The sequence below is a fragment of the Gossypium hirsutum genome, chromosome A09 (genome assembly GCF_007990345.1).
Source record: "Gossypium hirsutum isolate 1008001.06 chromosome A09, Gossypium_hirsutum_v2.1, whole genome shotgun sequence".
In the NCBI taxonomy this organism is placed as follows: Eukaryota; Viridiplantae; Streptophyta; class Magnoliopsida; order Malvales; family Malvaceae; genus Gossypium; species Gossypium hirsutum.
The window spans coordinates 84,061,850-84,191,875 of record NC_053432.1 but is presented as its reverse complement, the minus strand read 5'-3'; the positions used below and the strand labels follow the sequence as shown (position 1 = coordinate 84,191,875).

General features: G+C 31.7%; 12 protein-coding genes, 1 long non-coding RNA gene and 4 pseudogenes across 24 annotated transcripts; 9 read left to right on the top strand and 8 right to left on the bottom strand.

Moving 5' to 3' along the window:
* Nucleotides 1-9,644: 9,644 nt before the first annotated feature.
* Nucleotides 9,645-11,700, bottom strand: LOC107940916 (pectinesterase). Its single transcript, XM_016874381.2, has 2 exons — nt 10,557-11,700; nt 9,645-10,476 (listed from the first exon to the last, which is right to left on the bottom strand). The coding sequence occupies exons 1-2, from the start codon at nt 11,542-11,544 to the stop codon at nt 9,770-9,772; spliced, it is 1,695 nt and encodes a 564-aa protein (XP_016729870.2). The 5' UTR covers nt 11,545-11,700; the 3' UTR covers nt 9,645-9,769.
* A 3,583-nt stretch (nt 11,701-15,283) lies between these two features.
* LOC107940917 (heptahelical transmembrane protein 4-like) lies at nt 15,284-15,980 on the top strand (annotated as a pseudogene).
* Nucleotides 15,981-20,323: 4,343 nt separating this feature from the next.
* LOC107940924 (uncharacterized) lies at nt 20,324-30,334 on the bottom strand. 6 transcript variants are annotated; one of them, XR_001695513.2, is made up of 9 exons: nt 29,688-30,334; nt 29,098-29,271; nt 28,349-28,425; nt 27,922-28,141; nt 27,727-27,783; nt 27,568-27,649; nt 22,518-22,825; nt 22,310-22,402; nt 21,990-22,187 (listed from the first exon to the last, which is right to left on the bottom strand). It is a non-coding gene; the product is annotated as an uncharacterized lncRNA (long non-coding RNA). The 6 variants fall into 6 exon arrangements; XR_005901466.1 differs by lacking the exon at nt 21,990-22,187 and adding an exon at nt 20,324-20,551 and having other exon boundaries at nt 29,098-30,334; XR_005901467.1 differs by lacking the exon at nt 21,990-22,187 and adding an exon at nt 20,324-20,551 and having other exon boundaries at nt 22,523-22,825; nt 29,098-30,334.
* An 8,388-nt stretch (nt 30,335-38,722) lies between these two features.
* Nucleotides 38,723-43,350, bottom strand: LOC107940919 (probable pectinesterase/pectinesterase inhibitor 21; annotated as a pseudogene).
* Nucleotides 43,351-49,931: 6,581 nt separating this feature from the next.
* Nucleotides 49,932-50,441, bottom strand: LOC121206415 (putative pectinesterase/pectinesterase inhibitor 43). The gene is made up of 2 exons (XM_041077341.1): nt 50,242-50,441; nt 49,932-50,161 (listed from the first exon to the last, which is right to left on the bottom strand). The coding sequence occupies exons 1-2, from the start codon at nt 50,360-50,362 to the stop codon at nt 50,022-50,024; spliced, it is 261 nt and encodes an 86-aa protein (XP_040933275.1). The 5' UTR covers nt 50,363-50,441; the 3' UTR covers nt 49,932-50,021.
* A 2,539-nt stretch (nt 50,442-52,980) lies between these two features.
* Nucleotides 52,981-55,030, bottom strand: LOC107940914 (pectinesterase). Its single transcript, XM_041077340.1, has 2 exons — nt 53,887-55,030; nt 52,981-53,807 (listed from the first exon to the last, which is right to left on the bottom strand). Exons 1-2 carry the CDS (start codon nt 54,875-54,877, stop codon nt 53,107-53,109), a joined length of 1,692 nt encoding a protein of 563 aa, XP_040933274.1. The 5' UTR covers nt 54,878-55,030; the 3' UTR covers nt 52,981-53,106.
* A 3,758-nt stretch (nt 55,031-58,788) lies between these two features.
* LOC107940920 (exopolygalacturonase) lies at nt 58,789-61,114 on the top strand. The gene is made up of 5 exons (XM_041077339.1): nt 58,789-59,393; nt 59,462-59,788; nt 59,898-60,187; nt 60,348-60,567; nt 60,682-61,114. Exons 1-5 carry the CDS (start codon nt 59,184-59,186, stop codon nt 60,913-60,915), a joined length of 1,281 nt encoding a protein of 426 aa, XP_040933273.1. The 5' UTR covers nt 58,789-59,183; the 3' UTR covers nt 60,916-61,114.
* A 437-nt stretch (nt 61,115-61,551) lies between these two features.
* Nucleotides 61,552-63,549, top strand: LOC107940909 (multiple organellar RNA editing factor 3, mitochondrial). Its single transcript, XM_016874373.2, has 4 exons — nt 61,552-62,170; nt 62,277-62,374; nt 62,968-63,033; nt 63,145-63,549. Exons 1-4 carry the CDS (start codon nt 61,815-61,817, stop codon nt 63,255-63,257), a joined length of 633 nt encoding a protein of 210 aa, XP_016729862.1. The 5' UTR covers nt 61,552-61,814; the 3' UTR covers nt 63,258-63,549.
* Nucleotides 63,550-65,685: 2,136 nt separating this feature from the next.
* Nucleotides 65,686-67,175, top strand: LOC107940910 (ethylene-responsive transcription factor RAP2-3-like). The gene is given in 2 exon segments (NM_001327445.1): nt 65,686-65,884; nt 66,390-67,175. Coding segments are annotated over 2 exon segments (786 nt in total). The 3' UTR covers nt 66,977-67,175.
* A 3,805-nt stretch (nt 67,176-70,980) lies between these two features.
* On the top strand, nt 70,981-73,354 carry LOC107940912 (60S ribosomal protein L19-2-like; annotated as a pseudogene).
* Nucleotides 73,355-78,461: 5,107 nt separating this feature from the next.
* On the top strand, nt 78,462-81,354 carry LOC107940911 (probable polygalacturonase). Of its 2 annotated transcripts, none has more exons than XM_016874376.2 (6): nt 78,462-78,705; nt 79,337-79,654; nt 79,734-79,854; nt 79,927-80,101; nt 80,193-80,263; nt 80,451-81,354. In XM_016874376.2, exons 1-6 carry the CDS (start codon nt 78,694-78,696, stop codon nt 81,125-81,127), a joined length of 1,374 nt encoding a protein of 457 aa, XP_016729865.1. In that variant the 5' UTR covers nt 78,462-78,693; the 3' UTR covers nt 81,128-81,354. The 2 variants fall into 2 exon arrangements, with proteins under 2 accessions (XP_016729865.1, XP_040933272.1); XM_041077338.1 differs by lacking the exon at nt 78,462-78,705 and adding an exon at nt 79,016-79,235.
* An 832-nt stretch (nt 81,355-82,186) lies between these two features.
* LOC107940913 (eukaryotic translation initiation factor 3 subunit J) lies at nt 82,187-86,065 on the bottom strand. 2 transcript variants are annotated; one of them, XM_016874377.2, is made up of 7 exons: nt 85,919-86,065; nt 85,778-85,832; nt 83,815-83,933; nt 83,285-83,421; nt 82,968-83,115; nt 82,724-82,880; nt 82,187-82,490 (listed from the first exon to the last, which is right to left on the bottom strand). In XM_016874377.2, the coding sequence occupies exons 2-7, from the start codon at nt 85,788-85,790 to the stop codon at nt 82,399-82,401; spliced, it is 666 nt and encodes a 221-aa protein (XP_016729866.1). In that variant the 5' UTR covers nt 85,791-85,832; nt 85,919-86,065; the 3' UTR covers nt 82,187-82,398. The 2 variants fall into 2 exon arrangements, with proteins under 2 accessions (XP_016729866.1, XP_016729867.1); XM_016874378.2 differs by having other exon boundaries at nt 85,923-86,060.
* Nucleotides 86,066-89,607: 3,542 nt separating this feature from the next.
* Nucleotides 89,608-91,879, top strand: LOC107940922 (uncharacterized). 2 transcript variants are annotated; one of them, XM_016874387.2, is made up of 6 exons: nt 89,608-90,184; nt 90,319-90,536; nt 90,791-91,022; nt 91,088-91,173; nt 91,253-91,344; nt 91,442-91,879. In XM_016874387.2, the coding sequence occupies exons 1-6, from the start codon at nt 89,891-89,893 to the stop codon at nt 91,687-91,689; spliced, it is 1,170 nt and encodes a 389-aa protein (XP_016729876.1). In that variant the 5' UTR covers nt 89,608-89,890; the 3' UTR covers nt 91,690-91,879. The 2 variants fall into 2 exon arrangements, with proteins under 2 accessions (XP_016729876.1, XP_016729875.1); XM_016874386.2 differs by having other exon boundaries at nt 91,439-91,866.
* A 343-nt stretch (nt 91,880-92,222) lies between these two features.
* LOC107940923 (protein DEHYDRATION-INDUCED 19 homolog 4) lies at nt 92,223-94,611 on the bottom strand. 3 transcript variants are annotated; one of them, XM_016874388.2, is made up of 5 exons: nt 94,252-94,611; nt 94,009-94,157; nt 93,562-93,639; nt 92,985-93,244; nt 92,223-92,517 (listed from the first exon to the last, which is right to left on the bottom strand). In XM_016874388.2, exons 1-5 carry the CDS (start codon nt 94,334-94,336, stop codon nt 92,409-92,411), a joined length of 681 nt encoding a protein of 226 aa, XP_016729877.1. In that variant the 5' UTR covers nt 94,337-94,611; the 3' UTR covers nt 92,223-92,408. The 3 variants fall into 3 exon arrangements, with proteins under 3 accessions (XP_016729877.1, XP_016729878.1, XP_040933271.1); XM_016874389.2 differs by having other exon boundaries at nt 92,223-92,530; nt 94,252-94,591; XM_041077337.1 differs by having other exon boundaries at nt 94,009-94,145; nt 94,252-94,573.
* A 6,244-nt stretch (nt 94,612-100,855) lies between these two features.
* LOC121206063 (protein DETOXIFICATION 44, chloroplastic-like) lies at nt 100,856-103,113 on the bottom strand (annotated as a pseudogene).
* A 5,572-nt stretch (nt 103,114-108,685) lies between these two features.
* On the top strand, nt 108,686-112,144 carry LOC107944908 (two-component response regulator ARR1). Of its 2 annotated transcripts, XM_041077336.1 has the most exons (7): nt 108,686-109,150; nt 109,552-109,704; nt 109,803-110,183; nt 110,295-110,371; nt 110,468-111,485; nt 111,558-111,622; nt 111,707-112,144. In XM_041077336.1, exons 1-7 carry the CDS (start codon nt 108,973-108,975, stop codon nt 111,779-111,781), a joined length of 1,947 nt encoding a protein of 648 aa, XP_040933270.1. In that variant the 5' UTR covers nt 108,686-108,972; the 3' UTR covers nt 111,782-112,144. The 2 variants fall into 2 exon arrangements, with proteins under 2 accessions (XP_040933270.1, XP_040933269.1); XM_041077335.1 differs by having other exon boundaries at nt 110,468-111,622.
* Nucleotides 112,145-119,504: 7,360 nt separating this feature from the next.
* Nucleotides 119,505-120,397, top strand: LOC121206412 (leucine-rich repeat extensin-like protein 3). Its single transcript, XM_041077334.1, has one exon. The coding sequence runs from the start codon at nt 119,785-119,787 to the stop codon at nt 120,334-120,336; it is 552 nt and encodes a 183-aa protein (XP_040933268.1). The 5' UTR covers nt 119,505-119,784; the 3' UTR covers nt 120,337-120,397.
* Nucleotides 120,398-130,026: the final 9,629 nt, after the last annotated feature.

Genomic DNA, 130,026 nt, shown 5'->3' with positions numbered 1-130,026 from the left:
CCCAATTTCTTCAATAATTTCTTTTTCTAACTAACCACTGAATCGGTAAATTTTTTTTCTATCAATATTTTCATACGATTTTCCTATCATATAAATTTTTATGCAAAAATATTGAAATAAATTTCTCTTTAAATCAGATTTGTGGTTACGAAACTACTATTCCGATAACCTTAAATTTAGGCAATTACACCGGCAAAATCTTGTCACCCTATGTCTAGGGGCGCAATCAACTCCGCTTAATTATGACAAATGTACTCTTAGACAGGGTCTATTCCTCCTCTGAATAAGAGCTTATCTTGAATTAGTATCTTGGGATATCAAAACAAGAACTAAGAACACATAATTAAGAACCAGTTAAATATTTATCATACGATTTAGAAAATAATAACAAGATTCATCTTAGGTTTCATTCCCCTAGGTATTTAGGGGTTTTAGTTCATAACTAAATAAGAAAACATCTCAGAAGAATAAAGAATACAAAACATAAAGAAAACCCAAAACTCCTGAAGAAAATTGAGGAGAGATCTTCAGTCTTGATGATGAATCCGGCTTTTGAGATGGATCAATCGGCTTCTTTGGAACTTACTCCCTATTATCTGTTTTTGGCCCGTTTCTCGTTCCTTTCGCTCTCCTATGCTCTTCTAAGTATAAAACATGAAATTAAAGCATTAGGAGCATCGAATTCACCAATTCTAATGGGAAATCATCCATAAAATGCATTAAACATGGGGTAAAAATATGTATAATTTACGGTTTATCAGGGATCCATTTGCTTGAAAGCTGTCATAATTTCATCATCCATAAACTTACTGTTTAAGAAACTATTCATATCATCCGTAATGTATATCGGGACAAAACTCAGGTCAACGTCCTCCTCCGGCATAATGGATGTCTTGAAGAGATCGTGGAAGTAGCACCAAATAATACTGCAAATCTCATTTTTGTCTTCATGCCACGTCCCTTGCATGTCTTTAAGCTTATCGATGTTGTTTTTCTTCTTACGGCCCATAGCACACACATGGAAGTACCGAGTATTACGATCGCCTTCTCTGAGCCACTGAATGCTAGCCCTTTTGCGCCCAGTACCTTTCTTCCGTCTCGTATAAATGACCCAACTGATCGCGAGTAGCCTTCAGAAAGTTTGACGACCTCTCATTAATAGGCCCATCCATACTCTTACCAATTTTCCTTTCCAACCCGTGAATCTTGTACTTAATTCTCTTATAACGATGATACTGCCACGGACCCAACTCCTCTCTAAGATTATTTATTATATTCAAAATATTACTATCCTTGTCAGCCCAAATGCGGGTAATAATATCCTTAGCTTCCTGCACCTTAGCCCAGCAAACCTCATACCTAAAGCTAGACTTATAATCTCTCCCTTTATCCCCAGCTGACTACCCAGCGTATCCAATAAAATAACTTCGTGATCTGACTTCGATTGAAGCACCATTTTAAAAGTAATAAAAGGCAGCTTTTCAATCAAATCCTCTGAAACCAAAAACCTGTCCAGCCTTTCCTTAATGAGATTTGCTCCCTCTCTATTATTAGACCACGTCAACCATCCATTGCCCGTTTTAACGTCAACCAAATTCAGTTCATCCAGGATGTCCCCGAACTCATCCATAGGTTTTCTCGGCTTTTTGCGACCCCCTTCCTTCTCAGTATTGTTAAGGATAACATTAAAGTCCCCCCCAACAATCCAACCTTCCTTAACCGATCTTTTAACCCTTCTTAACATATCCCACGATTGATTTCTTAAGTTTAGGTCAGTTTGACCATAGAATCCCGTAAAACGAACCACAACATTCTTGTCCAATGAGACCAGGGAATCAATATGGTACCTAGAATAACTTTGCACTTCAACTTTCACACCTTCTTTCCACATTAAAGCAAGACCCCCACTCTTACCCTCCGAGTTGATAGCCATGCATCCTTCCATCCTACACATCGAACGAATACAAGAGAAACTATTAGAGTGAATTTTGGTTTCACACAAAAAGACAACATCAAAAACATTAGCAACAAGCTGTTGCTCCAACTCACGAACTGTCGTAGGGTTTCCAACTCCATGATAGTTCTAGCAAATGAACTTCATGGTTCCTAGCAGGGCTGATCGCCAGCCACTACCTTTAAAGGTTAGACACTTTCCATCAGTCTTCATTTAACAATTTTTGAAGGGCTATTATCAGGGTGTTTTCCGTTCCCCTTCCTCATTCTCTTTCTTTGTGCCTAAAACGTCCCATATTGCCCCTAGTCAACTTGTGACTCCTTTCCTCCATGGGTGAAGTTGATATCGAATCTTCTTCTACATCTTTCTCTTTTTCTTGTTGAATATGTTGCCCACTATCGTCATTTGTATTTGTTTGGCTTTCTTTCCCATCATCATTCGAAAGATTCGTAGTCGCCACTATTTCAACCCCATTCCTTCTCATGCCCCTGTCTTGATTCATGGTCACCAAAGGTGCCCTCATCCAAGCCCTATACTGAATGTTTAACCTATCACTCCTATCCCCTTCCCCATTATTATGACACTTTTAGAGGGTATGTCCTATCAGCCCACATAGATAGCAAAAATTCTTGAGCCTCTCATACTTTAAAACTCATTTTATTTCCTCCCTGTCTTTGCTGACCAATTTCACAATTCTCCTTAAAGGTTTGGATATGTTAATTTTAACTTTCAGCCTCATAAACTCTGTCCATCCTCCGTTTTGATCCTTCTAATCAATTGCCATTAGTTCTCCGAGAGCCTTCTCAACATCCAAAGCTACCTGACGATCCATAAGCTCTAAAGGGATGTTATAAACTCATAACCAAAAGGGCGACCACCCAAAATCATATGATTCGACGTCCTTTCCTCTCTCAAATGGCACCATCGAGAATAGGCATTTATCAAATAACCAAGGCATAAGGTTTAAGATTCGGTTACGATCCTCCAGGCAATCCAACTTAACAATAACAACCCCTTCTTTTAAGGCCACAAAATCCACTTCCTCCTTTGTATACCAAAGTGACCTGAACACCCTATACATTGCTTCTCAGAAGTTCATTTATCTTATCTGTCGTTATTGTTGAATCCATCTCTGGTCTTTCCTCCCTTTGTTAGCCAAACGTGCACAAACACGGGGACACTGCGCACAACGCAGGAACCAGACGAGATACCCACCCAAGAAAGGATTTTTCTGCAAAAAAAAAAAAGAAAAGAAAAGAAGACAAAACAAGCGAAAAACCAAAAAAACAAAAACAACACCTAAAACCAAAACAGAACCGAGAGGACTTGTCAAACAGAAAAGCCAGCCAAAGGACCAAGAAGTGCAATACACTCTAATGCAGCCTTAAGAAAAAACAACACCACAGAAAAGAAAAAAGAAAAACCCGTAAAAAAATACAAAGAAAATTACACCGGATTCTCAAAAACGAAAACAACCAATCACTTTTAATAAACCAAGTCAAAAGCATGCAAAAAACCTGCATACATGAAACCCTCCAAACAGTACTTTGACCCTTCAGAAACCCTAAAAACATGCATAGACGATGCAATTGGAAGGTAGCAAAGTCAAAAGAAAGAAACTTTTTTTGAGCGCCGTGGGACCCTCAAACAAACTCCAACTCAAAATCCCAGAAAGACACATAAGACAATAAATGCCACCAGAATAAACAGATACACACAGAAACCCACGAAAAAATAAAGAAAAGAGAAAACAGACAAAAAATCACCGAAAAGAATGAAAGATAAAAGCCTAGCAAGAAACGTCTTATCCGCCAGAATCAACATCAGAAAAATCGTAATCAAAACAGAAGCGTCGAAAAAACCACCAAGCAAAACCAATAAGAAAAACTAAGAAAATAAAAAAACTACGATCAAATCAAAACACTCAGAACCCTCCTAACTGCCATAAAATTCAAGAGAATAAGGCAGACACTATTTTTTTCAATGCATCTTACTTGCTGCAGATACTTGCCTCCAGTTTGTGGGGATGTTTTTTTATCTCTTTATTCTATTTGGGCAAGCAAGTCTAAAAAACTTATTATTTACTAAATTTTCATTATATATGTATTTTAGTAACATCATAATTTGTTTTGTATTTATTTTATCTTTTAAACAACATATTAATTCAATCCAAATACAGCATTAATGTTATTGACAAATTAAACAATTTAAATATTATTTATTGGGTTAACTTTAGTATTAAAAAAAGTCCAAAGCACTTTATTTTAAATTTCATACTTTTCCCTCTAATTAAAAGCATAATTTTTTTCAATAACTAATTCTTAGGGCTATTAATAAGGGCAAAATAAGTCCAAAAGTCGTTTTTTTTTAATTAATTAGGTTTTTAGGCCGATTTTAAAATTAATTAAAGAAATAAGTTGAATTGAATAGAAAGCACGTTCAGCCGGGTAAACTTTTTGTACAGGTGTTAGGAAAGTGCGCCTAGATAGACGTGCTTTTTCGAAAGCTCGTTTAGTTGGACGCACTTTCCAACAATAGCTTTTTGTATGTTGTCGCGCCAACAGTAAAAAAAAATTAAATATACCAACGGTTATTTTTTTACCCTATAAATACCCCCAAATTTTATTTTTATTCGTTCACATCCTTCTCTCAACTCTCTCGTTTTAATTTTTTTTGATATTTTCATTTAAAAATAATTTTTTTTAATTATCTTATTTTTAATCATTCAAATCGATTTTTCACGAATAGTCGCCTCTCTAATTCGCTTCGACGACAAGTATATTTCTACCACCCAAGTTGTAACACCCTTTACCCGTATCCAAGGCCGGAACAGGGTACGAGGCATTACCAGACTTAACCATACACATAGACGAAAACCGGACTATAAAATTTCATTTAATTCAAAGCTTTTTGAACACATGCATAGACTCATATTTAAAGAAATATAACGTGGCATAAATGAGTACTTACACATCCATAATCATGCAATAACATATCATTCACTTTAAACATATTTGCTTACCATCCTGTATATAATATATATTCTTACATTAACTAGAACTAGACATGCTAAATCTTATTCTCATTTTATACCATCATAATGTAGTTACCAATTTGTCCATTAAACATTCATATTCAAAGCAACATTACTCATTTCCATTTAATTCATGATCCACTGGCCTGCATTTAACTTACCTGATGTATTACCAATCATGCATAACAAACAAAGCTAACTATATCATCACATCAAAACATAGGACATGGCATGATTAATTAAACTTACAAACCATAATGGATAAGGACTACATTTCATGATCATATACGATGACTCAATGCAGACCAATACGTATGGTCAAAGTCATAATAATAATACACATCATAAACCAACTTCCTATACATGCCACTCACTTGATATTTCTAATATTTGAATTAATTCTCCCAAAAATGATAGCTTGATAGTGTGATTTTGCCTCCAACGATCTCCAACCCCGAGCCGATCTGCCAAAACTGAAGAAGTAGAGAGAAGGGTAAGCTTTATACTTAGTAAGTCCATATGAAGTTAATAAGCAATTACCCACATGTTTTTTTTTAGGTAAAACATCATAATTGTACAATTTACTTTTGTTCAGGTTAAGCTGTTTTACCGAGTTACAGTTACTAATTCATTTATATCTAGAGCTACGAGACTCAAAATTAAGTTTCGTTAATTTTCCTTGAAACCAGACTAACATACCTTTCTCCCATAAAATTTTAAGAATTTTTTATTTAGTAAATTAGTACAGTTTATTCATTAAAGTTTCCCATATTTTGCTGTCCAACAGTTCTGACCTCTCTTCACTAAAAATTATTTTTCTCATAGTACAGAATTCGGATAATGCTCTCATCTATCTTTCTAGAGAATAGACTCATTAAGGATTTTAATAATATAAATTAAAACCCATAATTATTTTTATACAATTTTTAATGATTTTCTCAAATCAAAACAGGGGATCACGAAGTCATTCAGACTTTGTCTTACAACAATTTAAATATCTCATAATATAAATTTCAATTGCATATATCGTTTCTTCTATGTGAAACTAGACTCATTGGGATTTAACCTCATATTTTATTCAGCCCCTAATTCAATTTCCACAATTTATGGTGAATTTCCAAATTTGCACCACTGCAATAACCCAAAACTGCCAAGGCTAAATTTACTCATTCATTACTATTATTCACCAAATCCATACAATAACATTTCATTCATAATGGTAAGAACACATAATTATGCTTCATAAGCATAAATCCATAATCTCAATGTTATCAAGTATCAAATACTTATTCCAAATCATGTCATTTTCATAATATTCACCAAATACTATATACATCATAGATCATCACATGTCAAGGCATCACACATAAGTTTAGTGTACATACCTATACAACTTGTAACATAACTCAAAGACATACTCACCAATGGCTTATCTCATTAGGATCATCAACTAATACTTCGCCAAATTACCCATTGAACACTCGGAATATAATCGGATACACGGAATGCATGCACATAAGTGCCATACCCACAGCTAGACAAACTCAATAGCCTGCGGAATATATGTGTAGGCAAGCTACCATGTAACCCACCCATAAGCGAACTCGGACTCAACTCAACGAGCTCGGGCGTTCGCATCCATAAGTGAACTCGGACTTAACTCAACAAGTTCGGAACTCAAATATCTTAGTGACATGTCACTTGTATCCCAATCTATTCCCAAGGTTCAAACGGGATTTTCCTCAATCACACATCTTTGTCGTCTTCCACGGAATGTTGGAACCGATACTTGGTAGCATTTAATATTTATCAATTAGCTCATATAATTTGCATATTACTTAATAATAACCACAAAGCATAATATTTCATGATAATAATCATCATATCAAATAAATATCATTAAATTACTTAAAATGACAATTATGTTACCACATTTACACATGAACTTACATCTCATTTAATATCAAGGCAATAACATTCAATTACACATTACATTATTAAAAAATATATGAACTTACCTCGTATGCGAAAATGGCCATTTTTACCATTTTGTCCACAACCTGATATTTTTCGATATTATCTCGAATTTTGATTTTTCCTTGATCTATCATTTCAAATATAACCTAATTAGGACTCACATCATTCAAATTAACCCAAAATAGTATTTTGGAAAAATTACAATTTTGCCAGTAAACTTTGTCAAAATTACATTTTTGCCCCTAGGCTCGTAAATTAAACTTCATCCTATTTCCTTATGTTTTATGACATGCTGGTCATTTTCCCCTTCTATAGCAACATCAAATTCGCACTCTAACATGTACTTATGAACATTAGGTATTTTTACCGATTATGTGTTTTCACGTAAAATCGCTTAGTAAAAGTTGTTTAACACAATTTCAACTTCATATTCTACCTTAAAACATCAAAATAAACACATTTCACCTATGAGTATTTTTCCAAATATAAACCCTAGGTTAAATTATTGCTAGAATAAGCTTAACCTAGTTATCGGGATTTCAAAAATGTAAAGAACTTTAAAAACGGGGCTAGGGAGCACTTACAATCGAGCTTGGGAGCTTGAAAAAACCTTAACCATGGCTGTTTCTGGTAGAAAGGGTTGAATGAAGAAGATAATAGCTAATTTGGCTTATTTCCCTTTTTAATTCTTTTAATTATTAGTTTACCAAAATACCCCTAACTTAAAAATGTTTTATTACACCCATTTCATGTCTATTTTTGTCCAGAAATTAACCAATGGTCTAATTAAGGACCTTCAATTTAAAATTTCATAACAATTGGACACCTCTAGTATGTAGAACTCAACTTTTGCATTTTTTTATGATTTAGTCCTTTTAACTAAATTAAGTGCCCGAACGTCAAAATTTTCGAACGAAATTTTCACGAAATTATTCCGTGTAATTGTAGACCATAAAATATAATAAAAAATAAAATTTTCATCGTCGGATTTGTGCTCCCAAAACCACTGTTCCGATTAGGCCCAAAATCAGGGTGTTACACAAGTAGCAATGGTAAGTCGAAAATTTAAATTTCGTTAATTTCAATAATGTTAAATTTAATTATTTTTTAATTTCAAAATGTTTTTATTGTGTAAATAGGTGATGATCATATTCTGTAGGCCTTCATTCATAATATGGGAAAGACTGTGATCCTTGAAATTCATGGTCACTTGAAAGCGGCTGGATTCTTACATGCGTCTCAAATGTTCGGGGGCTACAAACTCGATTTGGCACTAATCAACACATTGGTGGAAAGATAGATGCCTGAAATACACAATTTCCATCTTCTATGCGGCAAGGGTACAATCACACTCGATGATGTAACGCTACAACTCGATTTGCCAGTAGATGGGTCAATCACCAGGGGATCAGGGGTCGTTTTAAGCAAAGTGGGCCTCTGCTAATCACTATTGTGGGAGGTTCCAAACAAGTTTGAAAGTGGTTAGATATCAATGAACTAGTTAAATGCCAATTTTGACGAGCTCCTTGAAGACCTTGTAGACCGAACGGAGGAGGTCATAAAACAATACGCCCAAGCATACATCATGAGGTTAATTAGGGCATTTTAATACCCGTCAAATTTTGAAATTTGTTATACGTAAGGTTGCTACTACATTTAGTGGACTTACATTTAGTAGACTTCAATGAGTGCGGGAAATTAAATTGGGAATTTGTCATATTGTCCACGTTATACTGGGAGATGTATCGGGCCACGATACTGAGTGCAGCGTTGATCTGTGGTTGTCTATTCCTACTGTAGTCGTGGTCCTGGTGGTGACTACTATTTCTACGTCTTAATGTGACCGGCCCATATATGTTACCATTGGTGATAAGGTAAATATCATTTATTAACAAATACGTACTCAATGTAGAATTTTTTTATTATATGTTTCGACTAACATTTCGCTTGTACAGGTGGAACCATGGGTTGAGCTACGTGGAACTACCCGAGGAGTTAAAAGATATTAGGTTGTTGTTAGAGCAATGCTCAGAAGCCGATGTTTGTTACTTGTTCTTTCAAACCTATATTAATTACGTAATGATTCGTAAAAAAATTCATATATAATGATATTTACGATTTTGTTTTTCAATTTGGATGAATGTAGTATGCCGACACCGATGTCATATATTGCATTCCACTAGAAGTGTTAAAAATCAGCAGATGTAGGACTCCAAGTTGTCGTTGTTAGTATATGCAACGATAGAAAGGCATGAATCGAACCAGGAGTAGCGGAAGTTTTTTAGACTCGTTAGCTCAAATATAATTTTGAAATATAATATTTATATTAAATATTACATTAAATAGCATATTATAAATTACATTTATAAATTAAAATAATAAAAGTATTGAAATTATATCTATATTAAATATTTTATTATACATTAAAATAACATTTATGTTAAATGATAATTACAAATTATTAAAATCATATATACTAAAAAAATATTTTTTTTAAAAATTATTATATTAATTAATAAAATATATTAAGATGTACTATTTTAATTAATGAAATACATAGCAAAATTAATAATATTGTTTTTTTTGTTTAATAGCATATTAAACTTTATATCTATCTCTAGTAGTTTCTTTTTTTTTATAATCTGGGAATAAGAAAATAATTTTAGTTTGCACCTTCCATAATAATGAATATATTATTAATATAAATAAAACATAGGAAAAAATTGTTTAACTTAATCAATAATCGACAGCATGATTACTAATAATGATATTAAAAGAATACTAATGGCGATGGTTTTAGAAGTTTACACTCCAGGGACCATGTCAGGATAACAAGGAGTGCCAGTTTGCGAAATCCAATTGTCAGTTGCAGTTTCAAGAAAGACGCCAGGAGTCCATTTCTTGGCTTCATTTATATCTATTGTCTTGATAGATGGCCATTTGACCCTGCCTTCGGTTTTGGCACCGGGTCCCCTGTTTTGGAACTCTACAAAGTAACCGGTGTCTAGTCCTACAGTGCCTTGCATGGGGCAGTAACCCTCTGGTGTAATGATGTCATCAATATTGCTTTGCATTATGATGGTCCTCGCCAAAGCTTTCCAAGGACGACCTAGGTACGTCTTACTCTTGTCCTTCACCGGGAGGTAGTCAGGGGCACCCGAGATGGTACAATTTTGAAGCACAATGGCTGAGTGAGTGTATGGGAATTTCCTTCCGTGGGCTGTAATCATGTTGTTCTGGTTTTCACCTGGCTTCCTTGCGATGATCTGACAATTTTGGAACACGCTTGCCGCATCCCCAAAGATGAAATCTACTGTCCCGCTGATGAGACAATCCCTATAAAATTGTTTCTCTTTGTGAGCATAAAGGGTGTCTTGGTACCCATTGAAATGACAATTGAACATGATAACCATATCACATGTTGCCCTAAAAGCTACTGCTTGATGACCAGGGGGTCCTGCTGTGTTCTCGAATCCAATGTCCCTGGCCATGAAACCAGCCCCATCCACACCTACAATATTTCACAAACATACATACTAGTTAGTCACCTCACCTCACCACCAAAACTTATATGTAGATACTGCTACTTACCAACTGTTGCAGTGCCGAATGTTTTAAGCGGATGATCCCTAATGCAGTTAAGGTCATTGGTGATGATGGTCTTAGTTGGGCCATCACCGATGAACATAACATTAGTCATCTCCTTGGGTAAAAGGACTTGTTCCTTGTAAGTACCAGCCTTAATGTGAATAATAAATCGATTCGGGCTTTTCAGAGGGACTTCAGCCAAGGCCTTGGTGATGGTATCATATTTTCCACTACCATCCTTAGCAACCACAACGTTAGGCTTCAAATCTGTTGGTTTTGCTTGAAGTAGTCTCCTTTCAGTGTGGCCTATCCACTCAGGTCCATCGTTAGACAGGAGCTTACGTTCGAACCCAGTCGTGTCGATATTGAGGCCTGGAATTTTAAGGCCATTCAAGATGGTGGATAACTTAGTCACCATGGTTAAAGAATTTTGGGTAAGCTCCATTGAAGTCTTCAAAATTGAATTCATCTTCTCCGCTTGTTCATTATTTACTTCCGCATATGAGTCTACACATGTTTGTAAGGTAGTTAAGGCACCGCTTAACCACACCCTCAGGTTCAGTATGTAGTCACCGATCTTACTCATCTCGTATCCCCCCAGCTTATCAAATGAAAGTTGCAGGTCAGCTATTGATAAATCCAACACTTCTTTACAAACCTTAAGGGCTGCTTTGTTGTTGTCATCTTTATTCAAGTCTTGTATCGTCGCTGAATTCGCCAACACTTTCTTTATTTCCTCTATCGCTGCTTGGAAACTCGTCCTTATCAGCTCTTTAGGGTCGGTGGAATTAGATGACTCCAGGCTCTTCTCGCATACCTCTTTGAACTGTGTGGGTTGACAAACCGTCTGCACTGCTTTTGTCGAACTCGATATTTCACCGCTTTTCGAATCACCGTTGTTTTTTAAATGTGTGACACCCACCACTGTTGCCACCACTGCTGCCACCAAGAACACTGAACAGATACCAATAACAGCAGCATTGTTCGCCATAGTTTTCTATTTATTCTTAAAAAACCCTCAAAAAATTATAAAATTTTCCTCCTCCTTTCCCTTGAAACAGATTTTAAACAGAGATAGGAAAAGAAAAAAAAACCTTTTGAAGTTGTGGGGCTGCTTATTGCTTATTACTTATTGCCCCTTGGCTTGAATAATACATCATTGAAATGCCCTATTTATACTACCAAAGTAACCCTTTTCTTAGCAAATTAATGGTTATTTTTAGTTTATTATTAGCTTGGTGGTATTAGCATGGTGGGGAATGCTTCACGGATATATTATCACCCCAATTTGTTACAACTTTTCAATTTTATATATAACTCTTCTTTTATTTATTATTATAAAATGCATTCATAAGGAAAGTTTTACCTTTAAATTTATAGGTAAATTATATTATTAGTCACATAATTATTAGTAAAAAAATTTCAATCACTCAATTATTGTTAGGTTTCTTTTTTGGTCATCCAAGTATGAAAGGTTACAATATGGTTATCCAATTATTTAATTTTATCTTTTTTAATAACTAGAGTAAAAAATAAAATAAAAATAACAAAAATCTAAGATAGTTGAGTAACTTTTCAGTACTTAATATAACTCTTATTTATTAATTATTATAAAATGCATTCATTTGAAAATTTTTACCTTTAAATTTTAGGGTAAACTATAGTACTAGTCACCTAATTATTAGTAATTTTTTTTCTTTGGCTACTCAACTATATTTGATTTTTGGGTTTTTCTTTTTACACGTTAGCCAGCCGGTGACAAAAAATAAAAAAATGAATAATTAGATGATTATTTTGTAACTTTTCATAATTGAGTAACTAGAAAATAATTGTACTATAATTAAGTAATTAATAATATAATTTACTCTAATTTTTTAACTGGTATGATTTGGTAACTAAAGTTACATTTAGGCTCTGTTTTGGAAATTATTTTCCAAGACACGGGTAAAAAAAATCTCATTCATTTTAGGGAAAATGCCTTAAGGATTTTTTTTCTGTAAGACATTTTCCATCTTCTTCTTCATCCTGGTAAAAGTCCTTCTCCCTTCCTTCCGTTCTTCATCTTCTCTCTCTTTCTCTCTTTCTGCAAATTTCATTCCTCTCTTTCTCTCTTTCTGAGGCAAATCTCATTCCTCTTCGCAAGGTCTTGACTTAAGGAATGGCATCGTTTTTTAAAGCTTTTTTTTTCTTGTTCTTTACTTGTCCACATTTTCTTCTTGTTCTTTTTAAAGCTCTTTTTCTGGGTTTGGGTAAATTCTGTCGATTCAAAGGTTTTGGTGTGGTTTTTTCATCAATGTTAGGAAATGGTTGCCTCTATCTTCTTTGAAGTTGCCTGTACTTCATATCAATTTTGATACTTGAACACTATAAAGATAATATGCAAGTATGTCAATTATAGCTTCTTTCGCTGCAATATAATTTTAGATTTTTATGTTGGGTTTATGTTTGAGCCAAATTTAGTGAAATACATGTTTAAGTCTCTGTGAGCAGTAGAGAAAGGTTTTGAGTTTCTGATATCCCATTAATTGGATTTCTGGTGGTGAATTATAGAAATTAAGAAAGCCTTAAATTATTCTGTAATAAAGGACTCTGGATTTTATAGGTTAGTGAATATCATAAATTTTAGAATAAGAAAAGCCTCCAGGCAAGAAAGAAATAGTTGGGTTGCTGCCTTACCGGGGAAGGGGCTACTCTTGTAGCCTCAGGTGCAAGGTGTAAAAAAAAAAGTAGTAGCTTGAGTGAAATGAAGTGCAATATGTATATCTGTGCATTTTTCTGTGTCTATATATATAGCATAAGATATATAATAAACTCTAAAGTGTGATCTATATCTACAAAACATGCAATTCTATTATTGGTCAATATACATGATTTACTTATGGTTCATGTCTATTGTTTAATACACGAATTTTGATAAGGATAGAGTTTAATACTAACCCTTTCTTATTGGTAAAGGTATATCTAATGAAAAAAGTGAAAATTAAATTAAATTAAAGAGAACTTATATGAGGCGGATGCTTTTTATTCCTATTGCCTTGCAAAAAAGGTGTGTGCCTGATTAAATGGGTATTACCTGAAAGGGTTTGAGGCACTTCTGTTGTCTAGTGTTAAGGCGCACAGCTCAGGTGTGCCTAGGCGCATGCCCTGACAACACTGAATCTTGTTTCTGAGGCAGAGAATCCATAAAGACTTCTTTTCCTCTGTCCTATTGTTGTCAGTGAAAGGAATTATAATCCTAAGACCTATCCATAAAGTTTTAGTATTATGGGTCAATAAATGTGAAGAACTGAAAGACCTGTGGGCATCAAATAGGTCTTTCTGTTAGTATACTTCCTGCTGAAAATTTTTACTCAAGAATCTTTATAAACAATTGAAGGCATATGATTATAGCCATAGGTGCTAAGTTATAAAGTTGATATCTACCGTGTTGACATGGTTCAATAAATGCTTCTCTTATAAGCAAAAACCATGGAAAGCTTAGTATTGTTATCCAGGGAAATCTTCTTTAAGCATATAACATCCTATATGGTATATGTCTGTCTTGTAGATTTTTTTCCCCTTAACTTACAATGTTTTGAACACAATATGTGGAACTTTAAATACGAATAGAGGTGTTCATGGGTCGGGTCGGGCCGGGTTTAGGTTGGGCTCAACTAAAAATTTAGGCCCATTCATTAGGCTCGGGCCGAGCCGGGCCTAAAAAATAGGCCTACAATTTTTTCCCAGCCCCGCCCAAATAAAAATGCTAAAACCCGAGCCCGGCCCGACCCGCCCATATTATTTTTTATATTATTTTATATAATTTTTAAATATATATAATACATCAAAAATACTAAAAAAATCAAAATAAATATTTTCCAACAAATTGAAAATAAATTTTAAAAAATATGTAGACTTAAATAGCACTAAGATAGATGCAACTTAACAAGCAAATACATCTAAAATAATAACAAAATTAACAAATGCCTTTAAAATAATAACAAAATTAATAAGAAAATAACATTAAAAAACAAAAAATAGCAGATTTTTTTTTGTCATTTAGTGAATTCGGGCCAAGCCGGGCCGGGCTCAGGCAAAAAATACCTTACCCGAAGCCTGACCCGTTTTTTAAATGGGCTTTATTTTTTTGTCCAAGCCCATTTTCGGGCCTTTATTTTTGCCCAAACCCTCTCACATTTCGGGAGGGCCTTCGGGCCGGGCCGAGTAACCCGACCCATGAGCAGGTCTAAATACGAAGTATGTAGTTTATTTTGCTAGCGTCCTTGCAATGGGAAATCAACTGCCACGATTGTGATAGTTCAAAAGTTTATTTTAGTATATTCATGTTAATAGGATCTTACTGGAAGTGCACTTCAGAGTCTGAAAAATGAGAGGGTAGCGATGCTTGAATCCTGTAACATTTTTTGCAGCTGCCAGTTTTAACCTTATGGATCCATAGTGGATACAATTTTAAGATAAATGTGTATGCATAAACATTTCATGTCTTATCTTGTCTCCCTGGAAATTGTTATCCTTAATAATTTTGGAAAGTTAAGTGGTGATAGCAGTAATGTTGTCAGTTACTGTTAGTTGCAGGGTTAAAGAGGTTGTAAAACTGGTATGAGCAGTTAAGAAGGCTCTATCAGAAAAGTAGTTTTTTGTGAATGAAAAGAATCAATCAGATTTTTTTTTTCTAATTCTTTGATTTCTTCTTTGTATTTTGTTTCTTTGTCTTATTACGGTGGTTTTCTATGACGTAGTGATATCTGTTCTTTTAATACCAATGGTTACACTATGCATGTGGGAGCTTCATGCAGCTAATACATTTTATTCTTTCTAATTGCAACAAAGCGTGAAGGAGGATTTGGCAAACATAATAGCACCCCTGATGGTGAGGCCGATAACACGGTGGCCTTTCTTTGCCTTCTTGGGTGGTGCAATGTTCTGCTTGCTGGCTAGCATCACATGCCACCTTCTCTCTTGCCACTCTGAGCGCCTATTATATATCATGCTCAGGCTAGACTATGCTGGGATCGCGGCTCTCATTTCTACTTCCTTCTATCCTCCAGTGTATTACTCCTTCATGTGTGATCCATTCTTTTGCAACCTCTATTTGGGATTCATAACCATCTTGGGAGTCGCAACGATCTTAGTTTCCTTATTGCCAGGGTTTTAGAATCCAGAGTTTCGCAGCATTCGTGCATCCCTCTTCTTTGGCATGAGCATGTCAGGAATAGCACCCATTCTTCACAAGCTCATCTTGTTCTGGCACCAGCCTGAGGCACTTCACACAACTGGGTATGAGGTTTTGATGGGGCTTTTTTATGGCATTAGAGCTTTGGCCTATGTGACAAGGATACCTGAACGGTGAATGCCCGGGAAGTTCGACATTGCTGGGCACACCACCAGCTTTTTCACCTCAAATGGCAGGATCTAAATGGATGTTAAAGTGAAACTAGAGAGGAGTCGATTACTGAAAGAAGTAGCTAAAATTTATCTGCGATTGAATTTATGCTCAACCCATTGTCAGTGAAGTGTATATTCATCATTAAATCAGTCTTACAGCTCTAAGAACCATTAGCTTTCAGCCGTAGTTTATGCTCTAGACATGCAAATACTTGTAATAATGTGGCAGAGACAATAACTTAATGTTTTGGAGGTTTTAACTTCTATGCATTAATGTACACAGCTTGTATACTTATAATGGGGGGTGGATGATAAATGGCAGAGAATAGCCTGTAAAATTTGACTTACAACAACACTACGTGTAACTTATTTTTTGCTTAGGTTTCTGTTCTTTTTTTTTTCTTTTAGGAAAGAACAGCCAAGATTGCTGGTAAAAATTAGAACATTTTTAAGTTAAAAATGTTACTTTAATCGAATATTAATTTAATTAAAAGTTTAAATTTTTCAAAAATTGAAATAAGAAATATTGCTGCAAGTGTATTTATATATCTTTGGGTAAATTATAGTAGAGGCCACTTAACTATGGTTTTTTTCCCTTTTGGTCACTTAACTATGCAAAGTTAAAAAATATCACTCAATTATTAGTAAATTATCTTTTTGATCACCTAATTATTGAAAGTTATAAAATGTCCATCAAGAAATTCATATGTGCTCTTCTTTTTAGCTTCATGAATGCACAAATCAATTAAAACTCAGAGCCATTTGTTTGCTTGAAATAGCCATCTTCATTGGTGGAGAAAATTCCATTATAGTGCTATAATCTTTCTTTGCTTTGTTGTTTCCTCTGCAAGGTGCAGGCTTATTGATGTTCTAGGTATTGTTTAGGTAAGTTTTCATGCACTGGCGTAACATGGGTATGCATGCCCCCATTTAAGTGCATTTGTCATGTATCTTTTCTGTTCTCTTGCAAAATGTTGTTTATGTGATCCAACATTCGAGTTCATGCATAAATTATTAGCTCTATATAGTCAAACAAATGGTTTTCTTTCTGATTTTTCGGTCCTCTTTATAAAGTTACATTTGTTGGAGTTTTTGAGCAATTTATCCGGATGAAGTATGAAGCTCTATCTAAATCTAGAGCAACAATGCAATAAATCCGAATGAAGAATGAACAATGCAATAGTTGAGTATTATTATATATTTAATTTGATCATTGCAATATATGTAAAAATAATTTAAAATATAAATTTATTAATATATATAAAAATAGCTTTTCCGGAAAATATTTTCAGGAAATCTGCCAAACAATAGAAAATATTTTACACAGATTCATTCAAACACCAGAAAAGTAAATCATTTCCAGAAAATTAAATCATTTCCAGAAAAGTAAATCATTTTCCAGAAATCATTTTCCGGAAAATATTTTACTAGCAAACAAACGAAGCGTTAGGTTGATGGTAATTTACATGTATGCCGGCGGGTTGGACTTTTTAAGTTTTTATAATTAAATTTGATATCTAATCATCTATAATATATATATGAGTTGAAAAAATTTTGAACTGATAAGAATATTTTTTTTCTAACATATTATTAAATTGATATTTAAAAATATTTATAAATTAATTATAATTCTTAGTTATAACTGTCACGCCTTGAAATATAGAAGATTAATTGAAATAATTAATCAAAAATTAACCTAGGCTTCATGGTTAAGTAATTAGTGTACTTTTTAAAGGTCTTAGGTTCTATTCACTCTTCTCTCATTTTTTTTCCTTTTATTTTTAGCAACTTAGGATGAAAACCACATTAAAACATATATAATTTAGAGTAAAAACTTAACAAATTATGGGCAACAAGTCAATGATTAAGTCTTTACACTTTTCCCTTGCATGCTCAAGATCAAGCCTAATCACTCTCCTTCATTATCCTTTTATTTTCGGAAGCAGGGATAAATTGCTATCCAACCCCCTAAAAGTTTGAAACCCCTAAATATTTAATCATTTTCCTAATTGCATTTGAACACTTGTTTCCTTTTCCAAACCAAACAGAAAATTTTTATTTCTTTTTCCCTACTTCTTCTCTCTTTTCTTTCTTAGCTTCTTCTTTGCAAGATATTTTCTCTCCATTGCTGAATTTATTATTTCTTCCCGGATCAAAATCTATTCTCGATTTAAGACATTTTTTAATCGGTTTTATAGTCGCCATTAGAAATGTTCTTAATCCTTGCTAAGAATTGTTGGCAAGTTCAATTAAATTCTGATAACTAATCCCAAATTCTCGTAGTTTTTGCATCTGATGCTAATCTTTCATTTTAATTGATGAATATTCTACGAATCTTGCTGAAATTCCTGGTAATCTTGATAGATTTTGAAAATAAACATTAACCCGTGTATAAATATTGTTTGAAGGACCCGTTACAGGTGCATCAGACCAAATTTGATTGTGAGGGATGTCATTCGAGATCCCGGTGGAATGTATGTTATTTTACAAGCGAATTGGGATAAATCATACCTCGAAATAAGGTCATATGGCCAACCACACGGGCATGTGGGATACACATGTGGACCATACGACCCCTCACACGACCATGTCCCCCTGAAACCTTAGGATATTCGATTCTCACACGGCCTGCCACATAATTGTGTCTCCCCTGTACCTTGATTTTGTAAATTCCACACAGCCACAATCTATTACACGGCCTAACCATACCACCATGTAACCCCTCCACACGGCCATGTGCCCCCATTTTACAATTTTTCCCAAAATTTTTGTAAATTGTTCAATTTAATCCATGCATGATCATTGAATTGTTTTTAGTGCTTTATTTCTTTTAATTAAGTCTCTGATATTATGAATAACGTGGAATAAATTGTTTGATTTATTAGATTATTACTATATGTGCATGATATGTGATGAATACATGTCTTCTATGACTAAATTACTGATTAATTGTTATTTTTACTAGTATCGCAAAATTACTAATTGCGTGAATAGCATGCTTACTATATTGACATACCAAATCCAGGACAAACATGTCTATTGTTTCTGTACTGTATTGATACTTACATGTCATACTATATTGCATAGGGTAGGATTCTTTTTAAAGAGGAAATACTGGCAATTTTAACTACAAAACACTGGTGGTTTATCCACAAATTAGTGGTAGTTTTTATCTGCAAACCCGTGTATTCACAACCATTGGCAGCGTATTAACCTGCAAATACTAGTGGTTTATCCACATCTTTTACTAGCAACTTCTATCTGCAAACCCATTGTGTATTCACAACTATTGGTAGCATATTAACCTGGAACACTTGTGGTTCATCCACAAATTAGAGTGTCCGAGATATAAGATTTCTGGGAAACTCTTACTGTGGAGTGTAGCGGTGGGGTAGGACCTATCTTTACTGATAAACTTAACTTGTATAGCATTGCATCGACACATATAAGTATGGTTGTTGAACTGCCAAAAATATCGTTATATCATATGATTATTATCGTACTAAAAATTGTTATTATGTATGCTTAGTTTATTAATTTGCAATGATTTTCTTGTGATGGAACTCCCACTGAGTGTTATAGCTCACTCCCCCTTAAATTTTCATACTTACAGATAACTCACCAGGTTAGGACACGAACATGGCATCTAGAGTCTCGGCTCGTTTTTAATTATAAAATTATTTTAGGCTCATTATTTTATTTATTTAATTATTCAATGAATATAATATTTTATTTTGAACTGTTATGTAACACATTTAACCCATATCTGACACCGAAACAAAGTTACAAAGCATTACCGTAGTTTATAGAATAATTACGATTAAATCATTTCATTTACTATTCATAATCGAAACCAAACATATTCAATTATATTTTCCCTTAAATGGACCCTCGAGGCCCAATATATGTATTAGAAACAAGTCGAGACTAAATCGAGAACTCAGAAAATTTTTCTAGAATTTTCAAAATTTTTCTTAAATGTAGGGGACACACGCCTGTGTAGGTAGGCCGTGTGAGTGACATGCCTATGTTCCAAGCCGTGTGGGCATTCGATGTAAGGCACACGGCCATATCCTAACACGTGTTCATACCCGTGTAACTCTCTGACTTGTGTCACACACCCAGCCACATGCCCGTGTGCAAGGCCGTGTGTCGCACACGGCTGAGACACATGCCCATGTCTTTGCCCGTGTGGACGAAAATAGGCCATATTTCTCACCCATTTTGCTTTCCACCTACAACAATATTTAAGTATATTCACCAACCAATTCAATACATTTAAATCAAGCCAAATACAAGTATTATGTATGACATATCATCACATATGTTCATGTATTCCAACTTACCTAATTGTGTAATCATGTAAATTTATCAGAATTCAATTCAACCTTACTAAATATACATATATTAAACATGATATATCCTCTTACATATACATCAAATATGTCATCACTAGCCATTCCAATAGCTAGATACAAACAACCATTTACATAGCCAACTTAGTCTATACATGCCATTATACCAAAAAAAAGTTTGCTATTTATACCAAAACAATCTGAAGGATAGTGTGATGATGCTCCGACCAATTTCCAACCTTTATGAGCTTCCGAGCACTATAAAACAGAGAAAAGAAAACCAAGTAAGCATTTAATGCTTAGTAAGTTCGCATAACGGAAATTTAACTTACCACTCAGGTTCATTTAAAGTAAACATACAAACAACATGTATCCAAAGCAAATTGGCCATTTGCTTAAACACATATACTCATCAAGCAAGTTAGTCATGATTTCCAAGTATTTTCAAATAACAAAGATGAGCTCATCATGTAAACAATTCTATGTAATTTCAAGCAGTTAATATTATTATTTATTTCAGACATTATCTCAACTTCTATCGAAATTTTGACCGTTGAACCTTATGAAATATCGATGGATATCCGGTAGTACACATGAAGTGTACGAATCTATAATCCGTCAATTGACATTAAGAAGTGTTCATGAGAACACCTAAACAGGAAGCACTCTCTCGAGCCGTATAACAAGAAACTCATGTGAGCCATGTAACGGGAAGCTTATCCGGACTATAACAGGAAGCTCATAAGAACCATACTTAGGAAGTTCACAAAGAACTTTTAATCGGGAAGCTCACGAAGAGCCTATCGGAAAGCTCCAGATAACCATATCCTGGGAAGTTCAAGCGAGCACTATCGGGAAGCTCATAAAGAGCTAATTTAACAAGAAGCTCACGAAAAGCCCATATCATAAAGCTCATAAAAGCTAAGGTGTTTCTACAACACATGTAAGATCACAACCTATCGAGACACTCCGAAGAACCATAACGTGAAGTTCGCAAGAACCATATAACGGGAAGCTCAAGAGGGCTTATAACGGGATGGTCTTTCAAGCTATGGTGTTTCTGCAACATATGCTACATCACAACCAATCGAGAAACTTGCAACCATCGATTTTCATTTGTTCAGACGGGACTTAACATTTCTCAAACATGTCGGATATATAATCATTTTGATATTCATAACAAATTCACAATTTACTTATACTATATTCAATTCAGACATGTAAATGTACACAATATACACTGCAGCAAAATTGATTTTTAGCGACGTTTTTTAAGGTCTTTAGCGGCGCTTCTAAGCGCCACTAAAACTATTAGCAGCGCTTTTACAAGCGCCGCAAAAAACGCCTCTATAAACAGCGCCATTAAAGTTTGCGGCATTTATTTAAAAAAACGCCGCTAAAGATCATGACCATTAGCGACACTTTTCCCACAAACGCCGCTAAAGATCATGACCTTTAGCGGCACTTTTCCCACAAACGCAGCTAAAGATCATGACCTTTAGCGGCGCTTTTCCCACAAACGCCGCTAAAAGTCATGAAATTCAAAAAAAAATATTACAAAATATTATAAAGGTCATGAAAAATATAAAAAAATTAAAATTCATTATTTCAATTTAATTTTAATTTATTCAAATAAATTGATTTCAATTTGATTCACTGTTTGTAAGTTAGAAAACTATAATCATCTGAACCAAACTAAATTTAAAATTTTTTATTTTATAACTAAGTTCTTTTACAAATATAAAAATAAAAAAATATTTAAATTAGTAAAAAAATTAAACTACTTTATACAAATATATTTATATATTAAACGATTGTGTAGCACAAGGAAACTTTGCTCGGGCACAATGTAAAGGAAACCTAGATCAGCTCCTTTGACATAGGGTCCAATGCCCTGCATATGACCATCCACAAGGGATTTTCCTTCAATTCATATAGTTTTGAAAACTCAACAAAATAATTTTAAGTTGCAAGTCACATCATATTATTAGCATAAAGTTCTGAATATTTTATTACCTTGCCATTAAGTTGGAGAAGTTCGCCATCGACCCATCGCGGGTTACGGAAAACAAATTCTGCTATTCTTCCTTGACCTTTGTAACATGCAACCTGTATTTTAAAGTTTTCCCATCAATTAAAAGTCTCAAAAGTATGAATTAACGTACTCAATACGAGGTTCTAAATAAAGTCAAATGAATGAAATAGCAGAGATATTCAGGCAAACCTTACACCAAATTCAATACATTGACATACATTGTTCATATTGAACACAATATATCAGATAGCATTGCTTCTCATAATGCAACCTAGGGAAGAAAATGAAAGAATTCAATAACAGGGTTCATGCCTTGGTCTGTATGAGCATTAGAGCATGCTTAATGGTTTACTGAAAACGTCCAATAGATAGATTGAATTAATCAAAAATTTTCTGGTAAGTAGCTTTTCATGGTCATAGGATGGGGTATTTGTAGGCCTGGAAGGTGAGGTGGTACTATTCATAGAACTTCCTTTAGCACGCTGCAAATAAACTACCTGCAACAGATTGTATTAGAAGACTTTAGATCACTTTACAGGAGATATACATCACACACTGGTTAAGAGATGCCGAAGACTAACATGCAAATAGATACATAACATGTGTATATGCATCCATAAACCAACTTACAGTTAAATAAAATGAAAATATCATGTTCCAAACTTACACAGGAATAACATTACACGTCTAAGAATATCCATGTTTAGGCAGATTTACCACCCAAAATATTTAATCCAGAATTTCAAGATTCCATGGACCAAATTATATAATCCAAAAAATTTATCCTACTGCAGCAAGGCTCAGTTACTGAACAAACACACCCAGAACTGTTTCATGATGCGAAACAGAGAAAGCAGCATGCAGCAAAGCACTTATCCAAAAGCAATTCAGATATGGTGTTCGTGAAAAAGATGACAAGCAAAACACACAAAGGAAGCCCCAATTAAGTACTTAGATAAACACTTATGAACAATATATCTAACCATGAACTATAACTGAAAGGTCCTTGAGCTACTGTTGTACCAAGATCTTCCTAGCCAAGGAAAACATGCTCTCTTTCTTTCTTTTTGTTCATTTTCTACTTTACCCAAAAAAAAAGACTGATTCTAATTAGCAAGGCCTTCATTTTTCTGTTTATCTTATCAATCTGTAGACCCTTCTATACTATGATTGGATCAGAAAGGAAGTTATGAACTATGATCGATAACCTAGTGTCACGGGGCTGGACCTTTCGTCTCGCGATCCGTGCGGCCTTAGGCGATTTGCTCGTCCAAACTCGCCCAAGTTAGCCTTTACTCGAATGAGGATTCCTTAAGAACTCCTCCAAAGCACCAACTCGTACAGCGGAAGCAAACTTATGCCAAAAGAAGCTTATAAAGAACAAAAGAAAGGGACGCACACAAAGTGTTTGAGTAAATGCTCTCTATTCTCTTATTCACAAAGAATAATGAAACAATGAATGGAGTGTGTACAAATGAGGGGGAGGCTCTCTATTTATACTTGAGCTCCCCCAAAACCGACGGTCAAGATACAATTACATCGACGGACGAGATTAAAGGTTACCTACCATCAAATCTTTAAGAATATAATATCATATCTTCGAAGATTCCATATCTTAGATAAGATATGTAATCTTATAAAATAATATCTTATAAGATTCTATATCATATCTAAGATCTCTAAGATTATAATATCATATCTTCTAAGATTAGTTACCCTATTAGCCTAAGTTGCCATCTCTTCGCTATCGGGCCAACCAGGCTTCAATCTGACAGGCTTCTTTAGTATCTCATTGAATCGAGCCAGTTCTCGTGAGCCAAATGATCCCCATCTGAGCAATAGACCTCCATTGGATGCATTTGGTGCGATGGTCACGGGCTTTGAACTGCGGCCCGTGACATTCTCCCCCACCCATTCTCGCAACGTCCTCGTTGCGACTTCTGAATGGCGCTGGCTTGATTCGTCTCGATCTCGTCTCGACGCCTTAGCCTTTCCCTTTATTTGGGACTTTTGCCTCGGCTTCCGTCGCTTCTTAACTCGAGCCGTCCTACTCGTTTGTACATCTCGACGACAAGGAGTTATGTCACTCTCTTGCCCACATTCTAACTTCCCTCAAACAGAATCCTCATGATTCACTACACTTGGCTTCGCTTTGCCCACAGCCTCTTGGCCTCCTTGCTCAAGAACTTCGAAAGGGCCCCTACATTCTCGCCAAGTACACAAGTTAGAATTCAAAACACTATCAGAGTGTTTGCAATGTACCTTACTCGTAGCATTTACTCGTCTCGACTGTCCTTGCATCGCTCCTTTTCCCTTGAAGCCCGATGCACAACCCACCTTTCCTAAAGGTGTCAGCTCCACAGTCGATCCCGCAGGCTTCATATCGGTCCCTTGCGCCACTAACACTTCCGAAGAGGCTTTCGTAGTATTCCGTTTTGCCGATTTAATGTTTCTCCCATACGAAACATCTTCGACTAGTTGGATTGACGATAACACCTTAGTCCCAACTTTCACATCCCGATGCACCGGCACAATACTCTTTGTTGATGGACCAGTGGCAATATGGATTTGATCGGCCCCTAGTTGCAGAGTTGCCTGAATCCTGACAAGGAAGTTTAAGCCAAGCACAAAATCGTAATCATCTAATTGGATTACCTCGAATTCTTCCTTGCTCTTCCATTCGCCGATTTGTAGTTCCACATCACGAACTACTCCCACAGTTGGGGCTTTCTCAGAAGTTGCTACCTTGATCTTCTTATTCGATTTCCTAATCGACAGACCAAGCTTCTTCGCAGCTTTTTCCGACATGAACAAGTTCAATGCTCCCGTATCAATAAGAGCACTCCGCTTCTGACCCGCAATGTTGATGTCTACAAACATCAACCCATTTTCATTTCTTTTCCCAGGAATGAGCACCATCGAATTGATTTTCGATGTATTTCCCTCGGTAGGCTTTGCCTCTTCCTTCGGCTCATCCTTCTTTGCCGAAACCATCACTTTATTTGGACATTTACGCGCCATGTGTGGTCCTTGACAAAGGAAGCATTTCATCTTCTTCCTCTTGTCCCTTGGGTTGTCTAATCCCCGCTTCGCATCTCGTGGTTTCCCGTTGTCACTTGTGCTAACAGTACTGTTGCCCCCATCGCTATGTCCCCTTTCATCTTCTTCATGGTTTCTCTCACCATTGCCCCTTCCATTGGGCTTAGATGCCTCAAGCTTGTCTCCCGCTGGATCAAGCTCAACAAAGGACTCTGCTTCGGCCATGGCTACAGTAAGTTCGGTGATTCCTTGCCTTCGCAACTCCTGCTTTGCCCACGGCTTTAACCCATCCTCGAACCAATAGAATGCTTCTTTCTCGCTCAAGTCGGAGATTTGAAGCATCAACTCGCTAAATGCCTGCACATACTCCCGAACAATGTCTTGTTGCGTGAGACGACGCAACTTTGCTCAAGCCTCTTTCTCGGCAAATTGAGGGTAAAACTGCTTCTTCAACTCTCCTTGAAACTCCTCCCAAGTTCCAATAGTCGTTCCTCCACGTTTCTCATCCGTGGACCTACGTCGCCACCACAAGAGAGCAACATCAGAAAAGTAAATCGAAGCAGTGTTTACCTTAATGCCATCATCCTCGATGCCCATCGCTCGAAAGTATTGCTCCATTTCTCACAAGAAGTTGTCCACATCCCTCGCGGATCGTGCACCCTTAAACTTCTCCGGTTTGGGAACATCCATTGCATGTTGCTTCGGCCTTGAAGACAACATCCCATTACTCAAAGCGACTTTGTAAATCGCGAGCTCCCCTTTGAGCTCCTCCATTTCTTTCTGCATGGCTAGCACCATATCCTCGAGAGCTTCATCCCTCTTTGCCAGTTTTACCTCAGTGGACTCGAGTAATTCCGTTATCTTTTCCCTATTTGCACCGAGAGAATCCAACACAAAATCTCTGAGTTGCTCCACCATTGAGTCTAACCCATCTGTGCGTCCCTCGACCAATTCAAGCGTCTCTTTCACGTTCCCTACGGATTCCTCGAGATTCACCACTCAATTTTCCAAAGCTGTCAGCATTTCCCTCGAGCGACTGGATTTTCTAGCCCTCCCACAGGTCTCCATTGGCTCACTCTGACCAACGACATCTTTCGACATCCCAACAGTGCCTTTGAACCAATAGCTCGGATACTTCTTGGTTCGAACTCTAGCTCTGGTACCACTTGTCACGGGGCTGGACCTTTCGTCTCGCGATCCGTGCGACCTTAGGCGATTTGCTCGTCCAAACTCGCCCAAGTCAGCCTTTACTCGAATAAGGATTCCTTAAGAACTCCTCCAAGGCACCAACTCGTACAGCGGAAGCAAACTTATGCCAAAAGAAGCTTATAAAGAACAAAAGAAAGGGACGCACACAAAGTGTTTGAGTAAATGCTCTCTATTCTCTTATTCACAAAGAATAATGAAACAATGAATGGAGTGTGTACAAATGAGGGGGAGGCTCTCTATTTATACTTGAGCTCCCCCAAAACCGACGGTCAAGATACAATTACATCGACGGACGAGATTAAAGGTTACCTACCATCAAATCTTTAAGAATATAATATCATATCTTCGAAGATTCCATATCTTAGATAAGATATGTAATCTTATAAAATAATATCTTATAAGATTCTATATCATATCTAAGATCTCTAAGATTATAATATCATATCTTCTAAGATTAGTTACCCTATTAGCCTAAGTTGCCATCTCTTCGCTATCGGGCCAACCAGGCTTCAATCTGACAGGCTTCTTTAGTATCTCATTGAATCGAGCCAGTTCTCGTGAGCCAAATGATCCCCATCTGAGCAATAGACCTCCATTGGATGCATTTGGTGCGATGGTCACGGGCTTTGAGCTGCGGCCCGTGACACTAGCAGCTACTTAACCAACCTAATGGAATTCCAGAGTCAAAGTGGATTAACCCAAATCTCTCTCGAAGAGGTTCCACATATCTAAGACTCAAGATCCCTCCAAACGTGGTCGTACTAGTTGATGCCACTAAGGCATGGTGCCAAAGTATTTCAACTCATATCAATCAGCAAAAAGCCACACAAAGCAAACAAACCACACACAGCATTTAACTGCACTCATGACTCATGGTATCATTAAATACTCTGAATTCACCAAATTTTGAAGATGTCATAATTTAGAATCAATTTATGCCCCTTGCCCCAAACAAAAAATAATAATAAATTAAGGCACATTACTACTTTACCTGCATAAGATATATTTCTTCATCTTTTTTAACCACAAAAATCTCAAATAATGGAATTCCAGGTGACGCGCTGACCAACTGTCTGCAAGCAATCAGTAGTAAATAATTATCAATAATTTACGGTAGAAAGAACCTTAGTTGTGGAGAGATTTTTCTCACCTTGGACTGTAACTCCTAGCAACAAATCTACCTACGCCAGGTGTTATGCGTACTAATCTGCCAAATGTAAGAAAGATATAAAGAATCCTAGTGGAATAAATTATAGGTGATAAACATCAATGATACAGCCTCAAAATATTTGCTAAAACTTCAAACACGCATAAAAAAAAATAGAACATCATTATCAGAATGTACCGAGAGTTCCACGAGATCCCAAGAGAGAGAACTCAGCACTTTGAGGGTTTTGTTTGTGGTATCTCCATTATTGTCTGTTCTGTAATTCAAGGACTGCATAGGTTCTTGATATCTTCTTCCTTGGCATACCAGTTTGGTATTATCTTGGACACATGGGGATAAAGATCCTTTTATGAATTTCGGATTGTCCCTTCCGCAACTCCCGTAGCAGCAGAAATATCTGCGCATTCATTTGTTCATTTTTCAGAGAAACATAACAGTAGCTCAAAATTTTTTGATGTCACCGTTCTTTTTTTTTAAATTTTAATACACAAACACATTGCTTAGACACCATGTTGGGTTATTCGATATAAAACCTCAGCACCTAAAAGGAGTACATGAAACATCTTAATTTTAGTTAATAAGTAAGAAGGAAATAATATCAAACCTTTAAGTGGCTTCTTATCATTCGAAAGCTATGTTATTATATAAATAACAGCAGCTGCAATTGATATAGGGCTCTGCCTGCGAAAATTATGCAACTTGTTAGCAAGTATATATTAAGTGAATAAAACATTCATCTTATCAAGCTCCAAGAGTTAAAAAAGCAGTAAAGATAAACAATGGGAGAAAATAAGATGACATCTGTGAGAAGTCATGGAATAATGTAAAGGAGAATCATTTTATTTTATTTCTTTTCCTTTCAGTGTCTTTAAACTTTCCAAAACATGCAAAAGACAAGTAACCGAATTGAATGAACAATTTGGTTGCAAGGATCTACCTAATTGGCAAGAACATGGAATACCCGAACTATCAATGAAGTTGACTAATGATTTCGAGAAAATAAATAGCAAGATACTTATAAACATCCATATTCCCAAAAGGTGTTGGTTCTCACTACCAACATTTCATAAGTCACCATTATAATAATCATCTTTAAAAAGTATGCAATTATTGCAAAATCTCAACCATAATTGTCAGTTACTGCTCTATCAGCTTCTTTTTCTTTAGTTCACCATTCGAATAATAACTCAAACATTTCTAATTCTTTCCCAATCAAGCAGTTAATCAACTTAAACGCCTCTAATAATTAAACAAAATAAAGTCAGCAGCAACCATAAATGGTAAGAAAAAATAAATAATTCAATATTCAACCATGGAAATGCTCCCAAACATATGGCAAAGAGAGGAACTCACCATGAAGTCACCAGCATGTATGGCTCCCATCTCCAAAATACATCTGTCCATCTCCAAAATACACTAAGCCCACACATGGTGAGACTCAAACTAGGGATCTCAAAGTCCCATAGCCTCCTCCTTGCCATTAAACCAAGACGTCACTGGCAACCCTAAATTAGCTTGAAACAAATACTTCAAATGCAAAATAACTTTCTTTTAGAAACATAAACATGCTCACTGTTAATGGTGATCTTTAGAAGACAATCATTGAGGAGTAGAATCCTAGGTGTAGAGATTCCATGAAAATTTAAGAGGCCAGATGAAGAGAAATTATTTCAAATTATAGAGCATTGCATCCTAGCCTTCTATTCCATAGTAACTTCCTATGGTTACTTAAATCTTTATGTTTTATGGCTTGCTGATACATATAAAGGATAAAGTCTTAGTTCTTATACAACTAAAATAGTGTCCATATATAAAGATAGTCAAATATTAAGTAAAATAATAAATATATCAAACAATAATGTATAATTGTCCAGTAACTTTTCCTATCTATTGATGGTAGAGCTCTAGTTACATCTACAAGTCTATAAATCATACACCCTTACCAACAATTTTGAGTAATAAACAAGATGATTTCTTTTCCAGCCATCAACCTTAATCATCTTTAACGTTAACAGCAGGATTCCTTAACGTTAACAGCAGGATTCGCAGGAATGTTGACATACCCCATTTTTTTAGGGCTAAATTCTTCGTCAGACTCATCATCCTCATGGTACTCGCAACGGCCGTGAAGATAATCTAGACCAAGTAAATGGCGGCGGCAGTGAGAGAGCCACAGCCGACGCCGAAGAGGAGAGCGACGACGACGCTGAGAATGTCCCTACTACGATCACGGAGGGAGCTGAAGGCGTAGGAGGGGTTGGGATCGGCGGGCATGGATAAGGGGTTCAATTGACCAATTTCAGTGAAGATATTTCAAACAACAATATAAAGTCCGAGCAATACATCCAATAAGCAAACATATCAGAGAGAGAACATCATGGAGTTACCAATTTGGGGAAATTGGGGGAAAAAATAAAGGGAATCGGGGTAGGGGAGAAATGGTTTGGGAACAATAAAATGGGAAAGAAAAGAGAAGAAATTTCAAGTGAAATTTTAGGATTTCTTTGGGGAGGGGGGAGGGAACCGATTTTGGGGAAAGAAAGGAGGGAAGAAAGAAAGATTTCTTGTCAAATTTTGGGATCTCGGGGGGAAGGGGGAACGAAAAAGTCTAATGCATTTTGGGTAACAAGACGGTACCGTTTTGTGTAAAAAAATTTTGCGGCTTTTTTTATAAAAACGCCACTATTGTTTATTTTTTACGACATTTTTAATAAAAACGCCACAAAAAGTCATTTTCTCACTTTTTTGCTCTGTTAAAAATTTTTTATTTTGTTTTTATATATATAAACTTTATCATTATCTCTTAAATAATTTAAATTATATTTAATTATATGTATACACCTAAATTTTGATAGAGATACATTTCAGAATTATATATGAATTTCGGTTTAATGTGTAATTGTAGACTTGAAATTTTAATTGTGGTTTAAATGTATAGTTAAAACTTTAATTTTGATTTAATCATACACGTTTTAAAAAATAAATACATCAATATATTTTTATATTGAATAAATATAAATATTTATGTATGTAATATATAAATATAAAATGATATTATATCAATAATTGTGTTCATAATTTATACTTTTGGGATTTAACCCATTTTGATATATATATTTTTAAAATAATAATTTATATTTATCTTATTTAGATTTACATTATAAAAAAATCCAAGATACACAAGTTAAGTAGTTCACTATATTTACCCCTAAACCCCAACCCCTAAATCCAAAACCCTAAATCATAAATCCTAGACCATAAACCCCAAACATTAACCTATAATTTAAACTAGCGCCACTAAAAATGCACCTATTGCGACGTTTAGGATTTTAGGTGTTATAGTTTAGTGTTTACGGCTTGTTAGGGTTTAGGGGTTTACTATTTTAGGGGTTATAGATTGGTGTTTTATGTTTTTTTGGGTTTAGGATTTTAAGAGTTATATGACTTTTAGTGGCGTTTTACCAAAAACGTCGCTAATGCTCTGGTCTTTAGCGGCGTTTTACCAAAAGCGCCGCTAATGCTCTAGTCTTTAGCGGCGTTTTAGCAAAAACGTCGCTATTGCTCAGTTTTTTATAATTTTTTCGGCGTTTTTTGATAAAACGCCGCTAAAGCCCTATTTTCCTATAGTGATAGTTACATGAACTTACCTCGATACTTGTTCATATATGAGAATCTGCTAATCCGAAACTTTTTATTTTCCTCGATCCAATTTCGTACTAGGTCTATCTAGATCTATACGGATAAATTTAACTCAATTTAATGAAATTCATATTCAGTTCACTCAAATTCACATTTTAGGAAAAAGTACAATTTTGCACCTATACTTTTATTAATTCCAATTTCATCCCTAGGCTCGGAAAATGAAATTCATGCAATTTAATCCTTATTCCAAGCCTAGTCGAATTTTTCATATAACAAAAACAGTCGATATATTTCATAAAAATTAGAAAATTTCATTGAATTTTATATCTTTACAATTTAGTCCCTAAATCACGATTTCATCAAAATTCACTTCACAAAAGTTGTTTATTGATACGCGATATTTGCGACAGGTTTTAAATATTTATAATGAATCGTTCTTGAAACTAACTCTTATCACGATGAAGGAAAGTGTACTTATCGAATAGTAGTATAGCTTTAGCAAGACCGGATTGTCGAACCCAAAGGAACTAAAAGTACTAGTAATGACTGTCTTTTTATTATCTAGCCTAAAAATAAGGGGGTTTGTTTTAACTAACTAATTGTCTAAATTAAGAATTCACAGAAAATAGAATTGGGGAATTACTATTGGAAAAACGATTGAATTAAGACAATACCTAAGGAAAAATCCACCTAAACTTCACTTGTTATTCTGACTCTGAATCGGACGATTTATTCATTTAACTTGTTCCGTAGAGATCCTTAAGTTATGTTATTATTCCTATTCAAGACTAATAATGTCTAATCCCTAGATTGAATAATTAAGACTTTTCTCTAATTAACATCTTAGGGTTGCATTAACTCGATCTATGGATCCCCTTATTAGGTTTCACCCTAATCCGACAAAATCTTGTCACCCTATCTCTAGGCGCGCAAGCAACTCCGCTTAATTATGACAAATGTACTCTTAGACAGGGTCTATTCCTCATCTGAATAAGAGCTTATCTTGAATCAGTATCCTAGGATATCAAAACAAGAATTAAGAACACATAATTAAGAACAAGTTAAATATTTATCATACAATTCAGAAAATAATAACAAGATTCGTCTTAGGTTTCATCCCCCTTAGGTATTTAGGGGATTTAGTTCATAACTAAAAAGGAAAACATCTCAGAAGAATAATGAATACAAAACATAAAGAAATCCCAAAACCCTGAAGGGAAATTGAAGGGAGATATTCAGTCTTGACGATGAATTCGGCTTCTGAGATGGATCAATCGGCTTCCTTCAAGTAATTCATTCCTTCCTCTCTGTGCCTCCCCTTTTTCTTCCTCCTCCAGGTTGTATTTATAAGCTTTGGAATGCCTAAAAACCCTCAAAATTGGCCTTTTCTGAATTGGACTAAACTTGGGCTCGGCAGGGACACGCCTATGTGACATGCCCGTGTGCGATTACTTCAGGCCGTGTCGAGCCTGTTAGATTGGCACGGGCGTGTGTTCTACCCATGTGAGTCGTGCTTCGATTCTGCCAAATTGACACGGCCGCGTGGGCTGTCTGTGTGAGGAAGTCCAGGCCGTGTTGATTTCGTACTTTGGCCCATTTTCTCCATTTTTGGCTCGTTTCTCGTTCCTTTCGCTCTCCTATGCTCACCTAAGTATAAAACATGAAATTAAGGCATTAGGAGCATCGAATTCACTAATTCTAAGGAAAAATCATCCATAAAATGCGTTAAGCATGGGGTAAAAATATGTATAAATTACAGTTTATCATTTATCTATCAACAACCTTTCATTTTCTACCGTAAATTTCAAAATTTCAGCATAATAATCCATGGAAAATTTTAAATACTTTTATAACTTTGCAAATTGATCCCCAAATAAATAGATTAGGTTATTACGATCTCAGAAATGTAAAAATTACTAAAACCGGGACATGATTACTTACCTAATTAAGCTTGCTTGAATCTCTTTTTCTAAGCTAGGGTTTCCATAGAAAATTTGGAGAAGATGATGAAATAAACTTATTTTATTCTTTTAATTAACTTATCATCTTTTAATTTTTTAACTTTCCAATTTAATCCTTTTCTTTTCTTAAATTTCCATGGATGATTTATCATAAATATCTACTAACTTCTCTTAATGGTATAATTATCATATAAGGACCTCAAGTTTTGAATTCCATAACTATTTAATCCTTTTAGCTACTAGAATTCAACTTTTGCACTTTATGCAATTTGGTCCTTTCCTCCTAATTATACATAAAATCGATAAAATTTTCTTATCAAAATTTTCATACGTCTTTCCTATCATAATGTAGACCATGCAATAATATTAAAATAAATTTTCTTTCTGACTTGGATTTATGGTCCCGAAACCACTATTTCGATTTCATTGAAAACGGGCTGTTACATGTTATATAGAACTTAGGATTTGGTTTTTATTTTACAGCCTGCATGACATTTAATTTGATTTTAGGATTTTTAAATATGAATATTAATTAATTATGCATGAACATTGGTTTTTATTAAAAATACAAACTATTATTACTTTTATGCTGCTAAATTATAAATAAGAATTTTGAATAGTAAATAAATCGGTAATTATCTAGGTTTTCTTCTAAAATAATCAAATGTTTTAAAATGACCGTTTTCAAAAATTCTGATAACTTACAAGGTCATTTCGGTGGCTAATATAATCTTCTGAATTCAGATCTAATGTTTAGGCCGAGTTGGGGAGGTTACTATAACTTTATTTATTAACTTTATAATATAATTATAACTTGAATAAAAGTTTAAACATAATCATTACCAATAAGTTAAAATAACAAATACTTAAGGTTAAAATATCTTTTAACTTAATCAATAATCGACAACATGATTACTAATAATGATAATAAAAGAATACTAATGGCGATGGTTTTGGGAGTTCACACTCCAGGGACCATGTCAGGATAACAAGGAGTGCTAGTTTGCGAAATCCATTTGTCAGTTTCAGTTTCAAGAAAGACGCCAGGAGTCCATTTCTTGGCTTCATTTATATCGATTGTCTTGATAGATGGCCATTTGACCCTGCCTTCAGTTTTGGAACCGGGTCCCCTATTTTGGAACTCTACAAAGTAACCAGTGTCTATTCCTACGGTGCCTTGCATGGGGGAGTAACCCTGTGACACCCCTAAAGTGACCCTAGTCGGAAAGTGGTTTCGGGACCACTAAACCGAGTCATAAAGATAATTAACCGTCATAGTTGATGCTCATTATATGTACATATGCATGTGTGAAAATTTCATGTTTGAATTTTGTTAATAGTAAGTGAATTTTATCAAATAGGACTTATGTGAGAAAATTTGGAAATGTGCTAGGCAAATGTAAAGTGGCCTAATAATGCATGTTGTGAAATGATGGGTTTGCATGTCAAATTACCCAAAATTAAAGCATAGTGGCCGGCCATGCTATGGGTGGAAACATGTTGCAAACATGTTGTGTTAGTGAGTTATGTTAGAAAGAATAAAAAAATGGGTTAGGATTAAAGTAATGCAAAAAGGTGGAGTGATGAAAAAAAAATGGTCTCATCCATGCCCCCCTTTGCCGTGAATGGAAGAAAGGAAACAAAGAAAAAAAAGTGTTCATCCTTGAACATCTTTGGCCGAATAGAAGAAAGAAATGAAGGGAATAAGCTTGGAGAAAAATCGGCTATGAAGGCTCACTAGATTAAGGTATGTTTAGTGCTACTTTGAAAGTTCATACATCCCTTGGATGATTAGTCTAAATTCTAACTATCTCATGGATGGATTTGGGATTATTAGAGAGTTAGTATTTGACTAAGAGGCTTCAAAAGTTTTAGTTGAAGCCTTGAGACTATTAGCATGTTAGCTATATAGATGTGTTATGAGGCTTGAGGTGTTAGGTAAATTTGAACTCATCACCAAGTTCTTTAAGCAATCCAAGCTAAAAGTTTCGATATTGAGGTATCTTGAGCATCCGGCCATGGTAGGAAGTAGAAGGGAAAATATGGTTGTTGTTAGATGAAGTAGAGTCTAACAAATGAGCACATATGTGCATTAGTTGCTAGATGGAGAAGAATCGGCTAGCAAGTTGTGTGCTAAGGCCGAATATAATTTTGTATATTAATGAGTAATGCATGTGTTGAATTGATGGAAAGGGAGAGGATGCTTTACTAGTGTATATATGTATATTGGCCAAGTTTTGAACTTGAAACAAAATGGTGTTTAGTCAATACAAGTGACCATACTTGTAGAATGTATTAAGTGTTGCAATCGGCCTCAACATAGACATGTATGTTCGGCCACATGAATGAGTACATAAGTTGATGTGTATGTTCGGCCATAAGTAAGCATATTGGTGGCTTAATCTTGGCTTAGACAATCGGCTAAAAGAGAGTGTGGGTTAATATGTTGAGTTGATTCATGATTTCATATGTACGTGACTTTAATGTCTAATGTATATATATATGGGTTAAGTACCTTGATTTTCTCTTTTCGATGTTCAAATGATTAAATCAATTTATTTGTTAAATTAAGCTCAAGAGCAAAGGGGAACTAAATCCGATAAAGGGAAGAAAAAAAGTGATCGAATAGCCGCCGAAATCGTTCGACCACATCCGAGGTAAGTTTTAAGTGATTAAATGTTGAGTAAATTCAGTCATAATAGGACATAATGAGTTGGTTTAATAAGATATGATGTGGCCATGATATGTCTTAAACTCAAATGGTAAGTTCATAAGTGTTTGGACTTGGAAATTTAAGAGCAAATTGTAATAATTTGCTTTGGACAGCAGCAGTAACGTGATTTTAGAAAATCACTATAAATTGTTGGTGTGGAATTATAGGCTGAATAAAATATGTAATCAAAGCTTATTTAGTCTAGTTTCTTATAAAAGAGACCGTGGAAGCAAAGAAATTTCCTATAAAGAGATATTTAAAGTTGTGTGGGACAGTGTCAGAATGACTCCGAAATCCCCTGTTCTGTTTTTAGAAAAATCATTATAATTTGTACAAAAATGGTTATAAGATAAAATTTATATGCCTAGACTCCTTAATGAGTCTAGTTTCAAATGAAATCAAATAGAACACATTTTTAATTCCGTACAATGAGAAATTTGATTCGTAGTGAAGAGTGGTCAGATTAGTCAAACAGTGAAACAGGGGAAACTTTAAGAAAAATCTGGTAATGATTGGCCAAACCAAAAATTCTGAAAATTTTCTGGATAAGATATGTATGAGTCTATTTCCAGGGAAATTTAACGGCACTCCATTTGGAGTTTCGTAGCTCCATTTACGAATAATTTAATGACTGTTGCTCAGAAAAAAATAGCTTGTGCTGAATTTGGAATTTTGTTGTAAACCTTAATAAAACCATTTGAGTTGCTTATAAGCTATCGATTAAACATTGGTAATCAAAGTACCAAATTCGTATTAAAGTGAAGCTATAAGCCACAAATGACTAGTATACCTAGTCAATTTTGTTATGATGAAATTGATGTACAAGTATATATATGTGATAGGGCCGAGTGGCCAATGTGATGAATGTGAAAGTATATATATGCGTGATAAGGCCGAATGGCCAATGTGATGAATGTGAACATGTGTATGTGTGATAAGGCCGAATGGCCAATGTGATGAATGTGAACATGTGTATGTGTGATAAGGCCGAATGGCCAATGCGATGAATGTGAACATGCATATATGAGATAAGGCCGAATGGCCAATGTGATGAATGTGAAAGTGTATATATGTGATAAGGCCGAATGGCCAATGTGATGGATGTGGAAGTGTATAAATGTGATAAGTCCCGAAGGGCAATTGTGTCAGTACTATATCCGGGTTAAAACCCCGCAGGCTTTATGCGAGAATATTATCCTGATTAATGTCCGTAGGCTTCGTGCTCGTACTATATCCGAGCTTTAAAGACCCGACGGCTAAATGCTAGGATTCAAGTAAGACTTTGATATTGAGTATCTGCATTAAGTTACCATCAAATAAGTATTATGTATTCAAGATGTTCAGGTACGTATTACTTACTCATCGGTGGAGTGATTTCGAGGTGAATTATCAGTATCAAAGAGGTAGGTAAATGTGATTAATATTATAACTCCAAATGTGAGAATGTGCTTTGGAAATATTTGACCATCTAGGTCATTATTATTCGAAAGTATATATGTGGCAGCCAAGTGTTGCGTTTAATGATATTATAGATCGAGATGAAGCTCTAGATTAACTTCATCGAACAGTTGAAATGAATGACCAATAATAGTGATTGAGAACACTTTGTCTTGCTTAAAACTTACTAAGCATTAAATGCTTACTCCGTTCTTTGAATCTCTGTTTTATAGATTTTGGTTCGTCAGCTATCGGACTCGGGATTATTGAAGTCGAAGTCGCCCACACTATCAAAGCCCTTTTGGTACACTTTTGGTTGAACTCTGAAAATGGCATGTATAGGACTACCCTTTTTGTAGTGGGTCATGGACCCTTTGGATTTGTATAATTTTGGATAGCCATGCGAAAATGGCTTATATATGTTTGAGCATAATGTTATAATCATTTGGTATGGATATGGTTATTGAGAGGTGTGGATATGCTTAACAAGGATTGGCCATGGGAATGGTTAATCACTATCATAATTTGTGCTATTTATGCTAAAAGGGCTAGTTGAATCATGGAAACTATGAAATAGGTAAAGTCTACCTTAAAGGCAGATGCTGACAGCAGCAGTGATGTAGATTTGGAAAATCACTAAAAATAGTAGGAATAGAATTAAATAGTGAATCAATTATTTAAATGAACCTTGATGAATCCACTTTCATATGGAAGAAACTAAACAGTCATATGAGTGGTATGTTAAGAGATAATTAGGTTTTCGTGAGACAGGGCTAGAACGGTTTCTGGATTCCCTGTTCCGACTTTGGAAATTCATTATAAATTAACCAGAGATAATTAGGAGTCATGCCATATATGTATAGATTCCTCTCCGAGTCTAGTTTCTATAGAAACAAACGGCATCAGTATTGAAGCCCTGTCAGGGAGATATCCAAATTGTAATGCATGAAGGTCAGTGTAGTCGCACCCTGTAACAGGGGAGACTTTAACTAATAAACTGTACTAATTGGCCTGACCAAAAATTCTAGAAAAAAATATGTAGATGGATATAGGAGTCTAGTTTCAGGGAAAAATCACGAAACTGATTTTCGAGTTGTGAAACTCAAGATATGATTTTTAAGGTGACAGTGACACAGTTAGCCAGCTGTCTGGAAAAATTTAAAATGGACCGCGATAGTAAGCGAATTTAGTCTGTGAACCCCTCGTGTCCGACTCCGGCAACGGTCTCGGGTACGGGGTGTTACAAACCCTCTGGTGTAATAATGTCATCAATATTGCTTTGCATTATGATGGTCCTCGCCAAAGCTTTCCAGGGACGACCAAGGTACGTCTTGCTCTTGTCCTTCACCGGAAGGTAGTCAGGGGCGCCCGAGATGGTACAATTTTGAAGCACAATGGCTGAGTGAGTGTATGGAAATTTCCTTCCGTGGGCTGTAATCATGTTGTTCTGGTTTTCACCTGGCTTCCTCGCGATGATCAGACAATTTTGGAATATGCTCGCAGCATCCCCGAAGATGAAGTCCACCGTCCCGCTGATGAGACAATCCCTATAAAATTGTTTTTGTTTGTGAGCATAAAGGGTGTCTTGGTACCCATTAAAATGACAATTGAACATGATAACCATATCACATGTTTCCCTAAAAGCTACTGCTTGATGACCAGGGGGTCCTGCTGTATTCTCGAATCCAATGTCCCTGGCCATGAAACCATCCCCGTCCACACCTACAATATTTCACAAACATTCATACTAGTTAATCACCCCACCTCACCACCAAAACTTATATGTATATAATACTACTTACCAACTGTTGCAGTGCCGAATGTTTTAAGCGGATGATCCCTAATGCAGTTAAGGTCATTGGTGATGATGGTCTTAGTTGGGCCATCACCGATTAACATAACATTAGTCATCTCCTTGGGTAAAAGGACTTGTTCCTTGTAAGTACCAGCCTTAATGTGAATAATAAATCGATTAGGGCTTTTTGGAGGGACTTCAGCCAAGGCCTTGGTGATGGTATCATATTTCCCACTACCATCCTTAGCAACCACAACGTTAGGTGTAACACCTCCTAACCCCAAACCGTTACCGGAACGAGGTTATGAGGCATTACCGGACATATCAGACAACTTACTAATAATTTACAATTATTAAAAATTTTCATAGTATAATATAATAATTGAGTCCCTATCTTGAACTCTCAAAGTTCAAGCACGTATTAAAAGTAGAACGGGACTTGTTCGAATATTTTAAAATTTTTTTTATTTCTTTTTTTTTATAAAAATTTTGGCAGCATTTCTGCTTATTTTTACCTAAAACCTCCTGCAAATTCAAACTAAAACAACCAGCACCAATTTTTCACATTCATATAACTAATATTTAGATCATTAACATAATTTCAACTTAATAACTATCATATACTTTTCTTACCATTTCATTTAACCATCTAAATCTTATAATTCAACCTTCACTACCCAAAGTAATATGCATATTCAAGTGACTATATAACACATATGTACATGCCACCTTTACCCAAAAGAAAAATATACATCACCAAATTTGTGTTGGAGTCGGGAATGTTCTGGATGCTGAACTGGGACACTTGACTTCTACTAATCTGCGCACGGAAACAACCGTACGCTGAGTATGGATATACTCAGTGATATTACCATAATTCAAATTATATCAACAATAGTAAAAACATAAATATCAAAATACCTAACAATTAATGTCATATGTACTAATTCATAAATCAATGTATTTTCTCAAACTTAAATTTATATCACTTATGAATATACATTTCATACTTTTCTCTTATTATCACAATTCCAATTTCAATTCGTAATTCAATTTATTTTTCTCGTTTCAATGCCTCAAATTCACATTTCAATTTTTCACCCTATTAACGTAACTCGGACTTTGGCGGATACACGGATCCAACCAAACACACCAATATGGCACCCAGTGCCTCATCGGATAGTTCGAAGTAATAGTTGACACCCAGTGTCTCATCGGCCTAGCCAAAGTAAAGTTGGTACCCGGTACCTCATCGAATCTATCCGAAGAAATATAGTGACACCCAGTGTCTCATCGACTCGAGGTCGAAGTATCCCTGAACACTTCCAATCCTATGGCTTGCCAACTATATCCGACTCAGCCCGACTAGTTAATAGGGTATTCAATTCACTTTCTCAATCCTATATCACTTTCAATTCACAATTCAAATCGCCAAACATTTTTCAATCAATACGCTTCTCAAATAATTACATATTCCATAATTCACTTATTCAATTCAATTTGATTCAATTTGCATCACTTTCATTTTCACTCAATATTCATATCAATTTCACATACTTACCTCAAGTCTTACTTACCATACATAACAATAAAAAAATTCAGCAATCAATAATAATTAAAATTCGAATTATAGTAATACACACCGTAATTCTCCCGTTTTAGTCCTCGATGACTTTCTCCTTTCCTCTCGATGCTGATGCTTCAGGTTCTTTGTTGGCTACGAAAATAATAATTTATAATCATTAATACAACATGATTCAATTTAATTCATGAGCCTAAACATGCAAATTTAACCATTTTTAATGTATATATATAATTTCACCATTAAGCTGTCTACTTGAGTCATTGTTACTAAATTATTTATATATTGAGCTACGAAACTCCAAATTAATATCCGTAAATTTTCCTTAAAACTAGACTCATATATCTTTTAACCATAAAATTTTCAGAATTTTTGGTCTAGCCATTTAGTACAGTTTATTCATTAAATACTCCCCTGTTATTTCATTTGACAGTTCTAACCTCTCTCTACTAAAAATAAATTATCTCATTGTACAGAACTCGAATAAGGTTCTTGTTTATTTATTTTGAAACTAGATTCATTAAGGAGTTCACATATATAAATTACACTCCATAATAATTTTTGTACAATTTTTAATGATTTTCCAAAGTTAAAACAGGGCATCTCGAAATCACCCCGAACCAGTATTACAAAATTTCAAATATCTCTTGATTCATCAATTAATTGCTTACACTGTCTCTACTAAAGAAACTAGACTCAATAAGATTTAATTCCATATTTTGTTCATTCTCTAGTTCAATTTATAAATTTTTTAGTAAATTTTCAAAGTCAGACCATTGCTACTTCCCAAAACTGTTTTGATGTAAAATGTTAATAACCAAATTTATAACACCAATTCACACCTTATTCCTATTCAAATTTCATTTAAACTCAAATTTAACTATTAAATTTTCAAAATATTTTCTTAATTCCGAATTTTCCTCAATTTAGTCCCTAAAACACAAAACTTATAGCTTACTTTGCAATTCAATCCTTATATCTATTCTAACTTGAATTTCATTCAATTAAACCCCTATTTCATCATTTTATTCAACATGAACTTTGTTTAAAAACCTAAGAACTTCCAAACTAACAACTTAATTTCATCAAAAACTTGTTTTAAGACTTCTAAAATATCAAAATTATGAGAAAAGGACTTGGTTGAGCTTACCAATTAACTCCAAGCTTCATAAACCTTATTTCCCCTTTTCTTTCTTCTTTCCTTTCTTTCTCCCCTGTTCTTCTCTGTTTCGTTTGCTTTCATTCTGTTTCTTTTAACTTATTTGTTTCTTTTATATATAATAATAATATAATATAATATAATATAATATAATATAATATACTTAATTATTAAATATATATATATATATATATTTTTTTAATCAATAAATTTTTTGATATTTTCCACGTTAAACCGCCTCAGCTATAGGAAATGGTTTAATTTCCTCTTAAGTCCTTCTAATTTTTCTTTAATCTATAATTAAACTTTTACCCTTATTCAATTTAATCCTTTTTACTAATTACTCTAAATTAAGCTAAATTTACTTAATTAAAACCCAATTAAACACACTACTAGACTCATAAATATTTTTAATAATTATTTTCGAACTTATTTCACTAAGACGGAGGCCCGATAACACACTTTTCTGGTGCCCACGAATTTTGGGTTGTTACATTAGGCTTCAAATATGTTGGTTTTGCTTGAAGTAGTCTCCTCTCAGCGTGGCCCATCCACTCAGGTCCATCGTTAGACAGGAGCTTACGTTCAAACCCAGTCGTGCCAATATTGAGGCCTGGAATGTTAAGGCCATTCAAGATGGTGGATAACTTAGTCACCATCGTTAAAGAATTTTGGGTAAGCTCTATTGAAGTCTTCAAAATTGAATTCATCTTCTCCGCTTGTTCATTATTTACCTCCGCATATGAGTCTACACATGTTTGTAGGGTAGTTAAGGCACCGCTTAACCACACCCTCAGGTTCAGTATGTAGTCACCGATCTTACTCATCTCGTATCCCCCCAGCTTATCAAATGAAAGTTGCAGATCAGCTATTGATAAATCCAACACTTCTTTACAAACCTTAAGGGCTGCTTTGTTGTTGTCATCTTTATTCAAGTCTTGTATCGTCGCTGAATTCGCCAACACTTTCCTTATTTCCTCTATCGCTACTTGGAAACTCATTCTTATCAGCTCCTTGTTGTTTGCACCGCTTTCGTCGAACTTGATATTTCACCGCTTTTCGAATCACCATTATTTTTTAAATGCGTAACACCCACCACTGCTGCCACCACTGCTGTCACCAATAACACCGAAAAGATACCAATAACAGCAACATTGTTCGCCATTGTTTTCTATTTATTATTAACAAGCCCTCAAAAAATCATAAAATTTTCCTTCTTCTTTCCCCTGAAACAGATTTCAAATAGAGATAGGAAAAGAAAGAAAGAAAAACTTTTTGAAGTTGTGGGGATGCTTATTGCTTATTGCCCCTTGGCTTGAATAATACGTTATTGAAATGCCCTATTTATACTACCAAAGTGACCCCTTCTGAGCAAATTAATAGCAAATTAATGGTTATTTTTAGTTTATTATTAGCATTACTATTATTATTACACCGAAGTTGTAAACGGATGAGAGAAATATTGAAAAAGTAAAAGGAGTTTTCATATAAAATTTTAATAATTATTTCTAATCATCGTTATTAAATATGTTTATTAATTTAATGTAAATCTCTTTCATATTTAATTAATTTAATGTAAATATTTTTCGTAGTTATGATGAACTATTATTGATGCATGCTTATATTATTTTCAATAGTTTTATGTATTAATTAAAAAATTAGAAGAAAATAATCTATACATAGTATATATATATATCTTTTTGTAGGTTTATTATCATTCATAATAAATTTGAATTCTATGGTTACAAAAACAACTTCTACAATTTACAAATGTGTTTATATTTTTGATGATTTGAAAGAGCCAAAGAATAAACAAATAAGTAAAACTATATTATTAACTACAATATATTATTTTTTTACTTTTGTATTAATTTTTTTTGTATAATATACAATATTTTATTTTTATTTAGTATTCTATTTTATTATTAACTTAAATTATGATGCCAAATTTTTTTAATTATTATTTAAATTTTTTATTATAATATTTGAGTTAATAAACTAATTGTTAATATATTTTAATTATATTTAACAATTAAAATAAGAAATATTGTTTTAGGCTAATTACTAGAATTAAAATTATAATATTTAAAAAACTAATTAAATTTTAAATGTAAGTATAAATTACAGTTTAAACGTTAAAGTGCAGCGGAAAATATCGAACATAAATACCTCCGAAAATTGCATGAACCAAATGTAAAATCTAGGCTTTGTAACACCACTATTGAGTGTGTCAAACAACCGGCAAGGACGTCAAATTTAGCTATATGAAAACACGAAAATCGCCAAAGTCTTCTAAGCACTCGAAAACTTCATTAAATGGAATTTTTTTTATGCTTAGGGACCTTATGCTTGGGAGGATTTATAGCGGTGGTTCCCCATCAAAAACCGCCAAAACATGTCCCACTACCACACATACAAAGTGAAAGTGGATCAAAAATGTTAGCAATGGAAGCAAACATGAGGCTATTCCCACAAACCATAAAACACATTCATCATTCTCCTACTTGGTTCGTATTGTCCATAAATACTAGTAATAATAACAATTAATTAGTAATTCAGTGATACTAGTGACAGTATGATCTTTAACTTTGTGTGGTGGCTTACCTTTAGTCAAAGGATCAGCTAACATTTGTTCAGTGTTAATGTGTTCAATGACCACTTTCTTTTCTTTAACATGTCCCCTTATAGCTAAATACTTAATGTCGATATATTTACTTCGACTTTCACTTTTGTTGTTCTTAACCATAAAGACTGTAGTTGAATTGTCACAATATATCATCAACAGTATAGAAGTCGAATCCACAAATCTAAACTCGGATGTGAAACTCTTCAATCATACTCCATGTGAGGTAACCTCAAAACATAAAACGAACTCAACCTCTATAATGGAAGTCGAAATTAAGGAGTATTTGATGCTCTTCCAAGAATAATTTCATATTTATCTCTAATAATTTCAAGAATAGTTTCATAGCTTAAGAGGATATTAGACTTTATATCTATCTCTAATAATGACATATTGTATTTTTAGAATAATTTATTTTATGATCATTCTAAAATATATAATTTTAGTCACCAAAGAAATAGTCACATTATCAATTTTTAAAAACATATAAGTATTATTGAATGCCTATTCATATATGAATTTTTTAACTTTAATTAAAATATTTAAAAATAATTACTTTTTTATTAAATAAACAAAAATGAATTTTTTCCCTTATAATATTTTAATCATTTTTAGTTTTTTCTGAAATTTAATTGTCTTTTATTCTCTTGTAGGCAGTCAATTTTTTTCATTTTTAATTTTCTATTTTAACTTTTAATTAAATACCAAAATTTGATAATGTCACCATTTATGGTGATAAGTTTTCAAATTTTAAATTTTTACCGAAGTTTTTCTTAATTTTTAGTTGTTGATTTCAATTTTTTACATTAAATTTTCACCCCCTTTTTTTATCTATTGATTTCAATCTATTGATTTCATCATTTTTAATTTCCAATTGTTTTGTTTATGTTTTCTTTGTTGCATTAGTTTTAATGTGTTTGTTTTGTTTTTCTAATAAAAAAATTAATTAATTTTAAGTAACTCAATTAAAGTTATTTGATAAAAAGGTAACTTAAAAAAGATATCATATATGAATGTGTATAATAATATTTGTACATCTTCAAAAGTTGTATAAATTATATATTTTACTATCATCTTAATATAAACTATTCCCTATTTTTTTATTAAGGGAATGAGAAAATAATTTCACAGTCGACCATACATAATAATTATGATTCCCCTTTTACCTTGGATAAGGGTAGAATATTATTATTATAAATAAAAAATAGGAAAATTTTGTTTAAATTAATCAATAATTGACAGTATGATTACAAATAATGATAATAAAATAATACTAATGGCTATGGTTTTGGAAGTTGACACTCCATAGACCATGTCAAGATAATAAGGAGTGCCGGTTTGCGAAATCCATTTGTTAGTTTCAATTTCAAGAAAGACGTCAGGAGTCCATTTCTTGGCTTCATTCATATAGATTTTCTTGATAGCTGGCCATTTGACCCTGCCTTCGGTTTTGGCATCGGGTCCACTATTTTGTAACTCTACAAAGTAACCGATACCTTCTATGGGGGAGTAACCCTCTAGTGTAATGATGTCATCAATATTGCTTTGCATTATGATGGCCCTTGCCAAAGCTTTCCAGGGACGACCAAGGTACATCTTGCTCTTGTCCTTCAACAAGAGGTAGTTAGGGGTGCCCGAGATGGTACAATTTTGAAGCACAATAGCTGAGTGAATGTATGGGAATTTCTTTCCGTGGGCAGTAATCATGTTGTTTTGGTTTTCACCTGGCTTCCTCGCGATGATCAGATGGTTTTGGAACACGCTCGCAACATCCCCAAAGATGAGTCCACCGTCCCACTGATGAGACAATCCCTATAAAATTGTGTAATGACCCAAACTTTAAGGTTATTAGAAAAGTGTATTTTCGGGTCACTGTTTCTGAAAAATGGATTAGAAAATATTTATTAAAAATATTTATTAAGTTAATCGAGTGGTTAATTAGAGTTTTAATTAAGTGAATTTAGCTTAATTAAGAGTAATTAGGAAAAATGACTAAATTGAATAAAGGATGAAAGTTAAATTGTAGATTAAAAGAAAATAAAAAGGACCAAGTAGGCAATTATGCCTAATGTATGAATTTAGGCGGCAAAAGATGGAAGAGTCTAGGATTTTCTTATATTAATTAATTAATTAATTATTATGGTTATTATTATTTAATTGATATTAAATTATTATGTTATAAAATAAATTGAAATAAAGACAAATGTATGATGATAAAATTATACAAGTGTAATATATGTATTTGAACACTTGGAATATAATTGTATATTTACTTAATTTTAGAATAAAAGATATTTATTAATTAAATAATTAAATAATGAGATTTTTGTTTGATAAATAAAGAAAAGAATGACAAATATATGGTATGTATAATGACATGTGTAATATTAGTATACATACATTTATAAAATTCATATATGTTTACTTATTATATAAGTATATTATTAAAATATTAAATATATATAAATATAAAAAAAAGAAAAACAAGTGTATAAAAATGATTGGTACAAGTGATAAATAAATATTTGTTATTAAATAGATTTTTAATATAGTTATTATTGTCATTATATATATATAAAAGAAACAAAAGAAAGAAACAAAAAGAATAAAAAGAAGAAAAGAAACAGAATAGAGGGGACGAAACAGAGAAGGGAGAAAGGAAGAAAAGAAAAAGGGAAAAATAAAGTTTTAAAGGTTCCAAGTTAATTTGGTAAGTCAATTTAGCCCATTTTCTTATGATTTTTGAGTTTTTGGAATCCTAGAGATAAATACTACTTGTTTTAAGTGGAAATTTTGAAAGTTATGAGATTTCTAAGCATGGTTCATGTTGAAGAAAAAGATATATTAAGGATGGAATTGAATAAATTTTAAGTTAGAATTAATAAAGGATTAAATTGTAAGTTAAGCTATAAGTTTTGTATTAGAGGGATTAAATTAAAAGAAATTTTAAATTAGGGTTATATTATGAATACTTGATAGTTAGGATGAATATGGAAGAAAATGAATAGAATTGAAGTATGAAATAAATATATGAATTTTCAACTAGCAAGAGTTTTATTGGGTTTTTCACATAGGAAGAAAAAAAAAGGAAAGAAAATAACTAAGTTATCTGGATGAAATATGAAGTTATTGTTGAAACTAGAGCAATAAAGTAATATATCCGGATGAAATATAAAGTTATTGATGAAGTCAGAACAACAACTAATAATTTCGGATAAAGTATGAAGAAAATTTGGGAGTTGCAACCAAACGAACATTAGGCATAAATTGAGTAGAAATTTAATTAATTATTTAAATTAATACTGTAATTAATAATGTAAATTTTTATTATTTTTAGCTAACAAGGAAAACGAGGCATCGGCATCTAAAGGAAAAGAAAAGATCGTTGAGGAGTTAGCTCAAGAAAATACGGTTTGTATTTCTATAATCCGAACTCAGTCATTATTTGTTATATTTATATACATATGACAATTGTTAGTGTTAGAATTATGATGTTTTACAATTGAAATGGATTGATTTTGGTATGTGATGAATTTATCAAATTTATATTGATTGAAATCATTTTGATTGAATTTATATTGATTGAAATATATAATATATATATGATTTATGTAAAAATTTGAATATTGAATCAATGTTATATTGAAATATTATATTGATTGGAATATGAGGGAATTGATATGAATATATGAGATCTGTGATAATTGAATATTTCATATTGAAAAGTGAATTGAGTTGTATTGAATTATGAATTAATGTGAATAATTGAAATATATATGTTGAATTGAATGAAAATGTATGAAATTGTGAAAATGTGTGAATATATGTGATTATTAGAATGGTATATTGATGAAAGATTTATTAAATTGAGAAAATGAATCAAATACCCTATTAACAGTATCGGACCAGATTGGATACAAATGGCATGCCATTGAATTTGTGATGTGATGAGGAGATTTGTAGTTCGGCCGAGAAGATGTTTATGTTATTATATACTTTGGTTTATCCGAAGAGGCATTTAATGCCTTATTGGTGTGTTTGGGAGGATATGATATACTGGTGTGTTATGGAGGATTTATAATATTCCGGGTGTGTTTGGGTTGGATATTCTGGTGTGTTTGGGAGGAATCCACGTATCTATCAGAGTCCGAGTCTTGTTAATAGGGGTAAATAAATGAAAAGATAAATCGAGTGAATTTGATTGATTGAGCTATTGGAATGAAATGAGAAATTGAATTGAGAATTGAAATTGAGATATGAGATTGAAAACATGAACCAAAAGGTTCATGAAATGAGTGAAGTTCAAATGGATGATGATTGATGTTAGAAAGAATTAAAATGGTATATTGTTAAGAAGTAAAGTGTGAATACAAGTGAATTGTGAATATATTGTAAAGAATTTATACGGTAAGCAAATGAAAAGAATTGAGCAAATATGTTGTTGTGTTTGTTATATGGCTTGTATAGAATTTTTATGGTAAGTAAATGAAACTTATCTATAAAATAAATAAATGAATAGTTATATTTGTTATTGTGATTTTAAGTTTAATTCTTATATTATCAAGTGTTCGGATTATAGAAATGCCATTGAGTATACCATACTCAGCGCACGGTTTGTTTCCGTGCGCAGGTTAAGTAAAGATAGAACGTTGAATCAGTATCCCAGGCCGATCCCGAATTCAATGAGGTAAAGTGTGTTAATTATGGGTAATGGCATGTACCTAAGATGTCTTATGTGTGTGTCAATTTAAAATTATAAATGTAAGGATGAAATAGATAAATTTAGGTTTGGTTATGGTATAAAATAGGATTTGACTAATTTGGTATGAATTTAAATTTTTGTGAGACAATGTCAGATTGATTTTGGAATTCCCTATTTTTAATTGGGAAAATCATTAAAAATTGTATAAAAATAATTATGGGCTATAATTTATATTCATAGAATCTTTAATGAGTCTATTTTCAAGAGAAATAAATGGGAACATTATCCGAGTCCTATGCTATGAGATAATTAAATTTTAGTAAAGAAAGGTCGAAGCTGTCAAACAGCACACCAGGGGTAACTTTGAGGAATAAACTGTATTAATTGGCTAAATCAAAAATTCTGAAAATTTCATGGTAGAAAGGTATATGAGTCTAGTTTTACCAAAAATTAACGGAACTTAATTTGGAGTTTCATAGCTCCAGTTATAAATATTTTAGTGACTGCTGCTCAAGAAGACAGCTTTGACATAAACATAAGAAAATAATGGAATTGTGTGTAATTATTCTGTAAACTCCGGTAATGCTCTAAACCTTTTTTTGGTGACGGTTTAGAGTTAGGGGGTGTTACAAATTGTTTCTGTTTGTGAGCATAAAGGGTGTCTCAATACCCATTGAAATGACAATTGAACATGATGACCATATCACATGTTGCCCTAAAAGCCGCTGCTTGATTATCAGCGTCTCCTGTTGTGTTCTCAAATCCAATGTCCTTGGCCGTGAAACCAACCCCATCCAGTACACCTTCAATATTTCACAAACATACGTACTAGTTAGTCATCTCACCTCACCACCAAAACTTATATGTATATAATACTACTTACCAATAGTTACAGTGCCGAATGTTTTAAGCAGATGATCCCTAATGCAGTTAAGGTCATTGGTGATGATGGTCTCGGTTGGGCCATCACTGATGAACATAACATTAATCGATATCATATCCATAGTCAAAATGAGTTGTTTCTTATAAGTACCAGCCTTAATGTAAATAATAAATCGATGAGGACTTCAACCAACAGACATAAGCAAATTTAATAAAATTATTAAAAGTAATTTTGATTATATTCAAGATCAGTTTATTATACAAGTATAACTTAAATTTGAGTAATTAGTAATTACATCAATTATAATTAAAAATACAAACTTTTGTGATAAAAATTACAAGATTATATTTGTAGCCACATTTTCATAAAACATGATTTTTTTTACGTTAGTATGCACTATTTCATACATTTTATTTTATATTTTAATTAAATAGTATAATTATTTTGATTAATTTACCTCAATGGTTTGTTTGATTTTGTTTATTATTATCAGCAAAGGTATAGTTTTATTAATAGGATAAAATCATAAGCAAATGTTATAAATAAAGACACCAAACATAAGGCGATGCCCAGAATAAGGAACAAACCGCATCAGCTTACCACCAAAGGAACATGTCGAGACATTCCGCTTCTCTAAAGATGTTGATGAAAGTAATAGCAGAATTTCCACAGCAGTTGATTCAATCAACAAACCATGAGATTCGAACTTACCAGCATTGACAAATAGCTCCAATGCCATTTTGATGGCTCTTAACTCAGCTCCGCAAACACCGCAAGTATTAGCAGCTGCTGCAGGGAAGAGAGCAAGGATACTCCCATTTGGTCCTCTAAGACTGCCACCACAACCTGAAGAGTTGCCTTTTACTGATGCATCGACGTTAAATTTCAAATATCCCAAGGGTGGTGGGGGCCATTTAGAACCCTTTCACAATCCCATGGATTCTCCCACCCAAAGCCTTGGGAGATATCAGCACCATCGTAGTTAAAAGAAGTTGGTCTTGAGAAAGAGATTTCATATGAGCAAGCCATAGGGACCAGAGAGCCACTCTTTACGACCTTTGTGCTGGGAAACTGTTCCAAGACATTCCACTAACAAGTCTTTTTAAAGAGTTTTGTAGGCAACAGGTCAATTTCCACCACTCAAAATTACAAGTGAAGAGAACATGATATGTCGATTCAATGGTTCTTCTACACACCATGGGACAAAGAGATTGCTCTGGACTTTGAATAAGAAATGACGTCGAGGGGATGCGGTCAATAAGGACCATCCATATAAAGCTTTGAATCTTACGCGGGACAGCAATAGACCATATTGTTTTAAAAGTGTTACCATTATCAGAATGTAAAAGAATAGCCGAGAGTTTCTGAACAGAAAATTGTCCCTTGGGATCGTGGCGCCATATAATTCCATCTTTCAAGTGTTGAAACAACGTAGTATGCTTGACCAAGGCTTGAAGCTGAGATATCCCGATCAAGGAAGCATCGGACGAAGAATCAATGCCAGCTATCATGATCAAGGCTACCATCAATGGCGTAACCAACAACTTTTGCCCATTAATTTAAAGCTGAGAGCAAAAAGACTGGGAAAAGAATCTTTAATCGGTTTCTCACCACAGCACCAATCGATCCAAAGTAGAACACCCTTACCTGAATTAACAAACCAAGAAAAATAATTACAGTCAATAAACTTAACATCTTCTATGATGCAACGCCCAAAATTCGGCATGGATTGAGGTTTTGACCAAGGCAGACAGAATTGGCGTCGCTGGCACATTTCCAAAGCCACTTGGCTAGGAGAGCTTGATTTTGGAGCTGTAAATTCATAACCCCAAGACCTCCTCCTTTCTTGCTTTTGCACACCACTTCCCATTTAACACGTGCTAATTTCCTTTCCGATTCACTATGTAACCTCCCCAGGGTAAGGAGTAAGGCGTTCCGTAAGGCGTTCCGCAAAACTAAGAAGCTTTCGTTTCCATTGCGGAAGCTTGGACCTTACCGTTTGAATAATAGGTTCCCAATCCCGAGGATTAACACCCAGACGGAGGTGGCCAATTTTGCAACCACGCTAACACCAAAATAAAAATTATAGAAAATATATCATTTTCAAAAATAATATTTGTATTCAATAGTATATTTATAAATTAAAATATTATTTATGTTAAATGATAATTACAAATTAAAAATATTAAAAACTGTGTTTATATTAATTAAAATATATTAAGACATATTATTTCATTTAATGGTATACATAGCTTTTTTTTTTTGTTTAAAAGCATATCTATACTATACTACTACATATCAAAGGAAGGCTCCTACTTTTTAATTATATAAAAATAGTACTATATTTAAGATTTGAGTTTTCTTTTTATATAAGATCATTAGTTAATCTATTTAAAATGCTAAGATAAATTTAAAGAATTGCTAATTTGCCTCTTCTTTTTTTCTTTTTCTTTTTTTTTTGTTAAATTCAAGTTTATTATAAAGATATTTTTTTGTGATATTATTATCAAGTGAGTTTTTTTTTAAATTTAAAATGTCACACCAATAAATTTAATAAAAAAAATTAGGGATTAAATTTAATTTTAACTTAAAGCCTCTTATAACTTTAAATTTTTAACTATTTAATCCAAAATAATTAATCAGAAATTAAGTTGGTTAGACTTTGTATGTATCTCTAATAACATATTATTACTTTTAATTCTATAATAAGAAAATAATTACAGATTGCAACTTCCATAATAATGATGAATTTTTCCTTTTATTCTCGAATCGGAGAAGGATATATAATAATAATAATAATAATAATAATAATAATAATAATAATAATAATAATAATAAAAGACTAATGGCGATGGTTTTGAAAGTTTACACTACAGGGACCATGTCAGTATAATAAGGAATGCCGGCTTGTGGAACCCATTGGTCAGATCCAAGAAAGACGCCAGGGGTCCATTTCTTGGCTTCATTTGTATCAATTTTCTTGATAGCTGGCCATGTGACCCTACCTTCAGTTTTGGCACCAGGTCCCTTGTTTTCAAACTCAGCAAAGTAGGCAGTGTCCAATCCTTTGGTGCCGTCCATGGGGGCATAACCCTCTGGTGTAATGATGTCTTCGATTGTAGATTGCATTATGATGGCTCTCGCCAAGGGTTTCCAGGGACGACCAAGGTACGTCTTACTCTTGTCCTTCACCGGAAGGTAATCAGGGGCACCCGTGATGGTACAGTTTTGAAGTACAAGGGCTGAGTCAGTGTCTATATATTGCCTTCCAGGTGCTGTAATCATGTTGTGTTGGTTCTCACCTGGCTTCCTCACAATGATCAAACAATTCTGGAACACGCTCGCCGAATCCCCAAAGATGAAGTCCACTGTCCCACTGATGACACAATCTCTATAAAATTGTTGCCCTTTGTGAGGGTAAAGGGTGTCTTGGTACCCAATGAAATGGCAGTTGAACATGATGACTTTATTACTAGTTGCCCTAAAGGCCACTGCTTGATGACCTTCGGGTCCTGCTGTGTTCTCGAATCCAATGTCCTTGGCCATGAAACCGACCCCATCTACACCTACAATATTTCACAAACATATATACTAGTTAGTCACCTCATGTCACCACCAAACTTATATGTACATAATACTACTTACCAACAGTTGCAGTTTGAAATGTTTTAAGCGGATGATTCTTAATGCAGTTAAAGTCATTGGTGATAATGGTCTTGGTTGGGCCATCACCGATGAACATAACATTAGTCATTTGCTTGGTCACATTGATTTTTTCCTTGTAAATACCAGCCTTAATGTGAATAACAAATCGATTGGGACTTTTCTTAGGGACTTCTTCCAAGGCCTTGGTGATGGTGTCATATTTCCCACTACCATCCTTAGCAACCACAACATCAGGCTTAATAATTGGTGCCTGAAGTAGTTTCCTCTCAGCATGGCCCATCCACTCAGGTCCATCATTAGACAAGAGCTTACGTTCAAACCCAGTCGTGTCGATGCCTTCGAGGCCTGGAATGTTAAGGTCTTTCAGGACGGTGGATAACTTAGTGACCATGGTTAAAGCATTAGCGGTAAGCTCCATGGAAGTCTTCAGCACTAATTTCATCTTCTCCGCTTGTTCATTACTTACCTCCGCGAATGTGTCTACACATGTTTGTTGGGTAGTTAAGGCACCGCTTAACCACACTCTCAGGTTCAGTAAGTAATCATCGATCTTACTCATATCGTATTCCCCCATCTTATCAAACGACAATTGCAAGTCATCAATCGATAAATCCAACACTTCTTGACAAACCTTAAGCGCCTCTCTGTTGTTGTCATCTTTATTTAAGTCTTGTATCGTCGTTGAATTCGCCAACACTTTCCTTACTTCCTCTATCGCTGCTTGGAAACTCGTCCTTATCAACTCCTTAGTGTCGGTGGAATTAGATGACGCAAGGCTCTTCTCGCAAGCATCTTTGAAATGTGTGGGTTGACAAACCGCCTGCACCGCTTTATTTGAACTCGATATGCTATTGCTCTTTGAATCACTCTCCTCTTTTGTTTGTGTCTGTGTCACACCCACCACTACTGCCACCACCACTGCTACCAAGAACACCGAACAAATACCAATAACAGCAACGTTGTTCGCCATTGTTTTTTTTATTTATTTTATAATAAAAAAAGCATAAAATCTTTCTCCCCTTTCTTTCCCTTGAAAGAAAGTCAAAAAAAGAAAGAAAGGAACTTAGTTTGAAGCTGTGGGGGCTGTTTATTACTTGATGCCCCTTGAGCGCAGGCTTGAATAATCACTCTTTCAAATGTAATATTTATACTACCAAAGTAACCTCTTTTTAGCAAATTAATTACTATTTTTAGTTAATTATTTGCATGGTGGAGAGTGATTCTCCCCAGTTTGTTACCAATTTTCATTCCTGTATATAAATTTGTCTCATTCAAATTTAAAAATATAATTTAGGTTCAAAACAGATTATGAGAGAAAAAAAAGATTATTTTATCATTTTCATTTTTTATATTATTTAAATTTTGTAAAAAGATTTTTAATTTCAAATTTTATCTTTTGAAAATTAGAGTAAGAGATTTTTATATAAATCCAAATCCATATTTTTATTAAATATAAAAAACAAAATAATTGGATTTAAAAATTTTAAATTAAAATCAAATTCTTGAAATGTATTGATAGTTTAGGTTATTTGGGTTTAAAAAAATTGTATTACTTTTAGAATTAAACCAAAAATTAATAATTTGATTATTGGATTTTAAATACCTTAAAAATAATCTCTTTTTAATTGAAACGGTGCTAATCATCTTCAAAAATCAAATTAACTTACTCCTACTTGTTAAATATCTCATTGACGAGTTAGTGAGTTGCGATGATTTAAAAAATTGAAGATAAGATTAATTTAACAAATGGTATATACACAATTTCTATTTAGATTATAATATAATATTAAATTTATTTTTATTTAAATTGAAATGTAATCCTAAGAGATTTAGCATAATTATATAAATTTAGATAGTAAATTTTAAAAATATTTATTATGAATCAACTTATATCAAAATTTTAATTTATTTTCCTAGCAAAAACTGAATTTTATTTTAAATTAATAGGATAATTATATAAATATTAAGATAACATAAATGTAGGCCTTTTTCTGAACCAATAAATTTATCTCAAATTTTTAAACAATTTATCTTTACACCATTTATTGGCTCACAAAAAGTGATCCTTTTTATTTTAATGGTTAGGTAAAAAAATTGGAAAGTTAATAGAAATAATAATTAAATTCACCTCAATTTTCTAAAACATGTGTACTAATATTTTTATTTGCATATTTTAAATAACTAAATTTATTTCAAAGTATCAAATAATGGTAAGATTTTGAAAAGAGTAAATTAATTTTAAGATAAAATATTTATTTAAATATTTGTCTTAACTTATATATTTTCAATTGCTATTTAATAAGGTGTTAGTAGGTTAAAAAGTCAATATTATGATGACTCATACCAATGTTATCTACAATATTTGCATACCTCATATTACATTAATATTCTTATGATTAAATTTAATTATTTGTATTATTAATTAATATTTCAATTTGTAGGAGAGGGTCAACATTCATTGAATCAAGTTGATGAGTTTTATTTTATCAACCTAATTCGATTTGACATATTTTTTAATCGAGTCAAGTGAAATGAATTTTGAATTGAGTCAAATCAAATTAAAAAGTTAAACATGTCAAATCCAAATCTTATTACAATATAACCAGTTATATGTTAAAGCATATAAATTTAAAACCACATATATTTAAAAACTCTTTCAAATCAAAATAATAGAAAAGCAAAGACGTTTTAGTATGAGAAACTTGATTTATTAATTTACTTATTTAGGTTCACAATTTTTTTTTACTTTTTTTATATTGTTTTTAACTTTTATAAAATTTAAAATATAAATTTTGGATTTTTTTAATTTTTGTTAATACAGATACGAATTTGCTTGTTTTCAAAATTGATAGAGATCAAAGGAATATTTACATTAAATTGTTACTTGAGTTGTTCGAATTGTAAAAGTTAACTCGACTCAAACTCAAACTTATTCGAGTTTATTCAAAAAAATCAAATAACTCGAATAACTTGTAATTCAAAAAAATTTAATTTTTCAAATTAAATCAAGTTTTACTCATTGCTACTTGTAAATAAAAGATGATTAGTCATTTCAATTTCATCTATATTTCATGTTAATCAAGAATAGAATCAAAAAAAGTTAAATGGAAGAATAATGGGGAACCACTTCCTTTTCTTTCTTTTTTTTTTTTCATTTCTTTTTCCCCTAAGAAAATTCCTTGATAATTTTATTCATTTATTTCTAAAAAATTTAAATTATGGTGGAAAAAAATGGGAAATTAAAAAGCTTCAGCTAGATATCCTAGACTTCCTATATAAATATTGATGCCTAAGCCTCTAAGTAACCATATAAGAAAGGGCAAAAAAAACAACACCAAACGAAAAGAAATACTAAGCTCCATGGCATGTTCAATAGGTCATCTTATCAAGGTTGCGTCGGAATCAAAAGGTCGGCAAGTCGGAGGCGCAACGGTTTATCGATCTGCAGTTCCGAACCAATACATTTATCATGGACCGCAAGCTGTTACCGTTGTCCAACAACCCGATGCCGGAGTTTATCATCAAATTCCAACCACCACCAACTATGCGAGATGGTATGTTTGTCAACTATCCCAACTCTCAAGTTCGTAGCAAGTGCCAACGATTTGATCGAATGTCAAATTGTTCAGCAAACCCGGCCCAAATTGGGCAAAGTCTCAATAGTAAGTAATTTTGAATAATTTTTCAGCAAATATACTAGCTTGGTTACTAAAATACATGTGTTTTTTAGTGATTTACCATAGTTGTATTTTCTTTTGTTTTCTGTATTATGATCTTATGTTTCTTTTTCTTTTATTATAAGTTTGATTTTCAAGCATCAAGGTCTATAATAGACTTATGCTTTCAGAACTTGATAGCTTCTACTTAGTTGGTACATTTCTTTTTATTTAATTGGTACTTAAATTTAAAAATCGTTAATCAAATTGATACATTTTATTGATACATGATTAACTTCGTTAATTTTTACAATTTCAACCCATCATCTTACGTCACGTGTTTTAAATTAATAAAAAAATAATTAAATACCAATAAAAAATCTAATTACTTAGCGCTTTCTATGGTGCCAAATTGTAGGGTTAAAATATATATTAAGTAAATGAGATGATAAATCATTTAAATCTCATTACATAAAATAATTTCTTTAAAAAATTAAACTTAAATTAAATGTGAGTTATTTGTATTAACAAATATTAGATTAGATTAATTATTAATTTTATTGATGATAAAAAAAATGAATATTGGAATCAACTAAGGATGACAAAAAGGCTTTGAGAATATCACTTTGTTAACCAAAATAACTTACTTTTTTTCAGTGGAAAGTATTTCTCCTTTTATTATTATTTTTTTCTTGTCTCAGCAATGAATTTGAATAAAACTATTCCTTATTGATATTATTTGTGTTCCAAGATGATATTGTGAAGGACATATTATTCCTACTTTTCCAAATTTGATATCCAATTAATTAAATATCTTCTAGAATTTCATAGTCGTGTCATTTTCCATTTCAAATATTTAACTTTTTTTAAGGGAAAAGGATGACATTGAAAAGCAGTACAAAGGAAAAAAAAATATAGGTTTCAGTTGTTGACTTTAAAACAAATGAAATATTGTAATTCACTCTAGAAAAAAAATAATTTTAGTACGTCAAATCAAAAAGTAAATTTATCCTTTAATTAAAAATTTTATCTACTTCTATTATTAAAAATTGGTCAACATGAAATATATGCGTTGCATACCATATATCATTTTTTTATTATTCTCTTAGTTTTTAATAATAAAAATAGATGAAATCAGTTTACTCATAATTAATTTATCTATATTTTGAGTAATTGGGACAAAATACATCCATAATATTTTTACCATGAATATATCTTCATCGACCTCTAAATAAATTTGAGAATTAATATTTAATAGACTCTAAGCCATTTCACTCTTATCAATGAAGTTTTTAATTTTCGAATTCAAATTACAATTAAAAAGTAACCAATAATCTAACTTTCGATATATATATCAATCACGCCAGTTTTTCTCTACACCATTCACGGTGAACGCACAAAAACACAAAAGGATACTTACAGAAGCTATATTTAGAACAAAAAGGTGACGAAACTTAAATTCTTCCGACAATTTAGTCCTAAGAATTTTTCTTAAAGGGCTAAAACATTATAAAAAAAAGAAAAACTATGGCTTTCCACAAATTAATCTCATTGTTAAGTTTCTTCATTTCAATCCTTCAAACTTGAAAAAATTGTAGCTCAAATTGAAAGGTGACAGCAATGGCATTCGTCAGTAAAGCTCGAATTAGCCTCATTCTTCTCTTGTGCTTAGTTAATCGCAATGGTTGCGAACGGACAGGTCCGTTTAATCCAGCCGAAGCTTTAGTTAAAGCTAAAAATGCCGCTGCCGGCAAGTTAGGACCTGATGTTAAAACTTTTAATGTGTTGGACTATGGTGCAAAGGCCAACGGAAAGACCGATAGCTCGATTGTAAGTATCGTTCCATATATGTGTATATATATTATGGTGTTGTTTGATTGAATTGTGGTTTGCTGCAGAATTTTATTAGGACATTCAAAGCTGCATGCAATTTCCGTGGAAATGCTATGATGGTGATCCCTAAAGGGGACTTCTTAATAGGGCCAATCATATTTCAAGGGCCTTGCTTCAATCCATCTTCTCTAATTATTCAAGCTAACGGAATAGTGAAAGCACAAGCTGATTTGTCGTATTTTACCGGAGGAGCCGACGATACGGATTGGATTACGTTTCAAAGCATCAACGGGTTGATTCTAAGCGGCACCGGTACATTCCATGGCCAAGGTGCTAAGGCATGGAAATACAATGATTGTGCCCAGAAGTCACATTGTGTCCGTCTAGCCGCAGTAAGCTTCAAAATAACAATTGGAGATTAGATTTTTTTTTTCTTTTTTCCTATGATTTAGTTTGAGATAAATTGAAGGATTTAACATTTATGGTGTACAAAAAATGCAGAATTTCAAGTTCAATAAGGTAAATGATGCTATCATCAATGGGATAAATTCTATAGATCCAAAAGGGTTCCACATAATGGTCACTGTTTGTCGAAACTTTAGGCTTTTAAACCTTAAGTTGCAAGCTCCTGGAGATAGCCCCAACACCGATGGCATTCACATTAGCAAATCGAATGTAGTGAAAATAGCCCATTGTGTTATTGGCACTGGTGACGATTGTGTCTCGATGATCCATGGGTCTATCGACATCAGCGTCAACAAAGTAATTTGTGGCCCAGGTCATGGTTTCAGGTATTTTTTATATCTTCGATGTCCATTTTACAGTCTATGTAAGATTTGAACATGCAACCTCTCTTTAGTAGTGCGTTGTTCCTCACTATTACACCCACCTATACATTAGACTGGTTAATTTTTCATACTTAAAGGTTTGCTCATCTATAATCATTGGCAGTGTTGGTAGTCTCGGCCATTACGATGACGAGGCGGATGTTAACAAGATTGTCGTGACAAACAGCTCGCTAACGGACACAACAAATGGAGTTCGAATCAAAACATACAAAACCGATTCCCCAAGTAAAGCTTCGAGCATATTGTTCACAGACCTGATTATGAATCGAGTCAAGAACCCTATTATCATAGATCAAGAATACGGAAATAGACGTAGTACTCAGGTAACTTAAACTTATTCTCCCAAATTAACAAATACCAATTTCCCGTTCGGAAAACTAAAATTTTCTGCTTTTTTATTTCGTTTTTTTGTTGCGTATTATACGAAAAAAAAAAAGACATCGAAAGTGAGTATTTGCGACGTTCGATTTGTGAACATCAAGGGAACTTCAATAAGCAAAGTTGCGGTACAATTCCTTTGCAGTAAATCGAATCCTTGTGAAGGTATTCAAATGAATAATATCGACTTACAGTACGTCGGTCCACAACGTGACCAACAGCCTTTCGAATCTAATTGTACTAATGCCAAGGTTTCCTACGTTGGGTTACAAAATCCTCCGCCGTGCCGTTAGGGCGGCGCATGGCATTCGAAATCACAGGGTAAAAAAGGATAGAAAGCAGTGAGCTAGTGTACAGTACCATGTTAATGTTGTGAATACATCTTAGCCAATATAGGGTTTAGAGAGTATTTTATAATGCATTCAAAAAAATATGAATTCCAATTGTCTGTAAAATTTTGGTATAATTATGAATATAGTTTACTTTGCTTTACGTAAGAATTTAGTTCTAATATTTTTAAAAAATTAAAATACATCATAAGTCTTATATTTTTCTAAAATTCCTATAAATAAAATTATATGAACAAAATTTTAAATTTATGAAGAGTATGAGAACTAATGACATTTTAACCTAACAAGAATTTAACTATTATCATTTGAGTCAAAATTAAAATTTTAAATTTTAAAAAAAAATATAAAGACAAAATGAGTAAATAAAAATATAAGGACTAAATCTACTATATAAGTGTAATATAAAGACTAAGATTATAATTATTTAAATTTAAATTAAAAATTATTTTTATTATGTAAATTAAATTCGATTCAATCAGACTGGACTGAAATGCAAAAATTATTGTACTTGGGCCGGGCGAACTACCCGGCCCTTTGACAGGTATACATATGTTAAAGCTGTTAATGTTAGCTTGTTAAGTTTTGAACTAAAAAGGTTAGGGTTTTATTATTTAGATTTTTAAATAATTTTGTAACGCATAATTGGTTTTTTATGGCAAAAATGAGTTTATAATTTTTTCAATTTTTTAATTTTCTGATCTTTTATCTATTATTTATTTTTTCGAAAATTTTCTTTCTCTTAACGATAAATCGTTGGAACCGGTGATATATGTTACAGTCACAATCTAGTAGCGTCGAAGAAACGAAGCTTATTATCAGAGAGAACCAGCGTTCGCCGGAAAATGGCTTCCGTCAATGCCCGACGATCTCTATCAAACCTTCTAAGCCGCGCCCTCTCTTCTTCTTCTTCCTTTCCTTCCCATTCTCGCCTCACAGTTGCTCTCCTCAACAAAACCCCAGTTTTTATCCCCGAAGCAACCAAAATCCTGACCCGAACCAAGACATCCGCATCCGGTTACTCGCCTTTGAACGACCCATCTCCTAACTGGAGTAACCGACCGCCGAAAGAAACGATTCTCCTCGATGGCTGTGATTATGAGCATTGGCTTATCGTTTTGGAATTCCCAGAAGACCCAAAACCTTCCGAAGAAGAAATGATCGATGCCTATGTTAAAACCCTCGCTTCTGTTGTCGGCAGGTTTTTAAATAATTACAATTCCTTCAAATTTCATTAATTTTGGGGGGTTTCGGGGAATTTGAGAATTGGGTTTTCTTTTTCTTTTTTGTTTGTTCTAATCTTGTAGTGAAGAGGAAGCGAAAAAGAGAATATACTCTGTTTGTACAACGAGGTATACTGGGTTTGGTGCTTTGATTTCTGAGGAGTTGTCTTATAAAGTTAAAGGTACTTTCATTTCTCATTTATTAGGGTTTAAGGTTTACATGGTTTTCTTTCTTTTTTCCTCTTTTTTTTAGTGTACTTAGAAGAAGAATTGTGTTTTCTGAAGCAATGGGTTTTCAGAAAAAAGAAAAGAAAAAGAGAGAGAGTAAGAATTAACATTGATTTTCATTGCGTGTGATGTTTTATTAGCTGTTTTAGGGCTTTAAATCTCCCAATGTTATTACTTTTTATACTATTTTATTAGGGTTTAAACGGTTCCCCCTCTTTCCCCAATTGTTTTGAAGTGCACAGAATTTGGATTATATTTTGCCTTTTTTTACTCAAAAAATAGCAAACTAGCCCCTGTAATTCTTAAGAGAAGGACTAGTTTGCTCTTTGATCTAACATACAAGGACTAACTTGTCCATTTTCTGAGTAAAGGGGGCAAAGTGTAATCTAACTCTTAGTACAATGGCCTCCATGGTAGTTTTAGATTTTAAAATTTCTAAATTGTTAGTCATTTGTTTTTGTGAGTGGTTTTGAGCTTATCATTGATGAGCCAGCCACTTTGTTCTAAAATCAATCTTTTTCATACAATTGACATTATGTTTCTATAGGGTTACCTCGTGTACTCTGGGTTTTACCGGATTCGTATCTCGATGTTCCGAACAAAGATTATGGAGGTGGGTAGTTTAAAGAATTCAAGAGTTAAAAGATTATGTTTGTTGCTTATAGCCATTGAAATTCCCATTGTCAACAAATTTAATCTCTTTTCTTGGTGGATTGATTATCAGGGGATTTGTTTGTTGATGGGAAAGTCATTCATAGACCACAATATACAAGCTCGGTGCAGCCATCCAGCGGCAGCAGAGTTCGAGGACGTGGTGATAGGCATATAAGAAGATAACCTTTTCGAGACTATGGTAACAAGAAACCAATCACCACTGCCATCTACATCTTCTTCCCTTTTTTAGGTTCACCGTGTTGGTCTGGCCTTTTCCTTGATTTAGGAAACTTTTAGAGTAAAATGCTATTGGTTGACATATATCTTGTTTGATGGTGATGAGTTCATACATGTTTATCTAGCATATTTATGAAAGTTGGGAAATATGAACATTTGCATATAATTGTTGATTTCTTGCAGTAAAAACTGGTCCATGACACTGCTTTTTATAAACTTCTAGTTCTTTTGCTTTTGACTAGTAGTGCATCAATGTTGGTTGAAATCTTATATGGACTGGTAAGTGTATGATACGGGTATGTTTTTGTATATTTGGAGGATTTTTGTTGGATCGGGTCCTTGTATCCATTTTTGTTTGATGGTGCGGGTTCTTTTAGGGGTGGAAATTATGAGGTTGGGTAACATTGCTTTGAAAAAATGATTCTAAATACTTAGACCAGCCTTAAGCACTACGCAGATCCTTTGTTTTGTTTTGTTTCTGTATTTAAAAAACATCACTAAAATATCATCAACATTGTCATTACCCTTCAACATTATTTTTGTTGCTAATGATTATTTGATCTTTCAAAATTCCTCCATTGAATCCCTCGTGCTTTTTCTACTTATTTAATTTGGTCTTAATTTATCCATTTTCCTTGGGTATCATTTCACCTTTAAATATTTACATTGATGACTCTTCAAGTTTTTCCTATTTACACTTTAGCCTCTTAATTTTTGAGTCATTACTCTTAGGCCACAACTTTTCTCACATTTGCAATTTTGTCCTTACTTGAATCAATACATGGTAATATACTTCTTAATCAAATTTTTAATTGATATAACTCAACTTCTCCCCCTTTTATCACTTTTATTTCATTTATTTATTTATTTTATTTCACTTTTTTCACTTTATCGAGGATAAAATCTCAATTTTTCATAACTTTTAAACTGTAACGACTTTTGGGGTGTTACAGTCAACGCCTCCGATCACATTTGCAAAGGTACGCTATAGTTCATCAGCTTCGTTGAACCTTCGATCTCGGCCTCAGATCAACTCAAATCCCTCAATGACCAAAAGAACAAAACCCTGTCTTCAACTTCATCTTATTCATCTACTGTACAATCAAAGCCCGCTTGGCAACCCAACTAATCGTGACCCACCAACTCGCCCCGAATGAAGCCATTCCAGGTTATCTGGACCCACTTCCACGGTGGGTGACATTTTCGGAAAGAGCTGGACCTCGTCGGGTCCTTGAGCAGGTAATCGTTCTGGGATTGGAATTGTTAACAAGAACCCTAATTTGTTTGGGGATTCGGTTAGCTCTGCTTTTGGACAAGGAAAAATGTATAGTAATTCTAATGTCCCTTCAAAAAATGGTAATCCCAATTTAAGAAAAAGCCTGTATTCAATGGGAGAATTTGGCTGATTCATTGCCAAAAAGTAGTGCAAATTGGGGGCCTAGTGGATATAATAATAATAATAGTAAGAGTCAGAATTTTGGGGGTCCTTCCACGAAGGAGCATTTTGATTCTTTTGGTTGATTTTTCATCCAAACCAGGAAGTAGTATAGGAAATAAGGCGATGGATGATGCATTCGGGGCGCTTCAACAATGTTTATGCCTACTTGTTTTGCTAATTTTCTCCTTTTAGTGCAGTTCTTTATTCACCATTTACTTTTTAGATATGACTTGCTATGCCTTGTTTCACTTGTTCTCGGTGAAATTTTTTCATTTTCTGAAATTGTCGTTATTAGATGTTACAGTCGTCTTAATTTTTTATAATTTTATAAAATTAAATTGCAAAAAATGGAAGAAGGTAAAGACAATTGATACTCTTTTAAAAGGAAAAGTAATGATATTTGTGATGCTAGTTGACCAGTGCTCAATGAAGATTCTCCAACAATCAAATTTTAACTTGCCCCCTAAGATTATCATCTTAGCTTCGCCACTACCTGTATGATATATTAAATAGCAAATTGATTTTTTATAATAAAATTTTCATTAAAATTTACTCTTAAAAATTGACGTTGCTGCCAAAATAACCAAACAATTACGCTTGATGTGTTATATATATCTCATTCTAAGTGAAAAATTATTTTACTCTTTAATATAATATAATGAAAAAATTATTTTACCCATTTTCAAATAAAAAGAATAACTCTTAATACAAACAATTCCATAATATTTTCACCTTCAAAGATACACCCTAAAATCTAATATTAAAATAAGAAAAGCTAGAAAAATGTGATGGCAAATTTGTCCGTCTATTATAAATATATATTTTGGTTTGTATTATAATTTATAACCGTCGGTCTATAAATCCAAGACCTCAATACCAAAGCTTTTTCCATCTGAAAAAAAAAAAAAAGGTTTTCTTTTAAGATAACCCCCAAAAATGTGTGGAGGTGCAATTATTTCCGATTTCGTCGCCGTGAAACATGACCCGAAATTGACCGGCGATGACCTTTGGTCTGAAATTGACATATTCTCCGACCTCCTAGGTTTCGACAACAATGGCAAAAGCTTTGTCAATCATCAGTTTCATAACAACAACAAGAAGCTGATCAATCCAAAAGACAATCAACTTAACAAAGGTCTGGTTTTCTTTTTCTGGATTTTCGTCAAATTTTTGGTTCTTTTTTTTTGTTCATAAAACATTTTTCTTGCATGAACTTGAAGCTGGAATATAAAGGTTTAATTATGATTTTAGTCCTTCTATTATATTAAAATTTGAGATTAATCACTTTAATTTAATTTGGTATTATTTGGGATTTAGTCCCTTAATTTAATGTTATTAGTAGACTCGGCTTGATAATATTATTAGTTAGTGGTCTTTTGAATTTTTTTATGGCTGCGTGAAAATCCAAATGCTTAAAGTTGTTATAGAAAAAAAAATTCAATTCAATATCAGCAACTAATGGTGTTAATAATATGATCAAACTATGTTAAATTAAAATGAAAAAAAATTAAATTTCTAAGTTCAACATAGTAGAAGAACTAAAACCAGAATAAGATCAAATATAAACATACAAAAAAGTGGGGGTTTTTCCTGTGAAAGTTTTTTTTTATTTTTTTCTTTGGGGTTGATTTACTGATTAGAGAGAAGCGAGACGATTCAGAAGACAAGCCGAGTCACTAAAAATGTTGAAAAGACTCAGCGAACTCGGAAAAACTTTTACCGAGGAATAAGACAAAGGCCATGGGGCAAATGGGCAGCTGAGATTAGAGACCCTCAAAAAGGCGTCCGAGTTTGGCTCGGTACCCATAACACAGCCGAAGAAGCGGCTCGAGCCTACGATGAAGCCGCCAAGCGTATCCGTGGTGATAAAGCCAAGCTCAACTTCCCTCAAACGCCCACCAAAAATCAAGCAGCTTCACCAGCTCTTACTCAGCTTCCTCCTGCTAAGAAAAGGTGCATCGTTCCCGAGTTAACTCAACCGAGTTTCCAGACTGACTCACCACCTTATCCTATGGGTCTTGGGTCTGGAAGAAGTGAAGATTATAAGCCGATTGAAGTGGTGGAGAGTGAGTTGGAGTTGAAAGAACAAATCTGGAGCCTGGAATCATTTCTGGGTTTGGAGACTAATCATGAGACTATGACTCAACTGAGTGGTAACGGTGGGACTGACTCACTGGAGCTTTGGACACTTGATGACCTCGTAACTCAGTATAAGCAACGGCGCTAACATGTTCATCAGTGGGGGCGAAAATTAAATAATAGTTAGCGTTAATAAATGTTTTTTGTGTTAATTAGGGTTTTTTTATTTATGCTATCATGCATTATATATATATATAGATGAGAATAAAGGATTAACGCTTTGCTCTTGCATGGATTAGTTAGCGTTAATCAATGTTTGTGTGTTAATTAGGGTTTTTTATTATGTTGTTATATATATATGCTTATGACTTTCATGTTTGTATCAATGCATTAGTTGCATTATATATATAAGAATAAAGGATTTAAAACGTTGCACTTGCATGAGTTAATCCCCGTTAATCAATGCAATATTTGATGTATCCTTCATGTTTGTATGGACACATCAAATATATATATATATAAAAGAATAAAGGATTAACGTATTGCACTTGCATGGGTTTAATTATATGAATGAAATGAGATATGGATGAAGATTTTAAGCTTGCTCTATGTATATATGTATCACATACCTGCATTGTTTTTTTTTATATGTATTTGGAGTAATTATAAGTATATATTAAATTTTTATCAAATATATATACAGAGGTATCTTATTAAATAAAAAATCAGGTTGCTTAGACATTGAACTTGATTTCGATATTTTAGGTAAGATCATCATTTAATTTGTAAAAAATATAATTATTTAAACTTATTAATTATTTTCAGTAATATTGGTTATGAAAGAAATATATGTAAAAAAAGAGAGTCTTAATTGATCCCTCAAAATTAAATATCCAAATCCACAAGAGCAGAGATTATCAAAAGAATCCAACTCCAATTTGATACACAGCTTGTGCAACCCAAGGTTCAGCCTACTGAAAGTGATGGATGTAATGAAAAAACAGAGCATGCATGCACCAAGAGGAAACACAACTTCACTTTTTACTTACAAATAAAATTAATTATTGCTATTATTGTTTGTGTCGTTTCCTTATTTTGTTTGGTCTCTTTAATATATACTATAATACGACCTTCCAAACCTACGCCTTTGCCGCATCAATTACATTAATTTTGTTTATTAAATATATCCAACTTAGAATTTAATACATGAAAAACCCCATTTCAAGAGAGACGAATCTAAGGGCCTAAAATTGTAGTTCAATCCATTCATGGTTTAGCTTCTAAACATATATATATTTAATCCCTCAAATAATAAAATTATGTTTTCACATTTAAAAATTTTATAAATTCGCCTCTATTAACATAAATATATAAGAATAACACGATAGGCTTTTTGGAGTCACATTATGGATTGAGAATTTATTGGTGGGAAAGCAATTGAAAACTGAGAGCTCCATCGGGAAGATGCATGAACCTAATCTATTGGTGCGTCATGAATATTTGAATGATTATAATTATATATATATAATATTATTTGGAAACAATCCAACTTTCAAAAAATAATTCCTCAATTTTTGTCTTTATTTTGTAAACAAACCTACTAATAGAATCATCGTAGTAATAGAGATTTATATAATTAGTCAGGCTAATGTTACCTTAATTTTAATTTAGTTTATATAAATAAATTAATGGGTTTCTATTTTTTTTTAAATTCCGTATATGAATAATGCTTAATTATTTCTACTTCTTAAAAAAAAAATTAGTAAGTGCTAAAGATTTTTAATGAAAGTGGTTGAAGCCCCTCTCCTTATTCTATTTGATATTTTTTGTTATTTTCTAATTAAAAAACAATGAAAATTTTATTGTTACTTTTTTAAAATTTAATAGATCCTTGGTTTTATTGGTTAAATGGTACAACTGCACATTTAATCCCTTTTGAAATTAATAATTTAATGTTAATTAGGTTTTGGTATTGTTTTAGAATATTGAGCATCAAGACTGATATATTCATTATAGTGGGTTTTGTTCGTATATACTCTGAATTTCAATCTGTGATATATTTACTAAGTTGATTCTAGTTCTAATTAATCAAACATGTAAATAATTCGTATTTATACTCTTAAATATACTTATGAACTCCTTATAAAATTAATAATTCAAATAATTATTTTTGACATTATGATTTATTTTTAAATTTTATCTAATCCCAAACATAACTTTTATAACTTCACTAATCCCTGATTGTATGATTGATTGTGAATCTTAACATTTTATAATAAATATACACCTACATTATATAAAATACACATAATTAAATAACAAAATAGTATGATTTTTGGGAGTTAATTTGGTCACAAGTTGTTTCATGGGATCTTATCTGATGGGTCCTTGAAAGCAACCTTGGAATGCCACTTGAAGGGTTCATTATTATTTTGTCCAATAAAACATTAGAACATTCAACTTGTAATATTTAATTAAAAGAAATGTACATATTCGAATCATATATTCTTTATAGAAACATTTTAGATCGAATGTTCATGCACAATACTAGGATTTGGTTCAGGTTTTTTTTTTTTATAAAGTGACTAATATAATTAAATAATTTCATAGATTTTGTCAAACGAATTGATACATAATTGCTCAAACTTTAATGGGTTACTTCAATTCAATCATAGCTAATGTCCACTTGTGTCTTCTTTTTGGAATTTCATTTTAAGAAAAAAAAATCTGTTTTCTTTAAATGCCACTCAATGATGTAATGAAAATTGGATTTTATTAGATTGTTCAACTCGAAAAAAAAACCCATAAACAGGTTTAGGCAAATTACTTTTAATAGATTAATATAAAATTAATTAAATTATTAATTATTTTAAAAGTTTAAAAGTTTAATTTCAATATTCAATTTATATTTAGATTAAATGTCATCACGTAGCCTAATGAATGTTTGACATGATTACTCTAGTAGAAAAATATAGGTGCTTAACTGAGACAAAAAAAAATAGTATCAAATTGAACATTAATGTCAAACTCAAACATTGAACTGAGGCAAAATAAAACTCAAGTATTAAATTAAAAACATTTAGATAACAAAATAAACATCAAAGTAAAATTAAGTATTAAATTAAGACAAAAAAATTAAATACCAAATTAAAAACTAAACCTTAACCAAATAATATATTAACTTTAATAATACTACTCTGAATTTAAATCTATACTAAATAGTTTAAATTTTGATTTAGTAAGATTTTTTTTTTTTTTGTACATTTCAGAATGTTGTAGTGGATATCAATTCAAACCAGCCTAGGTTGGCAGAAGATATAGATATTTTAAGCTAATTATTAGTCTCTTTTCTTTATTATAAATATAAGATTAAAAAGATCAAAAGTATTCCTCACTCTGTCCCGATGAAAAATATTTGAGACTTCATTAGAGATAGCATCAAAGATTTGTAAGTCTGATTTTCACATAAGACTCAACTTGGACAAGTAATCCGGAATTATGTTATATTCTCTAGGTATATACTTCAATTACCATTGTCTTTTAGCTCTCAAGAGTCGTCGTACCTTCTAAACACTGTAATATCTAAATCTTCTCACCTATTATTAGCTAAGGCTTTGATCACTTCTATATTGTCAAATTATTTGTATATTGAAATTACTATAAATATAATTAAATATTACGAAGTACAACTCGAAAATAACTTATCATAAATCAAAATTTACACAAAGTTAAAGCAGTTCAAGTCTCAACCAATATTCTATCACAAACCATCAATATTCAAAGTACGGAGGAAAAGGAAAAGAGAAAACAACTCTCATGAATTTATTTTGTTGAAAGCAATGTTTTCATAATAATATTTTAATTGAATTAGTTAATGATGATAACTTTTTACCTTAATTAAGGATATTATAAAAGTAAAATGAATAAATTTAAGTAAAATTAAAATATGTGAATTAAATGTTCGAGATTTATTAATTATCATTGTTTGGGTCCGAATATATTTCGATTATGATGATTAAATTTGATTATAACTATTTCGATGTAAATTATTTGAGATTGTACTAAATTAAAAAGAAATTACACGGACTAAATGCATAAATTAAAAATAATTGAGGGAATAAAACAAAAAAATTTACCTTCATATTTCAATACCCAAAACCCTATCCTTAAATAAAATTTTCGCTACCGTTATAATAGCCACCTCCACATTTCTTCCCCCAAAACCCTCGATTTTCCGGTGACAGAGGGAGACGAGAAAGGGGAAACAACAATGGTGTCTTTGAAGCTTCAGAAGCGGCTTGCCGCTAGCGTCCTCAAGTGTGGTCGTGGCAAGGTCTGGTTGGACCCTAATGAAATTAATGAAATCTCCATGGCCAATTCCAGTAAGTTACTCCCTCTTGAACTTTCTTTTTTATTATCTTTCTTTGATTCATTTTTAGAAATACAGTCCAAATTTGTTAATCCAATATGCTGTAGCATATAGATCGAAGTTGTTGTTGTCCGTCATTGATTGTTTAGGGTTTGTTTGGTTTCTAAGTGAACATAGGAAAGGAAAATGATAGGTTTAGGTTCTGAATTTCAAGTTGTAGGAATAGCAATTGATAGTGCAGATTCGGATATTTGCAGTTATTCGAATTGCTTTTGTCGGATTTGGATGTTTTAATTACCATATGTTGCAGATTCGAAGCAGATGCAGATATTTATCTATTATTTGAATTTGCTATATTTTGTGGATATTACTTTTTAAATTATTTTTCACGTACTAAATGTGAATATTTGACGGATTCGATTATCTGATGAATAATTCAATTAATTTCGATTCAAATAGTAATAACGCATTGCGAGTAAGTCAAGTCAAGCATTATTATGTTCGAATTTGTCTCCCTTAATACATTGAGCTGCTTGAACTTGACAACAACTGAGTTGCATTCAAGTTCTTTTTTAAGTCAAACTCGAGTAGTTTGAGTTACGATTTTGGATGGTTTGGGTTTGAGTTCTATCTTAATGTGAAGCAGCTTCATGGCTTTTTTATTATGTTAAAAAATTATCATGCAGGGCAGAACGTTAGGAAACTGGTGAAGGACGGTTTTATCATCAGGAAGCCTACAAAGATTCACTCCCGTTTGCGTGCACGTAGGATGAAGGATGCCAAGAGAAAGGGCCGACACTCTGGATACGGTATACGATTAATCTATCTCTGGTTGGTTATGTTTAGTGTGTTGCATACATGATTGGGTTCTGTTCCATAATAACTTATATTAAATACTTTCAGGTAAGAGGAAGGGTACGAGAGAGGCAAGGTTGCCGACAAAGATCCTTTGGATGAGGAGAATGCGTGTACTGAGGCGATTGCTTCGTAAGTATAGGGAATCCAAGAAGATCGACAAGCATATGTACCATGACATGTACATGAAAGTTAAGGGTAACGTGTTTAAGAACTAACGTGTCTTGATGGAAAGTATTCACAAGTCCAAAGCCGAAAAAGCGAGAGAAAAGACTCTATCCGACCAGTTCAAGGCCAAGCGTGCTAAGAACAAGGCAAGCAGGGAAAGAAAGATGGCCAGAAGAGAGGAACGCCTTGCACAGGTAAATGCAAACATCTGTTTCAATTTACCTGTCAATAATCGTTATGTGAGAATGAATCGTGGGTTTTGAATTTTTCGAAAGTTCAACATAAATTTACCTTAGAAGAAAACTGGAACATGGTAGCTTTTGCATACTAGGCTATAGTACCTTAATGTAGGTTACTCATTGCACCACCCCAAACACTACACCAGTTTACACTACCCTCTGTATTTATAGAGGAAAACAGTCAGTTGGTTCGTCAGTTTTGGTTAAAGAAAGGGGAAAATCAACTTAGCTAACCAAACCGACATAACATTGGTCGGTTAAATCAGTTTCATAACAGATTACCGACTAGCGTAACCTATTTTAACTGTCTACAAAACATAATTAACCATCATAACCTACTTGACTGAATTGACTTGGCCTTCACCGGTTTAACCATTATAACTGGAATCAACTTTTGCTCACCTCTATGTTGTAAGTTTTGGATGTTTTGAGTTATAGTTGGTTCTTAGCGACTGAACCTCTGTTTCTTGACCATCCAGGGACCCGTTGAGAAGACCACACCTGCAGCTGCAAACCAACAGGCCGAGTAAGATGCGTGATAAAGATCACTGCATTGCTGTCTTATCCGTTTCTCAACAGTTCTAATTTGGATTACCCTTTTTCTTTTCGCAGGATGGTTAAGAAGGTGAAGGCGAAGAAGTGAATGAAATAGCGAAAATCAGTAAACTTCATGTCTTAATCCCTTTTATTTTTCTCTGTAGCAGTTTGTGTTCAAAACTCAGTTTTCATTCATGTTAAAATTTTGAGTCATACATTACAGAATTTTGGAAACCTCAGAGCTGTTATATTAAAATGAAGATTTTTGTGGGATTTGTGTTATATTAAAATGTCGGAACATCCGATTTATCCCGATTCAAAGGTGAATGCCAGATAAGGGTATGTTAAGTTTCATATATTTGGAAAATCATATTGCGTAGTTATGTCTATATATATTAAATACGAGTGTTGGACATGAGTATTTTAAGCAACAATGAAGATGATTAGGATTAGGAATAGGGATGTGATTGAGTTGAGCTCTGATTGTAATAAGCTTAAACTTGATTTGACTTAAATCGAATTTCTAGAACTCAAGTTTGATTAGAGATAAAATATTGAACTACTATAACATTTTCAATTGCCTAATTAAATGTTCAAGTTAAAAGTGCAAATTAATTTTTGGATAATACGAATTTTTTCTTTAACTTGACAATTAGATTTTCATTTTGGTACTTTATTTTTTATTATCTATTTTGCTATTTGAACTTGACAATTAAATTCATTTTGATTTCTAAACTTGAATAATATAAAAGTTTGATGATGTTGTATTTTGAGATTATGCCTCATCATTACTTTAAAATTAAAAAAAATTATATAAATTTTCAAGTGATGACATGGTACAATCACATACTATCTAAGCTGATGGTTGAACTGGTTAGATCATTGGTTTCTGATTCAATTGGTTTAATCAGTTAGACTGCTAGACCAACAGTAATTAAATAGTTAATTTAAATTTCTTAAAAATATAAAAAAATTATTAAACTAATTTAACATGTTAAATTGTCTATTTTTGTCCTGATTTTCGATTGCAGTCAATTTCAAACAATTTTTTATTCAATTAATTCAATTTTTTGTTTGAATTATCATATTGATCGATTCACAATTTGACTCATTAATCCGATCTTATTCTTATAATATTGATCACATTATCAAATCTCAAAGATTATGAACATTATCAAATCTCAACATTACATTATGAAATCAACATTTTTCACTATGGTTAGGGTGACCTGGTAGTGAATCATGGCATTTTGTACAGTTATTGCCATTTGGAATTTGATATGTGTGATTCAGGCTTCAAAATTATATATATATTGGTACAACTTCAATAAGAGTTCCAACATGTGACATGTCGATGTTGGTTTTAAAAAAATTAATTGGTATATAATTTTTAAATAAAAATAAAATATTTAAATATTTTAAAATACTTAAGCGATAAAAGTACCACTGAGACTGTAGTATTAAAAGTTAAATTGTATTTTTTATTTTTTATTAAAACAATGAGAATTGGTCAAAACATAAACTAGTCATTTCTATTAAAAAAGTTCATTTATTTCTATAATTAAAAGTTAGTGTGGTTGATAAAATAACTAAACAGATTTTGACAAAGACGGATTAGTTTTTAATTGTAGAAATGGATGGAATTTAAAATAGAATGACTAGTTTACTCTTTATAAAACAACTTTGAATGTCATGAATCTGTAAATCAAAATCCAAACAAAATTCTTCTTCGATATCTGACTTTAAAAGAAAAACTTAATAACTTAGTGACTTAAATAAGAACTTTTGAACAGTTCATTAAATTAAATAAAAACTTTCGAACAATTTGATAATCATTTTATAAATTTTTAAAATTGAGTGAAATTTAATGACAATTACCCTTATTTTTTAATAGGAGTATTTAGCAAATGACTTTACGTTTACGGCTAACTAAAACAAGAAAGATGCTCTTAAAAAAAAAAACTAAAACTAAAACAAGAAAGAAAATCTGAAATAAATATAAATAAAATCCAAATAAAAATTATAATTTAAATAAAATAAATAAATCTTTCACTAAGAAAATAAATCAAGGAAAAGAAAGAATATTGTTGAATTAATATATATCAAATCAATTAAATCATCTGATTCAACCTATACTTCAATTTAACAAATTATTGACACAATTAATTATTTCCCATTAAAATGATATTAAATCACAAAATTAAATTTTTTAAAAAACGCATCAGGCAAACAATAAATCCAACAAAATTCCCCCTCAACACAATATTAAAACTAATAAAAATCAAATTATATCACATTAAATTACAGAAATTAAAGCACAAAATCGAAAATAGACCATAGTTTTATGTCATTTTCCTATATTAGCTGGAAGCTTTTGAGAGTTGTTCAAACTTCCAACAGCGTCAAAGAATTGTTTGAGGGATTAGATAATGCTGCCTCTCATGTTAAGTAAAGTATCCTTTTCAAACAAAAGAATGTTTAATTTTTTTTTCAAATATGTTATTATTTATATAAAATGAGATTCAAATTTGATTTTTCGAGTGACAAGATCATATTAATTATAATGTTACATTTTATCGATTATATTATTTTTTTTTATAAATTCATAATTAAATTCCACTCTCAAAATAACTTTTATTATTTATGATTAATAAAATATAAAATTTTATATTAACCGAACAAAACAAATAAAATAAGATGAGATTAGGAAAACAATTTGTATAATATGGAATCCATTATAAACATAAAAGGGGATGCCTCTTTTGTTTATTTTCATTCAATATTCATTGTTGAATTATATGAATGATGAGATGTAATTTCCATTTTATTTGTATGGATTGTGATCCCATTTAATTTCAAATTTATAAATGTCATAAAATAAACATTTTATTATTTCAAATTATTTGAAAACCTTAAATATATGAAAAGTAAATATAATATCCGACATTAACGTACTAATAAATTAAAATTTTCTGAGTTTCGAGAGATCTTAGTTGAACACAAATGGCAAGTTGGAGTATGATATATGTTAAATGGACTTCAAGTATTTTATTTCCATATGGAAATATACGTCTTCTTTCATACTTTTTAAAATTTGTTCAAATAAATTCACCAAAAAAGTCAATATATTATCTTATTAAAATAAATTTATTCACACATTTCTGTATATATAATATTTATTATATAATTTTATATTTTATAATTTCATCATATACAATTTTGGTGTGCTAGTAAGACCTTGTTTCGTAATTTGAAGCAATGGGACGAGTTGAATTTATTTTATTTTATTTCAGATTATTAATTTAATATTATATTATAATGGTTTATTTTAATTGTAATTGTAATTATAAATTAAATTAGGATAAACTTATTAAATTATTAGTAAGTTTACATTTCGGTCATTTAACTTATGAAAAGTACAAATTAATCATTGAATTATTAGAAAGTATCCATTTAAGTAACTAGACTGTTAAATTTTTTGTGATATGTCATCCTTTATTCACACCACTTATACTAATCTAAAGTTCTCATTTCTTTGTTCATACCACTTACACCAATCTAAAGTTCTCATTTTCTTATCTTCTATAGTTTATTTTTTTATTTATAAAATAACTTTAAATTTCACGAATCTATAAATCAAAATCTAAACAACTTTCTTACTCAATATCTAACACTATAAAGCAACTTTTATATAAATTATGTTCTTTTACTAGTCAATAAGTACAAATTCACTACATTAATAGCTTGGAGTTCATTGAACTTAAAAAAATAATTTAATAATTTAAATAATAATTTTTAAATAATTTAAAAATTATTTTATAACATTTTAAAGTTAAAATTATCAAAACTTACATTTACTAATTAGTAACGTGTAATAAATATATTTCTTGTGTGAATTGTGATGTTTTGTCTGTCATGTGACTAACGCCAGGCTAGCAATCTTGGGATGATTGAATGCGGGGCCCACTGTCAATCCACCACATGCGATGAACTCTCTCACCCATCATTTCACCTCCTTTTTTGTCCTACCCCTTACGTGTCAATCCGGGACCTTTCATGTCCCAACATACTGACAGACCAAGCAAAACTTGCCTCTTCTAACTTCAAACTTCTTTTAGCGGTGGCAACGGGATAATGCGGGTATGATTTTTAATTCGCAAGAATATATATATTAAGTTTGATTAATGAGTTTCAAACAATTATTTAATAATTAGTATGATAAATTAATATTCATCAATAATTAAAGTAATATAATTTAGATATAAGTAAATTTAACGGTAAATAATGAAGATTAAAAAAATTATTTAAATTTTAATTCACAAATTGTGATATTTAAAATTGTTCTATAAATAAAATTTTGAACTATATATAATAAAAAGAAAGAAAAGTCCAACTAATATAAGCGGCGTGAATAAAAAAATTCATAAAGTGATTTTTAATAGTCTGATAACTTAAATGAATATTTTAAAATAATTTAATAATTATTTTATAATTTTTTAAATTTGAGTAATCAAAATATAAAATTATTAATAATTAAATTATTTTAAATACGATCCCCTATAATCTACTTAAAACTTATAAATCTTATTTATCATAGGATTAAATACGAAATTAGTCTTCAAATTATATAAAATTTTCATTCAAGTATTTAAAGTAAATAAACTATTAATTTTATCTTATTTTGCTTTAGAAACACGATATCAATCAGTAAAAATGTAACACACAACAAATTCTTACTAAACATCAGACATTTTTTAACTAAAATAAAATGAAATTAATAATTTAAATACTACTTTTAATCATTAGTGAAAATTGCAAAGGTAAATTTTGTAATTAAACCTTTAACAATTTACAAAAATCAATGACTTTATAATTTCCCACCACCTCATTACCTCATTTATGTTGATTAAAAGAAATTTTTTAAAAACGTGATAATTACAGTATAATTATAAATATAAATTTGAGTAATTATAAGTATCAAACTATTATATTATAAATAGATTAAAAATTGATACAATTTAAATTAAATTTAATAAATTAAAATTAACTAAGCTAAAACTCTCATACATGATGAGATTCACGACCCAGATATATAATTATATATGATAAATCTCAAACTTAAATACTCAAAATTTGAAAACTTTGTATTTGATAACTGGATGAAGTCTCATTCGCGAAAGAATATTTTTTTTATAAAAATACCTTTTACATTATTTATAATTATCTTATTTGTTTTATTATAATGAAGGTAAGAAACAAATATTTCTGTATGGTTTATTGGATCTGTGGAGGGGCCGTTTTAATCATAATATTTACTTAAACAGGTAACTATTAATTAATATAATTTAATTAGATCTCATCATTTGTTTGAGTACTTTTTTTTCTCCTATATTAATCATTAAATATCTAATAATTTGTTTTTAATTTTAATAATATGCAAATAACAAAAAGAATGTGATTATGCTCAGTAAATTAGCTCCTCATTATTAAATTTCCATTATATATATAATTAATGATCATAATTCATATGCTTACAGGGAAGTCCTGTTTTTGCGGTCGTTCTTTTCTTCTCCTCCTATTCTTCTTCCATTCTTTTTTTCTTTTGTTTTTCTATATCTTTTTCTGTTTTATTTTTTTAGGGTTTGAGTGTTTTTCAGCTTTTCCTTTATTTTCTTTATTCACTATAATCTGAAACCTATGAAGATGCCAGTAAGTACGTTTCTTTGATTTGATTTCTGAATTTTTAAAATTTAAATATGTTTTGATGAATAAAATTCATTGTTTTCCTGTTTTTTAAATATTTAAATTAATAGTTGCAATTCACATATAATATATATTGCCTTCTTATTGTTTGATGTTATGTCTCTTTGAATTTTTCGGATTTTTGATTTTTTATTTTAGAGTTTTGGTTTCATTGGATTCTAAAACTTTCAACTTTTCATCTTCTCTGCATTTAGAGTTATGATTTTTCTTTTTGATATTGACATTTAGGATGCTTTTTTAGTTTTTTTTTCTACAGTTAATTGTTACCTTAATGCTTGCTTAATTTGCTAATAATTCCTTAATATTAGTCAAAATTTTAGATTTTTTTTCCTTATTTACCTTGATTTGTATTGGATTCCTTTTATTTTTTCACCTTAAATTATAATATGTATTAAAAAATGGCTCTTTTTTTGGCATTAATGTATTACAAGGCATAGTTTTGATATTCTCAAGCAATTTTTTTAAAGCCAATAATGGTTTGATATTGTTTTCTCTTTTATCTCAATTGTTGTATTTGCAAAGGTAGAAGAGTTTCAATTGGTTTGTCTTTTTTGTTTGTGTTTTCATGGTGGTGCAGGTGGCGTTGCTGGTGCTGCTGGCATTATGCAATGCAATCAAAGTTAATGGAGAAGGTAACTATCTTCAATGTGATCATAACCCGACGTCGCAACCGAGACCCCATAGCGTTTCAATATTAGAATTCGGTGCTGTTGGTGACGGAAAAACTTTGAATACCATTGCCTTTCAAAATGCCATTTTCTATCTCAAGTCTTTCGCCGACAAAGGTGGTGCTCAACTCTACGTTCCACCAGGACGATGGCTTACAGGAAGTTTCAATCTCACTAGCCATCTCACCCTTTTCCTTGAAAAAGGTGCTGTCATTCTTGGATCTCAGGTATTATGATTGTTCTATAGTTTTAAGGTGTGATTCTCAACAATTTTTAGCTTTAAAATTGCTTGTCTTGCTTGTTAAGGATCCATCTCACTGGGATATTGTTGAACCATTACCTTCGTATGGTCGAGGAATTGAACTTCCCGGAAGAAGATACCGAAGTTTGGTAAATGGATATATGTTACGTGATGTCGTAATAACTGGTAAGGTTCCCTTCGTTTTTGCTTGTTCTTGGTTGTGTCTTGGATAAGCTCACAACTTGCTTCTTGCATTAGGTGACAATGGAACCATAGATGGGCAGGGCTCAGTTTGGTGGGAATGGTTCACGTCTCATTCTTTAAATTATACTCGTCCTCACCTTGTGGAATTTGTTTCATCTAAAGATGTACATGTTTCGAACATTACTTTCCTGAATGCCCCTGCATATAATATTCATCCGGTTTATTGCAGGTTCATGTTCATTACTTTTCTGAATGCTTTGCTCATTCTTTGACTTTTGTTGGTCTGTCAATAAATGGATATCTGCTCGGATTTTATGCAGCAATGTACATATACATAATGTATCAGTCTATGCTCCACCAGGATCACCGTATACCGTCGGCATAGTCCCAGGTTTGCAATATTTAATTTCTGATTTTGTTCATATCAAGAACCTAAGCTGCATTTAGATTTTACCTATTGTCAACATCTTTCATTATATGCAGTTGCTTTACTTGCAAATAAGATTTCTCAGTTCTGTTTAGTGCTTTTATCTGCTGCGAAAGCTTTCTAAATCGTTTTTCTAACATTTTGCTTTCAGATTCTTCTGATAATGTTTGCATTGAGGACTGCAACATTAGCACAGGCCATGATGCGATTGCCCTCAAGAGTGGTTGGGACGAATACGGCATTGCCTATGGTAGACCTACCACAAACGTCCATATCCGATCAGTGCACCTCCAGTCGTCAACTGGCTCGTCCCTTGCCTTTGGTAGTGAAATGTCTGGTGGCATTTCCAATATCCAAGTGGAACACGTCCACCTCTACAATTCGTTCATCGGTATCCAGTTTAGAACAACAAAAGGTCGAGGTGGTTACCTTAGAGAGATCATCATATCAGACGCCAACATGCTAAACATTAACATGGCGTTCAGTGCTATCGGTGATTACGGGTCTCATCCGGATGACAAATTCAATCCCAATGCTTTCCCATCCCTTGAGAAAATTACCTTGCATGATATCATCGGTAAAAACATCATAATGGCCGGTAATTTCTCAGGGATCCAACAAGCACCCTTTAAATCCATGTGTTTATTCAACATCTCCTTATCAATGAGTTCTACCTTTTCATCTTGTTGGTCATGTTCCAACGTTTCGGGTTATTCCGAAATGGTTTTTCCCGAACCATGCGCCGACCTTAAGAATTCAAACGCTTCTTTGTGCTTTTCCATCCTGATGAGGCCGAATGGTAGAGGTGGTAGCGGTGCGATCTTATAATACAATTTCTAAGAAGAAAAACAAAAATAAATTCGGAAAATTTTACCGGTTTACAGAATAGGTCAGATTCTTTCCAATAAGATACATCTAGAATACCTGTTTGTTCATCCCTTTGAGTTGCAGTGTCTTGCATTTGTTTTGTACAGTTTCATTTCTTCATTCTTGTGTAAACAAATTTTTGTCATTGGTGAGTAAAAAAACAAAAAAAGAAAAAGGGGTTTTGGGTATTTTTAGTATTGAGGATACTTAATTTTGTTTTAATTTAATTTTGGTCCAGTTACATTAGTTAAAAAGAGATTCAAAATGGGTGTTTAATTTTATTTTTGACTGAATGTGTTTTTTAAATTTTTATTATTTTTCGAAATAAATATAATATTATTAAATAAGTACTATCTCACTTTTGAGAAGGTAGATTCCATTGCATTGGATTCTTTTGCATTACAGCTGAGAATGACAAAAATGGAAAAAGGAAATCATTTTAGTTCTTGTCTTACCTAATTGTTGGTCTTATGTTTTTGGACGCAATATTTCTTGTCCCTCGAATCAGTCAAATCAATTTTCGGTTTTTTATCTGATTGGCTTCATCAATTATATTATTAAAATTCATAAAAATAAAAAAAGTAAGGAATTAATTTTTTTATCTCTGTCCCATCGGATTTTTTAATGACAACTCAGCTGATAGATAAAAGAGAGGTAAATTGTAAATTTCAAAACATCCATGAACTATTAATGTTATGTCAATAGATTTAAAATGAAATTTAAAGAACAGTACAATTTTTTCTATAACTTTTTACAACATACAATTTTAACAACGTTCATTTTTCTATAAATTTTTCATTATAAATTGTCATATAAGATCGTGCGATTATTTAACGGTTAAAATAGTAATTTTAATAATAGAATAACCTTATTAATATAACATTGATAATTTAAAGATGTTTAAGGACCAATTAAAATATAAGTTATAGTTTGAGGATATTTGGTGCAATTAACACAGAAATATATATATACACACACATAGACATATATATTGTTTTGTCAAAAAATCTTAATAAATCATGTGAAAAATCCAGTATTCAATTAATGAATTGGATAATCTTACAATAGAAACAGTTCTCAAAACATCATATGAATCATTTTTAAGGTTAAAAACACATTGAAACCACCATGAACCATCTCCAAGACTCTGCTTCTCAAGTTCAATGTAATGACTTTCGGCTCTTCACCAAGCCACTGGGCCATATCCAACTCTACGGTGGCATTTTGCCAAATCACATAAAGTCATAATCATCGACATCAACGTAAGCATTAACGACCAAATTATCATCCAGTTTATCGACATGGAGCTGTTTTTTCTTACCACCTGGGGAAAAAAAGGGTTGAAAAGCAGTTCGAGAATCCTTCTATTTAATTGTTATTACGAACATAACATGAAGATTTCGTTCAAACAAGCTAATCTAATCATAATGGTTCGACCCTAACCTTTCGCAGCTAAAGCCTAAGGCTCTCAAGGAAGAAAGATATATAAAGCTTTAAACGCATGTATAATATATACATGTGTGTGTGTATAATGGGATTCGAGAATGAAACGATTACCTGTCTTCTTTTTACTTGTGGCTTCTTTCTCGGCTTTTAGTTTTTCATTTGTGATCGCGGTGATTGAAGATGCGATATCTTTGGCATCGGCCGCCTTCAAAGAAGTAGTTGATAGTCTCATTACCGCCTTGAGTAGTGCAATATAATGATAACTTTTCTGCATCGAAAGAGAGTATTTGAGCAATGTAAGAACTTTCTCAATATACAGGCAAGACACAAAAAAGAAAAACGATTAAAAACTCACATCATATGGGCGAAGCTTATGAGAAATAAGCTCAGCATATTCCTCAAAGTCGCTTTCAGATTTAGGAATAAAGTTATCAACAGTCTTGATATCACCTTTCTTAGCAAAAAGTTCGGTAGTCGACCTAAAATCAGCTTCTTCCACAAGCCTACAATAGAAAGAAAACACCGAATTAAAACCATAAAAAATATTGAGTTTGGAGACTTATACAAGTAAAACAAGGTGCAGTAACAATCCCGAGATCCAATCATGCGGATGTGGAAAAAAAAACAATATGGCTTCGGTTAATTTCAGGAATGACCTAAACTAAGTTCTACCTTTGTTGGCGAAGTTTCTCGGCAATGGGATCAAGGGGCTCTTCTTTAGCTATTTCGATAGTTTTCCCTTTTTTTTCGGTAGCTTTCGATAAGGGTTTCTTGGGGGCCTTCTCTTCAGTAGCTTTTGCTACGGGTTGCTGATTATGGATTAAGGAAAAGAAAACATCAATGCAAGCAAATAGTTTATATGGACATTCTTGTTTCTTGGCATAGAATGTCCGTACAAAATGGCCAAGTAACAACTTCGATACACAATAACTAATGTTTGCTAATGAATTCAAAACATATCATCTACGAACACACAGTTGCACTAAGTTCGTGTTAATATTTCCATCGGCTTATTCGGTCAGAAAAGTAATGAACTTGTAACCAGACATTCTAGCCTATGGTTATGGTTAGGTGGTAGAAATTTGTTACTATGAATGCCATTTTGTCCCCACTTTACCGTATAAACATCCAAAATTATTCAACAGACCCAAGAAGAATAGTAAAACCAGACAGATACCAAATTATAATGAAAATCATCGTACCAGAAGACGTTCTTCATCTTCATCCTCCCACGATTCCTTGATATCAGCATCATCAACATCTTCATCATCCCATTTGCTTTTAGGTTGCTCCTTTGAAACAAGAGGCGGAATGTCATCCTCTGCAATGACAACATACGGTTTCGTGAACAAAAAAAAAAAAAGAAAAGAGGGCATATTAAGAAAGGTTCTTCAATTAAGATTGAACATAATAAAACAGAATAAAATTTTGTTACTTATCAACAACTTAAAAGCAAATGAAACATAAATTGAAGCTGTTTTAAGGTAAAAATAGGAGCCTCTTCACACCTTAAACCACCTATGATAAGATTCTGGGGCTACTGTTAGCTGATGGCTAAAGCTCGATTTGAGCTTATGTTACTCAGGCTCAAACATGAGTGTCAGATACGGATATGTATCGGACAAGCATTTGTGAATCCCATAATCAAAGCCTTGTTTGGCTTAACTACTAAAAGGAGGTTTTTAAAGCAATTGGAGCCTCTTCACACCTTAAACCACCTATAATAAGATTTTGAGGCTACCGGTAAGCAATGACTAAAGCTTGATTTGAGCTTATGTTACTCAGAATCAAGCATGAGTGTCAAAATATGGATATGTACAGGACAAGAATTGGCAAATCCCGGAATCAAAGCCTTGTCCAGCTTAACTACTAAAAGGAGCTTTTTAAGGCAATTGGAGCCTCTTCACACCTTAAACCACCCAGATAAGATTCTTGGGTTACCATCAGGCAATGGCTAAAGCTCGATTTAAGCTTATGTTACTCTGACTCAAACATGACTGTCAGACATGGATATGTATTGGTCCTATCCGGCAAGCATTTACAAATCCCCCAATTGAAGCCTTGTTTGGCTTAACTACTAAAAGGAGCTTTTAAAGGCAATTGGAGCCTCTTCACACTTAAATAAGATTCTGGGGTTACCATTAGCCAATGGCTAAAGCTCAATTTGAGCTTATGTTATTTGAACTCAAGCATGTGAGTGTCAAATACGGATATGTTCCAGACAAGCATTTGCAAATCCTGGAATCAAAGCCTTGTCTAGCTTAACTACTAAAAGGAACTTTTTAAGGCAATTGGATCCTCTTCACACCTTAAATCACCTAGATAAGACTCTGGGGTTACCATTAGGCAACGGCTAAAGCTCGCTTTAAGCTTATGTTACTCGGACTCAAGCATGAGTATTAGATATGAATATGTATTGGACAAGCATTTGCAAATCCTGCAATCCAAGCCTTGTCTGGCTTAACTACTAAAAGAAGCTTTGTAAGGCATTTGGAGCCTCTTCACACCTCAAACCAACTGCATAAGATTCTGGGGCTACCATTAGCCGATGGCTAAAGCTTGACTTTAGCTTATATTACTCGGACTCAAGCATGAGTATCAGATATGAATATGTATTGGACAAGCATTTGCAAATCCTGCAATCCAAGCCTTGTCTGGCTTAACTACTAAAAGAAGCTTTGTAAGGCATTTGGAGCCTCTTCACACCTCAAACCAACTGGATAAGATTCTGGGGCTACCATTAGCCGATGGCTAAAGCTTGACTTTAGCTTATATTACTCGGACTCAAGCATAAATGTCAGATACAAATATGTGTGGTACAAGCATTTGCTTTTCCCGCAATCAAAGCCTTGTCTAGCTTAACTACTAAAAGGAGCTTCTTCTTTTTTTTTTAATGAAAAGAAAAAAGAAACCTGCTAAATTTCTCCATAATCTACTCCATTTCCCAATAAACCCTAAACCCCATTAAAACTTAAGCAAAACAAACCAAATAAAAATTCCAAATTTCAATCAACACAAATAATTATAATCTAAAGCTTGCATATACAGGTTCATACCATAATAAAACAAACAAAAGAAAATTAAATATAAATTTATAATCAAAGCCCTACTTAAACAACAAAAAAAGTAATCAAATTTGGGCTAAAAAGAAAAAAAGGAATTTACCCCAGTCCTCCATGTACTGTTCACTTCAACAAATTCCACGAATCTAAGAACAACCCTGAAACCAGAAAATGAAAAAAAAATGTATATTCCTTTAAATTTAAATATATATATTGACAGAGAAACCCATGAAAAATTACTTACTTGCCTTGAAATAATTATAGTTGGGGAATTTTTTGCTCACAGTTAATACGCCAAAAGCACCAATTTACAGGGAAATGAATACTATTTTAGGGTTTTTACTGCAATGTGCTAACAGTTACTTGAATGAACGTTAAAAATACTTTAGGGTTTTCAAAAGGCTTAATATAGGCTTTAGGCACTCTACTATAGCGAAATTCTCAGTTTGACCCCTTGTACTATAGTGAAATTCTCACATTGGTCCCTTTATTATTGTCCACGTCTTCACATTTGATTGGCTTAAACAAACACAGGGGATTTTATCAAACGGAAATGATCAAATGGCTAATGTGATGGAAGGAATAAAAGTAAAGGGAGCAAAGTGATCGGAGAAAAAAAAAGGGTAAAAGTGATAATTTCACTATAATATAGGGACTAAAATAGGTATTAAGCTATTTTTAATTATATCTCAAATGCTAAAATAATCTCAAAATTTTGAAACGTTTTAATTAAAATAGGTATAAAAATATTGGCATTACATCAATTAATTTCACTATAATATAGGGACTAAAATAGGTATTAAGCTATTTTTAATTATATCTTAAATGCTAAAATAATCTCAAAATTTTGAAACGTTTTAATTAAAATAGGTAAAAAAATATTCGCATTACATCAATTAAATTAGGCATAATAATTTATTTGACCTTTTAATTTTATTAAAAAGATTATTTTAGCTCTTTAATTAATTTTTCTCTTTTTTATAGCTTTTAAACTTGCATTATTTGTCAAATCACCGTAAAATAAATAAAAAGATTAGTGTTTGTTAACTTTGCTGACATGACAATCCACATATATGCCACATCAACAATTAAATAATTTTTAAAATTTTTAAATATTAATATTAATAGTTTTAATAATATTTTTTGAATTTTTTAATTTTTAAAAATTATTTAATTGTTTGCGTTACATCCACGTGGATGTCATGCCAATAAAGTTGACAAAAACTAATTTTTTCATCTATTTTTTAGTAATTTGATAAACAATTCAATTTGATGAGTTAAAGAGATGAGAAATTAAATAAATAACTAAACTAGTTAAACCATATGCCATTAAATTATTTCTTTAGCTTTGGCTTTAAATGTGAGCTCCAAGTGTTTAAAATATGAGGGCTAAAATGAAAAAATGTATATACTTTCATAAGATTATCTTAAATATGACATGTTAGTAAAAAGAAATAGTCTCCTAAATTTTATTAAAATTATTTTTTTTATCCATCGAATTTAAGATGTTCATATGATATGTGTCGATTATTTTTCTAATTTGATCTATATGATTTTAAAATAATCCACATCAAATTTAATTATAATATTATAAAGTTTAAAAATATGAAATATAATTTTATCATTTTGTTTTTTATCAAATGTAAATGAACCAACATTCTATTTTTACTGTGAGTACTTTTTACCCATATTTATATTGTATTTAGATCGTTATTTTTATTCGTAGTACGTTTTAGAAATTAAATTATCAAAGTTACCAAAAACGAAATCAATATCAATTAATTTATCCAACGAAGTACAGATTAGAAAATTAGTTTGTATGTCACAAAAAATATTCAGTAAAAATGAAAACATTCATTGTTGAATGGTTATTTTATACCCGATTTAATCTGAACCAAAACTCGAAATTATTTCAAATTTAGAATATGATGAGAATTAATTTTAAATAATTCAAATTTGAGTATTAAACTCATATGAAACAAAAAAACTTGATATTATCAAGAAAAAATATTCAATCCGAAATTGACATCAAAAAATTTATCTCAAAATTAAAATGATAAAAGGCAGTTAATTTCAAATTATTTAAATTTGAATATCAAATATGACAAAACACGATATTATTGAGAAAAAAACGATTCAATCAGAAAACGACATCAAAATATGTTTAAGACAGTTAATTCAAATGATTCAAATTCAAGTATCAAACTCATATAACATAACTCAATATTATCAGAGAAAAAATGATTCAATCTAAAACGTATCCTAAACTTACAAAGACAATTATTCAAATTCAATTATCAAACTCATATGACAAAACTCAACATTATCAAAAATAATAATAATTCAATCCGAAACCGACATAAAAAAAATGTATCCCAAACTTAGAATGGCAAAGACAATTAATTTCAAATACTTATATTCAAATATCAAACTTGTATAACAAAACTAGATATTGTCAAGAAAAAATGATTTAATCCGAAAGTGACATCAAAAAATGTAATCCAAACTTAGAATGACAAAGACAATTAATTTCAAATTATTCAAATTCGAGTATCAAACTCATACAACAAAACTCAATATTATAGAGGAAAAATTATTCAACCCGAAACCGACATAAAAAAAATGTATTCCAAATTTAGAATGACGAAGACATCTAATTTCAAATTTATTCAAATTCAAGTATCAAACTCATTTGACAAAACTCGATATTATCGAGAGAAAAAAATGATTCAATTTGAAACCGATATAAAAAAATGTATCCCAAATTTAGAATAATGAAGACAAATAATTTCAAATTTCAAATGATTTAGATTTGAGTATCAAACTCATATGACAAAACTCAATATTATAGAGGAAAAAATTATTAACTTGAAACCAACATAAAAAAATGTATTCCAAACTTAGAATGATGAAAGAGAATTAATTTCAAATTATTCAAATTCGAATATCAAACTCGTATGACAAAACTTTATATTAACGAGAAAAAAAATGATTCAATCCAGAATTGACATTAAAAAATGTATCCCAAACTTAGAAGGACAAAACAGTTAATTTCAAATAATTCAAATTTGAGTATCAAACTCATATGACAAAATTCGATATTATCAGGAAAAAATGATTCAATCCGAAACTGGCAAAAAAAATGTATCCCAAACTTAGAATGATGAAGACAACAAAACATTATATTATTTAGAGAAAAAAAATGACTCAATTCGAAACCGACATAAAAAAATGTATCACAAACTTAGAATGATGAAAACAGTTAATTTAAAATGATTCAAATTTGAGTATCGAACTCATATGACAAAACTCGACATAATCGAGAGAAAAAAAATGATTCAATCCAAAACTAACATTAAAAAAAATGTATCACAAACTTAGAATGACAAAGACAATTCATTTTAATTTATTTAAATTTGAGTATCAAATTCATATGACAAAAATCAAAATAATCGAGAAAAATGATTTAATCTGAAACTGACCAAAAAAAAAACTCAAACTCAAAACGACGAAAACAATTAATTTCAAATAATTCAAATTTGAATATTAAACTCATATGATAAAACTCGATATTATCGAGAAAAAATTGAATGAATCCGAAACTGACATAATGTTTTAAATATGGTTGTTAGATTTTATTGAAATAATAAATGAAAAAACTTCATTGTGATTTAAGGAGTGAGTTAGCAGTTTACTTAAAATAAAAATAATATTTAATTTTATTTAAATATGATTATATATTATTCGAGTTTAATTTCAATACTTAATTTGATGTTTAAATTTTTTTTCCTCAAATTGATACATAAATTTTGCTTTAATGTTTATTTTGGTAACTAAATTTTTTCAATTGATATTTGTGTACTTTTTTATCGCACTTAAATACTTAAATTTAATTTCAATGTTCAATTTAATACAAAAATATTTTTTATCTCAATTATGTATTTCCTTTTTTATTAAAACACACATATCAAATAATCATTTGAACACATATTTGTTTGATTTGGGTACCAAATTAATCTTAAGAACCAACCAAATATTATGTTGATTTTTTTTCCTATATAATTATTCAATTATTCATCAATAAAAAGAGTAATTAAAAAGGCATCAACCTTGACCATTTCCCGCTCGAACATCACCCAAGAAAACGAGACTAACATCTTAAACGGTATCGTTTCTCCTTCTCGTGCCCTGGTTTTTTCCCGTTACGTCCCGTACAATGTCGGAATCCGGCGTCGTTCGGAACCGAGGCGGTGGTAGGCGGTTGCCGCCGAGGAGGCACCGACAACAGCCGCAGATGGAGTGGCGGCGTCGGCAGGAACAAAGGCCGTTGCTTCCAGGGACTTCGTCGGAGAACCGAACGGATAACGAGGTAGCCCCAACATCATCTTCTTCTTCGCCGGCGAATAGTGGCTATGATAACAGTGAAAGAAACAATAACAATAATCCGACGAATTTGGATCGGTTCTTGGAGTTCACAACTCCGGTGGTTCCAGCTCAACGTTTACCTCAGGTAAAAAACCAATATTTTTACCTTTCCTTTTTCCTTGTTTTTACCTAAATTTTAGGGATTTGGTTTTTTTTTTTTGTTACTTTCAATTCTGGTGGGAAACCCTACTCTGTTGATGAAACTGTGTGATCCTATAGACAATCATAACCCGACGGCGACGGCGACGGCGACACTCACCGGAGAATCCTCTGTATTTTGTTCTCAAGGATTTATGGGAATCTATGGAGGAATGGAGTGTGTATGGAGCTGGGGTTCATATTTTGTTGGAGGGGTACCCTGTAATTCAATACTATGTCCCTTACTTGTCTGCCATTCAGCTGTATATTGACCCTTCAAGACCCTCCACAAGCCAAAGGTAAAAAACTAAAAACCATTCACTGTTTCTTACCTTTGTTTATCTTAATTTCCCGCTGTTGTTCCGAGCCTTAAGCAGAGAATCCTTGATGGACCTCGACTTTTGCATGATCATGTTGCTCAAAGTCTGATAACTTGGATTGTTACTGATATGTTTTAAAAGATCTGCTCTCCAGCCTGTACTCGTCGAGTAGTTCAATTGACCTGTGAATCGTGCTTGTTGCCTTACTCATTTTCTGCTATATCGTTGAACAGGATGCCTGGTGAGGAGAGTAGTACCATGTCATCGAGTAGCAGTGGGAGCAATGATGCCATCCAGGGAGCTCAGAGTCATGTCGAGATTGGAGATGCTGAAATCTTGGCATTGAATAGATTGTCACTTAGAGATAGGCATGAAACCGATACTCGTAACAATCCTGCAGGTCAACTTGTTTTTGAGTACTTCGAGCAAGATGAGCCATCTAGTCGGAAGCCTTTGACCAACACAGTAAGTTCCTTAGCATCCATTTTTGCAGTTCATCGTGCTTTCTCTAATAACCTTGCATCCAACAGGTTTCGGATCTAGCATCCCAATTTCCAGCTTTGACGACGTACAGAAGCTGTGATCTATTGCCTTCGAGCTGGATTTCCGTGGCATGGTATATTTTCCTCGTTTATTGTCATTCCGAATTTAAACCCGATAATGTTTGACAGAAATGTCTTTTTTTCTTAATGAAGGTATCCTATATATAGGGTGCCAATGGGTCCAACTTTGAAAAATCTGGATGCCTGCTTTCTAACATATCACTGCCTTTCTACACCATCAAACGGTAAACATCTTTTCCACCATTCACATTCCATCAAGTGTCATCGTTATTCTCTTTGAGACTTAACTATGACCAGATTTCGGTATTGTTTTTCAAGTAGGTACTGCCACAGATAGCCTACCCTTCCGAGGTTTTAACATCAGGGAGCTTGATGCTGCCGAAATGCCCTCAAAGCTACCATTGCCTACCTTTGGACTTGCTTTCTATAAGTTCCAAGCTTCCATCTGGAATGCCCCCGAAGTTATCGAGTCTCCAAAAGCCAATTCCCTTTTACAAGAGGCTGATAATTGGCTTAGGCATTTGCAAGTTGATCATCCAGATTTCAGGTTCTTTGTTACCCATACTTGAAACAAGTGAAGTTCCCATACATATAACTCAAAATTGCATATCAAATATGTAGGTTGATACAACTTTATTGTTTTTTTTCCTTAATCTTCGGTGCTTATGCATCTCAAAATCTCAACTAAGACATTCCCTTGATAATTTACTTACTAATTCTCTTTGAAACAATCTTCCATCGATCACTCCTTTAACAACCTAAAACGAGTTTGCTCTCTTTACTATGATTTCGATTCCTTTACTATGCTAAAATTAGAGATTTAGTTTATATGATCCCTCTGCTTTTATAATGTTGTTAGCTAATCCCAATAGCTCCGCTTAAAATGCTGACATGAATGGCAGCTACTCAGCTAGACAGTATAACCCCTACTTTTCAACCCAAGACAAAGCCCCTATTGCAGATAATGACATGGACATTCAATTATTATTTGACATGAGATATAAAAGCAACTCTTTCTTAGAACATTATGCATATGCATATTCGTGGCTATATATCAGGAAATTCAGATCTTCGATAGTATATAAAAAGCAAAGCATAGATATAGGATAAAGTTCTTCCATCTTTTCATTATGCACAGAAGCTCTAAATACAATAGGAATATAAAGTTCCGGGGATCTAACCGGTGTACTGTTTTCCTGAGGTAGGGTGAAGGTCTTCTTTATGCTTTACTCTCTCTCAGACCTAATATTATATTGGCATAACCACTACAACTGCACCCCCAATCAACTTATAAGTTATAGTCAAGAAAAGTGGACATCAACAGTCCTTGGATGAACTCGCACCTTCTAGCTTTCTCCTCATGATCCTTGTCCGACAGTTGGGACTGTTGAGGCTTTCTGTTGAGATAAACTAGCGTTAGAAACATAGGTCCGGTTAATAACTTACGAGATTGAATGCCAACCGCAAAAAAGCAAGCAGACTCTATGCATCCAATACGATTAATGTGTTCATCAATTGACAGTAGGGATCTGTCTAAGATGGATAAGTTCACCTTTTTTTAATGCTTTTCTACGTATTTGGAGAGTTTTTGAATGTCATATCCCTATACACAAAATAAAATGAAGAAACAACGCCTAAGCCACTATGGTTTAGAGATTATCTACCTACTGACCAGAAAGAATAATAACAATAAAACAAATTAACTTAAGCCATGACATTTCCAAGCCGTAGTGACTTTACTCGAAGTTGTTCACTAAATCAAAGGAGCATAGTGGACTACCAGTAAGCCCAGTCATTTTTTGGGGACCAAACAAAGAAACAAGTGGACTAATATAGCAAATATAAATGACACCAGCACTTATACCTTCCCAGAAATTCTTTATTTCCACTTTCCTTTACCACACTTGCTTCGGCAATAGAAAGAGGTTGCAAGCTTAAAGGCTTATCAACTGTGGGAGGACTAAACATAAATGAAGATAATAACAGATCGGCTTCAACATTGGGAGAAGGAAGAAATGAAGATCCCCCAAGAAGGGCCTGCAAATTTCCCTCTCGCAGCTCTTTTCTCAACATTGAAAATGTCAAATTGGACCCACCCTTGCGTAATCTCCGCTTGCGCTGAACGTAATGTCCAGTCAAGGAATAAACTAAACCATTCACCATGGCATGCTTACTCACAATTAAACTAAAAAAAATTAAAACGTACAAATGCTAATAAATGCCCCTCCCTCAACATGGTGTGCATAGTCGACCACCATGGACATAATGAATATGAAAGTATGTCAAAGTGTATAGCCTACTAAAATAAACAGATAAATATTTGGACCACGTGTCACGTCTATACGGATTTGGTATTATTTAACCACCATCGACATAAAAAGTAAGTGAGAGATAACGACTAAACCGAACAGGGCAAAATAGACCAAAAAAAGAAAGGATATCTTAAGAAAATTCCCATGTTGCATGGTAATGTGGCTGACAATATCCATTCCGACCCTCTTCGCACAAACCGGGCACACCTGAAAACGTAACATCGAACCAAACACATATTAAGCAAAATTCATAAGCAACGCTCAAGCAACATCATATATCCTACAATACACATCAATTGGATTAAGGAAAAAGAAAGAATCATAGAACTTAAAACAATTATTTTAAAAGTTAAACAGCTTAAAATGCAACTTTCAATTATCACTCTAGCAGCAGTGAAATTCACCAAGACACATAGCTGAGAATATTATCAAATTTCTTATAAAGTTAATCCCAAAATTTTCAATCTCTTTTTGAAATAAACCCTATAAGAAAATTACAAATTTCATCAACAAAAAAATAAAAAAAAAGTAATAATAAATCAGATTATTTTAAACAAATTAAGAAAAAAAGGGTACCCCGTTTTTGGCTTCAACAGGATGTTCTTCATCGATATGGCAACAAAGTCCAACAATGTCGAAATCCTCAGCGCAAAATGGACATAAAAACTGTGCCTTGAAATCCTCATCTCCGTCAATTTCTTCATATCCTCCTCCTAGAAACAGATCTAAAAAACAACATTTAAAAAAATTCAAAATTCATCTCAAGTTCTAACCATTTCTAAAATTTACAGAGAAACAAACGGAAACAAATATACTAACCAGATCGTGATTGACGACGCCTTGACGAAGACGAAGAAGAAGAAGAAGAATTGGAGAATCGAAAGCTCCATGAATTTGACTCCATTTTCTCGAGAAAACAAAGCAACTTCTTCTTTTTTGATCCAAATATTTATGAATCTTTTTCGTCTCTCTTCTTTTTGAAAATCTTTTGATAATTTTATTGAAATGAAATGTCTAAAAGCTTCATAAAATTATCAAAATTATTTTCAAGATTAAAAAAATAAAATTAAACCCTAAAAAGATGGAAGAAACAATCGGGAAAAAAAAAGAGAGAGAGAGAGACTCTCCACCGAATTTCTGCTATCCTTTATGAAACAAATTGTTTTTTTAATCTTTTTTTCCTTTCTTTTATTTTATTTGCAGACTTTGCCCTTTAATTTTAGCCGAATTGTGAAAATACCCCTACTTGTACAATCACTTGGCTGTGATTGCGTTACTGGGCGAGGACGTAAGTACGTCACGTACGAATTTGATTGGGTATTCGTAGAAACCCGTTTTACAAACGTCATATGTTTTGGACTGTCCACATGTCCAATGGAGCTGTCATTTTTACTTCTGGGGGTTTGGGACAACGAAATGTTGTTATAGATACATCGAAGTTTCTCTTCATAGAATCGGACAAAAATATTATTTTTTAAATTTGGGCAAAAATAATAATTTTTAAAAATATTAAGCTTGAACATAATGTTTTTATTCAATTTGAGACCTTTTTATTAATAAATTGTTTTTAAAAATTAATTTTTAAAAAAATTAATAGACTCGACCATTTTATTGGGTTTTTCTTTTTCTTTTTTTTTCAAGAGAATTTAAATTCTATTTTTCATTTTTATGAAAATTTTATTTATTATTTATTGAATCAAATGCTCCAATATATCAGAGCAAATGGAGAAATCAAATTTTCTGAAAAAAATCATGTATTGGAAAGTTTTTTGGAGGGTTGTATTCTCGAATCTATTATTAGCATATATCAAATATCAAAGTTGAATATCTTAAATCCATTAAAAAAGCAGGTTAAACTAAATAACTATCGATTTTTTTATCAATAACCCGATTAACTAACAATATAAATACATTAAATTTATATTCCCAAATTTAAATCTATTATAATATCCCCAAACCAATATATATGTCCATTATTTGAAAATTCTAACATTAATCAAAATTAAAAATAATAAAATTTATTAACTTTTTTCAATTAAATCAATTAATTGATCGGACCAAATGATTACTGAAATTGTTGAGATTCTTCAAAAATTGTTTGGACAGTATTTGATTTTATGTCATCAGTTGTACCGATTGAATCACCAACTTTCAGTTCAACCAGTTAATATGATTCTAACATTGTTTTGCATTTTCAAACTATTATAGCTTTCATTTTGATTAAAATATGTTATAAGTATTTTCAAACTATTATAGCTTTATATATATATATGTATTTTTTTTAAACTTAGTCTCTCAACTTTTTAAAAATTAAAATTTAGGTCTAACTGTTAAAATTGTTAAATTTTCTTTATTAAATTCATTTACTTATAACGTCTATTTGTTAATTACATAATTACTAAATAAATTTTTTTTAAATATCAAAATATCATACTAACAAATTTAACAAAAATATTTTAAATTTTTAAAAATACAGAAACTTCTTACATATTTTAACCTTTCGTCTAAGTCGGGTCGCTTAAATAACTTTGGGTTACCTTGCGTCTAGATTTTTTAATCTTGGTTCAATTTTAAACTATAAAACTATTCATTTAAATATATTAAGCGGAAACTCAAATTTAAAATGAATTTTAAAAATTGGGTAAATTGTATCTAATGTCTATAAATTATTAGTAAATTTATATTTTAGTCACTTAATTTCAAAAAGTTACAAAATAATTATTGAACTATTTAAAAGTTTTCATTTAAATTACTATATTATTCAAAAAAAATCAAGTCATTGGGTTGTTAAGGTTTTTTTTAAAGCCCAACTATCGAACTCCAAGTTGTTTGGATTTTAGTTCATAAGTTCATGACATTCAAAGCTATTTTATGGTAAAAAAATTAAATTAGAAAGGAAAGCTTTCAATTTGTGCAGGTGATGTGAACAAAAAATGTCATAAAATAATAATTTTAACAGTTAAGTGACTTAAATGAAAATTTTTAAATAATCCGGTAGCTATTTTATAACTTTTTAAAGTTGAGAAACTAAAATACAAATTTACTAATAGTTTAATGAGTTTGAATGTAATTTATTTTTTTATTTTTTATTTTTAGAATCAAACTTATCCATGAAATCAACCAATGAATGAAGATGATAGCTAGCCACTAGGCTTAGCATGCAAACCATTGTTTTTGCATAAAATTCTCTTTTTCATTTAACAAGGAGCTAGGTTGTGGGTAGTGGCACCATCCAATGATGATGTTGACTTAGAGATAAATCCAATAATGTCACTCCCCCCCCCTCCCTTTTCTCATTTCTCATTTCTCATTTCCAATGTACCCTTTTTTTCTTCTCCATTTGATTATATAATATGCCAACCACACACATTGGCCCTTATAAAAAGGCATAAATGGCTAAAAAAAAATGGGTTTCTTTTTCTTTCATGATTCAATTTCTTGGAATACTTGAAAGGACAAAAATCAGGTTGCTTCACTAACATTACCCCATGTGCAATTTAAATGGACAAATACTTTTTAGAAATAATTTCATAAAATTTACCTTAAATTTTATTTATATATGGAGCCAATACAAAGTCCAAATTTGATGCACTTTTTAGGAATTGCAATATGAAGAACTACACAATTCTTCATTTTGCACATTGGATGCCAATTGATTCATGAAAATTCTGTTCGCAAAATGATACATATAAGTTTCAAACTCCCATCATCATTAGCTTTGTACCACACTAAGGATAATGTCATGCTATGATAATAAATATTGTGAAAATCATTTTAAAGTCTAGAGAGATTAAAATATAATTTCATTATCATATTATTTTATAATTACATAAATTTTGACAAAATTAAATGAGCCAAGGTCTTTATATGTCTCCTTGTCTATACCTTTACACATTGCATTCGATAAGTTAGAAAATTTTAATTTTAACATAAACAATTATACTCTTTAAATTTAGTCTAACTTTAGTTTTAAGTTTTTATTTCTATATTGTCATTAATTAGTTCAATTAGTTATAACAACAATTACTTCGATTAAAATGTTGAAATTCATTTTTTTAAATTATTGTAACTCATTATGTTGATCAGTATTTAAAAATATCATGTCAACATTTTAATAAAAACAATTTTTAATATTAATTATTTGGAAAAGTAATAACATCAAAAAAATAAATATAAAATAATATTAAATTAAAATATAATTACTAAACCTTAATTCTAAGCATAATAAAAAAAACCAATACCATAAATTTACCTATTATTCACATGGTCCAAATTATTAAAGTAACTTAGGTGTTTTCCATTAGAATTTAAAAGAAGTTTGAAAATTTTAGACTGAAAAAATCCAAAGAAGTGCCCCCCACTTTGGGTTTAATCTTGTGGCATTTGGAGAATACAAAACAAGACAATGATTGGCAATCTATGGGTTTTGAAACAACAAAAGACTAGAGGCATTCGATGGTAAAAAAAAGAAAAAAGAAAGAATTTTGGGTTTTAAAGAAAAAGTTGTACTTAGGAACTTTAAAATTTGATGGCATTATTTTTTTTATTAATTTTAGTTTTAATGTGTAATTTAATTTTTAGTACAAAGATTTTTATAGTATTTTTATTGAGTTTATTTAATTTGATATTCAAACCTTTTTTTTGTTTTAATTAAATATTTTTTTTATTAGAGCACATATTAAATATTCATTGAACCACATTATTTTATTTAATTTAAATATCAAATCAAGATAATAAAAAAATACCTCAAAAATGAAACTGAATGTTAAGTACAAAATGTATAATAACTTTTTTAGGTAAGTGCAATCTCTGTCTCGATACACTAGGCAAAGTGGCAGTAGCAGCCTGTTTTTGCAAGGCTGGCAAAGTGTACCATAAGGGTGCGTTTGGTTCGCTGTATTGGATTAGAGGTGTATTAGGATTAGAGGTGTATTGGATTAGAGGTGTAATAGCTAATCCACTGTTTGGTTGAATGTAATGGAATAGAGGCGTAATAGTAATCTTGTGTTTGGTTGAATGGAATAGAGGTGTAATAGCATAATGGAAAAAACTAAAATGACTAGAATACCCTTAGCATAAAATTGTTTTGGTAAATGATTATTGTTATTGTTATTTAAATTTTAATAAGATTATTATTATCAGTAATAAATAATTTAATCATATTTTAACATAATTATTATTAAATATATTTTAATTAAAATATATAATTTATAATAAAATTCTTAATAATCAATATTCTTATATGAATTTACTCAAATCATAATATATGATACTATAAAATATAATTTGAAATAATTAATATTAAATATATTTTAATTAAAATATATGATTTAATAAAATTCTTAATATTAAATATTCTTATATGAATTTTCTAAAATCATAATATATAATACTATAAAATATAATTTAACATAATTATTATTAAATATAAGTTAATAAAAATATATAATTTATCATCATACTATAGATAAATATTGAAATTTGTCACTGTACTTTATTTTTATTTATATTTGCCGTTATTTTTTTAAAAAATGAGTAAATTTGTAACTTAATTTTTATGTTATTGAATTTTACCACTAAAATTTAAATTTTATTAATTTTTGCCACTAACTCTTATTTTTTAGTTAAACTCTTATTTTAAATTTATATTAAATTTATATTTTTTAAATTACAAATATCTTCATTTAACTTAACGAGTAAATATAATTCTTGACTTTCCTTTCTCATCATCTAAACAAAAGCACAATAAACAAATTGTCAAAAAGAAACCCAAATCCAATAGTTGGGAGATTCAAAAGCTTTCTCCAATAATGTGTTTCTTCTATAAGAAACAATGCTTATAAGCAGCTTGTCAAAGCTCAAAATCTATTTAGTCCTATGTCATACATCCAATGTCATTTGTATATATGCTCCCTCACATCAGCACAAAACACAAGACTCAATATGAAGCATACATGAGAAGAAAACAGTTGGATTGAGTTAATGAAGTACATGCATCTTATGTGTTTTTCTTTCTCAGGGAAAACCTTTCGAGAAAAAAGAAAGTAGAAAAGGAATTAAAAAAATGTTGGTGAAACATTTGAGGAACATGCAAACAAGGTATCCTACAGCTAGTAGTGGTGATGAAATACTCTGCAACAAAATCAGCGCATCTTATAGAATTGAACTCTCGAAACCACACAACGTCGTCCGCTCAATGAATATTTAACCATTATATCAACGTCTCGGGGATTCTTCTTGTTTGGTGCAACAGTCATGCTCCCAATTATTGTCTCCCCTTCACAGATGGTTAACACATCCTCTAGATATAGGACTGTTTGCTTCCAATGGGTAGCTCGCGATCTTGGTCCTGCATTTTGTATTTGCCATTAGCCAAGTACCAGTCCAACCCTTTAACCTACAGCTTAATTGCAGAAACCTTATGAGCCCTCAAACTGATATATATTGCCGAATCTTGATAAGAAGAAGCAAAGGAGAGAAAAGGGGTTTTCCAGGAATAAAAGAAAATGAAAATGAATACCTTGAAAACGGCATAATTAGAAAACAACATGCTCAGTTAGTAAGCAATAAAGAATATTTAGTTTAAATGACAGGAAGGAAGTCTAATTCATTATGCACTCCTTTGTGCTAATAGGAACCATTTCATAGTCGAGCATACCAACAATCAGAAACAGAAACTTATATAATATCCAAGGCAACACCAATGTTCGTGAAGAGAATTCAGAATTATGAACAGCCAAAAACAAAACTTGAAAATAACCTACATAAAAGCGTTCAATGTTATATTTCATATTTACTCCAGGCTAATGTTATTTTCTCCACCAATTTTAAAAACATTGAGCATGACTAACTATCCACAGAAGCAAGTAAGAAAACGAAATTCTAAATTCCACAAAAGAAACCAACTACTGCAAAACTTGAAAGCATCAGGAATAACCATTCTCTTGTCTTATCATATGGTGCAAGAATCCCCTCATAAGCCTTCAATTCGCACCAGCGAAAGCTGCCACTCCATGCTTAGTCTTTGCAAAGAATCATCCTGCAATCAAAGCAAATATCAATTACCATAAGGACAGTCAAAATGAAGCCCAGTTATATACTCCATATATGCTGAAGCCAAACACATTGCCTTTGCACCATAAGATTCATAGACCTTGTCAGCTATTAGTTTTCTCTCAATCCAACAATAATAACCTCAAGCACACTCATTCTACTCTCTTTCAATTCGTCCCTACATTTTACCTATAACCAACTATAACAAACACACAGATCTCTAACAAGAAAAACCAATAGCAAACTCTCATTATTAAACATAAAGCCAATTTGATTAGGAAACTACTTTGGAGGAAGATTGGCAGTAAGTTGCTCAAGTCAAGGCTGGGAAACGGATCTCTAGATTCAATTTTGTAATATCAATAATAAATAATTTAATCATATTTTAACATAATTATTATTAAATATATATTAATTAAAATATATAATTTAATAAAATTCTTAATAATAAATATATAATTTAATAAAATTCTCAATTTCGAAGAATCGGACAACTAGCTTTTATAAACCTTTAGAACACTGTAAATCACTTTGCGAGCTTGTTGGTAATTCGCTTGGGAGTAATTAGTTGCAAGAAGAGCCTGTAACAGAAACCAAAAATACATCCAACAGGTTTCATTTGGTGCTACTTTATATGGTATTGTCATAAACATCCTACATTTGGGGTCTTCCAAATGAAAAACCAAAGGACATGCTACCTGACCAGAGAGTGCTAAAGCATCAGTTAACAAAGATACAGCCAACCAAATTTGTACACAAATCTGATGACCAACCATAGGAATAGGGCCCTGCCTAGCTGCCAGTGATGTTGCAAGTGTGAGAGTTCCAAGAGTGGCTATTGTTCCTACCAATAAGTAGTCCACCTGCAGGTACCATCACAATTTCAATACTAAAATTCAATTGTTTGTTGTTATTTTCATTTTATGAAGCTTAACTATAAGAAAAAATAAGCAGATACTGAAAGTAATACTTAAGATCAGCAAGAAATGTACCAGATTTTAAGTAGAGGGAAACTTTACTCCAGTCAATTTTAGGAGAGATCAGTTCAACTTTCCCATTCAACTCCCACAGAAGTATAATAGCAATCAGATATCTAGTTTCAAAAAATAAAAATAAAAAAAATGAATAGAACATCCAAAATTAGCAGAAATGTTATGAGGCAAATACACTAGAATTATTAAGTTTACCACATTATTGACGTACTCAGAAATCACAGTAGCAACTGTAGCACCACCAACGCCAAAACCAAAGGGAAATATCAAGATTACATCCAATATTGCATTTAGTAAGGTGCCTGCACCTGTTAGTTCAAGCAAGAAATTATCTATAAGCAGCAAAGAGACCCCTTGAGGGAACTTGAAACATAAGGCATGCTGTAATACTTGCCAATGGCATACAAAGGTGTCTTTGTATCCTTAAATCCACGAAAAGTGCCTTGAGCAGCAAGTGCAATTATGACTGGTGGGGCACCAAAGGCTCTCCATATCAGAAACTGCTCCGCTGGTCCACGCATCGACGAATCCTATGAAAAATAAAAGTAATAAGATATAAGAAATTAAAGCATTACAATTCCAAAATATAATTACAAATACATCATTAGTTATCCTGACATACCATAGGTATACCCATGATATTCATTAAGAAACCCGAGCCAACTGAGAGTACAACCGCTTCTGCAATGCCAAGTCCAGCAGCAAGTGCTAAGGAATGGAAGAACTTTCTTGCCTTGATGCTCAAATTCACCATCTTAATTATACCAAACCCCAGAGTCAATTAAAAGTTCAACCAAACGATCATTTTCATGAAGTATTGCAGTTATTGTATAATCTTTTCACTGAAAATTACCATCCTTGCTTTTACTAATCAATGCTTGCTCTTCAGCAACAAAGGATGTTGTGATATTAAGTAAAGGAACATTAAACAATCTCGACACCAGATTGAATATCGATACAGATACCCCAACTGCCGCCAATTCAACCGACCCTTCACCACAAAAAAAACTAATATTTATCAGCCAATAGTTACCTGTGTGATTAATAGATAAAGCTACAAAAGCAAGCTTGGTATGATAGTATTAATAATAAAAAAAGAAAAACAAGTATCCAAATGGCCAACAAAGGCTGTATCAACAAGTGAAGCAATGGGATCAGCAGCCAAAGCCAATGCAGCAGGCAGTGCAATAAATAGATGCCAATTTTTAACGATAGTTACATGATTCAACTAATTTGATGAATCAAGTCTTAAACTTTCTAAAACCTGAAACTAATGCATGATTCAATTTCTAGAAATGTTGAATCTTCCATCATAGACATTTTAAAAACATAAAAGGGAAAACACGTTGAAAGAAAAATGTTAGGGCAGACAATGTTTACCTTGATTGAATTGGAAAGGTTTTCTTGACGGTTTTTTTGGAAATAAAATGTTTACCTTGTTGGGATTTGAAGAACAGAAGTCTGTTTTTGGACTTCCCTTCACTGCATTTGAAGAACAGTTCGGGTGCATTTGGTTCGACAAAACAACAAATGAAAGTGAAACGGGAGCGGTGGAGGTTGCTGGCCTGTTTGATGTTGGGAGGGAGAGTTCTGGAGGTGGATTTTGGCTTGGGAAGATGAGGGTAAAACAGGGCATAGAAAAGATAAGAATGCTAAACGGGAGCTAAACTGAACAAAGGGCAGGGAATAGAAATTGGTAAGAAAGGAGGAATACATACGTAACCGATTCGGCGCATAATAGGCATTACAGCGAACCAAACGCCGGAATAGGTGGGGCCCACCGATTCGGCGCGTAATGGTAAACCCATTACATCGAACCAAACAAGCCGTAAGTCTATAAGCCTTTATATGTGGATCTATTTTCAAAGTACCCCTTGTCCCTTTCTGTTATTGTTCTTTTACCCCTTTCTCCTTTTGTTGGACAAGTGGATTAAAAATTTTAATCAGTATAATTATGAATTATATCCCTTTATTTTCAGAAAACTAAGAAGTTAATTTTATGTTCACTATGCTTTATAAAGATCAAGACATTACTTGAATTTTAAATTTGATATTTTGATAAATTAAGATATAAAAAGTGATTTATCAATTTTTATTCTAATGATAATATGATTAGCGCAACTTAAATTTAAATCATACTTGGGATGGTGAATACCTTAATCATTAGACCAATATACGGGATTCATAATATTCTATTATTTGATTGATTGAATATAATATTATCAAAAAGTATATTTCAATATTACCAAAAAGATAACAAAAAATTAAAGATGAAATTCAATTAGAGATAAAAAAAATTCGTATTATTTAGTATTTGTCTAGTTTATCTAATAAAAATTAGGTTAATTATCAATGTTTCAATTTATATTTTAATTCCAATATAAAATTTTAAAAATAATAATTAAAAAACTTATAAATTTATTAAATAAAATAATAAGATATCCAAATTCGATAATTCTTTCTGAGTTTCCATCCATGACAAAAATGAAGTCAAAGTTTTTTAAAAATTTAAAATTGTAATTAATAATTTTTATTTAGTTAAAAATGCCTATAGTTCATGTATTTTTCAAAAATTAGGAATTGAGTCATTATACTTGTATTTCTAGAAATTAAGTTCTTTATTATTCAGATTTTAAAATTCAAATCTAACTATTAATACTAGCAAAAAATTTAATTAAAAAGATAATAGTGTTTACATTTCAACCTTAATTTTGAAATATAAAAAATAGTTAAAATAAATTCCTAGAAATACAAGTACAGGGATTAAATTCTTAATTTTTAAAAGATATAGGGACTATAGGAAGATTTTAACTTCTTCTTTTTTAAATTTTCGGTGGAAACGGACGTGTTAAAAGGGGACGCACGTACACTGTAAAAGCGTAGGCCCGCCATCTCTGAGCGTTGGTTTTTCCCCTTTTTTGTTTTTTAGTATATGATGGGACCCACTCTTTAGCCACAAGAGACCGCACCACGTGTTCCTCATCCAACACGAAACGTTTGATGCCTCTGTGCTGACGTGGGTACCTAAAGTAGGTCAGTGGGTCCCGTCTTTTTCGCTAGCTGGTGGGTCCCTTCTAACACTTGTTGTGTCAGCCATCTTAGTTGTTACTTAGTTGGATCTTTTAGGAGTAGTTTTCATTTTCCTCCCTTTTTTCATATAAAATTAAATTATTTCGTTTTTTTCTATAAATTTACGGGTAAATTTTATTCAATGTCACTAAACTATTAATAATTTTATGTTTTAGTCATTCAATTTTAAAAAGTTAAAAAATGTCATTAAACTATTTGAAAGTTTTCATGTAAATCACATGCTGTTAAGTTTTTTTTTAAATTTAGCTAGCGAACTCCAAGTGACGTTTCGACAATCAAATACGGTTGATTAATACATGTTGACAAGTAGAATAAGATACATTAGATCTAAAACTGTTTGGATTATGATTCACAAGTTCGTTACATTCAAAGTTGTTTCATGAAAAAAATTAAATTGTAGAAAAGAAGAGAAATGTTTTAATAATCTATTAACTTAAATGAAATTTTTTGAATAATTTCATGACGATTCTGTAAGTTTTTAAAGTTGAGTAATCAAAACGTAAATTTACTAATAATTTAATGATATTAGATATAGTTTACCTAAATTTATTGAAAATATTTTAATTATAAGTTAATTATACTAAATGTCCCCAAATTATAATTCAGATTCTTAATTGGTCAGTAAATCTTAAAATGTTTTACTTAAGTCATTAAAGTGTATACAACATCAATCATGCTATTTTATCAGCTTTTACGATAAGTGTTAGCGCAAATATAATCGCAAGCAGCATATTATGTAGTTATCAAATATATAACTTAGATTTAACATGTAAAAAGAATTCATAAAATTTAATTAAACTATTTTCTTTTAATGCTAGAAAAAAATTATCTCTGTTTGTACAAGAGATGGATGGAAGTAGATCCAGAAAGCTTGTTTTAAATTTAAGGAATTCTTTCGATAGTGATAGACAAATATATATTATTATTTAAAAAAAAAGTGTTATTAATTTATTTTTTTCACTTTTTTTATATAAATTTTTTTTTGAGACTGTAAACGATTTAAAACAAAACCTTGCTTTTTTAAATTACTGTAATATGTTTATTATGGTTAATTTCATCATAAATCCTAAAAGTATAATTTATATTTTAATTTTGTCCTCGATTCACCATACATGTGTTTGAAATTTGCTTCGAGTACTTTAAATATTTACGTTATATTTATATTTGAGTTGGCGTTCATGAATAATTAAATTAATAGTTGAATTTTGATTTAAATATTAGTTTAATAATAATAAAAAATTAAAAAATATAATAAAATTGATTTAATCAATTTAAGAGCAGATTTTATTCTGATTTTCAAGTAATTCACTTAGATGTCGATTTAATCCCTTTGTTTTGATTAATATATTAATCCATTTGTGATCTAACATGTCTAATTTAATTCAAATAATATTACTTGACATTTAATACCTGAACTAATAATTAAGTCGATAAAAAATCATAATACTGAAATATTGATACTTTAATGATATAAATTACAATATTTTAAAATTTAGAATGATTTAAATTTAAAAACATGTAGAGAAATTAATATATTTATCAAATATCATTCACTTTCATTTGTTATACCAAACTCAAATTTCTCTTAAAAAGCATCTTTTCCAACATAAAAAAGCTAAAACAAAACAGAACAAGATTATTTTTAAATCATTTTAAAAGAGAAAATAAGGAAATCGGTTGCGTTAAGAGGAAATAAAGATAAAGTTACCCTGAGGGTTTAGAGTTTCGTACGGTTACTTTTTTAATTTTTATTATTGGGGTTTGGAGTTAAAAAATTAATAATAATTTGGGGAAATGGAGGTAAAATGGGTTAAAACCAAAGTTTCTTTTTGACAGTAAAAGAATTGAAAATTCATCGTAAGAATTAAAAGGTCCAAACAGGGAATATACGGTTTGCAGCATACTTTATTTTTTAGGGGTCACAGCTTTTCTTGAACTCCCAAAAAGCAATATCTCTTATGACTCCGCTAAAACTAGGCCGGGCCGGGTCCATCCAATTTTTTTAAAAAAATTCGGTAACTTAATTAAGTGTTGATATTTTTATAAGTTTGGGTAAACTATATTTGATATTACTACACTATTAATAATTTTATATTTTGGTCAATTCACTTTAAAAAGTTATAAAATGATCATTGAGTTATTCAAATAATTTTATTTTAAGTTAATGAATTATTCAACATGGTGGATCAGTACTCATTGACGAGTAGAATAATATACTATAGACCAAATTGATCCAAATGAGAATAAAATTATTTGAATTTTGATTCATAGATACATGATGTTGAAGCAGTTTCATTAAAATTAAATTGAATTATAGAATAGAAAAGAAAGAAGAGTTCTTGATTGATGTAAGTAGTACGAGCGGAGAAAGCTATACAGCAATGGTTTTAACAATCGCATGAGTTAAATAAAAAAATTGAATAATTCATTAATTATTTTGTAACATTTTGAAGTTGAATGACACTGGGTGTGACATAATTTTAATAAAAAAAATATTTCTAATGATTAGTAAATTTTTTGTCGAGTGAAATTGAGTATTTTGAGATGTGGAACATTTGGATTCAAAATGATTATGCGCACTTGCTAATATTTTAGATATTAGGTTAAAGATATGATATGCTTAATTAATATAATTTTTTGAGGTCTCGAAATTATTAAAATATACATTCAATAATTTGTCCATTAATACAAACTAAATTATCACATAATTTATTCTGCTATTAAAAGTAAAAAGAAAAAAGCGAATAAGAAAATTATATTTTTTAAAAAGAAAGTTATAAGATCTTTAATATATTCTTGTTTTTATAGGTTTCACTTTAAATTAAAAATTAAAAATTGAGAATGAAAACTTGAATGCAAAAAAGGAGTTTGTTTCCGTATTTATATGCGCTATTTAATAAATAAAAACAATAAGAAATAAATAAATAAAATTTACTTACGTTGAAAAAGAAAAATAAAAATCAAAAGACTGCAAAAACAATATAAGCCAAAGAGACCTTATCTATGAGAGTGGTTGTATGGGACACGTGGCCAACGGGGGGCAATAAAGAGATAAATAATATTATTATTATAATAAAAGCTTAGTCAGAGAAGAATATAACTTGACAGACGTAAAATAGTTGAAATGTTAACATCAAACTCTTAAAAAGAAGAGCTCAATAATAAAAATAAATAAATAATAAAATTTAAAATTAAATTATGATTTTTTATGTATGAATTAAGCGTTATTTTACATAAATAAAGAAATTAGTTTTTGAAATTAAAGTGTGTTTTTAAATGGGTTTGAAAGAATACAGAATTAAATTTAAATGAAATTTAAAAATATGCGAAACATTTTGGATAAGAAAATTGACTCGGTAAAACATATCAAATATGAATTTTGGTGGGCAGTTTTTTTTACCGTCATAATAAAAAAAGTGTATACAGTAAAAAAAAAAGAAAGAAAAGCTTATATAGTATGTCTGGGTTAACTTTACTAAACACCTCCAAACTATCATCTATTTTTTTAATTTACTCCCTAAATTTCAAAACTTTTTGATTGAGTCATCAAAGTGCCACTACTGCAACAATTGAGTTTTTCCAATGTTAAATGCTAGTTCAAACATCATGACAAGCATATTTAAGACACATGGATCAAATTGTAAAAACTAATGTACTCTGATGCACAAATAGTTTAGATGTATTATCAGATCCAAATTGTCTATTATAATAGGTGTACACATGCTTATAATTTTATCCACATATTCTAAATATGCTCTACGTAATATGTTGACTTGACATTTAACATTCAAGCTTATGGCTAAGGTGACAGAACACTAGATTAACAGGATACTAACATTTTAAGGATCCAATTAGCACATTTTAAAGTTCAAAGTCTAATTTAAAACCTAGACAATAATTCAAGGACTTTTAGGAAATTAACCCATGGAACTTTTTGTTTTTTAACTTTGACATGGGTGTTGTAGTAGATTTAGATGTGTGGAGTTAGTTAACTTCATGTATGAGCTGGATCCACTCTTCAAGGACTGACCCACTTTTAAATTAAAAAAAAAACAATAATAAAAAAAGAAATTTCATTAATTATTTTATATTAAAACAAATTAATAATTAATCATCACCCGAAAAAAAAAAACCCCAGAGAAACTTAAAGATGAGAGACATGCAAATCTCTTCAACTCCAATCTACAAAAAAAAAAAAAATTATCTTCTAAATAATCCAAAATCTCTCTTTTGGTTCAAAAATTTTTAAGCTTTTATAAACTTTGGGGTTCTTTGAATTTATTTTTTCAACTATGTTGTATATCATCAATCTACTTAGTTCAAGTTTAAGCATGTAAAAAAAAAAAAAAGCTAGAATCTTTATGTAAAATTATTTTTTTTCTGGTTTGTTTTTGGATCAGTCATAATGAATTCAAGTAGTGGAAAATCATATATGTCAACTGCTAGTTCGAGTGTTATTTGGAAAGCTGGTGGAGATGTAGTTGCTGATCAGTTCCCTGCTGGTTTACGAGTTCTTGTTGTTGATGATGATCCGACTTGTCTTATGATCTTAGAAAAGATGTTAAAAGCTTGTCAATATAATGGTATTTTCTTGTTTTTAGGCATAGTTCCTCTTTGGGTAGTGTTTAATTCTTTGTTTTGATTACTGATTTATGGTTTTTTTAAAGGGAATGGTTTTATTTATTTATTTTGAGCTTTGAATGAACTGTAAATGAATAATTTCTTGGGTTTTTTTTTACTTTTTTTTGTTTATAGTGGGGAAAAAAAAGGAACAAGAAGATGGTATTTGATTCTTAGATTTGGGGGAATAGTATAGCATTTTTCTAATGGTTTGAGCTATGATTTTTGTTCCTGCATAGTTTGTGTTCGACAAATTGCTTCAATGATCTGATTTGTCTTGATTTGTTTATATGTACAATAGAGGTTGATATTGTTGTAATTTGATAGATGAATGGTTAATTTGTGATTGGTAATTTTTTTGCAGTTACTAAATGTAATCGAGCCGAGACCGCATTATCGATGCTAAGAGAGAACAGAAATGGGTTCGATATCGTTATCAGCGACGTTCATATGCCAGATATGGATGGATTTAAACTTCTTGAACATATTGGATTAGAGATGGATCTGCCTGTTATCAGTAAGCACACTATTTATCATGTTTCGTAAATGCTTTTAATCGAGCATGGTTTGAAAGTTTCACCCTATCTGGCCTCATTCAACTCGTGTTTCCTGCAGTGATGTCTGCGGACGATGGAAAAAATGTTGTTATGAAAGGTGTTACGCATGGGGCCTGTGATTACCTGATCAAACCAGTTCGTATCGAGGCGTTGAAGAACATATGGCAGCATGTGGTTCGGAAGAGGAAGAATGAGTGGAAGGACTTTGAGCAATCGGGAAGTGTGGAAGAAGGAGATCGGCAGCCAAAGCAATCCGAAGATGCAGATTACTCATCCTCAGCTAATGAAGGGAATTGGAAAAGCTCAAAACGGAGGAAGGATGATGAAGATGAAAATGATGAGAGGGATGATACATCAACGCTAAAGAAGCCGAGGGTTGTTTGGTCTGTTGAGCTCCATCAACAGTTTGTTGCAGCAGTTAATCAACTAGGCATCGAAAGTACGAGTCTTCACTCCTTTTACAATTTGCTGAATGTTACATCTTCAATAATCGATTGACAGTTGTTGTCTTCCCTTTTGTATGATTTTTCTGGTTGATCTTCTAATACAGAGGCTGTCCCGAAGAAAATTTTGGAGTTGATGAACGTTCCCGGACTTACTAGAGAAAATGTTGCCAGCCACCTTCAGGTATGATAAAGTTCACTAAATACGAGCATTTAGTGAATAATTCTGATAGTGACGTTTGGTTTCATGATGATAATTACTTTGTTATCATGTGATCAGAAATATCGCTTGTATCTTAGAAGGTTGAGTGGGGTATCGCAACACCCGAGTAATCTGAATAATTCTTTTATGAATCCCCAAGATGCAACTTTTGGGCCACTTGATCTTCAAGCTCTTGCTGCCACTGGTCAACTTCCCGCACAAAGTCTTGCCACACTTCAAACAGCAGGGCTCGGTCGGTCAACTGCTAAATCAGGCATACCTATGCCCCTCGTTGATCAAAGAAACATTTTTAGTTTCGAAAACCCAAAGTTAAGATTTGGAGAAGCGCAGCAACATGTGAACAATAATAAGCAAATGAATTTACTTCATGGAATTCCAACAACTATGGAGCCAAAACAGCTTGCCGGCTTGCACCACACGGCACAATCAATGGGAAACATGAATATGCCGGTCCTTTCCCACGGTTCACAAAGTAGCCAAAATAATCCGTTATTGATGCAGATGGCTCAGCCACAGGCTAGAGGACAAATGCTCAATGATTCCACTGTCGGTCTTGCTCCGAGACTTCTTTCACCAATGGGGCAGCCCATGTTATCCAATGGAATGGCTACAAATGTCTCTACAAGAAATGGGGTTCCGGAAAATATCCGAGCCCCTAGTTATAATCCAGTTTCTCAGACCTCTTCAATGTTGAACTTCCCCATGAATCACACTTCAGAACTACCTGGTAACAGTTTCCCTCTTGTAAGTACTCCGGGGATTTCTAGTCTAGCACCCAAAGTGGCTTTTCAGGAAGATGTTAACTCAGAAATCAAAGGATCAGTGGGTTTTATGCCAAGTTACGATATATTTAATGACTTGAATCAGCATAAACCCCAAAACTGGGAACTACAGAACGTAGGCATGATGTTCAATACCTCTCAGCATTCGAACTCTCTTCGAGGTAACCTTGATCACACACAATCGGTTTTAGTTCAACAAGGATTCTCAACTGGACAGAACAGGAATTCAACTGTCATAAGTAAGGCAATGTTCTCAGCCGGAGATAGTACTGGCCATGTGAATGCTCAAAACGGTAATCAACATCTCAACTCCCTCTTTGTTGACAATACAGTAAGGGTCAAATCTGAGAGAGTTGCTGATGCAGCCCCTGCCAATCTATACCCTGATCACTTTGGACAAGAGGATCTCATGAGTGCTCTTTTGAAACAGGTTGGTTCCTTCTTCTCTCTTTATGATACTGATGGGGATACTATATTACTCATTTTAACATCGAAATTTCCAATCTTCTTGCAGCAAGACGTCATCGCACCAGCTGAAAACAACGATTTCGATTTCGATGGATATTCCATAGATAATATTCCAGTTTAACAGGACCGGCTAAACAGGTATCTGTTACCATTTGGACCGACAATTACAATGCTTGTAAGATATTTCTGCACGATAATGCAAAGGCGATCGTGCAAATTTTTGATTGTTTTTTCGGTAACGAAATCGGGCAGGCCAAAAAACACTAATTTTTAGGGTCTTTTTTCAAGTTGGTGAAGCATATTGTTTTTCTAGTCATCAGCAAGATCATAGGAGACTTATTTTCTAACTCTAAATAACAGATGAAATTTGATCTTCTATTTTGGTTTTGTTTTTATTGTTATTCTGTTTTTGTGGAGGAATTGACTGTTATGTATATACACCATTTGATTGCTCTACATATAAGCCTGTCTGGGTATTCTTTTATAGCTATTTTATTTATCAAATTTATCATGATATCCTCCTATATGTGTTAGGTCTAATTATGATTTTAGTCCCCGTATTATGTTGAAATTTGGAATTTTATCTCTTTATAATTTGTTTTTTATTAATAAGTTGAAATTGTGGTTGTAAAAATGATAGTGGGTTAGATATCTTTATTTAAACAGTGCTTCACGCTTGGATGGACCACTTGAATATTTGAATGTGATTTATTTATATGGATAATAGGTTCGATATTCATTTAGAAAATTTAATTCTTTTTGGTCCCCGGTAATTAGGTCTACTTTGGTATTTGTATTATTTTTTAGTTCACTTTGGTATATGAATTTAGCAATTAGATCCATTTTGGTTATTAAATTTGGATTCTATTAAGATTTGATAATGTAACTAATGTTTTTGGAACATGACTTGATCGGTTGGTTAGATCGACTGAACTGAGAATTGATCGATATATTAGTTCTAACAAAAGGATTGAACTGATTGAATTGGAACCTAGTCGAAACCGGTAAAAATAAAAAATAAAAACTGTGGACAAAAATAAGTAGTTGAATATGTTGAATTGATTTAATATATAGATTTAAATTTTTATCGAAAGCTAATTAATTATTTAATTATTTTTGTCTAGCAATTGCACTGATCAAACGAATTGAATTGAAAAGACGTGTTTTGATCGAATCAATCACTAGTTCGGTTAATAAAACATTGTATGTAACACTTGAAGATTATATCACGATATCAATCTAAATGTTTATATAATTTTTTTTCCAGTGATATTGTGACATAATTATAGGGTAATCAAATTTTTATAATTTTTAAATTTAGAAATTAAAATAAATTTAGTTGTCAAAGTTCTGGATAAAATAAATATACATATATTAAAATGGATATAATTGTGGAGTCAAAATGAAGTTGGTTTTTAGTAAATGTAATGGATTTGAGGCTGAAAAGCAGTGATGGGCCGGTTATTTTGCTACATCTACTCTGGGCAGTTATTTTTCACATATTTATATTTATTTAACATACACTCACAACCCTTTGAATAATCAAAGATTAGGTATAAATACAAACACTCTCTTTGTTTTCCTTAAATGTTTAATCCATTGCTTCTGTCTCTAGTCTTGTTGATACTGTTGACAGAAAGGAGAGGACAGGGAAAGAAAGTGTCGGTTTACTTTTGATAGATGAAGAGAGAAAGAGGATACTCTAGGGTTACTGTTATGCCCGGATGGTCCCAACGGGCGAGTGCAACACGGATCACCTCCAAAGAGATTTTTTGAGGGATTGCGCAGGGTCGTCTGCTATTTACAAATTATGTAACAATTTGTCACGTGTCGTGCTCTAGAAAAAGATATAACAACTTACTATTGTATTCATTGGAAAACATCTAAAAACAGAAAAGGATACGCGTGGTATCGTTTTTTAAGAGGTAAGATTAGGAAGTATAAGATGAAGCCAATATGTGAAGCATGAACCCACAGTTTTAAAGGCTTTTTCAATCCCATCATCATCCATGGTCACAAAGCTATCCGTAAAATGGGTTCCTTGCAGGCTTTGGTTTGTTTTGTTCCCTTCTACACCTGTCCCCTCTGCTACTTCATTTTCTTTATATCACCCCATCGTTATCATCTACATGACCCATCTAATTTTGGATTGGATTTGGATTTATATTTTTCAATCCGTGTTGATTTAATTAGAGTCATTTTATTGTTTATAAACAGTAAAATAAGTCTTTTGAATCGGCCTCAACAAGCTTGGTTTCAGAAAATTTTTGAATTGAGTTCCAACTTAACTTATGAACACCTTTACCTAAATATTTTAAAACTCAAAATTTAAATTCAATTCAACTTAATATTGAAAATATTTAACTTGGATATTATTATATTTGAAGATTTTTAATATTTAATCCTTATATTTTTAGTCAAATTTTGCTTATATTTATTAGGTTCATAATATTTTATTTTTAAACTTAGTATGACTATATAAATATTTTAATGAAAATTTTTGACAAAAAAGTACTAACGATATTGGAAAATGTCAAAAATTCCATTAACTAATAATGTAGATGGTAGTCGATTGAGTTTTAATTTGATTGATATGGACATTATTGTTAATATAGAAAGATGTGGATTTGAATGCGCTGAAATGCATTATCCTCCTAGACACTGTACCAGAAAAGAACAGATATAATCAGAAAAATATAATGAGATTGTTAAAACAATAATAATAATAATAATAATATAGATGGTATTTGATTCAAAACATATATTTTCCTTTTAGTTAATCAAATTGGACTAATTTGAAACTTAGACAATTCACCAGCCTTTCTACCTCAACTTTCAAATTATAAAATACAAATTTCTAATTTTTAAGGTCCATTTTAACTCATTTTGATCAATTCTTGAATATATTTTATTTTCATTCAAAGGAAAATTACCATTACTATTGTTTACACAGTATTTTTGGTATTTGTCCTTAAATTTTACTCAACCACATTGTTTTAGCAATTTGTAACTGCTTTTGTATATGGAATCAATCAAAATCAAAGCATCAAATTTAGTAGTTACCATCATATATGTTTTATCTCAAGTTGGATCTAATGGAAAAATATTTAGATATTTAAACTTGATTTAAGTAATTAAAATAAAGTTAATATATAATTTACTTTTTAAATTTTTCCAAAAGTAGCTAACTAGCACCTAAACATTTATTCTACCTAGTTGATATTTGAACTTGTACTCTATGACACACATTGTCCTCCATTTGTTAATAGTATTAACTTTTTAAGAGTTAATATGTAGTTTACCCCCTGAACTTGTCTGAAAGTATCTAATTGGTACATAAACTTGTTAAAAATTTTATACATTTTTAAATTAATTTTATTTTTTAAAACTATTTTTTTTAATTTATGTTCACCGTGTATCACATTGAGAGGCTGTCACATATCATTACATGATTAGCCATCAATGTCACGTCAGCATAAATTAACGGTGTTAGTGCAGAGGTTATCAACCTGAGTGACAAAATAGAAGTTTAGGTATATATATATAAAATTCAGATACCAACTAAGTACTTTTAGACAAATTTAAAGGACAAACAATATATTAACCCTTTAAAATATTTATAATTAAATGTAGAATATGTTTTTATTAATTAAATAATAATTCGGATCAAAGTATGATAGTTTAAATTACGGAAAATTGACCCTGAATGTATCAAACTAACTGAATAATTTTTACCAAATTAGAGATATACCCAAATAAATTCTTATATAAAATGATTTTAAGATAAAATAAAAAAAATAAAAAAAATTTAAAAATATATACTTAGTTGTTTTTAAGCATAAGCTGTTCCAACTAAGCAATCAAATGGTTAAAAAGAAGAAAAGGTTTTCCAACGGAAGATTCCTTACACATCCAAAAAGTTATAAAGGGATAACAAAATTCCCTTTGATGCAAAATGCTATGAATTGTATATAACTATAATTTCATATGTCTAATTATTGATTTGTCCCTCTTTAATCTTATATTTATTCATAACATTTCGCCCTCCCTATAGCAAGATTGAGTAACTATAATCAAAGTATTGTGTCATTTATGACCCACACAAATTTACTTACAATTTAAAAGTTTAAAATTTTATTATTAATTAAATCCAAGTCTTAATTTTTTAAGTAGCCATTATATCATCACAAATGATGTTATGATATACCAATAAAATTACAATTTTATGTTGAGCTAAAGAAATTGAATCTCAAATTTTAAGTTGATTTGACCTTTTTTTCTCTTTTTTTGGTTTTGGTTTTGGTTATAAAGGCTGATTTGACTTGAATTTCATCCATCAACAGAAAAAGTAAATTTGTAAGTGGACCGACACTCTTTCATGTGCTCTTTCAAGACAATAGAAATTAAACTATTGTCACGAGCCGCCCTAGTCGTAGTGGTACCCCACCCAATATTGTGCTCAAATAAAAGGCTACATACCATTCCTCAAATCACCCACTCAACCTCTCTGGAAAGCTCCGCCATGCTGGTCGACCAGCCGGGAATTCAATTCTAATTTAGATATATTTTGCGTTTCAGAAGGTACTTATAATATAAAAACGGTAACTATCTTAATTTCAAAAAAAAAAAAGAAAAAAAACATTTAACACGATAAAATATTAATGTAAATTTAGAAGAATTTTTTAAAAAATTCTATCAATATTTTAATTATATTAATTATTTGAATTACTTGACGATATTATAAAAAAATCAAAATTATATCAGTACAAAATCACAATCATATTTAACATGTTTTTTTTTAATTATAATTATGTACTGTCTCATGTACTCAAAGGTACTATATCGCAGCAATGAGTATAAAATGAGTCAAGTGCTTAAGAGAGAATATTTTTATGCAAAATAAAAAAAAATATTGTGATGGTTGGTAACAGTTCATCTAAAGGATGGAGAGTTATCTTCATGGTTTATGTATTATATCTACGTATTCTTTAAAATTTATTCCATCTATTAATGCTATTAAAATAATAAATATATGTGATGCTTAAGTGATGGATAATTTTAACCCTATTAAATGTGTGGTTTTAATTATAAAATATTATAAATAAGGAGGAAATTCTTATAAGTTGACAAATGAATTCAATCTCATATCGCGTAGGACAATGGTAGAAAAACGTATTGAGACCACAATTTGTTTGTATGGCCGTACATAAAGAAAAGAAAGTAGGGGTAAGTTCATGGATCGGTGTGTTTTGTTTCTTATCATTTACTCACATGGACAACATTTATGTCCTCACCACCCCTCATTTTAATTGTTTGTTTGGTGAGACCTATCCATTCAAAGTCTTATTAATTTTAATCAATCCATATCATAAAATTTAAAGGATTTTTAAACATTTATAATGCCCCAATTACGTCCTCATTAATTATAAATATTTGGATGATAAACAATGGCACATGGGACACCCCCCCCCCCTTTGAAAAGGTGTACTCTACTATTGTAATTTGTCAAAAAAAAAAACCATCAGCATGTCCTTTTATAATTAACAAAATATAAACCCATAAAATATGTTAGATTATATCATGTTTGTAATTGAATTTTTTTTTATGTAAAATTTACTTACTGATGATATAGGTGGAATAATAATACGATTAAATATGTGTTTCATTCTTACGTAATTTTTAATTTTATTTAAAAATTATATTAAAATATGAAAATAAAAATTATTATAAGAATATTAATAAGAGTTGAGATTACATATGAAAAAAATTTCTAGCTAAACAAATAATATTAATATATTTAAACTGTTTATTAAATTTTGATTTAGGTTGAATTTTGCACAATCATTTTTAAATTTTAGTTTATCTTACTAGAAATTATTTGAAATAAGTCTAAAATTAAAAAAAATTAAAAATTATTTTTAATAATAATCCAATCTTCAAAAGCTTCTCCACTTGCATTGATTTTAAAAATCCAATTTGATAAAACCTTAATTCAATCTCAAACCCAATTGATTTCGTCATAGAAAATTGATTGAATAATTTAAATTAAATTATATTTAAAATTATCTCAAACTTAAAATAATTTGAATTTAAAAATATCATAATACCAAATTATTTAAACTCATAATTATTGGAGTCAAAACATTTTAAAATTTTAAATTCAAGTGATTAAAATGTTAAACAACTTAAATTTAAAAGTTAACAAATCTTGAAAAAATTCAAAAAAATAAATTATAAATTTATTTAAAATTAATCATAATTTTCTTTAAATTCTGGTGCATCAATAAATAAAACTTCACCTTTTTAAACAACAAATTTTTAAATTTTTAGCCGAAAATAATAAAAACCGTAAAAAATTTATAAACATTCCATGAACTATCAAAAAATTCTCAATAAGGCCAAAAGCACCATGTTTTAGCTTGCGTCTTCTTCACGTCAAATCTACGCTCCTTTAGCCACGTCACCACTTCATTATCCAATCATTTCCTCCCACTTGTAAAAAAAAATTTCTACTTATATGTACAAATTTCTCGAAGATGAAAAAATTTATTTTACTACCATTTTTAACTCGCTTCAGTGACCACTCAACAAAACACCAATTTCGCCTTTAAAATATCAAAAATACCCCTTACTTTTTACTCAATGGACATGAAACTCCCCGCACCTTGCGTAAAATTCGGCGACTTCAAGTTAAAAAAGTAAAATGTGTCGGTGATATCTTTTAGAAATTTGAGCAAACTTATAGCATTATATTATAATTTTTTTAATCCGATATATGAAAAAAAATTTATCAAGATAATATGACACGTATTTTTAATAAATTTATCAAAATTTTTGGGATTTGATTAAAATTTTTGAACATTTTAAGACGATTAATTATAAAAATTTTGGAGGGTTTATTAAAATTTTTAGAAAATTAATGGAATATTAAATTATGCCATTAAAATATTAAATGTTATCATAATAAAGAGGTAGAAATTATAATATAATAAAAGAAGTCACACGTGTCATGTAAAAAGGGTTTAAGGCCTTTTATCTATTGTAGTAAAGATAACATAAGAAAATAGTTATAATAAAAGTAATTATATAATTTACACAAATTACCATTTAGTTTTAAGATTTGTTTTTCAATACATTAATATTGAACCGGTAAATAAACACATAAATACTAGTAATGTAGGTTAAAGTAAATGATAACTCAGTTTGATGTTTGGAGGAAAATAAAAATTTAACAAAATTAAATTAAATATTTATGTTATTATTAAGAGTTATTGAAATAATATTACTCATTAATCGGATCTCAATTTAATAGTAAAATTATTAAAAATTTATTATTTTTATAAAGTAATAAATATTATTTTAAAAGTTTAAACCTACATCATAAACTCAATTTTATTATTTTAATTGAACTCGCATTTGATTATTATATAACTTTTTCTTTCACACGAAATGTCTAAAAGTATCACAAAAATATCGTACTAGAAATTTAATTGCATTTTATCTTCTCTACTAAAAAATGAATAAAATAATCATTGTATATTAAATAAAAAATAAATTGATTATTTTATTAAAATTTTCTTTATTTTACTATTAAAATATTATCTCCAGAACGAAACACATAACAAATCACGTATATTCTAATCATTTTGTGTGTCACATCAATTTTTAAAACTAGAAATAAATAAAATTTCTAAACAATATAAGAATAATTTTCATCTTATTCTAATTTTAAAAAAACCATTTTTTAATAAATAAAACAAAATGAAATCTATACTGAAACATAATCTAATATGTGTATCCTAATGTAATAAAATATTATGCTAAATCTAAATATATTTGATCCGTCGTAAAACAGCTTCTTTCATAAAAAGGGGGGGGGGGGAAGAGAGGCGCCCTAAACCCCACTTCTTTTTAAACACACTCGCTTCGTGCTTCTTTCTCTTCCTTCTCTTCTTCAACTCTTTTTTTTTTCCCTTTTATTTTTATTCTGCATGTAAGCATTGTTCTTATCTAGCTCTTCTTTTTCCCTTTAATCTATATTTCTTTTCAGTTCTTTGGGGTGGTACATTCAAGAAAAAAAAAGCAGTGAATTTTTTTTTTAAAAAAGTGGTTATTTGTTATTAGATGGAAATTTTTCAGACAAATATTGTAATTACAACATCTCTGATGCTCCTGAGTTCGGTCGTTTTTTCAGACAACACCATCACCACTTCAAGCACGACATCAAAGTACCAGATCGAGTGCACCATGTGTTCATCATGTGAAAATCCATGTCAGCAAACTCCATCGCCGCCACCACCATCTCCACCGCCGCCTAAACCATCTTCACCACCACCTACAGTTCCTAACCCCAACTACTGCCCACCCCCTCCTTCTCCACCCACCTCCAGCGGTGGTGGAAACTACTACTACTCTCCACCACCACCTTCTCAATCCAGCGGCGGAAATAACTACTACGCTCCACCACCACCCGGTGGTGTCATTGGTGGCATGTACTACCCTCCACCAACGTACAAAAACTACCCAACGCCACCACCACCCAACCCTATCGTCCCTTACTTCCCTTTTTACTACCATACTCCGCCACCACCGTCAGAGGCGAGAAGCTTATCATCAACAGTCCATTGGCTTTCTATTTTTATTTCCATGTTGGGTTTTTTCCTTTCTTTCTTTTAATATTAAAAAAATGTAATTAAAGAAGAAAAGATGGTGAAAATAAATGTAGAAGATTTGCAGATCTGAAGAAGCCATTGCAGGGATGAAAAAAAAAAAAAGGGAACTGAGAAATTTCTGAAGATATATGAAGTAATAATATTTTTCTCTTCCTTTTTTTTTTAATATTTATTTTCTTCTTATGATGTAGATTTTATCCTTTAATTTTTGGTTTTATGATCATTTTTGTATCTATTTTCGTTCCATATTAATGTTTAATTACAAACTAATAAGCAAGTTTAGTTCATTTTCACAATGCTAGCTTTTTTTCTCAGTTGTAGTTAATAGCTTAGGTTAAATAGTTGGTTAATAATTATATATATATATACACACTCTTGAGCTGCCTTTCATAAAAGGGTTTCATTGAATAAGCATCCAATTTTACTTGCTTCAATCCCTTTAAATTTCAATTTGAGATTTAATCCCTCTAAATTAATTTAGCATAAATTGATAATTTATTTAATTATTATCATTTAAATAATCACATATTATTTGGTTACATAATTAATATTACATGAAAATTTAATAATTTTAAAGTTTTATTTCTTTTTTCAAATAAGAGATCATATTATTAATTTGGACCTTTTCATGATTTCGAACATTAAAAAAAAAAGTTAGTATTGAATTATTTTTAACATGTGTTAATATTTGATGCATTAATGATGAATCTACACCATTAAATCATTTTATTTTTATTTTTTATAAAATTATAATCATTGACATAATATATAATAAATTATTATAATCAATCAAATATTTATTTTTTAAAAGAAATAAATAATGGTACAACAATGAATAGTTTAATTCAACTTTTCTTTGCTTTCCACGATGGTACATTCCTTCAAAGGTCTACCATCATCCCTTTACTTTACCATACTTCCATGTGAGAAAAAGTGGGTTGTAGTATTTTATTTAGGTAAATTATACCTGTCATCTTTAAAATTTCAATAAGTTTACATTTCAGTTATTAATTAAAGAAAATTTAAATTTATTATTAAATTATTTGATATTTTATTTAAATTATTTGTTAAAAAAATTATTTTATAATTATTTAAAATTAAATAATTAAAATATAAATTTACTAATTATCAAAGAATTAAAAAAAAAACTTCGTGGATAGTGAAATGAGTCATATCCACTTAAATATAACCATAACTACCCAAAATTGATGGCTCATAAAATGCCACATCTCTTTTTCACAAATATTGAAGTTAAATATTGTTTTGAAAGAAAATTTATTATGAAATGTTTACTAAAAAAAAGAATATTACGCATTAAAAATCATTTCAACCCTTAAAATTCAAAAGTATATTTATTAAATTCATACTTAATTAATTATTTTTATTAGTTTATCTTGGTAACGCCTATTTAAAAATTTCATTATAATGAGATTCGGTAAATATTTTTATATCAATGATTAAAATAAAAAGAAATTCACCATTCATCGTATTTAATATTCGTGTTATGTCAAAAAATGATCGAGTGCGGAAGGAAACAGGGTGGGGACAATCAACCAAAATGTTGATTATCTCTTTTTGTTTGTTATTTTGTGGGAATAAGATTGAGAATCCTAAAGGCAATTAAATTAGCTGGATGGCATGTAATGGGTCCAAACCATTAGGCTAAAGGGTATCCTATGAAGATTGGAATGCCAAGTCTCCCACAATCTTATTCAAATTTTTATTAAATTTAAAATTAAATTGGATAATTTTTTTAATGAGATAAGTTTTTTTTTACCATTTAAAAAATTGAAATTCAAAATTTTATTTAGGATAAATTGAAATTTTTATCACTTGATTTACCAATTTGATAAAAAAGAAGAAGATAAAATTAACATTTATTTTTTGAACTTGATAATTTTTTCACCTTAACCCCTAAATTTTTTTTGTCCATATTAATTGTAACACCCCTTACCTGAGACAGTCGCCGGAGTCGAGCACGAGGCGTTACTTGACTTAACTTACTAATTCGGGGCATAAAATTTTCTTTTAAAATTAATTAATTTACATTCATTCAACATGTCTCTAAAAAGGGCCCTCGAGACCCTAAAACATGCAATTGAAACGGTTCGGGACTAAACCGGGAACATTAAAAATTTTCCGAATGCTTAGACAAATCAAAACAATTTATTTCATTATTCCTTATAAAACTGCCCACCTGTGTCATAGTCACTAAATAAATCATAACTCGAGTCACAAAACTCAAAATTTAAATTCATGAATTTTTCCTAAAACTAGACTCATATATCTTCTTGATAAATTTTTTCCAGAATTTTTTGTCTAGGCAATTAGTACAGTTTATGAGTTAAAGTTTACCCTGTTGCACTATTCGACTACTCTGACCTCTGCTCACTATGAATCAATTTTCTCCCTGTACAAAATTCAAATAACATGCCGTTTGTTTCTATTGAAAGTAGATTCACTAAGGAATCTAGAAATATAAACTATAACTCCTAATTCTTTTTGTACAATTTTTAGTGAATTTATAAAGTCAGAATAAGGGATTCAAAAATCGCTCTGACCCTGTCTCACTAAAATTCAAATATCTCTTAATATACACTTCTTTTGCTCACTCTGTTTCTTTCATATGAAAAGAGACTCAATAAGCTTTAATTCTATATCTCATTCATCACCTAATTCCATTTCTATTATTCTTGGTGATTTTTCAAGATCACGTCACTGCTGCTATTCAATACTGTTTTAATGCTAATTTCACTTTTTCACGATTTCTTTATATTAACTACCATTTAGGCATATATAACACCGAAACATGTTCTTCATTTGCCATTTCAATAGCTAATCATTATCAAATATTTACATACCATTTTTTAGCCATATCATAAGGACCACTTTTCTGGTAAGATTTTCGGGGACGAAAATCTCTAAAAGGGGGGAGAGTTGTAACATCCTGATTTTGGGCCTAGTCGGAATAGCGGTTTCGTGACCACAAAATACGAGATAGAAATAATTATTTTATGATTATTTTGAGGTCTATGATATGATTGCATGATTGTGTGAAAATTTCGTGAAGAAATTTTATGCATAAAGTGCTTAAATTGAAATTAGGGACTAAATCGAATAATTTGTAAAACTTGCATTCTAGAAGTTTCTAGTATGAAATTGTTTTGAAATATTAATTAGGAGGTCTTAAATAGCAATTTTACCAATTTGTAATTCTATGGACAAAAATTGGATATGGATGGAATTTTTGGAAAGTTTAGTAGTAAGGGCATTTTGGTCATTTAGGGGTAAAATGAATTAAAATACAAAATTAAAAGCCAATTTTGCTCATCTTCAACCCCATGGCCGAATATAGCAAGGAGAAACCATGGCTAGGGTTTTTCAAGCTTCCAAGCTCGATTGTAAGTCCGTTCTAGCCTCGTTTTTAATGATTTTTACGTTCTTGGAGTCCCGGTAGCTCGATTAAGCTTATGCTAGCAATAATTCAACCTAGGGTTCATATTTGGAAAAATACCCATAGGTGAAATTTGTGTATTTTGGTGTTTTATGATAGAATATGAGGTTTTAAATTATGTTAGACAACTTGTGCTACTCGGTTTTAAGCGAAAACTAGCAAAAGGGCTTAATCGGTAAAAATACCTAATAGTCATAAGTACATGTTAGAGTGAGAATTTGATGTTTCCATAGAAGGGAAAAATGATCAGCATGTCATAAAACATAAGAAAATAGGCTGAAGTTTAATTTACGAGCTTTGGGGCAAAAGTGTAAATATGCGAAAGTTTAGGGGCAAAATTGCAATTTTTCCAAAATATGATTTTGGGTCAATTTGAATAATGTAAGTCCTAATTAGACTATATTTTAAATGATAGAGCAAGGAAAACTAAAATTCAGGCTAAAATGGGGAAAATACCAAGTTGTGGACGAAATGGTAAAAGTAGCCATTTTCGCATACGAGGTAAGTTCATGTGTAAATGTAGTAACATAATTGTCATTTTAAGCAATTTAATGTTGTTTATATGATATGATGCTGATTATTATCATGAAATATTATGCTTTGTGGTTATTGTTGAATAATATGTAATTATGTGAATTACTTGATGAGTATGAACTATCACCGAAGTATCAATTTCGATATTCCGTGGAAGATGGCAAAGATGTGTGATCAAGGAAAACACCCGTTTGAACCTTAGGAATAGATTAGGATACAAGTGACATGTCACTAGGATGTTTGGGCATCCGAACTTGTTGAGTTGAGTCCGAGTTCACTTATGGATGCGAATGTCCGAACTCGTTGAGTTGAGTCCGAGTTCGAGAGATGTAACTAGGCATCCGAACTCGTTGAGTTGAGACCGAGTTCACTTATGGATGCGAACGCCCAAGCTCGTTGAGTTGAGTCCGAGTTCACTTATGGTCGGGTTACATGGTAGCTTGACTACATATGTAGCACTTATGTGCAAACTTTCCATGTATCCGAATTATATTCCGATGTGTTCAACGGGTAAAATTCTACTCAAGCGGAGGAATACTCGAGATGAAAGGGACGTATTGGTAAGTGTTGTGAAACGAATACTTTGAACAGGTATGTACTTAACCCTCGCGTTGAAAACTCGATATAACAACAATATGGTAAGATGATAAATGAAAATGTGATATGAATGTCTCGGTGATGATTATGCAAATGATGTTTTATGTTTGCTTATATAGTTATGTTACTTGCTATTTTCATGTGAACTTACTAAGCATTTATGCTTACTCCCTCCTTTTCATTCCTTGTAGTGTTGACAAGCCAGCTTGGAAATCGGAAACGGTCGGAGGCACGCTCACACTATCCGTATACCATCTTGACATAATGGCTTGTATATTTTGAGTATGGCATGTATAGCATTATAATCATTTTGTATATATGGTCTTATGATATGGTTATTGAGTGGTATGAAAATGCTTGGTAATGATTAGCCATTGGAATGGCTAATCATGATCATATTTGGTGTTATGTATGCTAAATTGCTAGCTAATCCATGGAAACCATGAAATAGGTAAAATTTACCATAAAATAGATTCAGACAGCAACAGTGATATGAGTTTGAAAAATCATTAAAAATAGTAGAGATACAATTAGATGATGAATAAGATATGGAATTGAAGAATTATGAGTCTATTTTCATATGGATGGAACAAAACAGGTATATGTGTTATATTTTATGAGATGTTTAAATTTTTGTGAAACAGGTCCAGAGCGATTTCTGGATCCCCTGTTTTGACTTTGGAAATTCACCATAAATTGTTCAAAGATAATTATAAGTTATGATTTATATGTAAAGATTCCTTATTGAGTCTAGTTTTATTAGAAACAAACGGCATAGTCATTGAAACTCTGTACAAGGAGATATCTGATTCGTAATAGACAGAGGTCAGAGCAGTCGAACCCTGAAACAGGGGAGACTTTAACTAATAAACTGTACTAATTTGATAGACGAAAAATTCTAGAAAAAAATTAGTAAATATATATATGAGTCTAGTTTTATGGAAAATTTACGGAATTGGATTTCGAGTTTTGGAACTCAAGATATGAATTTTTAAGCGATTGTGACGCAGATTGCTAGCTTGACTGAAAATTTTAAAAATAAATTGTTTGAGCTGTTTAAGTAATGAATTAACTCTGTTAACACCTCGTGTTCGACTCCGGCGACGGTCTCGGGTACGGGGCGTTACATTTGGTGGTATCAGAGCAGATTTAGTCGGTTCTCGGGCTAACTTAGCATGTGTAAAAGTTTAGCTATACATGCCACTGATCTGTGATAGTGTGATGTCTTCCGACGCGTATGAGTACGGTACCATCTTATTTAGACAGGGTACTCTCCAACCGAGCTGCGCCGACCATGTTCAATGTTATATGAAGGTATTTGAGTAAAATTATGATTATGATAAGTCTCGGTTCAGAAAAGTATGAATAAAAGTTTATGATACATATGTGATAAATATCCATATTAGCTTCATGCTCATATGATGTAGTGTATATGGCTTACTTGATAAGATGAACGGAATAAATAGAAAGTAGTAGAGGTATGAATAAAAGTCATAATATTATGATACGAATGAAAATGTCCTTGTCTTGATTTGGACGTCGAATGTTGATGAATGCTAATGATATATAATTTTTATGAGATAAAGGATTATAATGAAATGAACTTATCTATGTTAAATTGTTGGACTGAATTATATGATTGTAATGATATATACATGATGATACACGAAATGAAAGTTGTGATTGTGATGCAAATATCTATGTTTGTTTGGTCTTATATGATGTCATGAGCATGACTTAATTTAATTAAATGAATGGATAAGTAAAGCTATCTAGAAAACATAGAATGTATGCATAAGTATATTGTCTAAATGGACAATAGGAAAATTTGTGTAAGCCAACATGAATGTTGCATTGCCTGAATGAATGACATGATTTTGATGATGTTGCTATGATGATGGAAGTTGTGTCATATGTGTATGTATAAGAAAGTCGAGTCAGAGGTCCTACAACCCCTCCCCCTTACCGAAGTGGTACTTATAATGGAATTTCATAGATTTGTATTGAATAAGTTTCCGGTTGAGAACCCAAAGAGTTTAGTGATAGAATAATTATAAGTATGATCAGAGATTGAAAATGAGCTGATAATAAATTCAGAGCCAGTAAAGTATCAGATTGACGTAAAGATTATTGGAGTTATGCACTATCCCAATTAGAGAATGAATTCTCTTTGGTAAATCGAATTACTCAGGTGCAAGGTCGAGAAAAGTGTAAATCGAAATTTATTCAGAACTGGCCTTCTTTAGTGAATGGTTTAATATGAAATTTGTGACGGCAGAACTAGTTGGGGAAATGATATTTGAAATGTGAACTATCTGAGTGTGACAGTTATGACTGGACAGATTTAGCAGTCTTTTTGAGATGTTCTATGTGTTTACCCGTTCTCAGAAATATTTCTATGGCTATTGATCTTCTGAAGAAATTCTTGTTATATGGGAATGTCTTCTAATTATGGTGTTGGATGAAAGCATTGGTAGTCTGACTGGTTTATAATTTATATTGCTCTATTTCATCGGGTATTCTATTTCATTTCGTCTGATAAGAATTGATGAGAGAATACATATGATATTATGATTCTGTTTCTTCTACTTGATGCTTCATCTGATATATATGTATGTGAAGATATATTGTTCTTGTTATATTTGATTCCAGTGGGATTAAATGATGTTTTCTTTTGGACTTTCTTTCTTTGAAGAATTATCGGGGTATTCTGTATTTTCTCTATGAGTTTGGTTTTCGATTCTCCGGCATAGTATCGTATCTTAGGTTTCTTTATCCTGGATCTCTTTATTCTAGATTTCTTTATTCGGTTTTCTTGTTATCTTTGTTCCATAATTTGTCAATTATGACTCATGTTCGAAGTACGTTCTTCAGCTCGTGATAATCATGTCAAATATGACTATACTTCTAATTTGATCTTGGTAATGTGGTGATTTTAGTATTGAGATTTTTTTCTAATTTCTATATAAGGATTTGACATCAGTAAAGGCATAGGTGATAAAAGCGCGAGTTTCAGTCGGTATGGTGAATTATTTATTTGAAAGATTTCATGTGACAATTATGTCAGGATTATTTTTCTCAAGTCTGATAATATAATTTCATTTTTGTACTGATAAAAGAGTAAATAGTCTGAACGAGAAGTGTATATTTATTAGAAAGAGTTGGATATTAGTTAAAGTCACTACGAATGATAAGGTTTTCGTCTTGTGAAAGCTGAAAAGTTTATTACATGTTGACAAAGTTTGGATAGATGAGAATATTGGTAACCGAAGCGTCTGAACTAGACTAGTCTACATTGAGTAAAGACTTCCTGACTTTCAGTAACGTACCGTTGTATGAATTGTGATGTGTTTCAAGACAGTGAGGTAATGTGATAGTTTAGAGCTTTCGATGTTACATAAAATCGGAGTTGTTAAAGGGGTTAAAGCCGAGCATTGGAATCTATCAAAATTATCCTTGTCAGTGTTGATATTGGGATGGAAATGAGAAGGATTATTCTTGAGGCCATATCAGAATTAATTCCATAGCAGAAAGAGGAAAATGTGATGTATCCTATTGTTAAATGTTTAGCGAGATCTATAAATCATATCTGTATTGAATGAATTCCTACTCATCAGATTCATGGAATTTTAGGTCTCTTTGATTGTTGGATTTCTTGGAATTCCGGTCTCCATTAATCAAGTTAAGATCCGAGTTTTATGTCATGATATCATGGGAAACTGAGAAGGGTTGAAAATTTAAGAACAGTTGAGAGTTGAGACTGTAAGCTTTTAGATCATATGAGAAATTAAAGAGGTGTATTGGATGTACAACCTAAGTGAAAGTTATTCGGCACCGAATATGAGATTAAAAGTGAAGACCACTTTTCTGGTAAGATTTTCGGGGACGAAAATCCCTAAAACGGGGGAGAGTTGTAATATCCTGATTTTGGGCCTAGTCGGAATAGCGGTTTCGTGACCACAAAATCCGAGATAGAAATAATTATTTTATGATTATTTTGAGGTTTATGATATGATTGCATGATTGTGTGAAGAAATTTTATGCATAAAGTGCTTAAATTGAAATTAGGGACTAAATCGAATAATTTGTAAAACTTGCATTCTAGAAGTTTCTAGTATGAAATTGTTTTGAAATATTAATTAGGAGGTGTTAAATAGCAATTTTACCAATTTCTAAGTCTATGGAAAAAAATTGGACATGGATGGAATTTTTGGAAAGTTTAGTAGTAAGGGCATTTTGGTCATTTAGGGGTAAAATGAATTAAAATACAAAATTAAAAGCCAATTTTGCTCATCTTCAACCCCATGGTCGAATATAGCAAGGAGAAACCATAGCTAGGGTTTTTCAAGCTTCCAAGCTCGATTGTAAGTCCGTTCTAGCCTCGTTTTTAATGATTTTTACGTTCTTGGAGTCCCGGTAGCTCGATTAAGCTTATGCTAGCAATAATTCAACCTAGGGTTCATATTTGGAAAAATACCTATAGGTGAAATTTGTGTATTTTGGTGTTTCATGATAGAATATGAGGTTTTAAATTATGTTAGACAACTTGTGCTACTCGGTTTTAAGCGAAAACTAGCAAAAGGGCTTAATCGGTAAAAATACCTAATAGTCATAAGTACATGTTAGAGTGAGAATTTGATGTTGCCATAGAAGGGAAAAATGATCAGCATGTCATAAAACATAAGAAGATAGGCTGAAGTTTAATTTACGAGCTTTGGGGCAAAAGTGTAAATATGCAAAAGTTTAGGGGCAAAATTGTAATTTTTCCAAAATATGATTTTGGGTCAATTTGAATAATGTAAGTCCTAATTAGACTATATTTTAAATGATAGAGCAAGGAAAACTAAAATTCAGGCTAAAATGGGGAAAATACCAAGTTGTGGACGAAATGGTAAAAGTAGCCATTTTCGCATACGAGGTAAGTTCATGTGTAAATGTAGTAACATAATTGTCATTTTAAGCAATTTAATGTTGTTTATATGATATGATGCTGATTATTATCATGAAATATTATGCTTTGTGGTTATTGTTGAATAATATGCAATTATGTGAATTACTTGATGAGTATGAACTATCACCGAAGTATCAATTTCGATATTCCGTGGAAGA

What these genes read in the sequence shown, in the direction of transcription:
- LOC107940914 (XM_041077340.1), bottom strand. Translation starts at nt 54,877, where the DNA reads ATGGCGAACAACGTTGCTGTTATTGGTATTTGTTCGGTGTTCTTGGTA. An exon ending in ATTTCAAACTGCAACTGTTG is followed by an intron (nt 53,808 to 53,886) that starts GTAAGTAGTATT and finishes GAAATATTGTAG; the next exon opens with GTGTAGATGGGGTCGGTTTC.
- LOC107940911 (XM_016874376.2), top strand. An exon ending in ACGTGATGTCGTAATAACTG is followed by an intron (nt 79,855 to 79,926) that starts GTAAGGTTCCCT and finishes TTCTTGCATTAG; the next exon opens with GTGACAATGGAACCATAGAT. An exon ending in ATTCATCCGGTTTATTGCAG is followed by an intron (nt 80,102 to 80,192) that starts GTTCATGTTCAT and finishes GATTTTATGCAG; the next exon opens with CAATGTACATATACATAATG.
- LOC107944908 (XM_041077335.1), top strand. Translation starts at nt 108,973, where the DNA reads ATGAATTCAAGTAGTGGAAAATCATATATGTCAACTGCTAGTTCGAGT. An exon ending in GATGGATCTGCCTGTTATCA is followed by an intron (nt 109,705 to 109,802) that starts GTAAGCACACTA and finishes TGTTTCCTGCAG; the next exon opens with TGATGTCTGCGGACGATGGA. An exon ending in ATGTTGCCAGCCACCTTCAG is followed by an intron (nt 110,372 to 110,467) that starts GTATGATAAAGT and finishes TCATGTGATCAG; the next exon opens with AAATATCGCTTGTATCTTAG.
- LOC107940909 (XM_016874373.2), top strand. Translation starts at nt 61,815, where the DNA reads ATGGCTTCCGTCAATGCCCGACGATCTCTATCAAACCTTCTAAGCCGC. An exon ending in CTCGCTTCTGTTGTCGGCAG is followed by an intron (nt 62,171 to 62,276) that starts GTTTTTAAATAA and finishes CTAATCTTGTAG; the next exon opens with TGAAGAGGAAGCGAAAAAGA. An exon ending in GTTGTCTTATAAAGTTAAAG is followed by an intron (nt 62,375 to 62,967) that starts GTACTTTCATTT and finishes ATGTTTCTATAG; the next exon opens with GGTTACCTCGTGTACTCTGG.
- LOC107940913 (XM_016874377.2), bottom strand. An exon ending in AAGATGAAGAACGTCTTCTG is followed by an intron (nt 83,422 to 83,814) that starts GTACGATGATTT and finishes ATCCATAATCAG; the next exon opens with CAACCCGTAGCAAAAGCTAC. An exon ending in ATAAGCTTCGCCCATATGAT is followed by an intron (nt 82,881 to 82,967) that starts GTGAGTTTTTAA and finishes CTTTCGATGCAG; the next exon opens with AAAAGTTATCATTATATTGC.
- LOC107940922 (XM_016874386.2), top strand. Translation starts at nt 89,891, where the DNA reads ATGTCGGAATCCGGCGTCGTTCGGAACCGAGGCGGTGGTAGGCGGTTG. An exon ending in AGACCCTCCACAAGCCAAAG is followed by an intron (nt 90,537 to 90,790) that starts GTAAAAAACTAA and finishes ATCGTTGAACAG; the next exon opens with GATGCCTGGTGAGGAGAGTA. An exon ending in CCTTTCTACACCATCAAACG is followed by an intron (nt 91,345 to 91,438) that starts GTAAACATCTTT and finishes TTGTTTTTCAAG; the next exon opens with TAGGTACTGCCACAGATAGC.
- LOC107940916 (XM_016874381.2), bottom strand. Translation starts at nt 11,544, where the DNA reads ATGGCGAACAATGCTGCTGTTATTGGTATCTGTTCAGTGTTCTTGGTG. An exon ending in ATTCGGCACTGCAACAGTTG is followed by an intron (nt 10,477 to 10,556) that starts GTAAGTAGCAGT and finishes GAAATATTGTAG; the next exon opens with GTGTGGATGGGGCTGGTTTC.
- LOC107940923 (XM_016874388.2), bottom strand. Translation starts at nt 94,336, where the DNA reads ATGGAGTCAAATTCATGGAGCTTTCGATTCTCCAATTCTTCTTCTTCT. An exon ending in AACATGGGAATTTTCTTAAG is followed by an intron (nt 93,245 to 93,561) that starts ATATCCTTTCTT and finishes ACTGGACATTAC; the next exon opens with GTTCAGCGCAAGCGGAGATT. An exon ending in AATAAAGAATTTCTGGGAAG is followed by an intron (nt 92,518 to 92,984) that starts GTATAAGTGCTG and finishes TTATCTCAACAG; the next exon opens with AAAGCCTCAACAGTCCCAAC.
- LOC107940920 (XM_041077339.1), top strand. Translation starts at nt 59,184, where the DNA reads ATGGCATTCGTCAGTAAAGCTCGAATTAGCCTCATTCTTCTCTTGTGC. An exon ending in ATTGTGTCCGTCTAGCCGCA is followed by an intron (nt 59,789 to 59,897) that starts GTAAGCTTCAAA and finishes CAAAAAATGCAG; the next exon opens with AATTTCAAGTTCAATAAGGT. An exon ending in GGCCCAGGTCATGGTTTCAG is followed by an intron (nt 60,188 to 60,347) that starts GTATTTTTTATA and finishes AATCATTGGCAG; the next exon opens with TGTTGGTAGTCTCGGCCATT.
- LOC121206412 (XM_041077334.1), top strand. Translation starts at nt 119,785, where the DNA reads ATGGAAATTTTTCAGACAAATATTGTAATTACAACATCTCTGATGCTC.
- LOC121206415 (XM_041077341.1), bottom strand. Translation starts at nt 50,362, where the DNA reads ATGGATATGATATCGATTAATGTTATGTTCATCAGTGATGGCCCAACC. An exon ending in ATTCGGCACTGTAACTATTG is followed by an intron (nt 50,162 to 50,241) that starts GTAAGTAGTATT and finishes GAAATATTGAAG; the next exon opens with GTGTACTGGATGGGGTTGGT.